Source organism: Phaenicophaeus curvirostris, chromosome 8, assembly GCF_032191515.1.
Source record: "Phaenicophaeus curvirostris isolate KB17595 chromosome 8, BPBGC_Pcur_1.0, whole genome shotgun sequence".
Taxonomy (NCBI): Eukaryota; Metazoa; Chordata; class Aves; order Cuculiformes; family Cuculidae; genus Phaenicophaeus; species Phaenicophaeus curvirostris.
In genome coordinates, this window is record NC_091399.1 from 23,080,421 (window position 1) to 23,192,157 (window position 111,737).

Here is a 111,737-nt window from a genome sequence, read left to right on the forward strand (position 1 = left end):
CCTGGGCATATGGAAACAAACTGAGAAAAGCTGAAGTGATTAAACACTTGAAGAGCACCCTGCAGCTGTTCTTGAGGGATTCATTTTCAAAACACGGGCAGCAGTTAGTGAACTTCTAGCTCCTACTCCAGAACCTCGTCCAGGCTGGTCTGCATGAAGGTTCAGGGCATACAGCGTGGACACGAGGTGACCTCCCAGGCTCATCAGAGCCACGACTAAGCGAAGCTATCGCTTCCCAAGCTCCAAACGCAGGCAATTGCCATTAGCATTTCCATGCATGTTTTACTTTAAATAGTTGCTGGTTGCTCATCCTTCCCGTAGCTGAAAATTACCTACATACCTAAACGCATAGACTTGTTATATGCCTGCATATATTTATTTTTAAATAGCTTAGGCATATATAACACAGAGACACAAAAGTTCTCTCATGCTTGTTCCTGGAGGGGTAATAACACAGAAATATTTAAGATGATTCAACAGTGGACATCTCGGCAGATGTCTCTAGCATGGTGCAAGACATTAACGTCTGCTGACTCATCATCGGAGTTAATTCCTGCCTGGCTCATGTTCCCGTCATCTCAGCAGCAATTTAGTACTTGGTAAATTTTCTCTCATCAGGAGTAAATGTTATCACAGACTTGTGATTATGTGCTATTTGAAACTGGTAGAGCTAAAGCCATGTGTGATAATAAAAGGTAATTGTTTACCTTTGAAGTTGATATCTACGGCCTTCACTGCGCTCTGCAGGAAATTGGACCAATACGCGACCACTCGGGCGGCCAGGCTGTGTCTGACACCCCTCGCCAGGGCGTGAAAATGAGGTGGGTGCACGTGCAGGAGTTGAAACAAGCTAGCGGCACTTTTATAGACTCGTTTTCCCCTACTGAGTGAAGCTGAACACAATAAAAAATTCCGTGAGGAAAACGTTCCCCTTCTATTTTATGTAAGGACATTGCTGCCTTGTGTAGAGGAATCCAGTTTTCTGCCAGGAGAAGGATGAGCAACGTAAGACCATCCACCTATAAGCATACCTGAGCAGAGATGCAAGCTTCACAGTCCACACGATGGGAGCGCGTCAGCATGCGATGCCCAGTGGCTCAAGCCCAGCCTGGAGCCAGCAGCACTGGTGTCTCCATGGGGTCCTCCACACTCTGGCTGCGAGCAGTATCCAAACACCTGAGGCTGGGGTTTCCTATGCATACAGCCACCACATCCTGGGCCACGGCACGAATATCGTCACCTCCTCATCTGGGACGGCATGTCTGCATCCATCGTCATCACCCCAACATGCGTACCGACGGACACCCTGCAGGAGACAGCATTTTAGGAAGAGGAACAGGAGAGACAGGGAGGTGGTGGAGTTCCCATCCCTACAGATGTTTAAAATATGGGTAGATGAGGTGCTCAGGGATCTAGTTTAGTAGTAGACAGGTACGATTGGTCTTGATGATCTCAAAGGTCTTTTCCAACCTAGTGATTCTATGATTCTGGGTGCTCCAAGGACAATTTCTCCTTCAGCAGGTAGAAACCGGGGTGCAATTTCACACCGACCTTAGGAAGCAGAGCCAGCAGTACCCAAACCTGGGTCTCCAGTGACCAGCCTGGCTGCAGGCAGCCACAAGCTCCAGCTACCACAAATTCCTTCATCTAAGAAACAGGGAAAGGCGTAAATCAGAAATACCAGTGAAAAGGATTTAGTGTTTGTAACATGCGCTATTAACATGCTGTTAGCTTTCACAACTCATTTTCAGGGGATTATAACTATTCCTAACAGAAACGGCCAGGGAGATGAAAGGTCTCGACATTTTTGCCTGCTTTCCCTTATTCTGCCTTATCCTCCCAAACAATCCACATTGGAATTCATAAATAAAGACATATGCACATTTGGAGCACGTTCAGATCAATTATCCCACATCTTTTTTTTGGAGCTGGGAAGAAGGTATATTGCCTAAACAATAATGCCTACGGATCTTTAATAGTAATGTGATGCTCAAGAGATAATTACTTCTCATGAACCGGAAAGAGTCTGGCCAAAAAGGTTGAATGCATCCAAAATTCAGCTGATTTCAGCGCAGCTAATTCTAGTTGAGTTTTTTTTTTCCTCCTCCACTGGACACGCTGCCAGATGTAATAGAAATAAGCCCCACTGAAACTGGCTGAGGCTACGTATCATATTCTGATTGGTAACAGATTTGCAGATTATTGGAGTGGGGAGGAGAATTTACTAAAAAGCAAGAGTTGGTTAAAATACCATTATGGTTCAGGCATAATAAGAATCTTTCCCAAGGAGGATCCTCAGATGGAAACACACTTCCTGCCCTGGAACAGGATCCCAGAAGGAAGCAAGAGGGAACCGTTCAGTGTTACCCTGCCCATGGCTGAATGCAAGAAAACTCTGGCGCCAATGGGACTTCTGGAAAAAGAAGAAAAGATCAGGTTTGGTTTGAACTAAAACCTAGAGGCAGCAGACCTGTGGCGGTCTGCTTTGTGGGTAATGTATAGGGAATGGCAAGGTTCAAAGCCAGAGTGAATAAAAGCTGCCTCTATCACTTTACAGAGGGAGGATTACAGAATCAGTAACGTTGGAAGAGATCTCCAAGATCAAGTCCAAACATCAGCCCAATACCACCATGCCCTCTAAACCTCTAAACCAAGCACCACTTCCACACGTTTTGAACCCCTCCAGGGAAGATGACTCCACCACTGCCCTAAGCAGTCTCTTCCAATGCTTCACCACTCTTTCAGTAAAGACATTTTTCCTCCTATCCAATCTAAACCTCCCCTGGTGCAACTTGAGACCATTTCCTCTCATCCTGCCACTTGCTGCTTGGGAGAAAAGACCAACATCCACCACACCACAACCTCCTTTCAGGGAGATGTAGACAGTGATCAGGTCTCCCCTCAGTCTCCTCTTCTCCATGCTGAACAATTCCTGTTCTCTCAGCAGCTCCTCATAAAACTTGTTTTCTAGACCCTTCACTAGCTTCATTGCCCTAAGAAGCTTCTCAATCTCTTGCATCAAGGCATGGGAAGGAGACAGCCCTCGTGCTCTGGCTCTGGAAAGCAGCACTGAGCACAGCTGCCATGAGCATAGCGAGTTAATCCCTGCAGCCTGGCCATGATCCTCACCATGAGACCCTCACCATGAGACCCTCACCATGAGACCCTCACCATGAGACCATCTTCCAGAACCAGGGCTGGGAAGTGGGGAAAGGAGCTCCTGGGCAACCCAGCTCTGCCTTGGTTCCCCCATCCTGTTGTGGGTGACTCATGTAAGGAGCCGGAAAGGAAATAAATGCAAACACATGGCAGTCAAAATGGCTTTCACAGAAAACATTGGGCTGGAGCTGCTGTGGGTGTGCGGCATGGAGTTGGTGGGACAGGCACCTCTCAGCACATGGGTTTGTGCCGCCGTCTGCCATGGCACGGGGAGTGAGGAACACTTCCTGACTTGCTAAAGCTCTTTGCCAAGGTCAAGCTAAATACTTCACTTCTTCATGGCTGGGTTTTAAATGTTTGATTTACATGGTCCTGTTTGACATGGGAAAGACTGGAGGAGAGGAAAAGAGACAGTAGAGCAAAGGAAAAAGAGAGTAATTTGGATACAAGAGGAATAGAGGGAGGTGACAGGAAAAACCTAGCTGGAAAGAACACAACTGTCTACTAGTATTAATTGCAAATATATACTTACACATATTCAAATCAAATCTAGAAACATCATATACTTATATATATACACACACTTTTATATATATGCTTACTTATGGTTGGACTCGATGATCCAGTGGGTCTCTTCCAACCTGGTTATTCTATGATTCTACATGTATTACTTATATATCATATGCTTATATAAATACACTTATTAACATCATATACTTATCCCCTGCCACTTCTATTTCACTTCCTCATACAAGGACTGGTTAATGAGTTTTAATTGCACCATCATATTCTCAGCTGTCTGCGGTACCCAAGAGATGAATCGTGGTGCAGTAGGTCCCTGCGACAGGACCTCCATTTCCTTTGATTTAGAAGAACACTTTCATTTAAGCCTGGTCTTGCTTCTCCTCCAGCAGTTCCCCCGCAGCTGCTTTTGGCGAGTTTTCTGCTCTGGCAGGAGCATAAAAACACCTACAGAACTTCCCCATAATTTTTATTTTGGTGGTGTAACAGCATCTTCCCAACGAGTTAAAGGGAAAAAGACAACTATATTTCCAACTAGAGCTTGCAAAATTTGATGTGACAATGGACAAGAAGAATTTACTCTCCTGGCAGACTTTCTCTACTCCCCCTCAGGTGGTGTAACTGTTTACGAACCACACCAACTGCGGCTTCCAAAAACATCATAATGTTTTTTTCTCTAAGCATGGGCAACAAAGAATTTTACCAGAGCCTTCTACCAACACAGTCTGGACCTTCCTATGTGTTCTTGGGCCTTATTCCTTTTACCATCTAGGAAAACCTTTCCATTAGCAAAGAAGACGATCTACGCTGTGCTTTAATAGGTATCCATGTGCTTTAATAGCACAACGTGCCTCCAAAGTCAAAGAAAACGCTCATGATTAAAGACACTCATGGAGCAGGGCCATGACTTTTTAAATGCCCGATATTTCAGCCCATTAATACCAGCACTTCAAAAACGAGAGGAATTCAGTAGTTATTCCCACAAATACTTTTCATATCGATACCATACTTTCAGATCTCAGGTTCTTATTTCAGAATCACAGAATCATTAAGGTTGGAAAAGACTTAAGCTCATCCAGTCCAACCACCAACACAATACAAATATGAATATTAGACCATCTGAGCATCGCATCTACATATTTTTTGAACCCCTCCAGAGATGGAGACTCCACCATTGCCCTGGGCAGCCTCTGCCAGGGCTTCACCACTCTGCCAGTAAAGACATTTTTCCTAATATCCAACCTAAACCTCCCCTGGCACAACTTGAGGCCATTTCCTCTCATCCTGTCACTTGTTACTTGGAAGAAGAGACGAGCACCCACCTCACCACAACCTCCTTTCAGGGAGCTGCAGAGCAACGAGGTCTCGGCCTTCTCCTCTCCAGGCTAAACAATCCCAGTTTCCTCAGCGACTCCTCATAAGACTTGTGCTCCAGTGTGATTTATGACAAACACACACACACACACTTCAGGTGTAAAGGTGTAAGAGAACAGCCAGCCACGACGTGTTTTGCTAGCATGAGGCTCTGCTCCTGCATAACGATTCAGCCATGATTTTAAGTATTCAATTCTACTTGTATGACTTCTTAAAATTCCCTGCAACATAATTATACTGATGGGAATGCGGAAAGATAATTGCTTTTAGAGAAAAGTTTCTCTTTTGTTTCACATTCATCTGGCTTCCATAAATAGAACAAGAGACCTTGAACAGCAGCAATATGCATCCATGTGTCTCTAGCTATTTATTTACAAAGCTAGACCTTGACAAATATAATTTGTTCAATAAAATTAAAAACGATGCACAATAATTCATTTAGACAAAAAGGCTTGGAAAGGAACGTCACCGGGAGCTTGCCTCATCACTGGGAGTGATCAGCTGATTCCTGAAGCACTGGCAGGTGCTCTCCTTTCCGAAAGCAGCAGTGAGGTAGCACTGAGCAGAGAAAAAAAAAGTGAGCTAGGAATCAGAGCAATTCTTCATTCAGGCAATAATTATACAAATTAGATCCACGAGAGCCAGAGAGTGACTGTGCCTTGAACCCTGTCTGTGTGCATAGAACAATGGAGAAATTAATAATTAAATCTATTACATATGCTCATAACTCAGCACAAAAGATACTTCGTGAGCTCAAACAATCCTGCATTTTCATTTGAATAAAGCTTTCACACATTTTTTCTCATTATATATGTATTATATTTTAAATTTAACAGCTTATTTTGTTGCCTTTATGCCTTGAATTAATAAGGCCACACTTTAATGCACTAATGTTGAATAGCATTAGCATGTTTTGCAGTCATTATTGAGGAGGGGGGGATGGAAATCCCAAGTTTCTCAGAGGTGAAATCAATTTGCCCATAACTTCCTGTCTCTCATAACCTCTGCTAGCAGAGCTTGAAACTCAGTGCTGCTTTTCTTGCCTTGTTTATTCATTCTGGCTGTGGACGGGCAGGCTCTGAAGGCATCGCTCTGCCGTTGAGTTTGCACAAGCGCTTTGAGAACAGCCCAAAATCTTTTTCTGCCAGTTAAAGCAATTAGCAGGCCAGATACCCTGAGCTAATGCTATTTCCCTTGCAAGATATATTTTAGCCTCAGAAACACAGATGGCTCAGTGAGTTCTTTCCCTTGGGCCGGGCAGGGGGATGCAGACACCTGTGGGGCACGGAGCGGGGAAAGGGCTTGAGGATTTCACCGCTTTCCAGCTGGGAAGAAGGACGGGGCTGCAGCATCCGAACGCTGAGGGTGAAGGGAAGAGGAGACGGGGGAGAAAAACACACTGGGAGGCTTGAGATGTAAAAATCACTGAGCGTTCCTCCCAAGTCGTCCTTCCTAGACGGCGGCTGACTCCAGGCCCTCGCAGCCTGCAGCCCACGCAGCCCTCCGAAGGCTGCCAAGTCAAATAACGCTAATTGCATTACCGATTGCGAGCAGAATTCGCTGTTCTTTTCAACTAAACCCAAGACTTTCCATTTCCATTTTGTTTGGGGAATTTAAGCAGCGCGACTATTCCTACCGCCAGCCGGGATGCGGGGTTAAAAAAGGGGTGGCGACCGCTCACTCGGAGACCAAAAGCAGATCTGTAAACTTGAGAAACCAGAGAGGGTAACTGAAGGAGCGCGCTGGAGGCCGTCAGCTGTGGAAACAGGCGCCTTGGCGGGGGTTCGCTGCCCCTCGCACGCGTTGGGCGGCCTGGTGGGGGCGGCTGGACCCCAGCCCAGCGTGGGGAGCAGGGATGCTGCCGTGGCTCAGCCGTGACGGATGCCTCCCACTCCCTGATGTGGGGCACCCACGCTCCTTGGGTCCCCATGGGAGGCAATGGCGGGGTCACCCCGCAGGGGACACTGAGCCACGGCACAGCCCTCTCCCACCCCACTGAATGAGAACCTGGGGCTGCTCCCTGGGTGCCAGCGCGGGAAACGCTCCATCTCCAGGGGCACAACCATGGTGTGGAGGAGGGATTTTCAACTGGTGTTAGCATCAGGGCACAAAATTCCCCCTAAATTTTGGGGGGAAATTTAAAAAGGTTTTAAAACTTCAATAGGAAAACCAGGCATCCATATTTAACTTAAAAACCTTACATCACCCGATTGCTTCCTCAGAAATCTCTAATACAGAAACACACGCATGTGTCCTGACTCTTTTTGCTTAGTTGCACATGTCACATTCAAAGCCTCCAACACTCCCCAGTCTCGAAGCACTTTGCAATTATTAGGATGGTTCCCGTTATCTGGCAGCTCCGAGGAGAAATGGAGTCCAATTTTTTGGAGTGAACAGAAATTCTGACAACCCTCCCATTGTTCATTTAATACGGGAAGACTCCAGTCCTCTTGAAAAGCTCTCCAGGATTGCAGCTGATGGAGTGAGGTTAGCAGCGTAATATACATTTCGCACTGCAGCATCCCTCTCACCGGCGCCTCAGCCCAACAGAGATGTTAGACTGTCACGCTTATTTAAGCAGAAGGGTTATCACTGCTCCTCCGTACGATCCTCTACAGCTCGAAGGTGCAATAAGAAGCCAAGAAATATGCCAAAAAGGCTGGGGAAAATAAACAACGTCAATTCGCTCCTTTTAAGTATCATCATGACAAATTTACCGGGCGGCTGGCGAGATAAAACGCAGCACTTTAAATACCTAAACTAATCAATGGAGAGAAGGGAGCGGTGCAATCCATTTCCTGAGAAGGGGCAACCTTTTACAGGTTAATTCTTCGTTCGTATAAACACGACGCCGGGGTCATTATTTAACTCAAAGCAGCCCTGCGTTAGATAATAACAATTAGGCTCAATTTATCACTCAAATTAGCCACCAAAAAAGCCACCTTGCTTCAAAAAGAGGCTCATCCTGGAGGGAAAAAAGAAGATCCCGGTGGAAATAAGCAGGTCCCGGTGGGAATAAGCAGGTCCCGGAGCTGGGAAGGGGGAGGCGCTGCCGCTCCTGCGGCGCCATCTAGCGGCCTCGCGGAGAACTGCAGCGGCGCTGAATGGCATGAAGTGCAATATACACTATAACTACATTATTATTTCATATATTATTAATAATCTATTGAAAACAATACATTATAACTACATTATGATACGATATATAACATATAACATGACGTACAATATATATTATAAAGTAATTATAATGTATAATGTGATTATAATGCGTAATATGCATTCTATCTACATTACAATATCATATATTATTAATAATATATTAAAAATAATATAATTGCATTATGATATAATTTATAATACCTATTATTATTATTGGATTATCACAGAATCGTTGAATTGTAGAATCAAAGAATGCTTTGAGTTGGAAAGGATCTTAAAGATCATCTAATTCCAACCCTCCTGCCATGATGACATAATATATAACATATAAAGTATAATATATAATTTTATAATGTAATTATAGTGTATAATGTAATTAGAATGTATAATATATATAACAGACATACAATGTATAATGCATTAATATGCTTTATACATTACACGTGATATATAATACATATATAGCATATAATCCATATAATGTATAATATATAATGTATAATTTTATAATGTAATTATAGTGTACAATGTAATCATAATGTATAATAGACATAACAGACATTAGCAGCACTTCTGAGCAAAGCAAAGGAGATAACACAAGTTCGGAACGGCTTTCCCATGGCCGCGCAGGAAGCCTGCAGTGAGACGGAGGGTATGACCAGAGACTTGTGACCACGGCTCATGCTGGGAGTGCCAAGGGGCCACCCCCCTGGCAAGAGTGGAAGGGCACACACACACGCTTCTGAGATAGGAACACAGGGCAATTTAATGCCTTTCCCTGGCAGAACCTTAATGCCTTTCCTCAGCATAAACCTATCAGCAACACGGCTGCGATTGGCCTGAAATGCAAATTAAGTGAAAGCCTTTGACAGGCTGAGAGCACTGGGGGTGTTCAGCCTGGAGAAGAGAAGGCTCTGAGGAGACCTTATAGAGACCTTCCAGTACCTGAAGGGGCTACGAGAAAGCCGGGGAGGGGCTGTTCACAAAGGCTTGTGGTGATAGGATGAGGGGCCATGGGGATAAACTGGAGAGGGGCAGATTTAGACTGGACATAAGGAGGAATTTCTTCACTATAAGAGTGATGAGGCCCTGGCCCAGGTTGCCCAGGGAAGCTGTGGCTGCCCCATCCCTGGAGGCAACCGGGGCCAGGGCCTCCCCACTCTCACAGGAAAAAACTTCTTCCTAAAAATCTCATCTCAATCTCCCCTCTTTCAGTTTACAACCACTACTCCTCATCATCACATGGCCTGGACAGAAAGATCCCTGTATCCTCATAAAACCAGAAAAGCTTCTTTTGAAGGGAGGGGCAGAGAGAGGTAGAAACACCCGGGTTCAAACAAAGTTTTATGAGGAGCGTTGGAGTGCGCTCAGCCTGTAAAACAGCCTCACGGTAGTGGCCGGCCACCGCCTGATGCTCTCCCCGCGCAAAGGATCTCGCAGCCGTGTATAATCAGGTTGTGCTGCGAGTTTTATGAGGGATACCGCTGTCAGCAGGTGATGGAAGAGCTTTTCCCATAAGAAGCAAATGACGGACCTTGCCAGGGATCAGCAAGGGGAAAAGACAGAGATGGCCATTTACCTTGACATGTTTCTTCCACACGAGCCAAACTAATTGCACACGTCAAAAGGAAAAGGCAACGCATGGCTTTCGTCCGCTCCCGATAACGATCAGATAGGGCTTTTCCTGTACTCTCCAGCAGCCCTTCCTCCAGCATGGCATGTAGAGGAGGGAGAAAATACAGCTTTGAAGGTCAGATAATGGCCTAATTAAAGCAGAATTCCCACTCCAATGCAGCAGCCCTGCCCTTTTACAGCACGGTGCTGGGTCAGGCTGTCAGTTGTGGTTTAGTGCATTGGTGCCGTTAGCACACCCCCAGTAATGGGCTCTGTGGCTCAACGCGGGTCACTTGACATGCAGGTTTCTACATAATTACAGCGAGCGCAAAGGGACACGTGTGAATTTTAAAGCTAGTTTCATCCTAGGAGGGCACCTACCCCAGCCCCTCTGCAGATGAGGAGAGCTTGCAGAGGCTGTGAGAGCAAGTCTCCCCTTCAAAAATGCAACCACAGAGTGGTCAGGGACGAGGACGACAGTAAAATGGCCTTTGCAGCAAGGGCTGGGCAGAGTTTAAAGCTTAGCCAGAGCCCAAGAAAGTGTGTGGCGATCCTGTGGGCATGGAAAGCCCTGGGGGCATCGCTCTCTACGGTGGATGCGATGCTACAGTGCTCAACTTTTCAGTTATGACACATCAGTACTTCTTTAGAGACTAGGGGAAGGTAATCATAGAAACAGAACTGCTCAGGCTGGAAAACACCTCTAAGACCATCAGGTTCAACCACCACCACAATACCAACATGCCCACTAAACCACGTCCCTGAGTGCCACAGCTACACGCTTTTTGAACCCTTCCAGGGCTGGAGACGCCACCACTGCCCTGGGCAGCCTCTGCCAAGGCCTCACCGCTCTTTCAGTAAAGAAATTTTTCCTAATACCTAATCTAAACCTCTCCTGGCACAACCTGAGGCATAATACTCCTTTTGACAGTGATATCGCATAGGAGTGCTATTGGCATGAGTGCTCTTGGGCTTGTTTTCAGTTGAACGTGAATGTAGAGAAAAAAATGAATGGGTTATTTTCGGGCTGATCTCAGTCCAGTCTCCTCACGCTTCCATTTGTACCACCAGGTCTTGCTGGGGCAAGGGGAGATGCTTTTCTTTTTCAAAGTGAAGCAAAAGTAACCTGTCTTTACCCTGTTTGGGCTAGAGGGATGTTAGTCTGGCAACACAAGTCGCAGATTCTATAGAATACGGTGTTCTCTATGGCTACAGATGTCTAAAAGGAGCAGATACCTTCTTGGATGTTTTTCTCCTTGGTTTTTAAGGTGTTTACTAAAGGAGATAAACGAAGAAGATAATCACAGCATTTCTTTTCTCCGACCACACAAAACCTCAGAAGCCAGAATCAAGAGTATGGGGAAGAAACACAGACGCAATTGCTGTGCTCTAATCCCCGATGCTGCCAGCACAGACAGCTGTTCCTGTCCTGACCCCTTCCCAAATTAGTCAAAGGAGTTGTTTCCAAGTTTCAAAAAGCTGTTGTGCGTTGCCTCATTTCCCACGTCAGGGGCTAGGATTCAGTTTGCAGTCTCAGAGAGCAACATCTCATACCCTGATTCGGCTGCAGCCAACAACAGCGAGTGTGAGGGATTCATAACTCAAGAGCAGCGCTGCAAATACAGAGCTCCCCAGACACCCACACCCGTTCTTTGACCCTTCCTGGTGCCTGAAACACGACATGCAAGTACACAAACTAAAGTCCATTTGAGGATTTAAACTATTATTTTGTTGTAGTCGAATGCTAGAGGCTAGCACACATTAATTGGGAGCATTAGTCATGTCAAGGTATAAAGTTAAATGGAAGAAGAATAGGAGAGGTGTAGGAGAAGCCCTTGCTGCACTTAGGAGGTCTCAGCTGAATTCCTGGCTCCTCCAGGACAGGCAATTCACCTACACCAACAACATCCCTGCTACATTTGCAGGCGCCCTCCTGCTGGGAAGGATGGGACAGACGTTTTGGCAAGGCCTGTTGTGACAGGACACGGAGGAATGGTTTTAAACTAAGGGAGGAGAGTTTTAGGCTGGATATAAGGATGGAATGTTTTACACTGAAGGTGGTGAGGCACTGGCCCAGGTCACCCCAGGAGGCAGGAAAGGCCCCATCCCTGGGAACATTCGAGGTCAGGTTGGATGGGGCTATGAGTAATCTGATCGAGTTAAAGACGTTCCTGCTTCTGCAGGCTGGTTGGGACTAGATAACCTGTAAACGTCCCTTCCAAGCCAAAGCATTGTCTGATTCTGTGCAGTTTCTCAGGACAGATCAACCCCACCTGTGTTCCAGTTCCTCACCTCTGCTACAGCATCACAGCACCGGATTGTCTAACAAAACCATTGCAAAGGATAAGAGGGCTCTATTCAATAAGATCTGGTAATAATCAGATATTACAGCAGCCACATGCCAATCCTGCTTACCCACACAGGCTTCCTTTGATCTGAAGCACTATTAGTTTATGTGCCAATAAAAATATTTATGTGCAATAATACCAACGCAGCTCTTACATCAAGTCATCCACAAAGAACAAGCAACCATTCAGCTCCCAAGCAGGAAAAGAAAGCTCTTACCTGATGGAGAGGCTTTTCTCTGCTGGACAGATGACAATGGATGCCCAGGGATGAGTGGAAAGATGAGAAGTGCAAGATGCAGGGATTCACCTCCTCCATCTCTGCTTCGCACGTGGAGGGTGAAACATCAGCCTCTGCTGAGGAACTGGGAGGAAGTTATTGAAATGTCTCAGTTATGCTCCCATGTCAGCTGACAGACTGAAAAATCATAATTTCTAAAAGTAGACAGCAATATTCCATATCTGCCCTTCCTCCTGCCTTTCAGCAGGCAAAGTCTCTGCCCAGCAGCTAGTTCTGGTCATCACCTGTGTATGCTTCACAGACGTTTGAGACACAAACAGATGTTGCTACTAAATCTTATTAGTTGATGCATTTCTAGACAGCTGAAGTATCGACAATTGAAGAGTAGAAACCCATCTGCAGAACCCTAAGAAACACTTCTAAAGTCAGAGGAAAGGCCCAAAAGTGGAATCTTATCAGGTTTGAGATGATGTAGGTGGGGGTTTGCCCCAGCTTTGGGCAGGTGGAGACTTTGACTTTGTATTTTTTTTAAATTGCTTAAACATCGTTTCTCAAAAAAAAAATTAGATATTGTTCCTGTCCTGTTTTTTAAGGAGGTGACATCAAATGAAAACCAGCTCTTTATTCCTTGAGGGTTCCCGCTTCCCCCATCCGAGTTGGGCAGAACAGCACTCTGGGGCTTTTTTTGATTTATAGGGAAAGAGGAAACCACCCTGGGCAAAAAGTCTACAGTCAGCAGAAGCAGCACTTTGTCTTCAAAGACTTCGACACAAGACTCCAAAATGATTAATGCTCCTATCTCACATTCTTCTTGCAGATGTGATTACAGAGGAGACTATGAAGAGGAAATTATTTTTAAACAAACGGTTAGAAATGCATTCTCATAACAAGGAGCAACAGAAAGCAATTTTCTTGGTGGTTTTAAAACAATAAAGTCAACAATTACAAAGTCCAATGCCAAGCTGTTGACAGATGTTAATACTTTGGCACCAAACCTTGATGTTCTGCTTTCCTATAAAGTCACTGATGCTTGCTTAACCTGGAAAAAACCCACAACCATGAACAACTTATTAGATATCTACATTTTAACTTAAACACCTAAATTCAGGCTCCACGTTTGAAAAAAATTGACAAATAGTGTTATCATAATACTCATTTTTAATTGCTTTTAGCTATGGACTATCACATCCTCCAAGGAATTTTAGATGATACCATCTCTGTTGCAGATTCCATCTCTGGCAACACTCAGGTCCCCGTTTCCGAGTCTCCTGCAGTATCTTTGGAACTAGACAGTAAGACTTGCAGTTCCCAACCACTATTTGATATTGGAAAAACAAAATGAGATCAGCATGGGGTCTGCCAACACAGCATACAGAGAAAAGCATGTTCTTTTGGATACTGAAGAAACTGTTTTCCATGCATATGAGAAAACACAAGGAACGAGTTTAAATCAACGCGCATCAGCAGAACATGAAGTGATGAAATACATTTGAGTAACCATTTTGCTGTCTATGATAAACCACGATATCAGGGTTTTTCCCTCTTCCTTCAGTCACAAGGTACATGATTGCTTCGAAAAACCCTGCTATTGAAGGAGCAATGAGCTTCAGTATCAGGATCTTTCATACCAGAAAGCTTTTTAAAATTTGATTCCTAGATGCTAGGACTGAGTAAAAACCAGACTGGACTGCTCAAGAGATGCTCAGAGGGCATTTCAGATACACAAAGACACTGGGCTTTGAAAGTGCCAGCGAATGCCTGCCTGGGCACGCTTTGCTTCCTCTGACTCCTGAGACACTTTTCAAGCCTGCCTCCCAAAGCTGACTTTGAATCAGACTCTTTGGCTTTGGAATTCACTCTCCACCTACCTCAGTATGATGGAGTGATGAGAACTACCACATACACATAGACACACACACATATGTAAATATCTAAGAGGCTGTTCCTGGGTGGGGGAGCTGGGAAGGAGAGGGTATAGAACCAAAATTACATGAGATGGATGCAAAGCTTTTGTTTAGTAGACGCAGCGGTGTTGGGCTGACAGTTGGACTGGGTGACCTCAGAGGACTTCTCCAACCTCAGTGATTCTGTGAGTCTATAAAACCAGATAACGGCAGCCTGCTTCTCATCTGGCCATACACTTGTCCTGCACAAAGGTTTAAAAAACAAAACCAGAAGTTAAATATCCTTGCTGCGACCGTCAAATACATTGCATACATGTACCCAGACTGGTGTATGCACAGTCTCCAGTAAGCACCAGCTAATTCAGCATGATACGCAAACTCTGCCTCTGACACACAGGCCAGGGAACCTCTCTTGCCATCAGACTCTCCGAGGTGATCCTGAGTAAACACCACGTTTGATAAACCTCGCACTGGAGCGTGATCTCATGTCCTACAACAATACCTGCGAGATAAGACTTGCCCTTTGGAAGCTTGTGAAGGAGCGAAGCCCATTCCGCTATCTCGCAGAGCCAGCTGAGAAAAGGGCGAGGCTGAACACGGATGTCACACACTCGTTTTTCCACCCACTTGAGGAAAAAATAAAGGGCACTGACAAAGAGTGTTTGCTGCAGGGTGAGGGGCCACGGATGTTTTCCTGTTTTGCTCTGGTTTTAAGGAAAAAAAAAATCCAAAAACATTGTTGAAAGGTCTTCTGGAAAATCAATGTTTACAGCATTTTTTGGTAAAATTAAACGGCAGGTTTCCAACCATCTCTCCCTCCCAAGGAGCCTTTAGTATTAACAGATGCCTGGTCGGGATCTGTCGGAGCCAGTGAACTGAATGGACAACAAAGAAAGCACACGCTCCACAAGATTTGAACACATGATGCTTTCTCCCAGACTTCACGGGTTCCACTTCTATGATGCAGTTACCAACTATTTGATGTTCAAAAAGCAGGAATCTCAGACAAACCTCCCAGTCAACATGGAATCATAGAACGTCCCGAGTTAGAAGGGACACACAAGGACGACAGAGTCCAGCTCCTGTCCCTGCATGTAATCTGCTTTTCCAGCTCTCTAGCTTAGCTGCAAGTTGTACTGGAAGGAGGAATTTGGAGTTATAAATAGGAGAGGCTGGATTTGCCACTATACAGGCCCTGCTTATAATAGCAGCAGCCTTGATGGCTGCAGCTTTGAATTCATTAATTCAGTCAAGGGAAGGCGCCGACGATCCAAAGCAGATAATTAGGCCGAAGTTAGTTATCAGAGCTGTTAACGTAAGAAATGACTGCGACCTCACACGGTGTTTTGTGTTTCTGCCTGCGGTTCCTCTTTTCTGCCTTCACAGATGCACACAGATCCTTGATTACCGTTCTCAACCGCTTCACGCAAGGTTGGCCCTTCGATTTGCTCATCATCGCACACAGCACCGAGGCCGCCTCGACAAAGCCCGCCTGGAACCGCGCGAGTCTCCAGCCGCTCAGCATTCCTCCTCCCCTTGCCAATTCTCCGAGTCATGCAACAGTTTAAAAGTTATTAAATCCTAAATAAAGGGGATTAAAGATGCCAAATTCTATTCTCTGCTAAAAACGGCAATCAATATTTGTCAAGACAATAATGGCTCTAGGGCCAGAAGGCCATTATTCCCTAGACTCGTTTTCTTCTTTTTTTGGTAAAGACACAGTTCGTAATATTTTCCAGTAACCGCTGCATCAAACCCAGAGTTCTGGGTGAGTTAAAGCATTTCAATTATCGTACCAAATTAGGTATGTTTCTCTCTCCAAACAGAATAGTATTTTTCCTCATTAATACTGAATTTACATTTGAAATAAGATGCTTCTTTTAGTTGCAACACAGACAAGTTTGTATCAATAGGAGGGTGAAACAGCACATGAATGTATATAGCAAGGTAGTAAACCATTTCTTAAAGGATCAGAGGAATACAATACCTGCTCGCCACAATTCCCAGGAATCGTGACTTTCATCTATTTTATTCTAAGATATATTTTTTTTTCAATAGGCAGATGGGTAGTTGGTTCTTTGTGCAATTGTTTTGACAGCCGTGTTTATTACGAGAAGTTAACATCTGTATGTAGCAAATCTGAACGCGGACTCAGAACCAGCCAAGGAAACGTGCAGAAAATGGGCAGAAAATGTTTATCCCGGTATTTTCCATTTTTATGAGGATGCAGTTGCTTATTGTGTCAAGGTGAAAGGTCTCCAAGCCTTCATTTTTAGGCCACAGGTGTTCTTTGTAGAGGGTTTTTTTTAATAAAGAGTATTATTAGTCCTTTAAATTAGCTCTTATTGAAAGTTACCACATCTGCGTTATGTGGTAATGAAGCCAGGGGGAGGTCATAGCGGGGGACTTGCGCTTGAAGAAAACATCTGGACATTGCTTTGACATTCACTGGCAACTTATTGTATTTTATTAAGAAGTAAGGAAATTATACTGAAATCAAATGCAAGATTCAAACAATAAATAAAATGAAAATACCGGACCTGAAAAAAAAAATAATCTAGCTTAGAAAAAAATAAAACCCTTTTGCTTCTCTCCCTCCCTTGCATGAATTTCAGCTGATGAGATTAATTACCTGTGCAGCATCAGTTAAAGTTGAACCAGTATTTAGCCCATCTCTGTAACACTACAGTCATTCTATCTTTCACAGAAGAAGCTACTATCATTGTAAAAAAAGCAATTTCTTTGTATTGTACCTTTTTCTGGCTATCATTTTGTTTACTCCATTATTTCAGAAATAGGTGCAATGACCCCAGATAGTCCTGGACCTTTATACAGGCAGTTTTCCCCTTGGCTTCCGCCCTGGCTGATCAAAGCCAAGACGCTTTGTTCCCTGTGCACAATAACACCTACCACATCCACCAATGGAAGGGTGGAACAGTCTACCTGCAAGGAAAGGGGGATTTAAAAGCCATCACAATCCCGACGTGGAAATTGCACAGTAGTTCTTAATCCTCAGGCTGACAACTAAATATTTAGGAACTATCACACTAAGAGTCTTGGCTGGGTCAGATGCTGCTCAGCTCCATGCTGTATCCAGCTAGGAATGGTTATAGAGCACCTAAGGAACCCTTAACCAAGCTCACAATTTTCTTGGTTTAAGTGACCACTTACAAATGCAAATGACAGTTCTAATCTACTCAAGTTCTTCTACCATACCTATCACTGCAGTCTGCCAATATCACAGCAATCAGTCTTTCCCTCAGTCAGGGAAACATGTAAAATTCCAGTAACTGTTTTAATGCCAGTTTTGTAGTCTTACAAATCTCTATATTAATATTAAAAACTTCTCACTGACCCTTCCAGCACGGTGCATACCCTCCGCAAATCTACTATGGCCTGAAAGCCCCATAGTCATGGAATCATAGAATGGTTTGGGTTGCAAGGGACCTCAAAGCCCATCCAGTCCCACCCCTGCCACGGGCAGGGACACCTCCCACTGGATCAGGGGCTCCAAGCCCCATCCAACCTGGCCTTGAACCCCTCCAGGGATGGGGCAGCCACCACTGCTCTGGGCAGCCTGGGCCAGGGCCTCCCCACCCTCAATGTGAAGAATTTCTTCCTAATATCTAAACTAAATCTTCCCCCTTCCAATTTAAACCCATTCCCTCTCATCGAGGCCCTTGTAAAAAGCCCCTCCCCAGCTTTCCTGGAGCCCCTTTCAGTCCTGGAAGCTGCTCTGAGGTCTTCCCAGAGCCTTCTCTTCCCTAGACTGATCAACCCCAACTCTCTCAGCCTGGCCTCATAGCAGAGCTGCTCCAGCCCTCAGATCACCTTTCGTGGCCTCCTCTGGACCCGTTTCATCAGTTCCATCTCCTTCTTATGCTGGGGATTCCAGAACTGGACACAGGACTCCAGGTGGGATCTCATGAGAGCGGAGTAGAGGGGTAGAATCCCCTCTCTCAACCTATAAATACATTTGGTGATAAATATAAATGAAATTCCTAAAGACAACCTAAATTCCAGCTCGCCCCTCCCCTCCAAATGAAGTTCACAATAACTTCTAGAAAAGCCACACATAATGTGAATGCGCCATGCAAATATTAAGACAGGACACCAGGCTTCTTTTCTTTTCCCTTCCCACTGGGTGTTTTATTTTATAGCATTTGCATTAGGTAATCAACTGAAACACTTCAACAACAGAAAGCTGGCAGCAGAGTAAGGAAAAAAATGGAGATTATTTCTCAAACAGCTGTGACAAAATGGTTTGAAAGTTGGAATCATATTGCACAAACAAATCATTTTACAGGGGGTGAGTGGGAGCGAGCATCTTCAACATGGATTGTGAGGAAAAAAGGCACTATTCAGCTGTGTGAGTGTTTAAAAAGAAAAAAAGTCATGAAGCACAATCCATGTTTTTCAAAATTACATTCAGTACTGCCTCGGAAATGCTCACAAACCTGTCTCTTTTTACAGAAGCTACAGAAAGCTGCTGATGTAAATACCAGACAGTACAAGTGTACGAACGTTGATAATTATGCTCCAGAAAGGTCTCAGGAAGAGGGCTCTTTCTATAAATAGCACTGCAAAGGTTACGTAGCTGCACAGGCTTACAGTAAAGGAAGCATCCGTGCAACCACACAGCCTCGCAGCTTCCTTATGTTTAATCTCTAGTAGCCATAAAATAGGCTCTAATTTTGACGAGCTAAATTGGCAGTGCACTTCAATCAGGCTTTTCCACAGACTGTTCCACAGTTCAGACAGTGTCACCCACAGACCTTTGTGTCATCTACACGTTTAGCAACACCAGGTAAGCATAATGGAAAGTTTTAACAGAACTAGAACAGAAAATAACTGAGTTTTCCCTGATACAAAATAGAACTATTCTGAGACCATAAATAATGTTTGTTCCTGGAAAGTAAAACCAGCGACACTACCTTCAAAAAAACTTAAGTACCCAGAAAAGGCATTTCAAATGACCAGGATGGGCTGCTTTGTCCTCTCCTGCAGTGTTTAGCTATACATTTTCCTGCCCATTTGAAAACAAAGCCACGATCAACGTACCTTTAACAGACACCCTGGAAACTCAACCCAGAGCACGTGGGAACGCGCACACAGGCCATTCTGCGCTCCGGCTTGTCCCTGCTTAGGGATGCACTAACAAAATAAGGGTGAAATCCTTGTTGTGTGGCTGCAGAATCGTTATATATATATATATATATATATGAGCATTTCAGCACCTTTCAGACAAAATTAGCCCTGCAAAAACCAGTCTCACCCCTGCACAAAGACTACAGGGACCACAGTTAAAGGATCTGTGTTCCGAAGGCTGCATAGTGAGTTCACTGATCATACAACCCGCAACATCAAAAGTCCAAGTATTGCTGCTTTTCACTGTAACTCATGAAGGAAAAACGCACAAAATACATTCTGTTTATAAACCGTAAAATATTTTTAATACCGACAATTTGGGTTCTTTCCATTTCTGAATGGAAATTGAATAGTTCAGGTTATTAAAAACCTGCAAAGCTCTTTTTCCTAAACTGCCTTTTAGGAAATCCAAATTAGATAGTTCTGAATTCAAAGGATTCTAATAAGTTCACAGCTGTCTTAATGGTTGCGCTAGATATAAAAGCGGACAGTCTTGATTCACTCTGTATTCCACAATAACATTTTATGAGTACAGCTGGAATGAAAATCTCTCTGATTGGAGCCAGTGTTTGCAAAAAATATCCCTAAAATCCTTATTTGTCTCAACCCTTTCAGTTCACAGCAAAGAACAGGGGGTGAGATCCGATTAAATAAAATGTGTTTTCTTATATGAACTATGAAAAATACATTACTCTTCTATAAGTAAAAAAAAAATTGCATTGTTCTATTATTTTTGTTACTGCAGACTCACGATTATGAAATTCTAAATCCTGGAAGGAAGAAAAAAAGAGAAATACAACTTTTAAAATTGCTTACAGAATAGAAGAGGTTTCTGTAGACTCTACTGAAATCAGGAGAAGTTGTGACTATGTTTTTCTTGTCGATACAGAAGCATTTCTCTCCATACCCATTCCATCACTTAGAGTTTTCACTTCATAAACTCTTCTGCTCTCTTAGAGGTGCTCATCTGAAAATCCTGGAGGACATTCAGGAAGGTAAACTGACCCGAATTCTTCTGAAGGAAAACAGAGTCAAAATAATATCTGTCATGAAACTATCACTGACTGGAGAATCTTTCCTGGGATTATAAAGTACTTTTATTTCAAAAACATTCCTGCTTCGTTATGGACATTTTTAGATACCCATTAGCTACTTCTTGTGTATGACTCCTCAGCTCATTTCTTTAGCTGAGAAGACATGGTCACGTGTGAACTAAACACATCCTAGTCCCAAACGTGTCGGCGTTACGGGTGACGTCAATAGACAAGAAGTAGAACAGGAAATCTTCTGCAGGGTTCATGCTATATAAATGGGAAGCTATCAGAAGGAACTTCCCTGATTATCCACAAAGAATAGTGAGAGATCTATTTCTAGAATTCAAAGGGAAAAACCCAAGAAAACAAAGAAAATGCAAGATGTCCTTGATAGTCTCTCATTATCCTCCCTGTAATTGGGCTGTTGCTTTTGGCTGCAGACATCCAGTTCACAGACCATTTTCCATTTCCTTTGTTTTCATTACGAGAACAAGCTGGTTCAACAAACTCTACCTGGTAATTTCAAACTAAGCCTTCGGCACCATCCCTTAGGAATTCAAACCTCTACCAGCTCTCCTTACTCTGCCTCCTTAGCGCTTTCCCCTATCAAACCCAGTGAAAAGCACTTTAGGCAGGTGTAAGATGTGTAAATAATTTTTAAGAAAACTCAATAGGAAATTCTTGTAGTTCTCCACTGCCATTTGCTCTAACGCAGTGGCCCCAAACATCTGTTCCCCAATTTCAATTTACTTAATCTACCAGGTGTTACACGCTGTTAATAAATGGCAACTCACAAGTTTACAATAGCCACGTAAGGCAGTTACAGAAATACAAGCACGTCAGTCGAGTTCACCGCATCTTTCTCAACCAGACCACACCAGACACGTCTCTTCTGTTCCTCTTACCATAATGAAAGGATGAAGACAACATTTCCGTAAGGAGAATCCTTGGACAACGTTCTGGTACAGAAGTCACAGAGGTCACTGAAGTGCATCGCAGCCGCGTCCAACACTCAACTCAACCAGGAAGGAGATGGGATGTTTTTCACCGCACACGTAACAGAACTGGTGCAAAACCCCCACTTTAAACTAGTTACTTTAAACCTTTTGGTCCAAATACATAAAATAAGCAGTATTTACAGCATTTTACTTCTTTTGTAAATGCAATGCTTTAAAACACATTATAAAGCACCTTAGTAAAAATATTCTACAGGTAAAAGTATCGAAGTAGTAGGAAAACCCTAACCATACCACAGCTCACTAATGGAGTCATAATATGGAGTCACCAAGACCTCAGTTAACAATTATTACAAAAAATCCACGGAGAAAATCATACTGAATTTACGATTTTTATACCACTGGGTAAGGACCAACTAGAACTGCAGACAATACCAACCTTCTTTGTAGTTTTCCCAACCTCAGTCAGTGGTGGCAGGGATGAAAAAACAAAACAAACCCCCCACTGCTCTGATTCTTTAACTTTTTTTACAATATTAACGGGGAAATGATGTTTTAACACTAATGATTAGGTGGAATTTTTTTTAATAAAACTACATATATAAATATGGGCAATTCCAGCAGCAGCACTTCTCAGCAGAACATGATTAACCATCCCAATTAATATCATGTGACATGATTCACAAAAACAAAGCACAGATGTCAACCAGTTATTAACTACTTATATTGTATACAACCAAAATTTCCATGTTGAAAGCTGGGAAAAGTGATTTCCTCTTCACAGAAGTATAAATGAAAATAAATGGCTCTAAAAATTAAAACCAGCATCAACAGAAGCAATTTTTTTTGTTTATGAATAGTTTCAACTAGAACTGCTGTGTATTAATTGCTCCAAATTAAAGTGTAGATTTCTTCAGGTAAAGGATATTAATTCCCACTGAAAGTATTAGTTAGATAAAAGAAATGAAGCCTTTGCTTCTGGAATTCCAGCAGCGTTAGCCAGTATCAAACGCCCTGGAGGTGATCCACAGCCCACTTTTCTATAAAGAACCATCTTGGAGGTCTACAAGCAATCTAGTTTCCATGGCTGAGGACTAAGATGACGATGTGACCAAATATTTAGGTTCATAAATCTAGCAGTAGTGTTCTTAGTTTGATTTAGGGTAAATCTTTTCATAGAAAAAGTTTTGAGCCAGAATATACAATTCTCCATCTTTTTCCCGAACTGCGTGTGCTCTGACAAACTGAAACTGCTCCAGTGCAAATTCATAAAACTCATTTTCCATTTTCCAGATCTCAGACTGTTGTAGCTTGGCAATAGTTTCTTTTGTGGGAAGTTTTTTCTCAGTTGTTTTCCTAAGATGAGACTTCTTTCCTAAATGCAAAATGAAAGCAATAACTTCACTTTAAAGCACATGTAATTAAAAAAATGTTTACAGTCCTTTTATTTACAGAGTTTTATCCTCTCAGTGTGTTGATAAATTGCATTCAAAGTGACAGAATTTAATCCAGAATTTATTAATATAACACGCGGGGTTGGAAAATTGCAGTCTCTCTCACTAAACGTTAATGAATTTTGCATCAGTTCTTTCCATTCTTCCTCCTCACTCTAATAAACCCAGGGACCGAACACTTCATTTAAGGAACAAGATTACTCCACAAAATGTACTCAGAGCAAGACTGGTCTTTCAAAATTAATTATTTAGATGTTAATCTGCTATCAAAAGTTAAGAACTATAAAAACTGCAGAGCAAGAGACTTTTCATGAGACAAAGGTGACCAAAGTGACAGCAGCATTTTCCCTAAGAAGGACTATCTATTGCTTTATAATACAATTGTTAATACTACACAGCCAAGCTCTGCACATCAAATCCTTTTCTCCCTTTATTTGCAGACAGAGCCCTGCTGAGATGAACCCTTTCTTCATCATAAGCTGCATGGCCAGCTCCTAAAAACCGAGCTACCAGCTGTTCAACAAATGTCTTATTACAACGCCAGGAAGGCTTTATCACATGTACTTCAGACTCTGCATCTCTCAGCCCTTTTTGCACAGCCAAGCAGGTTGCAATCTGCCACTACCAACCATTTCATAAAACTGAAGCCTCTGCAGAACCTTCTAAACATGTTCTGATAAAGACCTGCCACAATTTTTAAAGCGTGATACGCCTACACAATCACCTTTACCCCCACCTCAAATATTTACAGCTTGTGTAAGGCAGGATGATCCTTGGGCTGCCCTCAATAATTTGTACTGAGAGTCTTTTAAGGAGTTTGCTTCTCCTGTAGGAACATCAGCCAACTGAGAGGCAAACCTGGCAGATATTCAAAACTATTCATCTATGTCTAAGGAATTCACATTAAAAAAAGCGATAAGAGGATAAAAAAAAAATCCATTGAAATCAACCGTTTAAATACCTGTTCGGTAAAGTTCTGTGGCACCCCTGAAGAACCGGGGCAAAGCTGCCTCCAATAACATGATAAAGTCTTCAAGCTCTTCAGTAACTCCTACTAGGAAGTATTCATTAATTAGATTGTATTTGGCTTGATCCAAAGCCCATCTGCTTCCCACATTCCTAAAATGACAGAGAACAATTACAGCAAGTTTTGATGTCAGCCAGCAATCTTTGGTCCCTAGATGGAGATTACTGCATAACAGGACATTTGTACGGGGAAGGCAAGACTCAGTTCAAGGTATAACCAACCATTCCAACTTTCATTTCATTTTCCAGTGCCTCTCATCTATGTTCTTATCTAAAAATGTGACTCCTCTGGCTATTCTGAGTAATAACTCATCCACAAGAAAACCCCCATGTGTGTAAATTGGTACTGTCTGTATTAATGTGATTTTTGGAGGATTTACATTTTCTCAATGTCAATACTCAGTCGCCACTCACACACTGGATACCAGAAATGGTTCTGGTAAGAACACACCTTCCCTTCTGCATCCTACAAGCCTAATTCTGACCTAGAAAGTCCTTGCACTTAATGGAAGGACATCCTACTGAATGACAGACAGAAATAAAACTGACATTTTATCCTCCCTTTCGTAGCTCTAGGCAGAGTGAGAGGATAGGTTCAGAGTTCTTCCTCTGCTTCTCCACCTGGCCCAGGTGTAGACAGCTCTGACCTCGCCCAGAGCAGTGGTGGCTGCCCCATCCCTGGAGGGGTTCAGGGCCAGGTTGGATGGGGCTTGGAGCCCCTGATCCAGTGGGAGGTGTCCCTGCCCATGGCAGGAGTGGGACTGGACGGGCTGTCACATCCCTTGTGACCCAAACCCATTCTATGACTATATGACCTACAGGCACTGGAAGAGGAACTCCCAAGTGACCATTTACTTTGCTTATGTTTGTATGAACTTTGATAAACAGTTGCTCTTGATTTCACTCAGAATTCTTCAAATCATCTCTGTCCTTTTTCTTTTTCTTTTTTTTTTTAGTTTGCTAAACAGCGCCACTGTTATAAAACACTGACAGATGGACACTGCTTTTGTTCTGGTTTCTACTTAAGTAGCACTGACTACTGGCTGTCTGGTAAAGATTTAAGAAGATAAATTTATCCTGATATCAATTATTTTATTCTCCTCAGAAACTCTAGGAGCTTGAACAAAACATCTCCATTCAGAAAGATGGATATTGTAACCTGACCTATGAGAAAAATACCAAGACCCCAAATCTACAAAACCTATCGTTAAAATTGAAAGCATCTGTTTTCCCTCATAGTGCTGCTGACAGAGTAACCTAACATATTGCTTGTTTAAAGAACTGTGAGACTGTTTCATTAAAACACATCTTCAAAAGAAAATACATTACTAAAGTACCTGCTGCTTCACTCTGTCAGCCCCTCACGCTTTCCCCAACTGTGCTACAGATTCAAGTTTGTTAAGTTTAGATTTCAGTGCTGATATACTTGACTAAAAACTTAAGCTACGTTTATCTCCCTACCAGCATTCGGAGCTGTGGCCACAGAAGAATGGAATTTGAAGCCAAAGTTTCTCTGGAGCACAGTCTGAACCTCCAGCCGCCACACATTCGTCAAAGGTCTGGAACAAAGACAAAAATGAGCTGAGCTTTAAAATCTAGAATATATATCATCCATCTCGACCTGGTTAGTTGCTAAATGTAGTGGGAAAACACAAAACATGATGTGAAAGGAAAAAAAAAAAGGTATGTTTTTTCCCAGCCTTGCTTTCACAGCATTATTGGGAGGAGCTCTTTGTCTCAATATAGATTAAATGTATAGTTTCAGTTAAAATACACTTGGATGGTCTTTATAATTAAAACTAATGAACACTTTGATCTTACTTGACATTTGATATACCTTGATATAACCTTGATAAAGGAAGATGCATTTTTGACCTTCTCCGCTTTTAATTTTAAAAGCTCTTGGTGAATCAACTATAACAGAGGTAAGAACAGACATCAGTGTTATGGACACTGTGATAGGGTCGATTCCCTGCTGAACTTACTGAATTTCATATGTCATGTCTGTAAAACCAACATCTATATATGTACAGTTCTCTTGGAAATACCATGGAAAAATATTATTACCTGAATTAAAGAAACCCTAATACTTGGCATCGTGTATCGATTTCAATTCAAATGATGCTCACAGGGCAAATTAAGTGTATTGTAACTAAGATATATACGTAAATAAAGTGGTACAATAGTGACAGAATGAAACAAAGCATCTTTAATAGAGAAACACAAAATCATTAATGCAATGCATTCAAAACATTTTAAATAGGAAGATATTTCAGCTTCTTCCAGCAAGTCAGACCTCACAGTGCAGTCTACCGAGCAGAATCATTAGGAATTTTGGCTTAATGTTTCTTCGTGACCTAATGAGGCTGTGAGTATTACAAGTCAAAACTAAAACAACACTTAAATTTCACTCTTTTTAGTAAGTATTAAGTCCTATAAACAGCTTGAAGTTGGTAGCACACTCAGGTTTCCAACTCATCGATCTCTACCAGGAAGGAATTCCCCTGGCCAAACCATGCTTGCCAAGAAAAGGAGCAGAGAAGGTTACAAAAGATGAGCTCCTATCTTTCTTTTTAGACGTGCCTTTGTAGCACCAAATCATCTCTGCAGCCAGATCTATGCATATACATTTTTTAAGCTGAATTTCTATTTGTTGAGCTTGAAGCTTTCCTCTCCCTGTGCTGAGGGACTCCTGGATAAACTGAAATGTAAGAGCAGAAGATGGCGCTAAAACCTAAATAACAGAGGAGCAGAGAGTTCTCAGCTGGAAAGGAGAGAGGAATGGTCTCCTCCCAATATTTAAAACACACCGTTTGGAGGGGATGCACATCCCAGATTATTAGTTGTTATGATATTTAATCTAAGCAGTATTCAGTGCAATATTTACTTAGTTATTTTCTCAGTGTCTCTTGGTACTCACTGTGCTACACTGAATTGTCATCATTATAGAAAAATGTCATCAGTTTAAGAAAATATTGCTGGTGGAATTTTTGCCACTTTTTTAAGTGTTTGGCCCTGTAAAGGACAAATCTCCCTTATATTTTATAAAAGCTTCCACGCTGTTCTAAATATAGTTTGATAAACTATATTCACATACTTAATACCCTCCTTTTCTTCTCGATCTAAGACAAGTCCAAAGCAACGTGCTCCAACAAATGTCTTACCGCAAACCACAGCAGTGGTTGTATAAATTCTTTCATGACAGAAGATGTTATGGAGTCTAAATGATGCTGCCACTCTGAAACGGTGTTAGTAATCAAGTTTTGAATGTGCTAACCTGAACTGCTCCTGTGGGCACCTAACAGGGATCAAGTATAGAAGGGTATGGTTCATATTCCACAGATTTCAAGCTGACTCCTTAAACAATTCCATTACAATATCTACATTAAAAATAAATAAATTGGATAGTTAATTACAAAAAAACCCCAACACATCAAGGCTAAAGCATTAGCACTTCTTCGGCTTTTGGTAAAAAATGCATCTTGGTCTTCAAAAAGAAGAGATGTACATTTCTTCCATATAAACTTAACTTGTTACTTACAACTCTAATAACTGAAAACAGGTTTTTTCCATTTTATTTGTTTATTTTTTAACAAATTGCAACATAGAGTGAATTTATAAGGTTAAAAAGGCAACACTTAATGTTACTCTCTGGTCCAACAGGGAGGCAAAGGGGAGGATATAACTTACAAAGCCCTCATCATCACCAAGGCTGATACATGAATTATTCAGGTTTTATCAGGACATCTTTTATAACTTGTTTTCACATTGTTTTAGGTAAAAACAACATATCTAATAAAGTGTACTTTACCTTTTTATCCCCTTGTTTTCGCCTCCGTAGCCCTGGTCTGTAATCATCTCCAAAGCGCAGAAAGTAATAGTAAGAAACTAGTCGTTCTATAGGATCTCTTATGACATTTATGTAAATTGGTTTCTTTTTAACACCGAATCTAAAGTAAAAGAGGAAAAAATGTCTTTTAAAGACCAAATCAAAGCTTCTTAGCTAATACTAAAAAGCCTCTCTCTATTGATACAACTGAAATTGTTATATAGAGAAGATGATGTCAAGAGTAAGTTTAATGATTGCTTCTTACCCTCATATCCAGCATGCAATGAGGATGTAAACATCAGCTCAAATTCAGTTTTCCTAGGACTGTGACTTTCCATTAGAGAAAAAACCCAAACAAACCCAAAATTTCTTCACACAATAGATAATAAAAATGTGGATACAACCATCTTGACTCTAGAAATGCCTTAATTAGCCCAGCAGCCACATACATGTTTATAATAAGCACAAGGAAGTTTGGTATTGAGTTCCTGCCCTCCTGCCCTGTGCTCTGCAAGGCTGGAAGAGGCTTTCTTGGCAGCGCTCCAGTTGTCAGGGACTCCAGCAGAAGGAAGACAAGAGCTCAGAGTGTGTCCGTTACCTGGGTTGAATCCATATGGCTATGCTGATTAAATAAAAGCCTAAGACCGAACACGTAACCACATTAACTTCTCTATCTAGAGATAAAACATTTCTCCTTAGGCATTTACCCTAAGCCAATTTTGATTTACGGTGGCACGAGCGGGAAGCTGATGAAATGAGGTGGGAAGCTCATGCGACACACGAGACTGATTTAAACCACCCAAACCGGTTTGTGCCAATGCTGCCTTTCAATGATCTACATCCAAGGCAGCTTTTACAACACGTTTCTCAGCTTTATTTTCTTTCCCAGCTGAGACATTACCGTGGCAAATAAATACAGTATCCAAACACTAAAGAGATTACATCACAACGGCAACTGCAAGTGTGTCAAGTGCCCCAAAGCAAAGCCAGGAGCTGGGAAAAACATTCCCTTCTGTTCCCATGCAAACCCTGTAAGTGTTCTGTATGGACAGGGGCCAGTCAAGCCTCCCAGCCCGGCGAAAACAACCAGCGCTCATAGATTTAGCAGCAATACTGTTATTGCTAGAGTGGTACTCTCTACATCATAAAGCCAGCTACTGCTCACGTGAGGAATCCTAAATTGAAAAGCTGAAGAACAGCAATAGAGAACAAGCAGCAGAAAAGAGAAGAATAAGGAAAAAAAACCCACCAGCTTAAAGGCATTGCTTTGGCTAAAGACCAGCAGATACAGGAATTGTTAAAGGCTACAGAAAGAGCAATTGGTTCTTCAGATGTTGCCAGCAGAGAACCAATGAATCAGGCTGCAGCAAAGCCAGCACTGCTGACACCTGCCTGTATGCCAGCTCGTACTCCCCAATGCCTATGTACTCCCCAATGCCTACGTTTAAACTGAAAGAGGGGAGATTTAGATTAGATCTTAGAAAGAATTTTTTTAACATGAGGGTGATGAGGCACTGGCACAGAGAAGTCATGGCTGCTCCATCCCTGGAGGGGTTCAAGACCAGGTTAGATGGGGCTTGGAGCCCCTGATCCAGAGGGAGGTGTCCCTGCTCGTGGCAGGGGGAGTGGAATCGCATGGGCTTTAATGTCCTTTCCCAAAATATTTCATGATTCTACGAAAGCCCACAAAACAGGAGCATGTGAATGACTGATGCAAATTCCAGACTTTTAACTGCACTCTCTCTTAGGCCCGTGGAAGCGCCCGAGACATGCACGCGTGTCCCCTTCTACGCACTCCACTGCAAGTGCTGTAGAAGGCTGTAAATAAAATAAAACAAGAAAATAAAGGCATGGAAGTGGGAATACAGGCAGGATCCTGAACCTTTGAAAACACTGGGAGGATTTTTACCTTGTTTTCTTTCAAATTGATTTTAGAAGGAGCAGGATTTAACTCCACAAGAATTATCTGAATGCTCTTTACAGCAAGTCAAACCACTATAGGCCAGAAAACTGCTTTAAAATACAACATGTAATTTTTTAATAAAGTGTAAAGGGTTACTCTAATAGAGAAGAGCTACATAACTTTAGAAGGTGAGGTGGTATTAATTGGTATCTTGAACTTCCCAGAACAAGTCAATCCTAAGGCGTTCTACCAGTGTTTCATGGAAAAGCCAGGACTTTCAGTATAACCAGCCTGCAATTCAGACAAGGAATACTAAACCTAGCATATAAATAGCTTTGAAATGAGACTCCGCTACATTTTTTCATACAAAAAGACAAGAGAAAACTGTGAAAATCAAACCCAAGCACTGCTCATCACAGGAATTCAGTGTGTGGATTTGTCAGGACTGCAGTTGCCAGCCTTTCATCACGAGAGGGCATTAGCACCCCAGCTGGAGCCAAGCAATTCTACTGTGCTTCTCAACACAGAAATCCAAGGGTAACGTACTTTGCAAAGTCCAAATAAGATATATGTCCATGGTAAAATCCTGGCTTCATTTCCTTCCAGGAAGTCACATTCTTCACAAATCGGACCTGTAAAAGCAGAGAGCAGAAAGGGTTCCTGTACTATTGGAACACACAAAGTTTCCCCATGCGCAGTGTCTTCTGGTTTGTAAGCAAAACCTTATCATATATTAAGAAAAAATCAATTTTGAATATTATCGAAGAATTTGTGCCAGCTAAAACAGACTTTTCTGCAATCATACAGGTGACTCAGTTTAGATCATCACAATTTAATGATCAGAAACTAATCAAAAGCAGAGTAGGGTAATCAAGGAAATCTACCACACAAACTCTTTATGTTTTTGTAATTTAGAAGCAATGCAGAATTCTCTCAGCAATAAATGGAAATGTAAGTACATCTTTGATAGAATTACTTGATCCATATTTAGTCCCTCAAATGAAAGTGGACCGGATTTACAAGCCCGTTCTTAGACCTATTTTACTGGGATATAAGAAACAAATCTGATGGTTCATTTGCTGCCCCATCCCAAAAATGCAATGCATGAGCAACCCAGAAATATCATGAATGTATACAACGTAAATTAGATCTGTAGTTTATCATTTGGAGTAGTTACCTTAAGTGAAATTTCCACATTAAAGCATGAAGGAGCCCTTAAACAAGGGCTGAGAGAGCAGTTATCAGCAAACGTCACAAAAATATGATTAGCTTTACATTCCAAAACACAAAGATACACACCTCAAACAGAAACTGTGATTAAATTTAGTGGAACACGCAAATCCTGAAATAGCTCAGCTTTATTACACGAGCAGAATATTTTACCATCAAAGCATTTAACTCTGAACGTTATTTCAAAACTAGTGAATTGGATAATAAAGAAAAGATGATGAATTCATCCTGCCTGAGCTGGCTGACAATAATATGGCATTTCTGCAGTTGAGAATTAGAAGATAAGTGTTCCCGGCACATCTACAGTATCTGTTCTGTTATACAGTGACACAGATAACCATGAAGATACCGAGGTGAGACAAGAGTGAAAAAAGGCAAGTTTGTGAGCTTGAGAGAACACATGAATGTTTGGTAAGCTCTAATGGATTGAGAGTGTCCTGAAACATGATATTTATTATTTATTGTAACCAACCAACTGAGGATTTGAAGAGGCAGGACTGGCCTGCTGCTGTCCCTTCAGATGTGCAAAACTTGCAGCCTAAGATTTAAGAGGCTGATAACTTATACTTATTTCTTCAAATACCGGCACCTAGATCTTAGCCGTTGCCATGGGCAGGGGCACCTTCCACTAGTTTAAGGGCTCCTTCTTGCTTTAATGTGGAAATTTCACCTAAGGTAACTACTCCAAATGATAAACTACAGATCTAATTTACACCCATCCAACCTGGCCTTGGACCCCTCAAGGGATGGGGCAGCCTGGGCCGGGGCCTCCTCACCCTCACAGGAAAACATTCCCTCCTAAGATCCCATCTCAATCTCCCCTCTTTCAGCTGAAAACTGTCCCCCCACAGCCCATCCCTGCCCTCCCTGAGCAAGAGCCCCCCACCAGCTTTCCTGAAGCCTCTTTCAGTACTGGAAGCTGCTCTAAGGTCTCCCCAGAGCCTTTTAGGATGGATGGATGTTCTAGCCTTTTATTAACTTCAACACCAGGCAAGTTAGGAAGGTTTTATAAGACAGCTGTGACATTTACATCTGCCTTAAGACGGACCAGCAACACACTGTGCCCCTGAGAACTGAAGTTTTTAACACCTATAACCAGCCTGCAGGCAAGAGATAATTTCCCCGCACACACACAGCGTGCAGTGTTCCAAAAATCAGAATTGTTCCAGGTCACAGACAGCCTAATGAATCCAGATTCACACATTTTAGGGCAGAGATGAATATTGCTTGCTGCTTCATACTGTTAAATATGATCAATTTTACCTTTCTTTGCAGGGCTTAGCAGATACCAGAGCTTTCAAGAGACTGAGAAAGCTTTTCCATCTGAACCCAACTGAATAAAATTTGAGGTTACGTTAAAAGTTTAGATGGATGTGAATGAAATTCCTGTGAAGTTGTTTCATGGTGCTTTTATATAATCAGCTACAAAGTTGCTTCACAGCCTTTAGTAAGTGAGAAAGCAACTGAGCTTCACTGAATTAAAAAGTCAGATCAAACGTACTCTGGGGGCGGAAGATGTCCTGAAAGGTAAGTTAAATACATTCAGTTTCTAGGACGATAAGAATTTAAAACAAGTCTCAGTGAGCCAAAAGGAGAAAAAAAAAAAAAGGTCTGAGCAAAAAGCCCTGAGAAATCTGTGTGTGCAAACCAAAGCGATGCTGGAAACTGTCACTTCTAACCGCAAACTGCTTCCATCAATCCCTCTTCTCTACAATCTGAACACATACACGCACACCCTCTGCCCCCAAAAGGTGCTATGGTTGCTACTCGGTGGCCTGGAATCACACGGACTTTTGGACACCAAAAAGCCCCAGCTTTTCACATCCCTATATTCTAGTTTGTCAGTTACTGAATAAATGACTTGAAATTAAAGAAGCCTGGGAGGACAAGTACCTCAAGCCCAGCCTGGTGAGGACATGTGAGGATTTTCCATTTGAACCGCGAAGAGGGGCTCTCAAGCAAGACTGAAGACTGACACAGTGTCTCCATTAAAGGAAATCTCAGAGTCAGACTTAAAGACCAAGCATGATGGGATGACTGAATCAGAACCCCTCTGCAGGAAGGTACTGGTAGCTCAGCTGTTCAAACTGTCATATAAGCTAATGACTTAAGAGTTAGCTCTAAATCAGAGGGTCAGGAACGCTGGGAGCAAGCTAGCAGCACACTTTTGCCTGCACAGCACTAGAAGCCACATGTGAGCTCAAGGCAAGTGCAGCTGCGAAGCAATTTTGTGAAACAGGGAAAAGATGGAGTTCACTAGTTCAGCCACGGTACAGCCCAGATACCAACCTGGCATGAGCAGTTCTTCCTCAGGAGAAAAAATACAACCGGCACGTGCACAGCAGCGAACACGAGCACTCACTATCGTAAATTCATAGATCGTTTGGGTTAGAAAGGACCTTAAAGCTCACCCAGTCCCACCCCTGCCATGGGCAGGGACACCTCCCACTGGATCAGGGGCTCCAAGCCCCATCCAACCTGGCCTTGAACCCCTCCAGGGATGGGGCAGCCACCCCTGATCTGGGCAGCCTGGGCCAGGGCCTCCCCACCCTCACAGGAAAACATTTCTTTCTAATATCTAATCAAAATCTCCCCTCTTTCAGCTTCAAACCATTCTCCCTCATCCTGCCCTCATACTCCCTGATATCCTTTTAGCCATCTCAGTAATCACATACAACAATATCAGATGATGAGCGTACAACAGGCAGGACGTACCCAAGAGTTTGGAAAGGTTTATTCACAGACAGGGATGATGATTTGGTTATATTTCAGACCTCTGACCTGAGGTCCCTGCATGTGCACTCACGAGGAGTGAAGAAATGCTATTTTAAAACATAAAACTCTACTCCCTCATCACAACCCACCCCAAGAAAACCAGAGCATTGATCCTTCGTCTGATGCAGTGGTAGCAATGACCATTTCTAGCCTTGGACTAGATCCTAGCCATTCACAACCACTTCTTTCTTCCTGCTTTTGATCACCTGTGAGACCTGAGCAGCACTGGTACCGAAGACAGAAGGACAGCCAAAAGGCAGACAGATGACAAAGCAATCAACTTCTACCTTTAAAACAACAAAGGTCATTTCTGCTCCAGCTTTGTCCCTTTTTACATTTATTTTTGTCCAACAAACTGATACTTACCACCTCCAGGAGCCCAGCAAAAACCTAAACCTATTATTTAACAAAGAATATTGAGTCTCTACAAAGTAAGTCTAAATAAATAGAACTCATTTATATCGGGAATGGGACTTAAAAGCCAGTTCCATCAAACCATAGGAGTTTCCAAGAGCCAAGAAACTTTCCATACTCCTCCCCGGTTCAATAAAGGTATCTCAAACACAGCAGCTTACCTGATCCTGCAGAGACATAACAGGGTTGTTTTTGGTTGTGTTGATATGTAGAACATGGTATTTGTTCTTTGCGCAAAGATCATAGGCAATATTTGTGAAGGAGGTGCTGGCAGTCTTAGGTACTCTGTTGTAAATAATCACCACATCGTCCTCTTCATCCAGCGTCACCTCTTGTCGGGGACCATCTACTGTGTGACGCTGCTCTATTTCTCTGACTTCATGTCTTGCAATAGCCCTTTCTGTTAGGGACGACAAACAGAATTTCAATGTAAGCATCTGAACTTCAAACCACAGAAGGCAAATAACCTGGTGAAAAGCAATAACTCCTTGTATGTATTTCTGACACACCTGAAGTCAGAATGAGCCTTATGAGGAGCAGCTGAGGGAGCTGGGGTTGTTTAGCCTGGAGAAAAGGAGGCTGAGGGGAGACCTCATCGCTGTCTACAACTGCCTGAAAGGAGGTTGTGTTGAGGTGGGTGTTAGTCTCTTCTCTCAAGTGACAAGAGGGAATGGCCTCAAGTTGAGCCAGGGCTGGTTCAAATTAGACATCGAGAAAAATTTCTTCACCAAAAGGGTTCTCAGGCATTGGCAGAGGCTGCCCAGGGAGGTGGTGGAGTCCCCATCCCTCGAAGGGCTTAAAACACAGGTAGATGAGGGACTCAGGGATCTGGTTTATAGCGGACAGGTACAGTTGGACTTGATGATCTCAAAGGTCTTTTTCAACCAAGCAATTCTGTGATTCTACGAAAACTTAGTCTATAAAACATATGAATGATAAAAGGTGAGTTAATCTGACACAGAACACGAAGACTAGAAAAAAATATGCACAGGGAACGCATACCATATTCTATGACTCACGGTAACGGTACTGAAACCATCATCTCAAAAGAAAAAAGTCTATAATACAATATCAAAATGGTGACAGCCCCAAAGTATCCCAAATAATTTCTATAAAACAGTGATTTAAAAATTATAATAGGAGGAATAACTCAAGCAGCCTTGAGAATGTGAGTTTTCTGAAAACAGTAGAAATACTAACACTAGAGATTTAGTCAATTAACTGTACAGAGACACTGGAATTCAGATGAAACCATTGTTTTATTGCATTTGATACAAGCTCCAAGTGTAAAGCATTACAATAAACGCGTTTGAAAAAATTCAATTAGATTTATTAATTTCAAGTTTGACAGGAATAGAAGCAAGAAGTACTTGGGAAACAGTTAACATTAAGGTGAAGAGTTATCGCTGAGGACTGAAATACATCAAAGAGAAAGAAATGTGGAAAAGCAAGCCATGAGCAAGACATTTGGGCAAGGTGAGTACATAGCAAATAAACCATTTTGCCTTTTATACAAAGGGCAATACTCTGAGTAATTGAACTCCACTGCGAGTGCTAAAAGCCTATTTAGAAAATAAAACCCACAGCATTACATATCTTCTTTTTTATTTTGCTGCTGCTGAATTCCCAGCACTTTGTGCTGATTCAGACGGAGCTTTGTTCTGTTCTACATAAGTATAGACTTTAATACGATTTGTAATACAGATGTCAAAGCATCTTTTCTGATTCATTTATTGTGATATTGCCTTTAATAATGTATTCAAAGAAACCTCCGTTGGCCAACAGCGCGAGCTGAAGTCAGGAACCTGTAATTCGCTGTATTATGTTCTTACCTAGGGCGTAGCTCCTTCTGGATTACAAGCTCTTAACAGCAGCAGCTCTTGCCCTTTACTTCCCTTGCTTCCTTCAGCCCAGCTCCTTCTATTCTCTTTCACCACATCTCTTTAATTATAACATAAAATAACTTCTAAAGCAGAATCATTAAGCTGTGAACACCACTAGCCTGTAATTCCACATAAATTGTCTTCAACCACAAACTTCCATCTGTCTGAAAAGCTTCAAAGCTTAAACTCACTCACTCTTTCATATGCTCGTATCTCACACCCCATAACTAAGTTATATCAGTATGAAAATGTTTGTAGAAAATGCTTATTGAGTAGATCTCAATTTTCCACATGACATCTGTTGCTCCCCACTACATCAGTCACAGTTTTTGCTCCTTCCTATCTCATTTGCTACCTCTCCCATCGCTGCTGGCAAACGTCCTGTTTTGGAAAGAGATGAGGCAATAGACTCATCTGTCTGGAGATGGCTACAACAAAAAGGGACTGGCAACTGTCCCCTTCTCACCAGCAACAGATTAGAGAAAGCAGTTGGTAGGGGACACAGTTAACCACATGGTTGCCCAAGGCTACATGGACACTAAGCACCACCTAGAGAGGCGGCAATGAAACACATTTCATTTGTATTTTCCACACCAGAGTAGTAGATCTCAGCTAGATTGGAATCCTAACCACAGAGAACACCAGGGCTGGCTGGTGGGGAGGGCAGCTTCCCGTTGTACACGGCAGAACTAAAGATTTGTAAGAAACAGGCATGATTTGCAAGAAGCGATGAGAAGTGTTCCTCTAATGAGGTATTTGAAACCATGATGATTCAAAAATTAGTGTGAGAAGTGCACTTTAAAGACTACACAGAAGATATAAAAGATGTATGATCAGATGCAACCAGCAGAAAGGCCATCGCTTACAATCACCTTCAGCTTTGTAAGTGAGATGGGAAAAGAAGAACCCGTTCAAGAAGAACCTTCATAAGCGTGGAGCACACACACAGTTCTATCATCAAAGAATTAGGAGGCTTTAAATTTCTAATATAAATGAAAAATAATCTTTATGATGAAGAACTGAAAGAGCCTTTTTGAAATAACTGCAATAGTTAAAAAACAAAGGCTGAGATGAAGCACAAGATATAAAACGTTAAAGTGCTGGGAAGTTAAAGCTAAGGAGAAGCCAAAGCACCTGAGAGGATCTGATCTTATCAGCCACCCTAATAGCCTATTTAGATATCAGGAAGAAATTTGGATCTTAGGAAGAAATCTTTCACTGGGAGGGTGGGGAAGTTCAGTTCTGGCCCAGGTTGCCCAGAGAAGTCATGGCAGATCCGTCCCAGGAGGTGTCCAGATTTTTATAGTATATAATACCGGATAATTTTAAGGCATAGAATATTGTCTCATACGTTATTACTGCCTGTTCAGGTTCACTATAATAATATAATTACTACGCAGTCAGGAAAAATACTCTTCTACCATCTGCAGGTGCCCCACATGTAGTTTCAACAACTGCGAGGACAGGTTAATGCAGGCAGTACCGTATATGATCAGTGTAATAAATGTTACTACATTGATTATTTACCAGCACATGAATTAGAATCTTAGAATCAATAAAGAGGAAAAGATCACTAAGATCATCCAGTCCAACCATCAGCCCAAATCCCTTGCAGAAAGTCTTCAATTGGCACAAGTAGATATTTTGTAAACAACAAAACAACCCTATTTTCTCACCTATTTGTCTACATGTTCTTCAAACCCATCCTTTATCCCATTTCAGCGTCTCCCATACCTTACGTTTCCTGAGCCATCCTCTTGGAGCAATACACCAGGAAAAACCAGGGCTAGCAACAAGCTGGTTTGCCACTCAGAGGCTATCAGAAAAATAAGATCTAATGAGCAAGTTATGTCTTCTCCTTCAGCAGGAGCAGTAATTCCAAATTATTTATCTCCAAGATCGCAGCTCTTTCAAGTCAAAAGAGTTTGTTAACAGGTGTCAAAGTTATTAATAGGAGAAGCAACACTTGGAGAAAAACAAACAGACCAAGTTTGATTGCTTAGCCCTATTTTGTTAGGATCTCAACTAATAAAATTGCCTGTGAAAATGCACCAGGCCCATACATACCTATAAAAATATTTGAAACCCAACTAAGCAATATTTACATCATTATAGAAACAAATAATGCAAATGAACGATATTTAAATAAGGCTAGAAAGAAATCACTGTGATCCTAAGCAATTATTTGTCTGCATTCCTTGCACATTCAAACAGATGACTGTCTTAAGTAAAACAAGTTTATTAGCATTTACTTCAAATCCAAGTGTTAACTGCATACAAAATATTCCCTCCCCAAAGAGAACAGAGATGATTGGATTTTAAATACGGAAAGGCTAACAAAGCCAAACATTTCAAATTCCTCACATTTTTCACAAAAGCACAAGAACCTCCTGGGATTTTGTAACAAGAAAAATCTATCAAACCCAGAAACTCTTCTTTCTCCTATAGCTTAGCACTTACCACTGTTGATGAAAGATACATTTTCAGCCTCACTGGCTGTCAAAGTCAAGTTAACTGAGTATCTGGAAGAAGAATTCAGAGCACAGAAATGTCAAATCATGGAATAGTTTGGGTTGGAAGGGACCTTAAAGCCCACCCAGTCCCACCCCTGCCATGGGCAGGGACACCTCCCACTGGATCAGGGGCTCCAAGCCCCATCCAACCTGGCCTTGAACCCCTCCAGGGATGGGGCAGCCACCCCTGCTCTGGGCAGCCTGGGGCAGTGCTTCACCACCTTCACAGGAAAACATTTCTTCTTAAGATCTCATCTCAATCTCCCCTCTTTCAGCTTCAAACCACTGCCCTCATCCTGTCCCTGCACTCCTTGACCAAAAGCCCATCCCCAGCTTTCCTGGAGCCCCTCTTTAAACTATGTATTTCATCCTGTTTTCCTTCTGTAGGCATCCACAGATATTTAGGCTCTCTCCTCAATGTGTCTCACGCGCCTGCCGTGCTTCCTTGTGCAACCTCCCACTTAGACGAGGAAAGGCTCAGTCTTAAAATAAATGTTCCCTCAGCAGCCTTCAAGTGTTGCCCAACAGAAGAAAACGATGTGGATTCAAACTTTGCTCGTGCTGCCGTGCTGCCGAGGAACGGGATATCGACTGTCGACAGCACCATCCCCAAGCAAACAGGATCTACAATCCTGGATGCTGCTTCAAACCAAATAAGCAGGTTTCTGTCAGTTGGGAACAATATTGAAAGGAGCTGGTTTGGTGTCTGGCTGGCTTTCTCCTGTGCTCCCAGGCCAATTAGGCGAGCAGCCGGCAGCCTGAGGCGCAGAGCAGCTCTCAAGCTGTTTCCCTGCCCCAAAGCTGCTTTAAACACATGGTTGGCCTGAACAGTGAACCAGAGCAGGACCAAAACCGACTCCATTCTCCCCTGAGAAGAGGAAAAACTGAACAGCAGCTTAAAAATGAACTGTAATTATGTAGCAAAGTTAACGATCTGATTAATTTTTGAATTATAGACACCCACCATATATAGGTAGCCTTCATCCTTCACTGAAACGCAGCCTCTTCGGGAGCATTAGGCTGCCTATAAACCAGAGCCGGGCTGCTCTGTGTGGGTATCAATGCTTTGAAGATGGAGAGGAGGAGAGGAAGAATCGATGTGCTATGACAGTTTATGGCCATGGAGGATTTATGTCACTACACCCAATTAAAACTGAAGGAAAAATATAGATTGAACTATAGATTTGCCATCCATGAGGGACCTGGGCAGGCGGAGCGGTGAGAACCTCATAAGGGTCAACAAGTCCAAGTGCAAGGTCCTGCACCGCGGTTGGGGCCACATGAAGCACAAATACAGGCTGGGTGGAGAATGGATTGAGAGCAGCCCTGAGGAGAAGGACTTGGGGTGCTGGTGGAGGAGAAGCTCAACGTGAGGCAGCAATGGGTGCTTGCGGCACAAGAATCGCCACTCCACATATATATCCATCCTGGTTTCAACATCAGAGCCCGAATTTCTTATTTTTCTGCACACTTTTTCAGTTGATCAACTGCATTTGCAAGGAGAAGTATTTCATAGAACCTTAGAATTGTTTAGGTTTAAAGGGACCTTAAAACCCATCCACTTCCAATCCCCCTAAACTGCAGTTATAGATCAAAGCTTAGCTACTTCAATAAACATGGTCACCCCAAGAAAATTATGGCTTATAGGAGACATTTTTGTGTAATAACATCTAATAAAGTAGAAAAAAAAGAGGTTTCAGCCCACCAAATGTGTGAAATTTTGAAAATTCGTAAATGCTTGTAAAGGCGCACATGAAAAACACCCCTTCAGCTGTAACAGCAGCACCACTACTGTGACTCCTGAATACTGCGAATCACACTGATTATAAAGTTACACTCAAATATACGGAAACATTTTAGACAAAGCGGTGTAGTAGTAAAATTTAATAACAAGCATTTGTCAAGCAGCTCCACAAACTCTCCAACTTCAGACTGAAGTGTTTTGCTTGATGCAAGCATAAAATTCAAGTTAACAAATCAGCATTGGAGCAAACACAATAGAATCATAGAATTGCTTGGTTGGAAAAGACCTTTGAGATCATCGAGTCCAATCATACCTGTCCACTACTACACCAGATCCCTGAGCACCTCATGTACCTGCCTTTTAAACCCCTCCAGGGATGGGGACTCCACCACCCCCCTGGGCAGTTGTTCAGTGTCTGAGAACCCTTTCCAAGAATAAATTTTTTCCTGATGTCCAATCTGAACCTGCCCTGGCGCAAGTTGAGGCCATTCCCTCTTGTCTTATCACTTCTCACTTCGGTGAAGAGACCAACACCCACCTCACTACAACCTCCTTTCAGGCAGTTAGAGACAGCAATGAGGTCTCCCCTCAGCCTGCTTTTCTCCAGGCTAAACAACCTCAGGTCCCTCAGCCACCTCTCCTAATCCTTGTTCTCCAGCCCCCTCACCAGCTTCGTTGCCTTCCTCTGGACGTGCTCCAGCACCTCGATGCCCTTAGATACTTCTCATCTTTTTTTTCTTCCCGGTTGCTTGCAATCTCAGTGTTTTTCAGGAAACTCGAGTAACAGGTATATGTAGAGAGAAGGACGTGATGACACAAGGAAAAGGTTTGTGGCTTTTCAGAACCCCAAACTGGTCAGTAAGCTGTTAGGGAGCACTGCCACCACTATAACAGCAATGAAAAACACTTGCAAATCAAGGATTTGTTCTCTACATAATAAACCACAGCTCAGTATGTAACAGCAGGGCTTGCTCTTATTTACAGACCCTTAATGTTGGAATGCAGGTCCTCGCTATTTGCAAGAAACCTTAATGGAGCTGTTTGATCCACGGATGCAGTTGTCACAAGCAGTTCACTATACAAATGTGCACGTCACTCCTTCAAGCAAAATCCAATTCAAACAGCAAAAGCAAGCAAGATCAATATAGATCATCTGACTCCATTTAGTCAAGCAGCCTGGAGACTGGTTTGTTATTTTACACAACCTTGCTACAGACACAGAATCGTTCATTTTTTCTAAAAGGGCACTAGATAGCATAAAAGCAAAAAGGATCACCAAACTGTTAACATCAGCGAGATCTCTCTGCATGGGCAATGCTGTACTGCAGCAAGGCAGCATCACATTTAACAAAACTAATGCTTCTGCATTTCATCCAGAATTAGCCTTCAATTTTCCTGTACAACAACCTGAGAATGAGGCTGAGAGAGCTGGAGTTGTTTAGCCCGGAGAAGAGAAGGCTCCAGGGAGACCTTAAAGCAGCTTCCAGTGCTGAAAGGGGCTCTTGATAAGGGAGCGCAGGGATAGGATGAGGTGAAACGGTTTTAAGCTGCAAGAGGGGAGACTGAGATAAGATGTGAGGAAGAAATGTTTGGCTGAGAGGGTGGGGAGGCCCTGGCCCAGGCTGCCCAGAGCAGGGGTGGCTGCCCCATCCCTGGAGGGGTTCAAGGCCAGGTTGGATGGGGCTTGGAGCCCCTGATCCAGTGGGAGGTGTCCCTGCCCAGGGCAGGGGATGGAACTAGGTGAGCTTTAAGGTCCTTTCCAACCCAAACCATTCCATGAAATCCCCAGAATTACTTTGAAATCAAGCACTAGAGAGCGCTTGTGGCCAAACTTGCCAGTTAGTGCAAACCCCCCATGGTCCTGCTCTCCACGCTGAGAAGCAGTCGCAGTCACACTCAGGTCAAACACATTTGCACACCAACAACTCTAAAAACGCTTGCAGCAGGCATTGATTAGCAAAATCAAAACTGCACAAACAAGGGCTTTATCCAGCTTCATATCAGTGCAATACAGAGCTCCCTGTCCTTGGTAAGAACAGAACCAGTCCAGGACTGGTGTGGGTTGCACTGAAGTGGTTTTGTAAAAAGCTTCGCACTGGTAGCAGAGCCAGCTGCTCACCGAAAGCCTCTGGGTGTTAATCCTGATTTAGATTGGATTAAGTTTTTTAATTAAAAGAGAATTCTTTTTCTACATGCACGAGAAATATTTTGTTCTTCCCCTAAACCAGTCCTTTTTTGAACAAGGACTATTTGATGAAAATTTAACCAGAACAAAAGGACAAGCAATGCCCTCAATGCACCCCAGGTAGCTGTTGTGAAAAGGTAATGACTCCAGGACCTTGCTCAGACCTTTGGTCCCACAGCAGTAACTGCTTAACTAGGTTCAGCTTTGGGGCTCTCATTACAAGAAAGACACCAAGGGGCTGGAGTGGGTCCAGAGGAAGGAAATACAGCTGGGGAAGGGTTTAAAGAACAAGTCTTATAAGGAGCAGCTGAAGGAGCTGGGGTTGTTGAGCCTGGAGAACAGGAAGCTGAGGAGAGATGTCATCACTCTCTGCAGCTCCTTGAAAGAAGGTTGTGGTGAAGTGGGTGCTGGCCTCTTCTCCCAAGTAACAAGTGACTTGATGAGACAAAACAGCCTCAAGTTGTGCCAGGGGAAGATTAGATTGGATGTTGGGAAAAATGTCTTTACCAAAAGAGTGGCGAAGCCCTGGCAGAGGCTGTCCAGGGCAGTGGTGGAGTCTCCTTCTCTGGACGGGTTGAAAAAGCATCTGGCCATGGCCCTTTGGGACACGGTTTAGTAGGCACGGTAGGGTTATGCTGACAGTTGGATTGGTCTTTTCCATCCTCAGTGATTCTATGATTCTAGGGCATATACAATTCTTCTTAACTACAATACACTATAATCCTTCATTACTAGAAGGTAAATCATCCTGAACTTACTAGAAGTCAGAAGTTATGCTGGATACTGCAATGCCACAGAAATAAGTGTCCATAGGAAATTCTATAGATACCGCCAGAGCAAGACAAGAGGAAAAAAAGAAATCAAGATTCTCATTTTAGTATTTCAAATTCATCAACACATTCATTTTATCAGGACCCTTGGAACAGTGAGAAAGTTCATTTAGCTTTGCATATTATTTTGTTGGCAGTCAACGTAGAATTGCGGAGTACAGAAAGAGCTGACTGGCCTTGTAAAAATAAACCCAAACCAAGCTCCAGGAACACCCACATATTTGGTCAGATTATCTTTTGCAGACATTAAGACTTTAAATTGTCAGATTTTATTTTATACAAGCAAAGTAATCTGCTTCCAACAATAGTCAATAGCCTAAAATCTAGCATTAACCCATTTCTAATATGGCTGAAACCTGGAGATCTCTGTAAGGGAATAATCCTTTTGCTGTCATTCCGACAGAAAGTGGTTTGAACTGCCAATACCGAGCCACTTAAGATCACAGAATCATACAACAGTCTGGGTAGGAAAGGATCTTAGAGATCATCCAGTCCCACCCCTGCCCTGGGCAGGGACACCTCCCACTGGATCAGGCTGCCCAAGGCCCATCCAACCTGGCCTTGAACCCCTCCAGGGATGGGGCTGCCACAACTTCTCTGGACAACCTGTGCCAGGGCCTCCCCACTCTCACAGTGAAGAAATTCTTCCTTATGTCTAGTCTAAATCTGCCCCTCTCCGGTTTATACCCATTGCCTCTCATCCTATCACTCCAAGCCTTTGTGAACAGTCCCTCCCCACCTTTCTTGCAGCCCCTTCAGGTACTGGAAGCTGCTCTAAGGTCTCCTCAGAGCCTTCTCTTCTCCAGGCTCAACAACCCCAACTCTTTCAGCCTGTTCTCATACAGAAAGTGCTCCAGCCCTCTGATCATCCTTGTAGCCTCCTCTGGACCCGTTCCAACAGCTCCCCATCCTTCTTACATCCAGGATTCCAGAACTGGTCACAATATTCCAGATGAGGTCTCACAAGAGAGGAACAGAGGGGCAGAATCCCCTCCCTTGACCTGCTGGTCACGCTGCCTTGGATGCAGCCCAAGGAGAAATGCCCAAGCCCCGACTCTGTGCAGGGTGGGACTATTATAAATGCCTGTGGGAGGATATGCCAATTGATACAGCTTTTTGTAAGGAATAGCTTGTTTATCTGGGATCCTTCAAAGCAAAAAATACCACTGGTGAATTCCGTTTCCAGGGAGATGACATATTACCTTCCAGAAACATATCACACACTGAAGTTACTCCTCAGGCTGAGTAAGCAGAGGAAAACATGCAAAGGACATAGACTCTGGCAACACTGCTACCTAAGGAATGGAATACGATGAAATTAAATTAAATGAAAATGAAATGAAATAAAATTAAAAAAAAAAGAAAAAGAAAAGAAAAGGTTGGAATGAAGAGCAGGAGAAGAGAAATTGCTTTCACCAAAATGCAGGTGAGGGGCAGAATCCCCTCCCTCGACCTGCTGGTCACTTTGGCTGAATTTAAGTTGCAAACAAATACCTCCCTTACTCATACAAAAATAAGTTCTTAAGCCTTATTACTTTTACATTTCCAGACAAAAATAGCTTCTCTTCGTTTCTGATAAGCCTTCTCAAGATGTTTTCACACCTCTTTTGACACCTGGTTCATACCGTGCCATCATCTTCTCAGGAAGGAGAGGACATCCCGGGCTGACATCGATTTGCAGGATTAAAATTGACTCAGGGCAGAAAGTCTCACTATGTTTCAAACATCACCATATCAGTCAGAAAATGGGTCACTTTTCATCACAAGAAAGTTCTGTATCGCAATTGGTACAGATCAGGACTTCACATCTCTGTGTGCGCCTAGCCTATAGCCAACCGAGAAGATAAGAGACCTCTCAAGCGAGATACAAGGCTGCACTTCAGAACATATGTATATCTATCTTTTTTCTGCAAAATTATGCTAAATTTAAACAAGGTTATTCTGTCCAAGTGGCCTCCTCTCTGTGTTCCCATATGTGTACAAATTATCCCCATGATAATCTGGTTAAAACAGCAGCTGTTTCTTCCCAAGACTATAGACAACGGCAGTGGTGGAGTCTTCAGCCCTGGAGATGTTACAAAAACATGTAGAGGACATGGTTTAGCAGGCATGGTGGGGTTCGGCTGGCAGTTGGACTGGATGAGCTTAGAGGTCCTTTCCAACCTCAACGATCCCATGCTTTTGTGTCTTCCAACTGTTCAGAGATCGGGAAAAAAGTGGTTTTAAGCATTGCGGGGGTTTGTTTTTAAATCACAGCTCTCAACATTTTTGAAGCAACGGAATTTCATGCTGCTTCTCTCCAAGGAGGAAAACATGACTGCATCAGCTCACGACAGGGGTCTCTCCTGACATCAGAGGGACGATGCTGCGAGATACTGTGCTGAGCCTGGTGAGGGGGTGACTGACAGGAGTTTAGCGGCGCCACCGAGTTCCGCAGAGCCAGGGGAGTCCAACTGGCTGTCTCAGCACATCTGGTGTGGGTAGAAGCGATTGAGAACAATCCCTGCTCTTGGTCCAGACACCAACTCATTTTATATATATACATATATAAAAATAATACATATATTGATGAATATTATATATTATATATAATACATATTGAATATATGAATATTGAATACATTAATATGACAGATATATATTCATATGGAGATATTGCATATTATTCATCTGTTACATATTATATATATGTAACATGTATCTTGATGAACAATATATATGTTGTATATTATATATAGAATATCTGAATATTGGAAATATGAATATGACTAATATATATTCACCTATATATAATATATATTATATATGCATTATTCATCTCTATATATAGAGATTAATCACAAGAATTATATGTACATATATTCATCAAAAAAGCCGCTGAATCCAAGGGCTGCAATGTTACAAACTGGTAGATCCATACTCCCTCAAGACTACATACACGCCTAGTTCCACCTCCTGAACCGCAGATGGATTGCCACCTCCTCCTCTGCGAAAGGTCACCCTGCTGAAAGCATCAGTCACGGGAAACAAACTGAAAGAAATTTCCTTATCTATAGAGAACATTTTTTTTGTATTAATAACAACGGAGCTGCAAACCCCACCAAAATTCATGCTCCTGCCATTAGAACGTCTGCAACAAGCTGAAAGGAAATCCAACACAGATATAAACAGAAGGCAGAGCTCTTTATAACAATTATTTAGGCTGTTCCAAAGCTAATGCCCACTCGGGGAGCGCAGACTCCTTCTCCGAGGCACTTGCAGCCCCATTTCGAACGCAGCCTGGCTCATTGAACACACAAAGCAGTTGTCCCTGAGTTTGTCCTAAACTGAGAAATATTAAAGCAATTTTCATCTTGATTTTATTATGTAGATTATCATTACACAGGAAAGAAGGAAACTGCCAGGCAGTAAAGATATTTAAAGGCAACTTGATTGCAAAGCATATAAAGAAAAGTGACAATAATTTACCATTTATCATCGAATCATTGAATTGTCTGGGTTGAAAGGGGCCTTTAAAGGTCATTTAATCCACCCCCCCAGCAATGGTTTGCAGTCAGCTGTACAAAAATCAAGACTGATGCGATAAAGAGCAGGAATAACACAGGTAAGGGGGTTTTTGATGTGCCTTTTTGTCTTCCCACCACGCAGATACACCTGGTTCTCCTTGCCAAGCTGTGAAGGATGGAAACTTTCCTTCTAAAACACATGCTGAGACGCACCTTTCCCGAACTGGGGTTTCAGCAGTTTTATCAATTGCTCTTAAAACATAAGGAAATCACCCAAGATGTCAAAATTCAAATGGTATTTGTTACCATAAATGCTTCTTAATCTGTCCTCATTAGCAGAGATCACAAGAGTTAGCTCCTAAGCAACATTTCAGCCATAGCTCTGTGTTTCTGCAGCCTCCTTTTCCTTTCCCTCTGAATTTAAGTGTATTTTATTTCCTTATTTTCCCCCAGTAGTACAACTATTCAAACCTTTCTTTTAAGGAATACTGGCACTATAAAAAGGAGGCACTATCTTAATTAGTGGAAGTTTTTGCATCATGGAAGCTGTCTTTAAAATCAGTTATTTTTCTTCAAAATTAAATGAAGCACTCATTAAAAAAATAATTAGCATGTACAACAATCACTTTGAAAGCCTATCTCCTGCCATAGGACATTTCTACTGGGCAGCAATCTGGGCTGCATTATAAAACACCATTATACATGAACAGATGGAAATCATAAAATGATATTTAGCTACAGATTTCCTGTCAGAAACTTATATAAAAAGAATGGGGGGGGGAAAATATGCTTAACATTTTCCATTAGCCAACATCAAATCACTTAAAAAAAATCAGAGGAATCCATGTAATGCCTATGACACAGCATCCTATTTATAATCCATATTTTTCCAAGTCCCTTGCATATAAGGCAGGAAGATATCAGACTGTGTTTTCACCTTTATGCACACAATACAGGATCTAAACTAATAAACTACACACATGAAAATGCATTTCAGTTGCAGCTAAAAGATAAAGCTTCTCAGGTCTGAATTCTCACTTTTGGCTGAACATTAGTGGAAGCCAGCGAAGCTCTACAGAGCTTCCCGGATTTGTCAGAAGAGCTGATTGCGGCCCAGAAATGTATTAAACTTTCCCATTATAAGCCGTAATGAACTGCCTCGGCTAGAACAGCAAAGCCATTGTTTATAGCATTCAGATAGGAAAGTTACTGACATTGCAAAGATCAAGGTGCATAACATCAACTCGGTATGAAAATAGACGGCTCCCGTAGTTTAAGGGCAAAGTGGTATTGGCTGCTGTAATCAATACGACTGTTTTGAAATACAGGCTTGTCTGGGATTACGTCTGATCTTAGAATCATAGAATAATTTGGGTTGGAAGGGACCTTAAAGCCCATCCAGTTCCAACCCCCATCCCAGCTGGCCTTGAACCCCTCCAGGGATGGGGCAGCCACAGCTTCTCTGAGCAACCTCTTCCAGGGCCTCACCACCCTCACAGTGAAGAAATTCCTCCTTATGTCCAGTCTAAATCTGCGCCTCTCCAGTTTATCCCCATTGCCCCTTGTCCTATCACTCCAAGCCTTTGTAAACAGCCCCTCCCCGGCTTTCTTGTAGCCCCTTCAGGTACTGGAAGGTTGCTGTAAGGTCTCCTTGGATCAGAACTTTTTGCTTCATTGCCAGGGCTTCACAAAAAAATAACTATTAATGCTCTTAAAGCACAACACAGAGATTGTTATCAAAAGGTTATAGTAAAAATCCAGTGTTGGAATAACAGCTACTGAACACATCATCCGAGAGGAATGTGGGGTAAGGAAGGCAAGATAGAGATGTGAAGAGGGAGGTGCTCCTTGAAAAGCTTAGCGTACCTGATTAGAAAGATTGTGTTCAATTTATTGCTCAATATAAATCAGTCAGTCATATTTTGTAACAGATAAATTGATAAAGCTACCTGAAAATGAGCAAATTACCCAAATATTATTCCATCAGGAGTTCAGAACGCAGTAAATGTTTCCTTTAGCATGTAAGTCAATAGCAGCATAAATTTTAGTATGGACAAAGAATTTGCTGTTTTCTTCCTATGCTCATAAATGAAAGCTTTTAACATTATTTTTCTACACACTTCATTTCACTTCTCTTTCTGCACAAACAAACAAAGGAACACGCAGATTTCCTACTGTTTCAGTGGTCTCAAAGATAAACCAACCTTCAGGATCACTGACGACCTCCAAAAGGACTTAGGTATCAGAGGGTCTTACCATTATTTACTCCAAGCCAACAACATTCAGGGATGCAAGCACATCCAAGGCAACGTGGTGAATTCAGGTGGACAAGGTACGTAAAATGTGAGAATAAAGGAAAGGAGTTGGAAGGAAAAAACACTGAACAAATTGAGTATCCATCAGAATAAGCTGTATTATTCCACACTCCGCTAAAGAGCAAACTTTGCATTCAGAGTTTCTTATTTGCACATACAGACACACGAAATTGCTTAAAAGTTCAAAAAGCCTACGTTATTTTGGTGAGAGCTAGGAATAGAGTCTATATGGAAGGGAAACCTGTCAGCTCACAGCTATCTCAAGCTTACCCTTGGGAAGGGCATCAAAATTCTGCAATATACGTCTGGACACAGTTAATAAGTCTAGTCATTTATAATTAACTATGTTCTCCTTTTATTTTACATTATGCAGCTGAACAACAACTCTCCTGTTAGCCCAAACCAGAGAGAAGGAGTCTTAGGCTTTATGGAAAACCATCATTAAAACACAACTGTAGCTCTAGCAAGTGAAACTGAGGAAGAAACCAGTCAGAAAACATCACTTTCATCCAGGAAACCAACTGTATCCCAGGCTGCATCCAAAGCAGCGGGACCAGGGCAAGGGAATGGATTCTGCCCCTCTGCTCTGCTCTCCTGAGATCCCACCTGGAGTCCTGCATTCAGTTCTGGAGTCCTCAGCAGAGGAAGGACATGGGCTGTTGGAGAGAGCCCAGAGCAGGCCACAAAGGTGACCCGAGGGCTGGAGCATCCCTCATAAAAGCACAGGCTGAGAGAGTTGGGGTTGTTCAGCCTGGAGAAGAGAAGGCTCCGAGGAGACCTTAGAGCAGCTTCCAGGACTAAAAGGGGCTCCAAGAAAGCTGGGGAGGGGCTCTTGATCAGGGAGTGTGGGGTGAGGATGAGGTGGAATGGTTTTAAGCTGAAAGAGGGGAGATTGAGATGAGATCTGAGGAACAAATGTGAGGGTGGGGAGGCCCTGGCCCAGGTTGCCCAGAGCAGTGGTGGCTGCCCCATCCCAGGAGGTGTTCAAGGCCAGGGTGGATGGGGCTTGGAGCAACCCAATCCAGTGGAAGGTGTCTGGATGGAACTGGATGGGCTTTAAAGGACCCCTTTAACCCAAACCATTCCATGATTCTATGAAAACCACTAAAAAAAGGTAGAAAATTACAACAGAGAGCTGAATAATGCACCCCTGTATAGCACACCAAAAGAATACCAGACACCCCTAAGGTCTAACCAGGTGCACTGGAAGTAAAGAAATTGTGCCAGTTCCATACAAAAAAACCCAGCTGTTTCAGAAGCTTTTAAAGTTTTTAGGGAGCTTTTAATGGACTAGAAAACACTGAGGCCAGGATGCAGCAAGAAGCCCGAGGACCCCATCTCCCAATCTTAAGGCTTACGCAATCAACCGCCTCCGCCTTTTTCTGTGGTTGCGTTATCAAAGGATGAACACAAATGCTTGTTTATAAAGCCTCGGGAATTTGAGGGGGAATGGACTTCTCTATACAGAAGAATGATAGTCGTCATCTCTCTTTTATATGTAAGGCAGTTGAGATAACATTAGGTCTTGTCTTAATGGATTGTGTTTTAGTATCTTCCAACTCAGAGGTAATAGAACATGACATACAAAAAGCTCATGAAGCGGGCTGAAAACACTGGGGACATCACCTTAGCTCCCCTCAAACTCCCTCCAAGCACAAACTTCTGCTCTACACAATGTACCTATTCCTATAAAAATAATCAAGACATTTCTTTGCCCATTTATTAGAGACTGACAGAAGAAGCCAGTATGCAGAGCCACTGATGTGTTCAGAGAACATATACGAGAATTCAGCAATACATCAAAGTGAGGAACCAGAGGATCTTTCAATACACTCGGTATTTGTGCTGGCAGACCAAAGTAAACAACTTTTTTCCTTGCAGACTTGTAAACTAAAAGGGAGAAATATATCATCCAACTTGTTTCTTCTCAAAGCTCTGCCAGTGGGAAGACTGGGCATTTACTATTTTTTGGGAAAAAAAAGATCTAGTACACAATTACAGTTCCTCCTAAAAATCCCCAAAACAAAAATGACACCCAAAGTAATTCCCTGCCACCAACATCAAAACCTGCTCACCAGTACGTAATTACACCAAGTATTTTGTAATTAAGTCCACAATTTAAAGGGTTATCAGGTGCTGGAACCAGATGCCCAGGGAAGTTGTTGAGTCACCAACCCCGAAGGTATTGAAAACGTCGGTAGACAGTTGCTCGGGGATACAGTTTTGTAGCGAACAGGTACAGTTACACTTAATGATCTCAGAGATCTTTTCCAACCAAAAGATTCTATGATTCCATAATTTGAGTTTCAATTAGTATGACCCTATTTGTGTTCTGTTCACACCTATTTAGCCTGGAGAGGAGAAGGCTCAGCAGAGACCTTGGAGCAGCTTCCAGTGCTAAAAGGGGCTCCAGGAAAGCTGGGGAGGGGCTCCTGATCAGGGAGAGCACACTGAAGCTCCTGCACCTCTATCTTAAATACCTGCACGCGTTAGGAAGGCTGCATCCAAGTTACTGTTACCTGGTCTCTATTACAGTTTAAAACTAAGCAACTGGGATAAAAAAGCTAAACACTGATGGATGGAAACATTATTCTCCTTATGTAAGAAACGCCACACTTCATCTTTTGAGGCAGACGGAGTCCCCGGATTAGGATAATGGCAGTTACAAGACTGCTCCCCCAGGACAAAAACACTTAAGAGAACATAAACAACAATTATGCTTTTTGGCTGTTAAGAGTTTTGTTCTACTTTGCATGTCACAAATGCTACCCCACAGCCAACATTCACTCCCTAAACTGTGAAATGTTTCATTAGCTATTTCTCTTTGGAAATACATGGATGCTACCTCGAAAGCTTTCTCCTTCACTCTGAAGGAGCAGTAAACACTAGACAAGCAAAAATCACTTGGAAATGTTTATCCTTTAGCTCTCATACATGTCAAGATCTGGATAAGCACTACACTGCAACAAATGGAACCATTTGAGATTTTCAGTTGTGTTTGTTTCCATAGAATCACAGAATGGCCACATAGTTTCCCTATTCATAAAATGAAATCAACCCTTGATTGACATTAGAACCCAAAAACGTCAAATTAAATTTCAAGTTCTAGACATGTAATATTCTGCTGCTTATACTGGTGGTCTATTAATTAAGGACCACGGATATAAGATATTTATGCAAATGAAACTAATGCTCAGGGATCAATTTCTCCATCCTTGAAGTGCAGAGACCTCATGGAATATCTAATGACACCAAAATCAGAGCTTCCTCTGACTGGAAATATCTTTACCAGTAAAAAAATTTAAAAGTGCTTATGTACATTTGAAAGAATGAGTTCAAGACACTAAACTCCTGATTTCAAAGTGAAAATACTCCATCACTTCCTTCTCTCACAAGGAGAGCCCATTGTCAACGTGTATTTTGGAAGCAGCTCTTACGCACCAGCTTGCAAGACTCTTCCCAGTACGGAATGAATCGGGAAGATTACTCAGACCCGTCAAAGGCTCACAACTGTGTTGCTAATTGATTTCTTTTCAGAAGCAGCCTGGACTATCAAAATATTGCAGTTCCTCCTCAAAACGAAATCTTCACACTACACACCATCATAGTCTCGTTATACAAATTCAGCTACTACGTACGCTTTGTAAAACAGTCAAACTCTCTGCAAAATCAAAACCAGTAACTGTTTTTACAGGGCAGGTCATTAAACTTGTGATTTACTACCAGATTGTCTGCTACTATCAAAGTACTTACAGGAAAGGTGGTGGCCAGTGTTGTGTGCTTCTGTTTGGCTTTCCTAAAATTCCAGTTGTCAGTGCAATATTTGTCGGCTCCTTTGGACTCTCAGTTATTGCACAGAATTGCTCAGAAAGACACAGTATCGTAGCATCATAGAATGGTTTGGGTTGGAAGGGACCTTAAAGCCCATCCAGTTCCAACCTGGAACCTCCCACTGGAACAGGGGCTCCAAGCCCCATTGAGCCTGGCCTTGAACACCTCCAGGGATGGGGCAGCCACCACTGTTATGGGCAACCTGGGCCAGGGCCTCCCCACCTTCACGGGGAAACATTTTTTCCTAAGATCTCATCTCCCTCTCCCTTCTTTCAGCTTCAAGTCCTTCCCCCTCATTCTGTCCCTGCCCTCCCCAGCTTTCCTGGAGACCCTTTTAGCACTGGAAGCTGCTCTAAGGTCTCGCCAGAAGAGGCTCCCATAAACACCTCTTACACAAACCCATCTCCAGTGGTGGCTGAAGCCAGGAGGGTACATAAACCATAACTGAGTGAGGTGACTTGCAATAAAGACACAGCAGACAGCTGAAGGAAGCTCAAGACAGGTGCACATTTTCAACAGCCACATCAAAATACAGCAAAATTCATCTATTGGGACCAAAGAATGATTCTCAATCTGATCCTCTTAGGGGTTTTGCTTCATCTGAGAAGCAACACTAAGGGTGAAGAGGAAGTTGTGAGAGGAAGGATTTCTTAGCTTGGTGCTAAGGAAATGCCACTTGGACAAAAAAAACAGGTTGAGGTGGCAAAAGCCAGACCATTACTTGTTTTGCATGAAGGCAATCAAGAAAAAAAAAAAAGCGTAGTTTTCTAGGTAAATCCATGCTCTCTAATCAAATAATTCACAAGAATAATGTCATCATATACAGCTGAATATTACCAGGAAAAAGTAAATCGTCTTTGCTTTGCTATTACTGGTATTAACTCCTCATTTTTCCTGCTGCTGTCTGACACCTGCACACAGAGCCGTGCTATTTTTCTGAAATGAAACAAGCTGTGCAAGCTCACCGCAGAGCAAAAGATGCAGCCTGAAGCTCTGTGTTTTAACACTGCTAACAGATGATTTATCTAGTGGATAAATCCTGCCAATGGCACGAGGGCTGGAACAAGGTCATCTTTAAGGTCCCTTCTGACCCTAACCATTCCACGATTCTATGATCTCACCGAGAAGGTGGTAGAGAGCAGTGGATTCCACCTGTGAGAAGCAAGATCACACCATGCAGTCTGTATACAACTTCCATGACAATTAAACAATGGGAGACAGTTGGACTACGACATTAACTGATGCCTGATTCTCGTCATACTGGAACCACACTGAAATTCCAAAGCTGGCCCAAAAGAACCATTACAGGCATCATTACTGCTAATGGATGAGAGATGCTGTCACAGAAGCACTAACAACACAAGCTTTGCTTCAAATGACTTGCTAAAACCATCCAGGAACCCAGCAGATTACGCAGAGCATTTGTACTGCTGATCATTTCCCTCGTAATCCGATTCTCACAATATGCCTGGAAGTGTACAAGTCCCTGTAGTCTTGCTCTGTTTGCCACTGAAAAAGGAGTAAAGCACCACTTCATCTGCTTCTCTCAGAGGTGGGAAGGGAAACAGAGAGACAGATCATAGAATCATAGAATGTTTTGGTTGGAAGGGACCTCAAAGCTCATCCAGTTCCAAACCCCTGCCCTAGGCAGGGACACCTCCCACGGGATCAGGGGCTCCAAGCCCCATCCAACCTGGCCTTGAACCCCTCCAGGGATGGGGCAGCCACCACTGCTCTGGGCAACCTGGGCCAGGGCCTCCCCACCCTTATCGTAAAGAATTTCTTCAGAATGTCCAATCTGAATCTGCCCCTTCCGATTTAAAGCCATTCCCTCTTGTCATATCACTCCATGCCCTTGTAACAAGCTTCTCCCCCACTTTCCTTGAGCCCCTTTCAAGTGCTGGAAACTGCTCTTAGGTCTCCCAGAGCCTTTTCTTCTCTAGGCTGAACAACCCCTACTCTCTCAGCCTGTCCTCATAGCACAGAAGCATAGAATGTCCTGAGTTGGAAGAGACTCACAAGCATCGTTGAGTCCAACTCCTGTCCCTGGACGGGACAACCCCAACATTCACTCTGTGCGTCTGAGGAATACATGGTATGCTTGGCTCTTTTTAAAACAAAAGTTACTGAAGAAAGTAAAGCAGCAAAGTTAGTCTCAGTTCTTTTTCCTTTACTCCCATCCTTCACATTCTTCCCCTTTCTCTTCTGCTTCCCTGTGCACTACCACATCTTTTGGCCAGAAGATTCTATCTCACAATGGGAGCAACTCACTTGGCTCTTACGTCAAACCCTCCCCTTGGCAGAAGGGTTTTTTTCTTCCAATTCCAGAAGGGTGAACGCTAACTTTTGGGATATCAATTAATAAAACAATTAAATACGTGACACTCTTGGAATAGGAAGAAAAAAAATAAAGCATCACACCACAAAACCAAACAAAAACCAAAAGGAGGCAAAAAAGATTTACATAGGCAAATCAGGTTGCCTTCAACTATTTTCTATTTCTTCAACTACAGTGTCACAAATTAATTTCTTACGCTTCTTTTCATCATTTTCTATACAAAATATTACTACCAGGAACAGAAGAAGCCACCAGATGAGGACAGGCAACACCTTGTCTACAAATAACTACTTCTAACTCTCTATTTCGCTGTTTCTCTTAACTTTAGGCTGATTAGATTTGCACTTTAAAACTGGAGAAGAGAAGAATGAAAGAGAAGAGGAAAAGTAGACAAAATAAATAAAGAAATACCAAGTCTGCTTCCTTTAGGCTTGAAGATAAAAATCTTTAAAGATGTTTTGTTCTTCTCTGGTCCCAAAGATGAAGTGGTACCAACCCAGGAGAAAAGAATTATCGCTCCATGAACAGCTAAAAATGGAAGGTGATCATCTAAATTAAAAAGGCTGGGAAAGATTATGGAAAGTTCAGATAAGTTCAGGTGAGATTTATATCTGGAGAGGAAGCGATAGGAATGAGTTATAAAATATCAATCTATAAAACATCTTAGAAGACCACTTAATATAGACCTTGTCGAAGGGAGAGTTAATACCAGTTTTCCCTGCGACAGCAACGTGTAGTTTAAACTCGTCGTTAAATTTGTGTCAGACACGCACACGCTAAAAATTAAATTTAAGTCCTGCCCTTTTGCAAATGCTAAGAACAAGTGCTTGATTAACATTATGGAAATGCATTCCTGTTTTGATCATGACCAAGCAGATAACTCTCATTAGGATGCAAACGCAGTACGCGGAGAAAGCGTCAGTCCACTTCTTCTGCAAATTATTCATTAGGAGTCAGGCACTACATTAACACAATTAAATTTCAACGACAATAAATACACACAGATCTGACGCTTAATGCAGGGTGAAATGATGGGAAGGCTCACATTTTGAAACCAACTTATATATATTGCTACATAAAGTTTCATGTCTGGTGATGGTCTGAGTTACATTTCATGAACCAGCATATTCTACACAATGTTTTGGCTCTTTCACTAAAAGTGCTGTTAATGGAGTAAAAAATTTGTAAAATGTATTTTGACAAAAGCTCCTGAAACTGGATGACCTTCTGACCCAAACCATTCTATGATTTTGCTATTTTCATACAATAAACAATAAAACTACTACTGCTACAGTTAAGAGTTTTTTACCCTGCACTGCAATATAGAAATCAAAATTAGTGAATAAGCTCATAATAGACAACATGCTTTTTCATAGCTTTAAATGACCTTTCAAAGAAGAGAATAAACACTAGTCACAGACCAGGTCTTTTACAAGTACAGAGAAATTAGTACAGTTTCTGGTTTTAAGTTTTTTTCTTGTAAAAAGTCTTCCTAGCTGTGATCTGGGAGGGTACCAACCACATCTAAAGAATCCAAAAGCAGCTCCACAAGGACGGCACAAAGTTTTCATAGGATCATATAATAGATTGGGGTGGAAGGGACCCTAAAGATCATCTAGTTCCAACCCCTTGTCATGGGCAGGGACACCTCCCACTGGATCAGGGGCTCCAAGCCCCATCCAGCCTGGCCTTGAACCCCTCCAGGGATGGGGCAGCCACCACTGCCCTGGGCAGCCTGGGCCAGGGCCTCCCCACCCTCATGGCAAAACATTTCTTCCTAAAATCTCATCTCAATCTCCCCTCTTTCAGCTGAAAACCTTTTCACCTCGTCCTACCCCTGCACTCCTGGTAAAGAATCTCTCCCCAGTTCCCCTTAATTACTGGGAGGCTGCTCTAAGGTCTCCCTGTACCCTTCTCTTGGTTTCTTCTCTTTCACTTCTGGTGAGAGGGAAACAACCCATGACAGTCTAATCACCAAATTTAGAAACAAGTACAACTATTTACTAAATGGATACTGGCCTCAAAGCTTTAATTCCCAGCAAGGGGAGCATTCATGTTGAACAGGGACTGCTCCACAGAAGTAGGGAGAAAGAATAACACAGCAGATGCCAAGAAAATTCCATATCTATACCTAATTGATTCCAAGCAGGTATGCTCCTAAAACGAAGGATCTTCTATAGAAAAGATCTTTAAAAGTAGAAGAAAAAAAGGGACTATTTCTAAGAAGAACGTAACTCTACAATGGCCCTTGATCATTTTGTCTTCTTTAGTGCAGGGTGGCACTTTCTTGTATCTTCGGAGTTTCTGGAAGGCCTATGAAGCCACGAAATCCACATGCCTCCAGAATTTATGGATTTAATCTCCCAAAACTCCTTCGAGATTGGAAGATGTATCTTTCCATTTTATAAATAAAGAAGTGGAGCACAAAGAAGTCTTTTGTGCACGCGCATGTACACACACTGGAACATAAAGCCAGACTGCATAAATCCTGGGCTCAGACCTCAATTGTCGTTACCCATTTGACTTGTAATTGTTCACCGTAGCCTTGACTGACCCAGAAGTGCAGCTGATATTTCAAGAAGAGTGTTTTCAAATCCTATTCAAGTTTGTTTCTCAGAAGAAAAACTTCAACTACAGACCAGAATGCGCATTTTATTTCCTCCTTCTTCACTAGAATGTTTTGTCAAACAGCTAGATAGGATTTATTCTGCCGCATTATCACCTCATGCCCTGTTTTGCTACTAATGCGGTTCTCTAATACACACAAAATTACCTGTTTAGGCACTTGACACTGAAGTAGCTGGATTAAAAAGACATATTGTGCTCAGCTTGAACCTTGCATGCTGCACAGAGTCAAGACAGCGATGAAGCCGACACTCAGTGCAGACAATTCAATTCCATCATTGCACAAAGTGCAATAGCTTATCAAAATCAGTCAAGTCACTCGTGTCCTTTGAGGATGACAACAGGCATCACACAACTACCAGAAAAGAAGTTTTAGCATCAAAAGTTTACCTTTCCCTACTCATTTCTCTGGTGAACTTCAAATTACACAAAATTATATCCTTGAGGAAAAAAAAGAAACATCTCCAAGTGGGCAAGTGTTCAGTCCCTGAAGTGTCAGGTCTGACAAGAAGTGACACTCTCCAAACTAATTATAGGTTTAGAGAATTGTGCTTAGTTAAACTTAACTTATACTAATGAGACCCCGTGAGAGGAAAAGGAGAGCTGGCTTGCAAAGTTTATCAGCATGGGACCACGTTGCCGGTACCAGTATAAAGAGACAGAGAGATTGCTGCATGCCTGTTAGTGAAGGGTTAGCACGGGTGTTTTATCACATTTTTTAGTGATAAAAATCAGCATCTTTATCATGTACAAGGTTTATTCAACCAAATGCTAAGTTTCAGTTATCAGACTTCTCTTGCCTAGCCCTCTTGTAGCTCTCCCTGAGATAACATCCAAGATATCAGGGATACAGAACTACACCGCAATTAGATGTTTACCAATACGTTACTTGAGAGCTTGTCCTTGTATTTTAGTTCCACCAACATGGTTTCTACGTGGACACAGTATCAGACTAAACAAAATACTCATCTGCAACTGTACACACCCAAAATTCATATACCTGGATGTATTTTTCTGGGTGTTCCTTGAGACTTGCAAGCTTTACAGCTATTGCTCTAGCAAGGTCCTTGCTTACAATGAGTAAAGCCTTAGTAGAGTGATCAAGATGTTTGAAAGCCAGGAGAAAGAAGTTCTGGCACATTCATTGAAGATACATGTTCTCCACCCTAATTGTTAATTGTGCAATGATTTTTTGAAGAGATTATTAATTAGGGAGCACATGACTACGAGATGAATATCTGGGAAAAGAGCATCTTCCTCTTCAATACTAAATTCGTACACAATATCTATTTTGCTTGTAAAAAAGGGGAGATTTCCCTGAAAGAAGTCCTTGTTAAGTGAAAGTCATGCCAAAATAGCAAAGGAGACTGTCAGCAGTGTTAGCCTCAAAACCAGATGCAGTGCTACACAAGAACTTGGCTACGTTCCTCGGGTCGCCTTGTGGACAGCAACTGGTTTGCAGCAGCAGATCTGCTATCTTTGTAACCCACTTGTTGGACCGAGCTCATTACTGCTTTGTTTTTCCACTTTAATACTCAATGTTAACATTGATCTTGAAAACGCTTCAATCATTTCTTTGTGCTTCTGGAGATAAAAACAATTCTTTGCATCTCACAGTTTCCATGACTGATATTATCATCTGTCCTTTCGATCTCATACACACTGTGTTTTTTTTTTCTTGGAGGCATTGGGTGAACTTATATTCAAAGCGTTAGTCACTAAAAAAACCCTTACATTATATTGTATGTTCACCCTTCACAGACTTAAAAGCTGAATTAAGAGTTTCAATAACAATCTTAAGACATATCTAATAACACAGTTTATCACCACTGAGTAGATTTCACTTGCTGGTTAGAATAAGAAACTATCAACCCATGATCTGATCTATGCAATGAATCAGACAATATTAACTAATCAGATTTAGAAAATAAAATCATAGAACTTAAAGGTTCTGGAAATACATGCTATATATTTTATGATTCAGGACAATAACCCATTTCACCTGCTCCCAGCTTCCATGTCTAAAGAGCCGTGTAACTCTTACAGCTCCCTATAACAATTACTGCTTTAAGAACTTGATAATCTAAAGTGATTAGTTTGAAAATACATGCCCCCAAAGTGGATTTTTTTCTCCCACTATCCCAATATTTAGAGGAATGTAGAAGCTTATGACAGATTTTCCTATTTTCTTGTTAATCCCAATGAGAAACATTTACAAAAACGGATCAATAGTCCCACAGCAGACCCAATCAATGAGATCAAGAAGTGTAATTTATCTACCCGCAAATTCCTTGCTCTACCTGGCAGTACATAATCACTCGTATGCTGTTTAAAACAACTACAGCCTTGCTGAAACAGATGTCATCAATCCACACACAACTTTTGCCTGTGCAAATCAGCCCCAGGAACTTTGTTTCTTTTTTACTTTTCCTGAGGAAAACGATCATGAACGTGTCAGCAGGGAAAGCTGATACTCTAACTCTTCAACTGAAAGCAACTCTAGATCTTATATAAGTTGCAAAAGAAAAACAAAAGAAAGCTGCAAGATGAGCAACCTATTACCCCTGCTTCCTCTGTTTGCAGCAAATATCCAGAGTATTCATTTCATAAATACATTTAAAACCAAGCACTTCATCACTGGCCAAGCAGTCCCCCACACCAGGGATTTCCTGCTCACCTCTGCAATAAATGGTATTTATTGCCGTAAGTCGGAGTTGTTTCTCTCTCCCTTATTTCCCATTGTGGCTTTTTTCCCAGAGATAACTTCAATGATTTCTTTCAAGAGTTAGTTTGCGTCCCTTATGACCTTGTTTTTTACCAACAGATGCATTAGAGACGTTTTGGTGTTATGAGATGGGATAGGGGACGTATTTGAATATTCTCCCTGCAGACCAAGGGAACCAGATCAATGATATTAAAAACAACAGTCAGCAAGCTGATATCTAAACAAAGTGCAGAGAAAACATTAAAAAACAAATTAGTGAGCTTCCTTCGAGGGAAGTGAAGTGTCCTGACGTCAGGAAAATTCCCATCACAAATATATTAAATCATAGAATATCTAAAGTTAGAAGGAAACCACAAGGATCATATCCACCTCCTGTCCCTGCATGTGACAACCCCAGCATTCACTCCACGTGAGTCTGAGGGTGTTGGCCAAATGCTTCTGGTCAGGCTTGGTCCCATGACTGCTTCCAGGGCTCCACCACCCTCTGCATGAAGAGCCTTTCCCCAACGTCCAAACTAACCTTCCCCTGGCACATCTTCCTGCCATCCCCTCGGGTCCTATCACTGGTCACCAGAGAAGAGATCAGAGTTTGTTCCTCCTCCTCCACTTGTGACACATCCCTCTAAACCCTTCACCAACTTTATGACTCTTCCCTAGATGCTCCAGTAGCTTTCTATCCTTTTTAGACTCTGGTGCCCAAGGAAAGGAAAGCCAATAGTTATCCCTCTGGAATTGGGTCTGTTGGTTCTTTATTCACCCCTCAATTCCTCTCCACTTGACTTTTGAAGTTCTGAAGAATTGAAGTCCAGCCATTTGGATGTAGACCATGATGAGGTCTTCCCTCAAGTCTCCTCCAGGCTGAACAAAGTGACTTTAGCCACTCCTCATACGACTTGCCCTCTAAACCGTTCACCAACTTAGGCTGAAGGTGAAGATCAACACCAAAGCATCATTCTGCAAATGCAGACAGACTTTGCATTATGCTGTTTCCAGCATTTTTGTATCTTTATATTCTTGTAACCAAACACTGAGGGCCATCCTTTGCTCTCATTACGTGAAATCAGATGAAAACTGAGCAAGATTTGATTGCAAGTACAGAGAAAGACCTGAGTTAAGTAAAGTATGCATTAGAAAATGTCCAGATGAGCACACCGCACTCGGCAGCGGGCTCTTACAGGTCAATGGGTTTTCTGTACAGCTAGCGCTGAGAAATACTCTTAAAGTACCTCCTCAAATACGCTTGTCTAAGTCTGTATGTCCAACGGCACAAGGAAGCTGTCAGGCCACAAATAAAGCACACTATTTGGCAAGCCATTTCTTTCTTTCCTAAGACACAGTTTATGCTGTTCCATTTCCTTTTAAAGGGCTGGATCTGTAAAGGTCTTTCAGGTTACATATGTCAGAAAGAAGTATTCAAAGCAGCAACAGTTAAATTGACTTCTTCTAATGGCAGTAACAGTATTCATAGACCTTATGAAGTTTTAAAGCCTGATGCTTGGTTTGAGGGTCTTAGAGGGGATAGGACATCAAGTGTGCATAAAGAATAGAATAACAGAATGCTTTCGTCACACCGTCCCACCCCCTGCAGGAGCAGGGACACCTCCCACTGGATCAGGGGCTCCAAGCCCCATCCAGCCTGGCCTTGAACCCCTCCAGGGATGGGGCAGCCACCCCTGCTCTGGGCAGCCTGGGCCAGGGCCTCCCCACCCTCACAGCAAAACATTTCTTCCTCAGATCTCATCTCAATCTCCCCTCTTTCAGCTTAAAACCATTTTGCCTCATCCTATCCCAGCACTCCCTGGTCAAGAGCCCCTCCCCAGCTTTCCTGGAACCCCTTTCAGTACTGGAAGCTGCTCTAAGGTCTCTCTGGAACCTTCTCTTCTGCAGGCTGAACAACTCCAACTCTCTCGGCCCGTTCTCGTATGGGAGGTGCTCCAGCCCTTGAATCATCTCCTCTGGACTCCGTGTCCTTCCTGTGCTCAGGACTCCAGAACTGAACACAGGGCTCCAGGTGGGGTCTCACCAGAACAGAGGGGCAGAAAGGAGGCTTAAAAAATTACTGATCCACACAGACAGCTCAGATCAATGTATCAAGACTTGGAAATGGTTAAGAGTCAGGCTCTCATGAAAACCAGAATGGTCTTAATGGGCTGCTCATGTGTCCAGATATATATAAATATAACCCCCATAAAGTTAGTCTTTGGGTGTATGAAACATCAGATAACCAAATACTAAGCAATTCCAAGAGCAAACTCATAAATAATGCAAAATATAGAGCATGTGTTAGACCAGCAAGCCCAATTACGAGCAGTTTCACTTGGAAATGCTGATTGGATCAAAACGTCAGGCATAAAGTACATAAAGAAAATGGGTACTGTAGTCATCAAGTCTAACAATGACCAAGACGGATACCTGTAGTTTTGTTCAAACTGCCAAAGAAAAGCTGCAATCACTTGGCCAGCTGGAGACAAGCATATTTTCCTGGCTACTCAGACTATCCAAAGAATAAGCAGGAAAGCTTTTGCACCTCAAACCACAGTTCACCTTCACATCAAACTGCATTTGCCAATCCAGCTAACTTCTAAAACCACTGCAACTTCCGACCTAAACCACGACTGTCTTTAGCAAAACTCAAGTGTGTGTCAACTCACTTTGTGGCTCCTGAACCTTTTTAGATACTAGGAAGACAAAGAATGTTCAATGAAAAGATAGAGAAGGAATATAGAGGACCTCTACTGACTTCCTAAGGAACAGTTACCAGGGAAGATGCAGATGAAACAAGGACTAGGGAATAACCTACATCTAATGCTGAAGTGAAAACATAGTAGAACAATTAAGACTCTGAATGTAACCTTCCGTCTTCCATGAAGTCTTGATTCTAGTGACTTCCAACATGCTAACTTAAGACAGAAGAAAACTGGACGAGAAGTTGTGGCTGCCCCATCCCTGGAGGGGTTCAAGGCCAGGTTGGATGGGCCTCGGGCAGCCTGATCCAGTGGGAGGTGTCCCTGCCCAGGGCAGGGGTGGGACTGGATGGGCTTTGAGGTCCCTTCCCACCCAAACCATTCCATGATTCTGTATTAAATAGGAAGTAGTTTCTCCTCCATGCACTAAAAGCAACTTTCAGATCTCAAACTGCTTTTGTCAACCCTTTTGCTCACAAAGACTTGAACTACTGCAAAGGAATGTTAAAAACATTTAATAATCAAGCTAATACTAAAGGAAAAAAAGAGTTTTATGTTAAGGAACTGTTTTCCATATTACTCTGGTTTAAATCTAGACTGTGCAAAATCCAGACACGTACACCATAAGGAGCAGACCCAGCCTCCACCAAAACACCTGAACAGCCTGAAAAGGTCATTAGGGAAACACATTCTACACTGAATTAACTTCAAAAGATATTTCTCGCCATTTCTAAAGTAAAAGAGCCACAACAAATCACAGTAAGCAAGAAACTCCATTTCATATACACCCAAACTCCCGTTTACTAAATTGCATCGAGGGAGAAAATATAATCACAGCGAATTGATTATGCAATTATGATGTGATTATGTTGCATTTTCCCTCTTGGTACAATTTGGTAACTCTATGTTTATTCAAGTGTTAAGCAATACTCCACAGGTAATGAAAGTTACACTTTTTTTTTTAATCTCCTTAGTAGAAGTATCACCAAAAAAACAGGAGTTCTGAGTGCACATTTAATGCCTTTCTATGGCAGATTATTTCCAATATATGTAGCTGTGAGAAGGGATGAACTGTCTGGATCATTACTATTGAATCTTAGTCAATTTGTGCTTGCTTTAATTTCCGTGTATGCCACATAAAAAGATGAAATTCACAACTCTGCTTTAAACTTAACAGTAAAAAAGTGCAGCAACAAAGGAAGACCACAAAAGTGGAGGTGAGAGGATAAGTTGGGTTTTGTGTTTGGTTTTTTTTACTAGTAAGAAATACACAAAATTGCTCTTGTGAGTAAATCTGTCTGGTTTGCAGGCAGAGCAACACCTGTTTTCCTCATCCCTTTGCTTCTAAAAGCACAGATTTGTGAAGTCCTACAACAGAAATAAGAGCTATAACACAGTCAGACACCATAGAAGAGTATGAAATATAATATTTTCAAAGCCCTGAAAAGCACAATTCCCATCTTAAAAGAAAGTGGGAAATAGTCTGGCAGTGAATTTTCAAGATAACTGTTTTGCACCATTCTCCTTCTCAAATACCATTAATAAATATTTCTTCTTTGCTCACAAGTCTGTCTTTCCTGATTAAGACCACTTTCTAGACTAATCTGGAATGCTTGAACACTTCCCAGCTGAAGTGTGGGGGAGATTGAGATGAGATCTTAGGGAGAAATGTTTCCCTGTGAGGGCAGGGAGGTCCTGGCCCAGGTTGCCCAGAGCAGTGGTGACTGCCCCAGCCCTGGAGGGGTTCAAGGCCAGGTTGGATGGGGCTGGGAGCCCCTGATCCAGTGGGAGATGTTCCCTGCCCATGGCAGGGGTGGAACTGCATGGGCTTTAAAGTCTCTTCCAACCTAAATCATGTCATGATTCCATGATCTTCACTTCATCCGTTCCCTTGGCCAATCCTTATTTACACTGATAGAACACAATACCAGAACTATGCAGCATTAATATCTTTATAAAGGAGATCCCACATCACTGTACAACGTGTTCTTATGTGATCCTAACACAACACACAGAGCAGTCAGTTACAACGGTATAACAAGTACTTTGACTCTTTGTATTAGCAGTTTTCAAGGAAGCTTTGTTCAACATCCTCCCCCAGGATGCAAGCTTCGATGGGCCAAGGGTACCGTCAAGTAAGTTAGTGCATTATTTAGATGGTGATCGCCATTAAAAAACAACTCACAAAGCATAAAGTTGATCTTGATCGACCCAGAGCATTATTAGAAACCTCACAACTTGTCACTGCATTAAATATTTCATTATGCAACCTCAGCTAGAGGAAGCCCCAGGCTAATCTTGCCAAGATCAAATCGCTATTTAAAACCGGCATTAGAGCATATAAGTATTCCAAGATATTTCAATGTATCTGTCCCGGATAGACTTCCAAATTCCAAAATACAACTGTCAAGCTTATTCCAGTTGTACCAGACAATAACAACAGAGTTAACCCATGTCTGTGCAAAGAATTTTACGTATCAAAAAGCTGAAGATTACAGCCATTTATTTTTTTCCACCAACTTGCATCAACACGTAGTATTCACTATTTGGGTCTGTGTCATAGTAATTTATTTTTCAATGATTCACCTAACCTTCATTTGCTTTAAAAGTAATGACTCCCATTCCACCAGGTCTCTGCTCACAACTGAAGCTCGATGGACTTGATAGAATGAACTCTTGTAAACATACAAATAATTCTCTTCTGAATGTGCTTTAACTTCTGTCACGGAAGTCTTGGCTCAGGCATCAGGCTTTGAAATCGAATTTGGAGATGGCATTCTTGGAAAAAGTACCACTCGAATGAAATATATTTCTTCTGGTTCTTTAAGCGCTGCAGATGTCTCACAGACTGAACGCGGATGTCACCAAACCAAAATTTTAAGTAGTATTTTCAGAACCAGTACACTGGAAAATATGACCTTTCACTTCAGTTCTTCTGTATCTCCAGGCTCAGGTGCTATTCCTCAATTTGCCCAAGGAGGCTGTGGCTGCCCCATCCCTGGAGGTGTTCAGGGCCAGGCTGCCTTGAGCAACCTGAGCCAGTGGGAAGTGTCCCTGTCCACGGCAGGGGTTGGAATTGGATGGGCTTTGAGGTCCCTTCCAACCCAAACCTTTCTATGATTCTATGATATATGCTTGTATTACAATTTACATCTATGGAAAAGGAAAACTTTTGTCACCTCCTTACCTTTCAGTTTGCAACGTAGAAGACAAGTGTGGAATCCAGACATCAGGCACTTTTAAACCTCTAACAAGCAAAAACATAGCTTGACTTTAAATATTTTGGCCAGACTTCACTACCACTCTAATTAGAAAGATATGAATTCTGAATTGTAAAATGATTCCTCATGCATTTAGTAACACCTGGAATGAGGATGTGCAAGGTTTAAGAGCCATTCTCATTTACATTCTCCCCTAAGCAAAAAACATACTTTAGGAAATGCCTGAAAGCAACTGTAATTGAACACTGGAGTTGTTAAACAGTTGTATTTCCATAATTAAAGAAACAAAACATAAGTAATAGGAGGATGTGGAAGCCTTGAAGATACAAAGGGGCACGGGATACGTGAAGAAATATTTTCTCAGGGGAGAAAATCTGCTCTGCCAGAGCAGTGGTTTGTTATGAAGGACCTCAGAAAAGGGAAAATGCTACACGTACAGAGCTTCAAGGTAAAAGGTTCAACCCAATACAGTAACTCAAGCCCATCTATGCTTCCAGTACTCAAATATATCGCTAACGGTCTGGTCAATGGTAATTACTCCTCTTTCATCAACCCTCCTCGCTTGTGAATAGGCCGGGATAGGATGTGCCTCTTGCTAATCAATGTTTAACCATTTTAACAGAGACATTGGAATTCTATATTTAAAGATTACTTTCAAAAGGAAGTTCATCAATTATATGCACTTTACTAAAGCAAAAGATCATCAGCTGTTCTTAACAGACTTTCAATCAACAAAATGGAGCCTGGGAAGGCAGTCATGAAAAACCCATTTTGAAATCTAGCATAACGTAATGATTTTTTGCTATTAAATGAAAGCAAAGAAGAAGAAAAAAAAATGATGTTCTTCTATACAAGAATCTGCAAAATTGTGACAGTTGACAGTTTGCTCAATCCAAACCTCTACATTGCTGAGGAAATGCAGAACTTTGAGGTGATGAAGTCTCATGGATTTTATAGAAATTATATGATCATAGAATGGTTTGAGTTGGAAGGGACCTCAAAGCCCATCCAATTCCAACCCCTGCTGTGGACGGGGACACTTCCCACTGGCTCAGGTTGCTCAAGGCAGCCTGGCCCTGAACGCCTCCAGGGATGGGACAGCCACAGCTTCCTTGGGCAAATTGAGGAATATCACCCGAGCCGGGGGATACAGAAAAACTGAAGTGAAAGGTCATATTTTCCAGTGTACTGGTTCTGAAAATACTACTTAAAATTTTGGTTCGGTGACATCCGCGTTCAGTCTGTGAGACATCTGCAGCGCTTAAAGAACCAGAAGAAAAATGTTTCATTCGAGTGGTACTTTTTCCAAGAATGCCATCTCCAAATTCGATTCCAAAGCCTGATGCCTGAGCCAAGACTTCAGTGACAGAAGTTAAAGCACATTCAGTTACTTCAAGTAATAACAAAGATGAACCGTAAAACCATTCGTCAGGAAATACAGCTTCATTTTCAAACGCGTCTTCAAAAATCAATGTCACTTAAAAAGCCAACTGAAAACTTATACTGCAGCCTTCATCGATAACAGATTAAACCAAGTGGGTGCCCTCACTGCTAATGCAAAGCACTGCTGTCAGGAGAATGGGGATAAGTGGCATTGTCCACAAAAATCTTCTAAATTGTAGAGGGCAGGAGAGAATCTTTTGCCGGGTATTTGTTAATACTTTTTTTTAATGCTTTTCCTGTTATCTATTAAGAGCTTCATCCACAAATTCCCAGAGTTATCAGTGATAAAACTGCTTGAACATATCTGAGCACCCAACCCAAAGCCCATTGTGCATGTACAATGCTGTTCCTTCAGCCAAAAGGCTCCACTCCTGGTCTAGCCTAGACTTCACGTCAAACCTTGAGAGGTATCAGTGTAAACAGGTCCATGAGCCAGCACAAAGCCCCTTCCACTGTCTCTGCCAAGGCAGATGGGAAGGTCAAACCCATGAGGCAGCGAATCCCTTAAACCTAGAGAGCAAAATCCATCCGGGAATATCAATCGGAGCTCCTTTATGGAGGGGCACGGGATTTCTAAACACTTAGCTTCTGTCTGCTGGGCCAATGTTGATTGCCAGGCACCATCAGCTCCGTTCTCACGTGGATTTATAACAGCGCATTTGGAAAGGCCAACTCCTAGCACCAGGGGATTACATTCTCTTGAGTTTTGATAGTATTCCAGAAATATGATGATCAAACTCAATTACTGCCACTGAGATACATTAATATAGAGGAGCCAGAGCAGAAAAAAAGGAACAATTCTCTTATTAAGCAGGCTGTACCCGGTAGAAAAGGTTTGGACTCTTCAAATCAGAGTAACGTCAACAGCTGCTGTACTGAGGCTATGGAAAGTTCAACTGCATTTTTAAGAGTTTTCATGAACTAGAAGTGTTACTTCTTAATTGGGAGAAAAATACAGTACGTTATTATTATTTCCTGCTTTTTTAGTAATAGGGCTTTTGGTCACCAAAATTAAAATGTCTAGAGTCCCCTTTTTATAATTTTAAACTAAAGATGTTTAGATGAAATTGGATATTAGCAAAAAAGAAAAATGGAAATATTTGCTTCAGTTGAATAAAATAAAGCTTCTCTGCTGGGGAGCCTGAAAGAAGGGAAATGACTTGTGGACAGATTTGGTTAATCCGCCCTTGATTTATCTCAATGTCTGGATACCTCAAAAAGAGTAAACAGTAAATGATTTAATAAAATTTCTGTTCCAATATCAACCTAAAATGCAAATTAAACTGGAGTTAAGCATGATAAACACACCAGTGCAACTTCACGATAACACAGAACTGGCCGTACTTAGGATATCTGTTCATTCACTTCACTGTCTTGACTAACCCCAGCCAAGACTCACTTTTCCTATTTCATAAAGACATGAACAATTGGCATTAGAGGGAATAAAAATTCAATTTCCACCCAATATGGCTGAAATATAACGGCACTTCAGAAGAAAAATTAAATAGCCTAAATTTTCCTGTAATCAAGACCAGAGAGGCTTTGCACAGGAGGAATCTGGTTACGGATATTCCTACGAACAATTCAGATTAGCTCCAGATCAAAGCCCTCATCATCCCTCACCCTCAAAATTCAGAGTAGAAATGCTCCTATTTATCATGTAAAACTCCTCTTTGCCAAGGTGGCTTCACCTCCGGGTTTGCTGTTCCCACCTGCAACATGCCAGACATATCAACTGGATGTCATAAAAGCGCTGTACTCCCTTTGGTGTGCTTTGTAGGCAGCAACAGGAAAGGAGTGATGCTCTAAATTCCAAGTGGATGCAAACATAAATAGCACCTCCCTGGAGATCTATATGTGGACCCTAAAGCATCCCAGGAATCAGGTTCCCAGACGCTGAACTTTAGCTGCACATGGCTGCTGTCTTCATGAAAAAGAACTCTTTGGCTCAGCTACAGTTGTCATGGAAACAGCAGTTTTGATTTTTATATCTTTGATATACACGATATTTCAGCCATATGTTGCATGCATTTAAGTTCCCTACACATTCCGCTTTAAAACTGAGAGGAGGAAAAGAGACTGAACGACTCCAAAGTTGAAGTAAATGCACACAATGTACTTCTCAACATGAAGAATCACAGACTCATAGAATGGTTTGGGTTGGAAGGGACCTCAAAGCCCATCCAGTTCCATGGGGCTGTGTGAACCTCATGAAGTACAACAAGGCCAAGTGCAAGGTCCTGTACCTGGGTGGGGACAATCCCAAGCACAGATACAGGCGGGGTGGAGAATGGATTGAGGGCAGCCCTGAGGAGAAGGACTTTGGGGTGCTGGTGGATGAGAAGCTCGACATGAGCCAGCAACGTGTGCTCACAGCCCAGAAACTAACTGTGTCCTGGACTGCATCCAAAGAAGTGGGACCAGCAGGGTGAGGGAGGAGATTCTGTGCCCCTCTGCCCTGTTCTATGATAACCCAGCTGGAGAAAGTGTTCAGTCCTGGAGTCCTCCGCACAGGAAAGACATGGATCTGCTGGAGTCAGCCCAGAAGAGGTCACAAAGATGAGCCAAGGGCCAGAGCACCTCTGTTATGAGGACAGGCTGAGGGAGTTGAGGTTCTTCAGCCTGGAGAAGAGAAGTCTCCAAGGAGACCTTACAGCGGCTCTATGATTCTGTAAGTTTACACTTGAAGAAATAATAATTAATTCAGGAAAACTGAGAACTTCATGAATACTAAAGGTCATATGGGTAAGATCTTTTACAACAGCTGGCTAGAACACCTTACTGCAGCTAACTCACCGCTTCCCAGATTAAACACAAATCCCCCTCTCACAATGTATATATCTGAACTTTAAAGAGATGCCCTTGTTTTATTTTGCACATTTTCATTAATGAGGCTTGGTTTTAATCAAAACTATATAAATAAACTAGACCCAGAGGACTCGGGTCTTTTGAACTCAAATGCTATTAGGATACATTCAGCAGGCTGCTAAATGAAGGCTTTTTCACTCTAGATTTCTTCCTCTCCACTCCTGGGGATAAGTAAGAAAATGGATCAATCAATGTGGAAGAAAAAGACAAGACAGCAAGTTACTTTGCCATGGGAACAACTCTTAAAATTCAAAATAGATCACTTTCTCCTATTTAAATATAAATGCAGTGTAAAGCAGCTGCTACAATGAATGACATGTTCTCAATGCAGATCTACCACCACAAGGGTTTCCAACCCCTAATGTGTGACAATATCAGCTATGGAACAGAAATATAAGCCACAAACCACTTTATCTCCTGCTTAAGCACAGTGTAAACAGAACACTCAGGTGGGAAAGAAACTGTTGCTCTCCTCTCAAGCAGGAGAAATTAAATCTCAGATGTTTAAAGAAGTCAAACAGTAGAAGCACCACTTGTCAGCGGTGAAATCCAAAAACCCTAACTACTTTCTCAAAGAAAAAACAGGGTAATCATTTTCCTTAAGGAAACACAAACAAAAAAACTACCTGAGAGACAAAAGTGTAAGTGAGCTGCTTTCTCCTTCACTGTATTATTACAAGGAATAAAGAATCATAGAATCTTTTGGTTGGAAAAGACCTATGAGATCATCAAGTCCAACCATACCTGTCCACTACAAACCATAACCTTGAGCACTTCATCTACTTGTCTTTTAAACCCCTCCAGGGATGGGGACTCCACCATCTCCCTGGGCAGCTGTTCCAGTACCTGAGAACACTTTCAGTGAAGAAATCTTTCCTGATGTCTGATCTGAACCTGCATTAATGCAACTTGAGGCCATTTCCTCTCGTCCTATCGCCTGTCACTTGCGAGATGAGACCAACACCCACCTCTCTACAACCTCCCTTCAGAGAGTTGTAGGTAGCGATGGGGTCTTCCCTCAGCCTCCTTTTCTCCAGGCTAAACACCTCCAGCTCCCTCAGCCGCCTCTCACAACACTTGCTCTCCAGCCCCTTCACCAGCTTTGTTGCCCTTCTCTAGACGCACTTCAGTCCCTCAAAGTCCTTCTTGTAATGAGGGACCCAAAACAGAACACAAGAAGAAACACGTTATCTCGGAATCTGTTAGTTATTCCACCAACACACTCAGAATGCAATCCATCACTCATCCTTAAACGTGTTCCATCATGTTTCATACCGTTATAACACTGAAAATCTATGCAGTGTTTCAAATAAATACTGAATTCACACACATTTAAAGACTCTTCAACTGCTACTTGAAACATGAGTGACTAATGATAAATAAGAGGTTTGTCTAAGTCTTGAGTCACCTTCTGAAGAGGCAAAACCCATGACTCTACGCCATGCTGAAGAACTCTCAGGCAAGTCCTTGCATGAAAAGGATGAATAGGATGCATGAAGGGACACATGCATACATTACCTAATGAACTTTACTGGTTCAGACCAAAGCTCCAGTGTTCTGTTCCTGACAATGGTCAACAGATGTCTGGAGAAGACATCAAAACAGTAAGTATGTGATCTTTTCTTCCTGATGTATTTACCATGGCCCATCTACTTGCAACTTATCATAGAATCCAGTCCCACACCGGCTATGGGCAGGGACACCTCCTGCTGGATCAGGGGCTCCAAACCCCATCCAGCCCGGCCTTGAACACCTCCAGGGATGGGACACCTGCAACTTCTCTGGGCGACCCATGCCAGGACCTCCACACTCTCATCATGAAGAATTTCTTCTTAATACCTAATCTCAATCTTCCCCCTTCCAATTTAAAGCCACTCCCTGTCATCCCATCACTACGTGCCCTTACATATGCCGAGTAACGTTAGGATGCTGAGCCCCCAGGGTCTCAGTCAGCCTCGAGGCAGCACTGTCCCCCCTCAGTGAAAAGGCTGTGAACCCCCACAGAACCAATCGCTCGCTCACGTGATGAACAGGACATCAGCACAACAGCAACATGGAACGGGAGGAATATCGAATTCCCCACCTAGCTCCCATCTCATTTCAGTAAATCTGTGCCTAACATGCCTTCATCATTTCTGTGCAGCAACACATCTGCTCAATGCTTTATCTTCTCCTGATAACACCACTTTCTGCAGGAGTCGATATGACACTCGAGTGCAGCATTCCGAGTTCATTTTGTTCCCAGGCATTTGTGACATTATTAACCAACTGTTTTTCCCTGTGTATGGGAAAAGAATAAACATTTTGGATGTTTCAAGTTTTCCAAACTTCAAGCTATGTGCTTTATAATGGATTTTGTTGGTTTGTTTCATTCATTCGAGGCCCATTTTCCTGGCCTAAATTTCACTACTGTAGGATTGAAAAAACATGGTTCACGCAGACATGTCCACAGTTAAATTATTTGTTGATTTAATGTTAAATTTATATTGTGTGATTTTCAAAACAGAAAAATCTGTTCAGAGGCTGTAAATTTAAGAGGCTTGGTTTATGTTATTTAGACCTACAGGCTTCCTGTTCTTCCCTAAAGCCAAGCTTGCAGTGACTCTTGACATCCTCTGGTTCTCCATCCTCACCCTGCAGATTGTTAAGACGTCTATAAATACAATAATTCTGTTATTACATATACAGAGCCCTAAGTTCAAATGGGCACTTTAAATTAGCTTAAGATGATGGTTGCTACTCTCAAACTCAAGTCAGAATCTCCTCCCTCACCCTGCTGGTCCCACTTCTTTGGATGCAGCCCAGGACACGGCTGACTTTCTGGGCTGCGAGTGCACGTTGCTGGCTCATGTTGAGCATCTCATCCACCAGCACCCCCAAGTCCTTCTCATCAGAGGTACTCTCAATCCATCCTCCACCCACCCCTGTATCTGTGGCTGGGACTGCAAATTCCAGAGCAAGACAGTGGTGTGCTCCCATGAAACACAACTAAGGAACCACATCTGTGAGGTCCACTATCCATCCACACTGGTGGCAGGGAATATTCCATTTGCAGCATCTCATAAAGGATTGTTCCACCAATTCCAGTAACTGAAACACTGCAGCAAGTTCCCCACTTACACAGCAGGGCCATATATTGTCATTAGAGAAGGAACACTGCTAAAATACGACCAATTTCAGCTCTGTGGTTTCTGATGAATGCAGCGAGTCTTCAGGAAAGGAATAAGACTCCTTGAGAGACTACATTTCATCTTCGTACATGGAGGTGGGAAGGGGGGATAACAAAATAAGATAGAAAATAAAAATCAATACGTGAGGGGTTGTTTTCCTGAATGTTATGAAATGTTATCATCTTACAAGCAATTCTACATGTCTTTTCTGTTACCAGCATCATTTACAGTCTGCTGTTCTCCTCAGCTGATTTTATTTAACGTACTGCTGAGTAAGTGGTATTCAAGCTGCTCACAGGAAGAAACCATGGAGGTGTCAAAGCAGGTTAAATTCTTGAAAGAGCCAGCGAGCTCCTACGGCCGACAGCCTACTGCTCAAGGAACAGAATTATAAGCATAACACATACACACGTTAAACAGAGGAGAGTCTTTAATAGCATGATTTTATTATGAAGTGCTGCACAGATACTCTGTACTGTCCCTGAAAGTCATCAGTCTTCCAAACATGCGCTCTCACCTCTGGAATGTTCATTTAATGAGCTAAATTCCAATTAATCTAAAAAGCAACTGACTTTATAAAGGCTTTATTTCAACGTCTACACAACATAGTTATTCAAATAATTACAATCCACACGGACTAATAGAATCATAGCATCATGGAATGGTTTGGGTCAGAATGGACCTCAAAGCCCACCCAGTTCCAACCCCTGCCCTGGGCAGAGACACCTCCCACTGGATCAGGTTGCTCCAAGCCCCATCCAGCCTGGCCTTGAGCACTTTCAGGGAGGGAACTACAAGTACTACTAACAACTACAAATATTTCAGGAAATCCTTTATCCCCAACTGTAAGATGGCTGCAGGACTCCAAGGGAAGAAACTGCTCTGTATTTTGTACAACAGAACAAATGGCACAGAAGGAAGACTCGTAAACCTCTATTTTGTAGTAACTTCAGGGCAACACACATCACAGACTGATGCTTAAGCCTCCATCAGAAATGCAGCACTTTAGGAACACACAAGGGAGCTGTGGAACAAATATCTGGGCAGAAACACGCTTAGAGAAGCCAAGTTCATCTCTTCAAGAGAGGCTGCCGTTGCCTGAGTGAACACAATGGCTCGTTCAAACCCAACTCATGGTGCTTCCAAGAGGGTAACGGAGACTGAGCAGCTCTCTATGGGCAACACAAGGACACCAATGTAGTTGTGAGAGTGGGGAAGCCCTGGGCCAGGTTGCTCAGAGAAGTCGTGGCATAAACATCCCTGGAGGGGTTCAAGGCCAGGTTGGATCGGGCTTTGAGCAACCTGATCCAGTGGGAGGTGTCCCTGCCCGTGGCAGACAGTGGTATTGGATGGACTTCGAGGTCCCTTGCCACCCAAACCATTCCATGATTCTATGAGTTTGCTTTAGATCAGACTGTCTTTTAGTCCAGAAAAAAAAGGAATTAAAGCATGAGTAACTTTTACAATTGTAAAATCAGCAGTGCTGTCAAGGCAGCAGAGTACAATAAAATAATAGCACTACAATGGGTAATTATTACAGTAAGTTCAGTTGTATTTTGGCTAAGTGCCAGACATTCCTTGTTTGCTAAAGGAATTGTTAAAGAAAAGCAGCCACCCTTACCCTAGAATACTTTCAGCAGCTCATTCCTATGCTCTTTGACATCTGCTAACAATTCTGGAGTGATACACCTCCTAAACCTTTACATTTGGTAATAATTTCATGCCATACTTTTCAAGGAACATTGGAATATTTTTAGCTAATTTTGACCTTGCACTTTGATCAAACAGGAAGCAGCAAACTTAAGAAAATAATTATCCTCAAATCATTAAGTTCTTCCTGTCTATAAACTGCTTCACCAAGGATTCTTTGCTCTGAAACCAAGCCATACACTCCCAGCCTGCAGGAGGACAAGATGAGGACACATACACAACCTGTTACTGGATGCTCCATTCCCATATTCCACCTCATGCAGCAGGCAGTTGCTTAAAATCTTGTCACCACAAAATGCCATGTATTAAATTCCACAGGTAAATTATGAAGAATGCTACTGAAATTCCAAATGACAACAAATTTAGTCAAGTTTGAAATGAATGCATTTCTGATCTTTAAGCATCACAAGTTTTTGAGCTCCTCGTATTCCTTGTAACAAAGACTTTGAACAAATGCAAAAGAACAATCTCTTTTCACGGTTTTAATTCTGTACTTGGTTAACCCTTATCAGCTGGTAAAGCTTTAAACTCCCTGGTAGTTCTGCCTGATCCACATTTGTGAGGTGCAGACATTTTTCTATAGAGAGGCCAAATACTCTTGCCAGTTTAAGGTCACTATTTAATTGTGGAACCTGACAGAGCAAAAGTTGGAAGGACTAAGAGAGTTTGGAGGAGTTTGCAGATATACGATTCTCCCAAGAACAGAAAATACAACCAAATCAATCACAGAATCATTGAGGCTGGAAAAAGACCTGCAAGATCATCCAGTCCAACAGTCTGTGACTACTAAACCATGCCCAAGGTGCCACGTCTACATGCTTTTTGAACCCCTCCAGGGATGGAGACTCCACCACCTGCTTGAGCAGTGATCACGCAGTTTCTGAGAGGATTTGCATAAAAGTTTCTCTTGCATATGAGTTATCTCAAGTGCCATCTCATGTTTACATTTACATGCACACATTTAATGTATATTAAGTAAGGAGATGAAGGAACGATCCCTGTATTTCATATTCCTGCTGCTATAGATCTGGTCAAGCACTGGCACATGCTTCCCAAGGAAGTGATGGAATCTCCATCCCCAGAGAGGTTCAAAAAGTGTTTCAATGTGGCACTTTAGAACATGGTTTAGTAGGCACAGTGGTATTGGGCTGATGATTGGACTGGATGAGCCTAAGAGGTCTTTTCCAACCTCAATGATTCCATGATTCTATATGAATACTTAACAGATTTTGTGGCTTAGACTGTCACACCAGATGTTTAGTAGCTTTTTTTGCACTTAAAAAGCACGTGATGCAAGCGCTATTTGTATTTCCATATTGTTTTAAGAGGCACAACAATGAGAGGGAGCACGCCTGAAAATATTTACCCTGTTCTCCAACCTCAATTCTTGAAAACTAGAATTTCTATCTCAGTTAAAACCTTTCCTTATCTCCAGCAAAACAAATATTTTGTTTGCAAATCTTGTAGTGCCAAATTTTTATAGTTTAAGGAATTTAAGTTTCTCACGTCCCATTACTTATCACAAAACAACACATGCTTTGAACTGCAATCTTGACACAAGCTGCCACCAGTCAGAGTGCACGTATTTAAAATTACACATAATCACCACTAATCCTCCTGGAAAATATAAACACAGTCATTCATTTTCTAAGGGCTCTTTTTCTATGGTGTAAGATAAGAAAACAAAAAGAAAATACCTCTTGCAATATCTTTATTCCTCCTTCACACGTGTGTTTTATTTCTTTAAACTCGATATGTGAATAATTTATCACCTATTTCTCTTCCCTAATTCCAATATTAAGTCTGCCTTGCCATCTGTACTGGCAATGACACCGAGGTAGGCACATAAAAATCCCTAGAAACAACGCTTTGGGTTGCTCTGGTGACCACGAATGTTTAGAAGAATGCTCCCGCAAACAAGTTAGCAAGACAGTGCTTTGCAGAGCACGGTTCAGGAAACACAGACAGGAAAACCAGAAGAGGATACACATAAATGTCTTACTATTTGATTTAGCATTTCTAAACCACCACCTCAGTTTTATGTTGGTTTTTCACATCGGAAAGGAGGGTTTAACAGCATTGTAGAGGGTAAATGACAAAGCAATAGGAGTCAGAAGCAAGAGCTTTTTCAGACTGTTAAACCAGAGCGAAGGCAGCCTTGAAAACAAGCGTATTCCCAGACTGGATAGCTCACATGCACAGGCTGCACTGATCGTCGCACACACATCCTCTCTAGTCCTCGTTTCCCCTCTTCCAAAGTTCATCTTTAATATTCTCCTCTAAGCTTGACCGCGTGCTTACAAGATAAATTTGCCTTGAGGCCAAATGCATTTAACGTGCCTCATGAATAACTAAGACGCCTGACAAACACCCTCTACCAATTTTTTCTGGGTCGGACGTTGGGGTGGGCTGTCCTTTTCTGACCAGAGGCAAACATATGCCATCTCTGCAGCTCAAAGTCCAAAGTATTACACTCAACTGAAATCAAGCACGCTTTAACTTCATGCTCCATGCTCTGATCTCTGCTGATGGAGGAGACGGGCATGCAGAACCACAGAACCTCTGGTTACCACCCTCACTAGTGATGCGGTGATTCTCTCCCACAACTGTGCTGGGCGCGCTGCTGGAGGAACCTCATTTTATGTGCCCACTGCTAACTTTGACAGCTCTTCTGTTGGGTCTCGTGACAAGAAAGACATTGAGGGGCTGGAGTGTGTCCAGAGGAGGGGAACGGAACTGGGGAAGGGACTGGAGCACAGGGATTATGGGGAATGGCTGAGGGAACTGTGGGGTTGTTTAGTGTGGAGAAGAGGAGACTGAGGGGAGACCTCACCATTCTCTACAACTCCCAGAAAGGAGATTGCAGCAAGGTGGGTGCTGCTCTCTTCTCCCAGGTAGAAAGTGATAGGATACATGGAAATGGCATCAAGCTGCACCAGGGGAGGTTCAGATTGGATACTGGAAAACATTTCTTTACCGAAAGAGTGGTGAGGTTTTGGAAGAAGCTGCCCAGGGAAGTAGCGGAGTCTCTGTCCCCGGAGGGGCTCCAAAAGCATCTAGACATGGCACTTTAAGACATGGTTTAGCAGGTCCGGTGGGGTTGGACTGTTGGTTGGCCTGGATGAGTTGAGAGGTCTTTTCCAACCTCAATGATTTAACGGTTCTTAACCCCTTTTATGTAACTCCATGACTGACAGCAATTTCACTTTGTTAACCACTCCAAAATCTCTCACCAAAACTCAAAACTTTGGCATGAAAGTTCCTGCAACTGTATTCCATGGAAAAGTTCTTACATAACCCTATCTGCTGTGGCTGTTGCATAGTTTCAAAGACAAAATGCAAGTCTGTACCAGATGTGACAGGTTCTGAACACTGGTATGTTTAAATGTAAGCTTATACAGGTATTTCTGGTCATTCAGCCTTTGCTTTTGGCTCAGAAAGTGTTTGCAAGGCAGTTCAGGGACTTGAATAAATACTACCAGCCTACTAGAAAGCAGGGCTCTTTGGTGCTTCTTATGGCAGAGAAACCCCTAGAATGCTGCTCACACAGCAGACACAGACTACAAGCCCTATTTGAGGAGTACAAATCAAGCAGTATGCCAGAAATTTCCTACAGTTATTTTTAAAGCTTGATCAAAAAACCCTCATGAAGTGCCCTCCTATTGAGGAGAACTTTAAACCTTCAACAAGTCCTGCTAAAATAGCAAGGGTTGTCTCCACTCAAAGCAACAGCAGCTGCACAAGTAGCAAGTTACCTACTTTGCCCCGTCCCTGGAGGTGTTCAAGGTCAGGCTGGATGGAGCTTTGAGCAACCTCATACAAGGAAGGTGTCCTCGCCCATGGCAGGTAGGTTGGAACTGGATGGGCTTTAGGGTCCTTTCCAACCCAAGCCATTCCATGATTCCATGACACTCTGTTGATAGACAGGGTGTAGTGTTTTTGTCCCTGTGCTTCCACATGGGAATGAAACTCTGCAAACTACTCTTACTGCAGACAATGTAAGGACGTGGTTGGACTCAGCTTTTGTAAAAATCAATCTCCATTTTTTGAAGGAATATGAGATTTGAAACTAGATCTTGCAAAAAGTTGTTTTCCCCTCCTCGATTTACATCTATCATTCAGACAGTAAAAGAGTCAAAGTCTTTGCTTTGTCTTCTTCTTAAGACACTTTTTGGTCTATGTAACATGTCAGAATAAGACTCCATTTTTACATTCTACTTTCCTGCTTCATTTCATTTTACTCCAAATTTGTAAATCCTTCTCAGAATTACCAAAACCTTTTGCTCAGAAGGAGTGATATAAATCAACTCCAATATAACACAATCAATTGCTGATTAATGTTCTGTGTATTAGAACCCATCACAAATGCCACACATTGCAAAGAGACTTCTACCACAGCAAAAACTCCTCCAAAGCACCCACAGAATCAGGGTAAAGAAATGCAAGTGTTTAAAAGAAAACACAGATATGCTGAGAGGAGACCTCATCACTGTCTACAACATCCCAAAAGGAGGTTTTGGTGAGGTGGGTGTTGGTCTGTCTCCTAACTGCCAGGCAATAGGATGAGAGGAAATGGCCTCAAGTTCTGCCAGGCGAGGTTCAGATTGGGCATCAGGAAAAAATTCTTGACTGAAAGGGCTCTCAAACACTGCAACAGCTGCCCAGGGAGGTGGTGGAGTCCCCACCCCTGGAGAGATTTAAAACACGGGTGGATGAGGTGCTCAGGGATCTGGTTTAGCAGTGGACATGTGGGACTCAATGATATCAAAGGTCTTTTCCAACCACTCAATTCTATGATTCCATTCACACAATCTTTCTGCATCTGCTCAACAACAACAGACCCAGAAAAGAAGATAACAGAAATATTGAAAATGGAAAGACGCGCAGGGAAACGACTGGGGAGGGGGGAAGAATTAAAATTCAAAGAGCTGGATTTCCCTCTCCACTTTGCAGAAAGCAAGAGGAATATGTGAAATCTCTCCTCAATTACCATCGTACCTCCAAGTTCCTTCACGTTCTTAAGTCTTTTTGCACCTCTTTCAACAGGAAATGAAACACTGCTGCCTTTCAATTTGTTGCCCAAGAAAGATCAGTCCTATTCAACATTGGAAAACACAAACAATAGGGGTGAGGAATACATACACACATCATATTGGTTATAATTATATATATTACAAATTTACATATTCCTTACTCTCCTTTGTGTGTGTATTTTTTACTATGTATTAAAAAAATAGCAGAATAAAATCAGACCTTCTGAGACCAAAGCCACTGCGGAAGGAAAAGGGGAAGAAACACATTTCAATTTAAGGAACCTAAGATCCCATCCCCACACTCTTTTCAGTTTTACAGCAATTATGCACAAGGTTTGCATAAACACTTCAAAATCATCAAAAGCTGTTTTATCAAAACAGCACTTAAGTTTTACATATGTTTCAACACAAATTAGTATTCAGAATTAAACAGCAAGTTGATTAAAAAAAAAGGATGTCAGCTGTCAGTTTAAACTCTAAGAGGATACAGAGAGAGAATGGACATACAGGAAAGTCAGACAAAGACTGGGCCAAAGCGATAGACAGCTTCTTCCCAAATACTTTTTGTTATTCAATTATCTTATTATTTCTTTGCCCGCTGTAGTCTCCTACTCATGATGAATTTTATCACTACCAGAAAGCTTGAATAATAATTACTGTAGCAGTAATGTTATTGGAACCGTGATGACACAAGGATATTGCAAAGTAAGGATAACAATAACACACTGAATACTAGAGCCAATTGAAGGACGTGCAGATGTAGCTGGGCTTCCTGCAGATACATTGGCAAACACCTCTAAAAATATGCTCTTAATTTATAGCCATAAAAAGTTAAGCTACAGCAATGAATTTATTATTTGTGAACATACAGACGCTCAGGATGAAGCCAGATGCTGACACTCAAGGGCACATCCCACAGTAGCACTGAACATAGAACCATGGAATGGTTTGGGTTGGAAAGGACCTTAAAGCCCGTCCAGTCCCACCCCCTGCCATGGGCAGGGACACCTCCCACTGGATCAGGGGCTCCGAGCCCCATCCAACCTGGCCTTGAACCCCTCCAGGATAGAGCAGCCACCACTTCTAAAGGGCAACCTGTTCAGTGATGTCCTCATAGTCCTAACACAAAAACACATGTGCAAGATTATTGCTTCTACAAGGACTGAGAATTCATCCCTTTAACAAACTGCCCAGGCATACCAACCACAATCAGCACTGGCAGTGTTTTTAATAAAAGCAATTACTGATGGGAATACGAAGTGGCGGTACTTCAGTTCTCCAAAATTCCAAAGGTCAAGTGGAGAGGAGCCCCACGCTGTCAATGTTGGGGTTGGCCTGTGCAGGGACAGGAGCTGTAGTCTATGATCCTTGTGCTTTCCTTCCAACTCGGGATATTCTATGATTCTATGACTCAAGACTTCTCCGAATGCCACCCTTCTCAAGATGCTGGGCCTCGAACAAATTGGCTTAATGGGGCCACGAGTTTTTGGGGCAGTTGGCAAACCCAACAGCGCTGACGGGCCTGAGCATGACACAAAGCTAAGGGCTGGAATCAGGTATCACCTGCCCCACTTCCAGAGAGCGAGTAGGACAGATTGCAGGAAAGAGTCCACACGTATTTATGAAAGGCTGTAGCCAGCTGGTCAAATTTCAGATGCCTGCCTCAACACGGGACTCCTTCCACTCAGTCTTCTATCTTTTATTCCTGACTGAAAAAAATAATGCAAATACTAACAGTTCAGCTATTTTCCCACAGCACAGCACTTCCATTATGCTCGCTAGGGTAGTACTTCAGATATCTAAACAGATAAATAGCACCACATTCCAAGCAAAGCACTTACCACTATTTTAATGCTGCTTTGCCAAAGTTTAAATACACTTCAGAGAAGTGACAAAAACTAAAGACTGCACACAATTACACTGGACCAATTAAGTGATGATATGTGAAGGGTTCCCCATGCAAAAGCCATCCATTTCCTAACGAGGAGTAAGAGTTTGAGGGAAGGAGTTCGTTATTGGAAGACCAGACAAGTCTGGCCCGAAGTTGGCTAAGATTGAGTGACTCACGGCTGCCAGTCAGAAGGGATGGAAATGACTCGCTCATCAACTGCTCACACGTCCCTAACTCCAACAGCCAGGGGCAATACAAAGCTGTGCAATAAAAAGAACCCAGCTGCAAAAGTGTCAGTTTGCTGAAATACGGAACAAAAAAGAATTCCTATGACTTATTTCTCTTCATATGCACATGATAAACTGGAAAGCAAGGGTTTAATCTGTTAGACTAACACCAGAGTTCAAGGAGATTAGCAAGGGATTGTTTGGGCTTTTTTTGTTTAAAACGTATATATAATTTTATGAGTTAATATACAGACACACATATCCACATACATATAAAGTGGAGAAGCAGTCAATTTTGACAGGCTGAGAGAGTAGGGGTTGTTCAGCTTGGAGAAGAAAAGGGTCTGAGGAGACCTTATAATTACCTTCCAGTACCTGAAGGGGCTACAAGAAAGCTGGGAGGGACTTTTTACAAAGGTTGTGGCTGCCCCATCCCTGGAGGTGTTCCAGGCCAGGTTGGAAGGGCCTTGGGCAGCCTTTTGATTACAAAATCTGTGATACAGCATTAATTCACAAAGAAGAAAAATCACAGCACTTGCATTTCTTCAGCTGGCCAACAAGTCACAGCTGCCTGTAATCATGGTTCTCTCCCAGGATTTTGCTGAAGGATAGGATTGCAAGACTGTGCTCTTCACCCTTAATTTGTGTGTTAAAAAGTCCCATATATACATAGGTGTTTCTACTGTTAGAAACAGATGCCGGAGAGGCAGCGAAGCAGCTTGCCCATGAGCAAGCCCAAGCGGTCTCGGGTTGTGCCTGGGAACACTCACTGTTCTGTGCCAGTCAAAATTCAGCCATTCCCACTTTCACAGAAAATGCAACAGCAGCAGCTGCAACGTTTATTCTAAATGAAGTTATAAATAAATATAAACCCACAAACAGTAATGGAATAAATAACTAAATAAATGCAATTCATACAGTTGCTCCACTTTTCGATAGGAAGGACAAACACACAGTAAGAGTTAATTTATTCTGCAAGTGTCTGGAATGACTGGGGGAAGGAGAAGGGGAACAGTAAAGGGTAATTGAATTAAAAAGTATAATATAGCCAGTAAAGTAGAAGACTGTTTCACTGGCTGGAGATACACCGGGGAAGCAGCATTAAAACTCTTATTTCAGGAAAGCTGGTACACAAGAAAATAGGTTCTGAAAGGATGCCTCAGGCTTCACTGTGGAAAATAATAACTATTGGGCACAGTTATATTTAAAAGAAATGATAGTAAATTATTTGCATAGCTGTGCACTGGCAGAACTGCCAACAATCACAAACTTCTCTCTATATATGAGGTTCAAGTATAAATAATATACTGAGGAACCACACACGCTCTGTTAGGAGGTATAATTTCAGTGTTTTCTAGGGATTTTCCAAAAACGTTACTGGCAGCCCTGCTGACAGGATATTTTTTTTCCCCTGGATGAAGGAAGCATAAGAGTACTATATACTATATAGGAAAAGACCTTTGAGATCAAAGCCAACCATACCTGTCCACTGCTAAACCCCCAAGCACCTCATCTACCTGTCTTTTAAACATCTCCTGGAATGGAGACTCCACCACCTCCCTGGGCAGCCTCTGCCAGTGCCTGAGAAGCCTTTTGGGGAAGAAATTTTCCCTGATCTTCAATCTAAACCTCCTCTGGTATAACTTGAGGCCATTTCCTCTCATCCGACCACTCATTACTTGGGAGAAGTTACAGTTTGTGTTATAAGCAAGATATTTTAAGATGCTGAACTACAATTACCCTTCTTCCAATTGTCTGGTACCGAAACAAGTCACTTATAGGCAAGGAAATTGGATTAAAATATTTCCTAGAAGAAAGTATGACTGAATATTATTAGAATTGCTGGTAAGACGGGGGAATTCTTTTATTTGCTATCAAATCTGAAGTCATTCAGTTTTCCTCATCGCAGCCTAACTCTGACAACGACTTTCCAAGATGATAGTGCATCATCTGACACAGCAACACAAACCACAGCACAGTTCAAACCCAAGCAATATGTAATGGGACTTGTAATATCAAGCACTCACTGAAACACAGCTGAAAGTCCGAGAAGAATGACTTTGTCATTATCATTAACTCACATTATTGCTGCCTCTCACCCCCGCCCCATTCCTTCAGGGGGCAGGGAGAAGGATTGGAATTCAAGTGCATTAGGCCACCTCTGCCACGAGGACAGGCTGAGAGTTGGGGTTGTTCTGCCTGGAGAAGAGAAGGCTCCACAGAAACCTTAGAGTGACCTTCCAGGACTGAATGAAGCTACAGGAAAGCTGGGGAGGGTCTTTTTACAAGGGCTGGAGCGACAGGGTGCAAGGGGATGGCTTCATATTGGAAGGGGGAAGATTTAGATTAGGCATTAGAAAGAAATTTTTCACGATGAGTGCAGTGAGGCCCTGGCCCAGGTTGCCCAGAGCAGCGGTGGCTGCTCCATCTCTGGAGGAGTTCAAGGCCAGGTTGGATGGGGCTTGGAGCAGCTTGGTCCACTCCGAGTTATCCCCACCCACAGTAGCAGGGTGGAACTGGATGGGTTTTGAGGTCTCTTCCAACCCAAACCATTCCATCATTCTAGGAACTAATGAGTTTGTTCAGAAAAAATCATTCCCCATGCTACAGCTCAAGAGAAATATCACCAACCATGACAGTAAAACCAAATCTGTAACAAAATCTTAACACTTGCTAGTCAAAATACGTGCTAAATGCATAAAAGGGAGACATTCAGAGAGCTAGAAGTTTTTTAACAAAGCACACTCTCACATTAAGAATCAGAACACAAGCTCAAAGCCATCGTAGAAAGCCTTTTCCCCCTCCTTACACAGGTTTTCAAGAATCGCTTCTAAGTTGCTCACAAAGCAAATCTTGCCATCGTACTTTTAATAAACTTGACAACAGTTTTCCTTCCTCCTTAAGAAATAAAATCAACAGACCATAGTAATTAGATTCTTGTCCCAAAGCAGTATGAGCTGTGTATTTGAATCCTCTAAATATGGAACTTAATCATACCCATTGCATATATATTAAGGAGGAAGAGGATGTTTTACAAGCAAAATTCCTTATTCCCACATGCATTATGTTAATCTTTGCATGCCAGGAGGTGGATTTCCCTGCAGTAACATGGGCTTGTCAGCAACAAAGGCTGGTACCAACCAACCAGTTTAAAATATAGACCCAAAATTCCACTGCACCTTGAGCACTAGCTTAACATCTGCTGGAATTATCTTCCAATTTCATTCACCATCTTCTTCAAATTTTTGCTTGCAGTAATTGAGACCCTGAAAAAATTATGCCTTGATGATAAGTGGTACAGACGTTCAGTTGAAAAAGGCACAAAGTAAGAGCATCCTGTAACTTAAGCTGGAAACCACTTCCATTGCCAGGGTCCTGATCGCTCATATCCAGTTCAGAAAGAGCAAGAAAGAAAATGCTGAGAAGCAAAATCCCCATGGCATTCATACAGCTCCTCGTTAAGTTATGCTGGCTCCGTTAGAAGCTCACGGTTAAAATTCCCATGCCACTCAAAGTCCAATCCTAGTTGTAACACCAGTAGGAACACAACATGTGCACTTTTCTTCCTACAAACTTGAAGTGTTTGTAGTCTAAATATCTTAGTCCAGCCATATAATATGAGAAAGTAAATCAACAAAGCTTGTAAACCTGCACTTGCATACAGTAGAAGACCCAGTGCTCTGTTTTTACAACTCTGGGCACCACAAAATGGATTCAGAACGATGTTTTTTCACATCCTTGAGACCCTTAATTAAATAAGGGAAAACCTATAGAAGTTCTGCAGGGTGACGTGCAAGAGAGAGAGTAATAAGATGTTACCCACCACACAGACATCACTCGAAAAAGCTCTTTTTAAGGCAGGAAAAGCAAAATAAATCCTACACAAGAGCTTTCAAGTTGATTGTTATTCTGTTTAACTCAAGCTCGGTGCCAGTGTGGGAGATCCCCGACGGCACCCAGCAAACAGCTGAAAACAACATCTTATATTCAATGAGGGTAAAAGAAATTACCCATTTGTCATCAAGAAAAATGCCCTTGGGGTTATTTTGGGGTTTGGGGGCGATTTTTTTGGTTTTTTTATTCTGTGCTTTCATTTACAGTGGTCAATCTTAGGAAAACGTTTGGGGTCAAAACTAACCGTGATGAAGACGCTGGTGCCCAGACGGGCTGGAGCCGCCCTCCGCCCTCCCCAGAGCCCGGCAGCGGGGACACCAGGCCGGCTGGCTCCTACCAGCCAAACCCAGGAAGATTTTTACCAGGAAAATCCATTCGGCCGCACGACAGGGACATTTCTCCCCCCTGCAGAGCGCTCAGAGAGGGACCCCAAGGCCGAGGCTGCCCCAGCCCCGCTCCCCTGGCTCCAGGGACGTGGGGACAGGCGGCAGCGGGGCCAGCCCCTGCCAGCCCTGCCTGCTGCTCCCCTCGGCCCGAGAATCACAGAACCACCAGGCTGGAAAAGACCCACCGGATCATCGAGCCCACCCGTTCCCATCAAGGTTCCCTGGGGCAGCCGCCGCCGCTGCCCACACCGCGTCCCCCCGGCCCCGCCGCAGCCCCCGGGCCGCGCTCACCCAGCTTGCCGCGGGACTCCTCGAGCTTCTGGATCTGGTTCTCCAGGAAGAGCACGGCCACGCCGAACACGAGCACGGCCAGCAGCTGCAACCGGGGCGGCACCATAATCCTGAGCAGCCCCATCGGCGGCGGCGGCAGCAGCGCCCGCCCGGGGGTCACGGCATCACGCGTGAGGCTGGAGGGGAGACGGGGGGGGAGGGGGCGGGGAGGGGGGGCCCTGGTGCTGCTCCTGCCGCCGCCGCCGCCGCCGCTCTCACATCGCCCCGCGCCGCCCCCGGCCCCGGCCCCGCCCCGCCCCGCGCCGCCATTGGCCGCGGCCGCCGCCACTCCGCCCCCGCCGCGGCGCCATTGGCTGCGCCCGCCGCAAGCCCCGCCCCGCCGGCGCTGGCCACGCCCCCCGCGCGCGACCCGCAGCCCCCCCCCGCCGCGGCCCTCGGCCATTGGCGGGCCCTCCGCCAAGCCCCGCCCTCCCCGCGCTCTCGTCGGGAAAGGCGCCGCGCTATTGGTCCGAGCGGCTGTCAGTCAGCGCCTCGGCCCCGCCCGCGCGGCGCAGGCCCCGCCTCCTCCACTGCCCCGAGCCGCCAGACCCGCGCGACGTCCCGCCTACCTGCGGCCCTTCGCAACTGGCCGGCCCTTCGCGAAGTCCCGCCCCCTCCGCGCTCTCATTGGGCACCGTTGCGAGGCGCTTGGGAAATGGCGCGATATTATTGGTCCGCGCAGCTGCCAATCACCGCGTCCCGGGGCTCGGGTGCCGGTTCGCCGCCGGCAGCGACCCTCCGGTGCGGGCAAGGACCCCGAGCAGGGTGTCTTTGGCAGTGCCTGACTAAGACTGGGAAACCACATCTCGTCCGGCCGCGCTGTGTAGCGTCCTGCGAAACGCAGTGAAGTAGCCTTGTTTTCTCCTTGCAATAGAGGCTCTCAGGGAGTTTGTGGTGCCGGGTATGGGAGCGAGTTTTCCTCTCTTTCTTCAGGCGGTGCTCAGGGCACCCGCGATGGCTAAGGTCCCCCCGGCGGTGCTGGCGGGAGCGGCCCGGGACCAAGATGGCGGCGGCGGCCGAGCTGGCGGCTCTGGGGCGCTGGGGGCTGTGGCTGCTGCTGGGGCTGCAGTCGGTGAGAGGCCGCTCCGCTCCGGGGCTGAGCGCGGCTGCGGTTCTTGAGGGAGAGAGAGAGGGGGGGGGGACGGAGCGGGGGCGGCAGTGAGACGTGTCCCGTAGCGGGGCGGAGGCAGCGGCCCTGCCCATCCCATCCCTGAGGCGACATCCCGTGCCTTGTTCTCCTTCCCATCCCATCTCTAAGGCATCGCCCTGTGCCTTGTCCCTCATCCCATCCTGTCCATGAGGCGTTGTCCCATGCATCTCATGCCTCATCGTCCATCCCGTTCTATCCTTGAGGCATCTTCCCAAGCCTTATCCCCTATGCCATCCCTGAGGCATTCTCCTGTGCCTTGTCTCCCAATCCCACCCCCGAGGCGTCATGCTGTGCTATCCTATCCCAAGCACTTTCACTTAGACTGAGAAACATCTTAGAAAACTTTCTCCTTTTGTCATTCCCTCTCTTACTCTTCCATAGCCCCAGGATCCAACTGGAAGGAAAGGTTTTAAGCCAGGGTGTGAGACATCCCTATGGAGTGGGGATGTGAGAACAAAACCCAAATAACATCTAGAGTGCTGGGATTGTTGACACAATTGGTTTTGCTGCTCATTGTAAACAGAGCTGGTGTTTTATACAGAAGCTGTGAAATGAGTAGCATATTTCAGTGTGCTGCTAGTAGATCAGAATTGTAGGGCTTTTATTTGAGTATGCAGTTTTCCTGTGATGTTAATGCAAACATGAGGTCAAAATCCTGCTTGTATGCCTTGTTGGAGCAGTGTGGTCCGTTGTATCACTCTCTGGTTTTACTTTTCCCAAGTTTAGCTGTTGTACGTATTTTCTGAGTATGTTTCTAGCGACGTGACATTTACTGGAATTGTTTAGGAAAAGCAGGCTTCAAAGAGCTGTAGCCACGTGTACCTCAGCTTATTAATGATGTTTAATTTGGAGCTAGCAATAGGAAAGTAGTAGATATGTCAGAAGTGTATATTAGTTTATTTTGTCAGGTCTGATACTTTGAAATGTGCCTGTTATGAGTGTCTAGAATTCACTATTAGATTAAGACCATTCCTCAAAATAATGTGGTATTTTGCACTTAGGTGTTATTGTAAGGCAGTCACAAGAGACTTAACTGTCCTCCTTAAACATTAAAGCATTTAAAATCTTCCGTCTTCAAAAAACTAATTCAATACTAAAGTATTCCATTGTGTTGATTTTCAGATCAGCGTATATGGAGCGCAGTTGTCATCAGAAGCTTGCAGGGAGCTGGGTTTCTCCAGTAACTTGCTCTGCAGTTCTTGCAACCTCCTTGGACAGTTCAACCTGAACGAGTTGGATCCGTTCTGCAGGCAGTGCTGCCAAGAAGAAGCGCAGTTGGAAACTAGAAAGGTGGGTGTTGGACCAAATTCCTTTAATAATTTAACACGTGATGTTATGTTTCTGAAACTTAAATTTCAAAAATATATGAGGATCAGGATTACAATTTCAACAGGAAAATGCAGCATTTCTTGATAGCCCGATATAGATGTGGTCTAGAGTTGCAATACTGCTCTGAAATAACGTCCCTGTATGAGCAGACGAGCCTTTGGCTCTGTGAGAGCCCTTCTTTAGGGTGAAGTGACTCAAGGAAGCGATGTCCAGCTTCTTCAGATTGAAACACATATGAGATTTGAGGAGGTTAAAACCAGAAGTTAAGGAGTCTGGTGGTGTTGTTCACAGCTACTGTTTGGTCGCTTACCCACGGTGTAATATCCAGGGTACTGCAGTCCAGTCCTGAAGAACAAAAGCTGGTGCAGCCATCGAGTCAGCTCCTGAAGTGGTACAAGCTGACAGAAGCAGGGCTGCGTAGCTCCCTCCTGCAGCAGCAAGAACGGTGAGGTTCCGACAGCTAGAAGTGTTGGGAGAGTATCCTGCTTGAGCCCGTGCTGTGCTTCCATCAGTTCAGCAAAACCTTTCCTTGAAAAGAATGCATGCTTTCAAACATGTTGTAATTTAAAAGTGCTCTAGAATGCATTGAAGACCGATCGATTATCAGGAAAGCAGAGATTTCAAGGGGAAGAGGTGCTGAAGTTACTTTTAGTGGCTAGGAGACAGCTAAAGAACTGACAACATTTAATGAATGAAGGAATCGAGCAGGTTTCTCTTCCTATTAAAAAGGCAAGGTTGTCTCTAGAAAATGCTCCATTACCTCCCTAGGCGGCATGTTCCAGTGCTTGACAACCCTTTCAGTAAAGAAATTCTTCCTGAATATCCAATCCAAACCTCCCTTGGTGCGTAAGGCCGTTTCCCCTTGTCCTGTCACTGGCTACCAGCATGAAGAGACCAGCACCCACCTCTCTACAACCTCCCTTTAGGCAGTTTTAAAAAGTGATGAGGTCTGTTGTTTGTTGGAAAAATAAACTGGAGGAGTTAAGTTGCATTTCTGTCAGTGTGACTTCTGAGGGGGGGAAAAACATATCTCAGTTTCTCAGTAATTTACTCAACACAAAACTTAGTTTGTATCGTAAACATCTCCTCAATTCAAGTTGGATCAGACAGCAGAATTCAGATTAATAGATATGTTCCTGATTATCTTCAATCAGACCTAATTTCAGCATGTGGATAATCACATTTTTTTGTGTAAGACTGATCCAGTGCCATTTTGTGGTTGGGGCTTCACAGCGTAAATGTTTTTAGACTCAAAACTTGTTCTGGTTTAGCCCTGCTGAACTTAGAACAAATAGCACAGGGCTGGATGGCATCTTGAGGATGTTTGATAAATTTCTTTGCAGTGACACAGAATTTGGTTTACATCCATAGGAACCGAGAGATTGCATATTATAAGTTGTTGGTTTTTTAATCTGTTTATATTGGTTTATGCAGTTTCATTTTCTGCTTTGTAGTAAATATGAACAGTTTGCCCCTAGAACACAATTCAAAGTACGTCTTGATTGTTATTTTATCTTCTCTTACTTCTATGGCATTTTGGAAGGAATTTAATACAGATGATATTTGAGATTTGGAGCTGATGTGTTAAGTATTGGCCTGAATCATAGAAGTGATTATGATCCTATTTTCACATCGTGCTTGAAGACAGGCTCTTTGTACTGCGTGTGAATAGAAATGTAGGATCGCTTTAATATCATGGTTATATGGATGAGTGCTAAATTATAGCATCGTTCCTAATATTCCTTTGAATGCTGTTTGAGAAGGTGGGATTTTTTGTACTGTCACCACTGCTTGGAAGTGAATATTTCGGATTTGCTGATTGTTTTTTTTTTACTTTTAAACTTGTACTGAGTGATTTCCCTTAATGAGTAGCCAGTGGAAAATCGCTGTTGGGAAAAGCGATCATGAGTATTAACCGAACAGATTGCATTCAGAATCATCACATTTTGGACTGACTTATGTTTTAACATAATGCTGGCTCTAATAGGTGTCTGCAACCGAGCCCAAGATTTTACTTTTACATAAAAATTAACAATCTAATTCATAGGAGCTTCTTGCTAAAGTAGTATTTTCAGGATGTGTGGCCAGCAGGAGTAGGGAAGTTATTTCTCCTTGTGAGCATGTGGTGAGTGGTAGAAACAGAGAAAGCAAGAGTTAGCTTATTGCATGACTCGTGCCTGAGCTTGAAATGAGGATTTGAAATGAAAGGTAAGGGGATAGCAGGTGTATCTAAAAATCTTTTTGTATCACTGCTGCTTTTCACAGATCTGCAAAATATGCCTGGTCCTAAAATTCTTTTGTGCTTCATCAGTGCAACCTCAAATGAGATGTTTGCAGATTTCAGCTGTTTTGTACCCTTGAAAGATGTTTATTAATCCTGGTCTTGTTATTGGTCCTGTATTCTGGGAATTGACATTGCGGAAAATAGCTGCAAGGTACTCCTGTTACCCAGTATTCATCTTGCTCTTAACTTCTGCTGGCACCTGTCCAGTGAAATGTTTTAATTACTCCCTAATTGTACTGTGGGTAGAACAAAAAAAATAATTTTGGTTATTTTCTCTTCTTGTAGCCATTCTGTATTCATTTTCAGACTGATTCAGAACTAAGCAGTATTGCTTTGGACAGCTGCAAGTTTTAAGCCTCAGCCTGTCAGATGGAGCGTGCTGCTGGTGTGTAAAACGTAGAGGGATGGAATGGAGGTGAAGCTAACTGTGCGTGAAATTGTAGTAGCAGGAGAGATTGGCCATATTTTGCAGTAGCTGAAAATAGCCGTGCTCCATCTGCAGCTTCACGTCTGCTGTGTGATAGTTTCAGACGTGGCTATGAGCATATTCCATTAATTGCATGTTATAATCTTAGATTTATCTCAACAATATATGCGTGTCAAAACCCAAATTGAGTTTAAGAATCAACTCTCTAGTTAGATTTGCAAAACATTAAAATTCACAGTTGCACTGTGCAGGATTGCTATGAGCCTCCGAAGTCATCAGTGTTTCTAAATGGAGCTTTGAAATATATTTTGCTCACTAAGATGTGTTGAACTGCAGCATTTGAAATTTCTAATGTACTTCTAGTAAAGGTGATGGCCGATGTCATGTGCTTTTGTTTGGCTGTCCTCAAATTCCAGATGCGAGTGCCTTATTTGTCAGCTCCTTTGGACTCTCACTTATTGTACAGAAGAGCTAAGAAAGACACAGTATAATAGCATCATAGAAACATGGAATGGTTTGGGTTGGAAGGACCTTAAAGCCCATCCAGTCCCACCGCTGCCCTGGGCAGGGACGCCTCCCACTGGATCAGGGGCTCCAAGCCCCATCCAGCCTGGCCTTGAACCCCTCCAGGGATGGGGCAGCCACCACTGCTGGAGGTGGGCCTCCCCACCCTCACAGCAAAACATTTCTTCCTAAGATCTCATCTCAGTCTCCCCTGTTTTAGCTTAAAACCATTCCCCCTCATCCTGTCCCTGCACTCCCCGATTGAGAGCCCCTCCCCAGCTTTCCTGTCGGAGCCCTTTAAGTAATGTGAGACTGGAAAGTGGATGGTTTAGATGGCAAGATGTCATGGGTAACATCACTTGTCTGCCATACATGATTCCTAAATAATATGACTCTACTGTAAAACAAGATAAACATGGTACAGAATTCTGTAAGCATGCTTTTCAAATTACATAGAATTGGGCAATAACTGCTCCCCTGTACAAGTTCAAGCAAAAACATCTAAATTCCTGAGATTTTTGGCACCTGTCTTGGGCCTGTATTCGGGGTTGTCAAAATACGCTAAGCTGTCAAGGCATGGTTTAATAATTTATTGGAATATCTGGCCTCTGCATTGCAAAGATAATGAGGTATTTAGGATTATTTTTCAGCAAGCAACAATAGAAATAATGTTTTAAAACCTTGAAATGAATTATTGTCCTGTAAAAGGGGAGGTTGCCAACTTGATGTCCTTCCCGCACCAGTAGATATAAAAGCTTCCTTTCATTTTGACTTGAAAGCATTGTGAAACGTGAACCTGAAATAATTGTGGGCAGCTTAAACTGGGTGTTACTTTATCCAAAAAATCTTAAAGCCCCTCTTAAGTCTGCTTTGTATTCACATCCCCGTTCTATGTCCTACCTGAACTTGAAGTGATTTTCAGTATTTATGGCTGCGTTTGAAAGTTAATGCATGTCTGCGTTGACATAACCCTATTAGCTGAATGGAGGAGATTTGGAAAACAGTGGCATTTGATGACCTTTAGTAAATATTGTGTTTTCTCAATATTGTGAAAAATGCTGAAAACCAAAATGACTGGGGAGAAAATAAAACACTCTGCAAAAGCAGGAGAAAAGTCAAAGCGCAGCAGAGGAAGGTTTCCGGGACTGATCAAAACCTGTGGCGCCTGGGCATGTTCTTAAATTGCAGCTGGTACTGGACTCGTGTAGGTACATTTCTGCAGCAACATCCTGTGTTTTCACTGCATGAAGCTGAGGTTCTTTTACTCGCTAGTCCTCGGTACTTGAAACTGTGGGAAATCGTTTTAAGACATGAAGGATTCAGCCTGTTTCAACACTGCAAGGAGTTCCAGCCAGCTGCAAGTGCAGCCTGGGCTCTAATCTCTAATCTCCCACTTGTGTCTGCGTCACACAATTTATCAGAGGGTTTTGTGGGTGAAAAATACAGAGGTGAGGGACAATGACAGGGATGATCATTTAAGGTCCCTTCCAACCCAAACCATTCCATGATTCTGTGACAACATATAAAAGAAGAGTGAATTATACCTATTTAGCCCATGTAATAGGTAGCTGCTGACATTCACCTTGATCTGTTCTTAAGAAAAGGTGACTCTTGATTTCACTGGAAGGTAATGAAGTGCCTGTACAAATTCAGTTTTCTGCAACCTGCCTTATCTGTCACTCACAACAAAATTGTCACTCAGGCCTTTAAACATTATAGGGCAGGAGATGAGTACATGTGCAGAAACTGTTCCTTCGAGAGGATTATTTTAATTCTAATGAATAAAACTTCTATTCTCTTTATGATGTAGTTTAACCTAAGTTACAATCAGCTCTTTGGGTGGAGTCAGTGTTAGACTCCTCCTGGAAATGGAATAAATATTTTGTTTAATATTAGTGATAAACATGTCCACTGTAATTATGACTGCACTGCTTTTAATAAAAACACCTAATTTAAAGCTCTCTTAAAGCTCCACCTTTTCACAGGGACCTTTGTGCCGCTATGAATTATGGAGTAAGGTGACATTCTGGTTCCGACTTACTTTTTAAAACTCAGAATAGTTTACAAAACTCACAGTAATTACTGTAACTAGAATAATCTGAAATGCTTTTAACGCTTTAGGCCACTTATGTGTGACCCAATTTAGTTTCATTTTCAGGGATTTTTTTTCTTTTCATTTCACTAATTAAAGTGGTGCTCTGAAAAATGACTGTTGGCTGCCTGCTTGTTCTGCCAGAGGCTCTTAATGCGAGTAGTGCCAAGGAAGCGATCTCATCTGCGGGTTTTTAACTTGATGGGTAAAGATATAGAACTACTTTGGATTCATTGACATCTCTGTGATGTAAGGTAAGGATAAGTGATATTGATGCTTGTATAAATGAACTGGAGTTTCAGTTTACTTGTAAAAATTCAAGTGGATATTCAGAACTCTGTAATTGCAGCTAATATGTCAAATTATCTCCATTAAAAGTTTGCTTTTAACTAAGAAGTGTCCCATACAGTCCACAGAGGGATGGTTTTATGGGGAACGTTGATAGGGAAGTCAGGGAATTGATATGGTTGTGTTCCCTGTAATTGAGAAAGTCTTCCGAGAGCTCTGTTGTTTCAGAATATCATACGCAGCCATTCCTTGTACTAAAAACATGCTGAAGTGGATGTCCTAAAGAGCTTTACTGTGTGCTCTCTTTCCCCCTCCTTCTGTACAGGATGTTATCAGCAATGAAAATTATCATTGACAAACAGGAGTCCCAGATAAGGAAGTTGCAGCTTAGTCAGTGCCTTAGACAGAAATTCACTGTCTTTTGTTTGGAACAGGTTCACTCAAGGTGCATCTCTGTCAGAGAAACTGAGATAACATACAGTGTGTCTGTAGCGGCGCAAGCCTTACCTAGGGAAGACCCCTTTCTAGTCTTGTCAGTGAAAAAGGAAAAGCTAGGGAATTATAACTGTGAATTTGCTAAATGTGAGCTAAAGTTGTTGATGTGCATCTTTGCTGGCGAATGGAACAGATGTAGCTAATGAAGTAAGACCCTTCAGCTGGATAAATTACTGGCATTTGACTCTGCATTTGCTGAAACAACTTCAAAAAGTACAAAGTTTCCAAATTACTTAAACTTGCAAAGTCAAATAAATAGCTGAGTTCCATTCTCAGTGTTGTCTTTGCAAGTCTTTCAAGATACTTTCCTTTTTTACTAAAAGCACAGATCCTGGAGAATAAGAGGTATTCAGGGATTCTGTGCCTAGAAGGAACTAGATGGCTAGATAGCAAAGTTGATTGGACAGTATATACCACAACTGGAACATAGACTGTTAACTTCATCTACATTTTAGCTTACATAGTTCTGTTTACTAGGTCTGAGTGAAAGCCTGGACATAGGAGCCCTTTTTCTGCCACCCTTCTCTATTCCAATCTGCCCTCCAATTATAAATTCACATTCACACCACCTAACCCGTGCCGCAGCTCCAGAAGTTGGAGGTTGACGGTCTCTCAGCCTCTGTGTTTTCCCTCCTAACCTTGTGCCGGATCCCCTTACACCAAACCACGGAGGGCAAAGTGAACAAAAAGCCGTTTGCCCAGAGGCGAAGTTGTTTTGGAGCTTTGTGGTGCCTGTTGGATTTAAAGAGCAAAGTTGTTTATGTCATACTGGGAGGAGGAGATTGTTTAACCCCCAAAATGAAACACTTAAGTAGATGACACATTTTCTCTAAACTGAAGGTTGTATCAGTAACGCACAACTCTGTTATGTACATACAGAATAAAGATGTTAAATCTCTTACTCAGAGTTCTGCAGGTCTCAAGGGTACAGACTCTACCACCTTTCTTAGTAAATCATTTCAGTGCTTAAACACCCTCACTGTGACTTTTTTCACCCTTGTATTCAGTTGGAATTTCCTTCCCTGCAAAGACGTGAGAGCTCAGATTCTGCCTCAGCTTTGTCCAGAGGAATTTGCCTGTAGCACCCAGCACTGATCGCAGGAACAGCACCAATTCATATCACTGGGGTTTGGCTGTTCGACACTCTATTTCCAAACCCTTATTCAGGGTTCGGCATCTCCCCGCGCAGGGGAATGAGTGGTGAATGGGAGCAGTTTCTGTCTTGCCAAATTTACTGATGACATCAGTTCGTGAATGGTGTGTATGTAGTGATGACTGTTGGTTTCTGTGTTACAGAACAGTAATTCATAACATTCCTGGCAGCGAGGCTTTCCAACTGCTCTCTGTTAACCCCCAGATTCTTGCTCATTTGCTGTCTCCAGGGAAGAGGAAGATGGGAGTGATTCTGAAAAGTCCTAACTGCCTGTCCAAACACCCTGTGTTCTCTCCCCGACAGAAGAGAAAATGCTTTGTAGTTTGTTTCTCTGTGCATATTCCGTTACTTTAACTAATGTAGTTTTCTAGTAAAAGGACCAAATGGGTTGGTCGTTAGAGGAGTTTAGGGAAGAGCAGAAGAAACTTTCACCACAATCTCATTCCTTTGTGACTTCATTTCTCAGAAGAAAAAATATAAACTATCAACTCATTTTGCTTCCTGGGTGAGTGGGACAAACTAGCAATTAATCTCTTTTGAAAAAGAGATCATAGACCAAGGCCCTATTTTAAAACAGTACCCAATTTTACATACCAAGCAGCTTTGACCAATAAGAAGAATAATGTCTGCATGTTCCCTGACTTCTTTTGAAGTAAAACAGTAATGAGTCAATAGGGGATGAGGAGGTTTCCTTGGTAGCTCTGCTGAAATAGCAATATGGCATCAAAATTACAGTAAATTTCATAAGGACAAAATTTGTTTACATTGAGAAGAGATTAGTAGTTGGTGATTGTTCAGTGGAAGATGGTCTTGTGTCTGAGGTAAGGGAAAAATTCAGAGTTTGAACAGGAGTCTTAAGTTCTGTTTTACAGCTTGTTCTCAGAGCTTAACTTCATTTTTGTAGAATCATGGAATGGTTTCAATTGGAAGGGAGCTTAAAGCCCATCCAGTTCTGACCCCTCTGACATGCAGGGACACCTCCCACTGAATCAGGGGCTCCAAGCCCCATCCAGCCTGGCCTTGAACCCCTCCAGGGATGGGGCAGCCACCCCTGCTCTGGGCAACCTGGGCCAGGGCCTCCCCGCCCTCACAGCAAAACATTTCTTCCCAAGATCTTATCTCAATCTCCCCTCTTCCAGCTTCAAACCATTCCCCATTTTCCTCTCACTCCAAGCCCTTGGAAAAAGCCCCTCTACAGCTTTCTTGTAGCCCCTTTCAGTACTGGAAGCTGCTCTAAGGTCTCTCTGGAGCCTTCTCTTCTCGAGGCTGAACAACCCCAACTCTCTCAGCCTGTCCTCATATGGGAGGTGCTCCAGCCCTCAGATAACCTTCATAGGCCTTTTTTCCTGTCTGGCTTGATCTCAATTCCTGTGTGGTTGTAAGCACAGTTACATAGCAGCTTCGTATCAGGAATTTAACGTTTCTTCTGGAGTTTTCACCAGGGCTATTTGTGACTATTCTGTCTCTGTTTATAAATGAAGCACGGCTTGAATTTTGCCGTGCAGAAATTACCTCAATTCCCTTCCTAATAACAGGTGAAATGTTTCATTTCACTGAAGGTGAAGTATTTAATTGCTGGAACCATTATTTTAAAACACGTATTTTTATCCAACACAATTATTATGTAAATGGTGGTTTATTCTAATTACTGCTTTCCTTTCTCATTAGAGCAGACAGGACTGATGTGGTTTTCCTCCGCTCAGTTGTACAAAGCCATCTTCATTACATCAGCTTGAACTGTTCAGAGACATTCGAGTGCTTACAAAAAGCCTTTGGATGACATTTAACTCAACTTGGTGCATTGTAAAAGATGAGGCAAAAGTTGAGATTTTGCCACCGGGGCCTTAGAAAGCACATTTTTAGGATGTTTTTTAGGAAAGCTAAGTTATTTTTATAGATGCAGACATGAATCAGCCTGCTAATTGTACCAGCGCTTGGTTTGAATGTTAGAATGGACACCAGTGCTAGTTTAGAGAGGCTTTATTTCATTGCTGTAGTACTAAACTCACTTTCATAAGCACTAAAACAAGGGAAGCTTTATTTTGAAATGAACTAACTTATGAGTTAAGCATTGTGCGATGAACTGACTCGCCATGAGCAACCCTTGAACACAGAGCGTGCCTTCACCAGGAGTCTGGAGGACGTCTGCTCTGGACACCATGGGGTGGCAGCAGCACTAGATGTTAACAAGTCAGCTTTTGTGGTGGGCTAGGAGATGCAAATAAACCTGTATTTCTTGCAAAAGACACCTTTGTTTGGAGTTATAAATGAAGCCAATTGATTTCTCTTTTTATCTAGTCTGGCCATCTAGAGAGCAGCTGTTGTCCCAGCGTGAATCTCAACTTCTCTGTACCAGCACAGTGGGGCTTCAATTACAGTGAAGTTATAAGCTTAAAATATAGACATCAGCGATGGAGCCGGTTTCTTTGTTAAACTTGACTTCTATCAGATATTGGCTGGGAGTTGCACATTGGGAGTAGTTGGGAATTACAACTTACCTTGTGTGTTTTAGATTCCTCCAGTGATCTTGTTGCATAGAAATCCTTGTTTGAAAGGAAGACATAAAATGCGAGCATTATTTGCAGTAATGAAGGTTGGAAAATGCTCATTTTATCGTTGTCCTGGCTTCAAGTGTGCTTATTCTGCATACATGTATATAAAATGATAATTTACCTAGGCAGAAAAAGGCCATTTGTTTGTCTGCTTAATACGAACTGTCTCATGAGACCCCACCTGGACTCCCATGGCCAGTTCTGGAGTCCTCAACATAAGAAGGAGATGGAACTGTTGGAAGGGGTCCAGAGGAGGCTACAAAGATGATCTGAGGGCTGGAGCCCCTCTGCTGTGAGGACAGGCTGAGAGAATCGGGGCTGTTCAGCCTGGAGAAGGCTCCGGGTAGACCTTAGAGCAGCTTCCAGTGCTGAAAGGGGCTCCAGGGAAGCTGGGGAGTGACAGGACGAGTGGGAATGGCTGTAAATTGCAAGGGGGAAGATTTAGATTAGGCATTAGGAAGAAATTCTTCACTACAGGGTATTCACAGTTCGTATTTTAATTGCAATGTGAATTTACTTCACTTCATTAAAGTGATATTTTTCCATGTCCTGACTTGCACATTTATTATGAAAACCTGTGTGAAAGAATATGAAAGCAGAAGTCTTAATTATTTGTAGAAGGTAATTAATTGAATTAAAAATTTTTAACTGAGGTTGAGGTCAGCTTCTCTGTAAAGAGTGGGGTTTCAGGGTTAGAAGAACATGATTTGTTGTACAGTAATGATATGTGTAGGATTAAAATGCCAGACTTTACAGTATGAACTTCTGTTCTAGTAGCTGGAAAAAATGTGCTGTTAATTTATATTTTATATATTTGATGTATTAACTTATATTTGATTCAGCAAACTATAGAGTCAGTCGTGTGTTACAAAAAAACCCAAAGAAGCTTACAACCGTGTGACAGTACACGAGATCAATAGGTGTTTTTATTTAGATACTACTTAAATTTAAATGAGCTTCTGCTTTGCTTTAAGAGCATTGAATCTGAGCATCTTGTATAGCTGACAGAAGTGATTCCCGTGTTCACATCCAAGTGCCAGCATTGCAGTTGGCGCAGCCTGCGTCTGCTCCCTCAGCCTGTTAATGTGAGCTGCCCTCTTTCTGCACTCACGATTAACTACAGTGAACTGCTGACACTGAGCCCAAATGAGATGTGTAAAGTCACTGCCTTGTCTCTACCACAAACTCTTTTTCCCTGTTCAATCCAAGCTTAAAGCTTCACTTAATGAGAATTCCTTAGCACCTGCAGGGAGGAAGAAATCAAGTTTTCCTGTTACGGGTTCATAATTCCCATTGTAACGTGTCTGATTGCATTTTATTTTTTAACGAACCTTTGCTTCCAACTGCTGGTACATCTGAAATGATCTTTTTTCCCCGGTTTTAACATTTTTGATATAAGAAAGAGGGATTATCATGTGTGTTGAGTGAACAGACAGGTGGTGTATAAATTGGAGGCAGGTCTGGAATTGTGATTCCATTTAGGATCTTATCTGTAGGTACCATCAACACGATATTGTCTCCTCAAAGAAAACCAGTTCAACAGATACCACACCATAACTAAATAAGGACTTGAGATGTTTTTGTCATTAACAGCTTCTGTTTATCATTACAGCTTTATGCAGGCGCTGTCCTAGAGGTATGCGGATGAAAGTTGGGAAGGTTCCCTCAAGTCCAGGGTGAGTAAAGCCACTGCTGTGCTTTCAAATCTGAAATACTGTCACAGTTGAGTGACAAAATGTGCTTTTAAGTACTAGAAGTAGTCATAAATTTCATGTATTATATCAGGAGAGTTGCACTGACCTGAGACTCATGGAATTGGTCTCCATTAACTGATAGGTGAAATTGTATTGTGTGCTTTTGGAACTACTGCCTTTTCACAGATCCTGCCGTAGAATTGTTCTGTCAGTGGATTCACTAAAGTGAATTTAATACAGTAGTGTGAAAGGAAAATCCATAGCCTCACTGTGTGGTGGGAGGAAGCTGTAGAAAAACCACCTGTGAGAAACTTCAAGCTGGAATTTCCTTATGAATTAGGGAAGAGCTTTGGTGACAGCAGAATTTGGGGTTGGGTTTTCTTTTCCTGTAATGAAGATACTAATGTTGTACTTCGGACATAGTTGGATGTAGAGAAGAAAGACTAATCATAGAATCATAGAATCACTGGGTTGGAAAAGACCCATTGGATCATCGAGTCCAACCATTCCCATCAATCACTAAACCATGCCCCTCAGCACCTCGTCCACCCGTCCCTTAAACCCCTCCAGGGAAGGGGACTCAACCCTCTCCCTGGGCAGCCTCTGCCAGGGACCGATGATGAGATTCCCATCCTAAAATAGTAAACGATTAGAATCTATTGAATTAATAAATGTTTGTAAAAGTTACACAGTTGGAAAAACCTACGTGTTGCTCATGGTTACTAAATGCAAGACTTTGTGGTCCTTCTGTATCAAAATCCCTGCTTATATAACTTTTAGCCACAAATAGTTGCTGAACACACCTGTGTGCCTGAAATGTGAGAATCTTTACAGATGGGATGTATTTATAGGTAACGGGGAAAGCAAGGAAGTGAAAGTGATGACAAAAATCTAGTCCTCAGCAAGAGGATGAAAAAAAAGATGATCTCAAACTGAATGTTATGCTTTGTAATATCATGAAAGACTATGAAATGCTTTTGTGAACAGGAGCAACAATGTGTGGTAAGTCAGGTAACAACCACATTCCTGTAAGTCTTTCTAAGTTCAATATGGAAATACTTTTCCTGCCAAGTTTCCCTTAAAAATTGCTCCATTATCAATGCTGCACTGTAAAATTAATTCCTATATTATATATATATTTAGTGATTGTTCTGTATAGAACTGTTCTTAGGTATTTATCATTTAAATCATTTAAATGAACTCCTCTTCAGGTTTAGAAATGTCTCTTGCCCTGCAGCTTCTACCAAGTACCGTGGTTTGGGTTTTTGTGAAGGCTGGGTTGGAGCTCTGTCCTGGATTTGCTTTTGAAAGCGTGTGGTGCTTTGTATGAAATCAGCAGCAGCTGCATTGTAACTTGATTAATCGACTGCGAACAGTTGTTATTGATGTGTCATGTGATTCCTTCAGTGTAAATTCTTATGTCAGACTGAGGGCCCCAAAAGGTGAAGAGCTGCAGCCGTTAACGTGTAACCGAGTGCTTGGTGGGGGTGTGCAGATACCCAGACTTATTGCTTGGCGTGAGGGATTCTGAGGTTCCTTATTGATTTCCTCTCAGGACTCCAGGCTTTCATTCCAACAGGCCAGTTTTCAGAGATTTTTATCTTAAAATAGAGAGGCGTGTTATATCACAACGAAGTGACATTATAACAATAGCAGGGCATTTCTCTGTTCTACCGCATCCGCAGGCAGAAGCTGCTCCAAGTTCTTCAAAAGCACTGGTTGGTGTTTCCTCTCTTTTCAGAACAGTTTGGTGCTTTAAAATGCCCCCGCGCACCTGATCCTTTTCTCTGACCTTTCAGTTGCAGTTGATTGTGCGGCAGTGGAGCCAGCTCACCTCGGGGCTGCCTTCAAACGGAAGGCGCAGGCTTTGGTTTTGCACATGTTTTAGAAGAGCATAAGGTGAAGTGATTTCCGTAACAATATGTGAAAGGGCGTTTGCAGAGCTGGCAGTAGAAGAGCTCTGACTTCTGGCCTGGTGTGTAATTCACCAAACAGAGTGTCACGGCACCAAGCTCAGAGTTCATCATATGGAAGCCAGAGTGGAAAATGCCTTCCCTGCTTACCGTTGTTGGATGATAAAAATGCTTGTTTCTCTGCGGTGAATTCTAAAGCTGGTACAGGGAGAGCAAATGGCAAGATAGGAGTCTAGTATTCAACATCAGACTAGGAAATAGTGGTGTACAGATGGGCACCTTCAGACCAGGATCATCAGAAGCAATAATGCTGGGACGGAATCATAGAACAGTTTGGGTTGGGAGCGACCTCAAAGCCCATCCAGTTCCAACCTCCTGCCATGGGCAGGGGCACCTCCCACTGGATGAGGTGCTCTAAGCCCCATCCAACCTGGCCTTGAACACTTTCAGGGAGGGGCCATCCACAACTTCTCTTGGCAACCTGGGCCAGGGCCTCACCACCCTCATCATGCAGAATTTCTTCCTAATTTCTAATCTAAATCTTCCCCCTTACAATTTACAGCCATTCCCACTCGTCCTGTCACTCCAGGCCTTGTAAAAAGCCTCTCCTCAGCTTTCCTGGAGCCGCTTCAGGTACTGGGAGGTTGCTATAAGGTCTCCCTGGAGCCTCCAGGCTGAACAACCCCAACTCTCTCAGCCTGTCCTCATAGCAGAGCTGCTCCAGCCCTTGGATCATCTTCGTGGCCTCCTCTGGACCCATTCCAACAGCTCCATCTCCTTCTTATGTTGGGGCTTCCAGAACAGGACACAGGACTCCAGGTGGGGTCTCATGAGAGAGGAACAAAGGGGCACAATCCCCTCCCATGCCCTGCTGGCCACGCTGCTTTTGATGCAGCCCAGGACACAGTTGTCCTTGTGGGCTGTGAGCTCACATTGCTGCCTCATGCTGAGCTTCTTATCAATCAACACCCCAAGTCCTTCTCTGTAGGGCTGCTCTCAATAATATATCGGATTATAGAGAGGAAATGGTTGGGGCTGAAGGTGGAGCTGTGCACCACCTCACACAATAAACAAGCAGCCACCCGTCCCAAAACATGCACAGTACCTGCATCTGACCCCCTCTCCCCATCAATTCCATACAAAGGCCATTTATTCTACTCAGAGCATGGTTTTGTGTAAAGAAAAAGAGGGTTTTCTGGGTTCCTTTGTATTTTTAAAGCATGCCAGTATATTAGTTTCTCACTTTAGCTTCCAAAATTTAGAATATACAAATGAAGTTCTTTGTGCACTGAGTGTTTTTTCTTTGTTGCATTGCAAATTCAAGTGACTGAGGCAGAAGGTCCCTGCGATCAGCATGAGGAATAAATGTGCCATTAACAGAAAGCCGTTTTGTTCCAGCTGTCTAGAATTTCAGGGGAAATGTTCAGCTTTCAGAAGATTTAGACATCTGACATTGATACAAGTGTGTAATAGCTGCTTTTACAGTGACAAATGTAATACTGCCTATCGAATACTTTCTTCTTCCACCTAATTCTGTTCCCATTTTAGGCGAGCCCAACAGCCAGGGAACCGCCACTCATGTCCAAAAGAGCTTTCATCCCTCGCTCCTGGAACAAATCCTCACACCTGCTACAAGCTCAAAGCGCTGTAACCTGAGTTAACCCCCAAGGGCTGCTCTGTGGAGTTCACAGCGCAGATTGCCTTCTGAAACTTGATCCATTTTACTGCATTCTTACAGTTTAAGCTTTGCAATTAAAGTTACCCACTGCACCGGCTGCTTCTTACAACCCTGTTTGCATATAAAGCCCTGGAGACTGAATTTGGCTTTAGATTTAAATTGAAAAAATGTGGAAAAATTCCCTATTAAACAGTTCAACACGCCGTGGGGTTAACTAAGAATAAGAAATAGCTTTGCCACTTTGTTCTGTGTTACTGTTGATGGCAGCCGAAGCAACGAATGGGTCACAAGGACATGGGAAACACCAGAGTTGGAAATGCTGTATTTGTGATGTTAAATCAGAATGGAACTGTAGTGTGTGAGCATGTACTGGTTTAAAGATGTTATATGAGCACAGCTTACAATTAGTTGTATTAGTGTATAGTTGACAATTAGTATAGTATACAATTAGTTGACATTAAGTGTTATAGCTGCTCCAGACTTTCAGCTGTACCTGCAGATAAACCCAATCAGACACTTGCACCAGTGTTGGAGAGAAATCCAAACGGATAGGAAGCATGTTGGAAATCCTAGCAAAAATAGGATGTTCCTTAGGCCTAGCAGGTTTGGTATTATTAATTTTGTGAGGATATTAAGAATTTGAACATTGAAATACTTTCTACAGCATCATTCCAAAAGAAATTATGCTGGGAATACTAGCTTGGATGTGAATTACTAAACACAAGTGGAGCAGAGTTTGATTCTCTCTCTCTCTTGTCTCCAAACCACAGCTTTTGTCAGGAGCGACAAGCCAAAGCTCTTCAGGGGGCTGCAAATCAAGGTGAGTAGTAACCTAACTCTTTTATTTGGAGTGTTGGGAAGAATTAAGCCTGGTGGGGACAGTCCTTCTGTGGATTGTTCTTGTCTGCTGATCCTTGAGCAGGGGACGTATATTATCTTGACCAGTATAAACCTTCACAAGTTCCTGCTGCTAATATGAATCAGGTTATTGCTCGGTAACTTTAGTTCTCTGTTGTTGTTGAGGTTTGGGTTTTTCATTGTTGTTGTTTAGGTTTTTAATCCAAGAAAAAGTATACTGGAACCCCATAAGCAGATAGCAAAGAATGTGAGAAACACTTGCATTCTGTCCTCAGTCTGTGGATAGCCTGGATTTACTCAAGCTTATTCTGCCAGAGTTTCCTTTTCTCCTGTTCTGCTCTCTCCTCATTTTCCAATGGAGCTGCCATTTCCAAACATTCAGTGATTCTTAGGTTTTCCTCCTCCTTCTCCAAATTTCCTTGCTGGGTTCTCTGATTCAGTTTTTCTTTACAGTCTTCAAACACACAGCTTTATAGAAATGCCTGTACTGCATGGTGTTTCTTACGGCTTGCATATTTGCAAAGCTGCAGAAGCTGCACTGTCTTAAGCTCAAACAGTTCTTTGGTTTCAAGATCCAGTGTGAGACTTCACCTTCCTCTTAAGATCCTGTGTGAACTTCAGCATCTTTGAGATGTACATCTCGATTCTCACATCTTGCACTCCCATCTCTGTTCACCAAACGGCACCATCTGGAATCACTTCAGAGCTGTGCATGGCTGCAATAAGTGATTCATCTTCTCAGCAGCAGATTCTATCGACAACAGATTTCCTCTGCCTGTCTCATGCATTTATGTCTCTGTGTCCTCCAGTTTCCCTCACAAGCTTTCTCTCCTTCTGCCTGTCTGACAGTTTCAGTTTTATTTTAAACGTTGTAGCTGCATTGAAGAGCAGAGCAGTCGGGACTGCAGTTGGTACAAGCGCTACCAGGAAAAGTTTAGTGCCAGCGGGTCTGGTATTTATGTTACAAGACTTTGGGAAAACAGATTAGAGATGCCACTGGCTTCATTAAGTAAAACCAATTCGGTAAAGTGGGGAAAACATTTCATAAACTTAAAGAGCTAAAGCCTTCTAATGCTGTTAAAAGCTTTTATTTGTATTACACATTGTGTGAATTTGAGCCTTTGGTAGCATTAAAGTGTTACGTTACCAGCAAAGCCGAGCACACACATAGAACACGGCAGGAAAGGATGTGATTACATTGGAAATTGATAGCAGAACTCCGAGCTATTAAAGTGACCAGAAATCTCTAAACTGGCGAAAAGGCTGTTGATTAGGTGAGAAAAATCATTCAGCTGCTTGATTCAAAACTCCAGCTTCAGTAACTTGAAACAGCTGAAGTAGAACACCACCTTTCAAAGCCATAGAATGATTTCGATTGGAAAAGACTTTTAAGATCATCAAGTCCAACCAAACTTGTCTGTTTTTTAAGACTTCTGAGCTTTAAAAAGCTGAATGTTAGGTTGGTTTCTTAGCACAAATTTTATCTCCAAAGTTTTCCTAGAATAAACAGATTTATTTTAGTGCTGTGTGATTCTGCCCCTCTGCTCTACTGGCCCCAGCCCCAGGTAACTGGCTCTTCTTTCCCTGCAGTACGTGCGTGGTTCTGACCCTGTGCTGAAGCTGCTGGACGACAGTGGGAACATCGCCGAAGAACTAAGCATCCTCAAGTGGAACACAGACAGCGTGGAAGAATTCCTGAGCGAAAAACTAGAACGTCTATAAATCACTGCTTTCGGTCCTCTTGTCCTGGTAATCTCAGTTGTAGCGTGTCCCGATTGAAAAAAGCATTCCAGGTTCTATACTGACTTCACAATACCCTGTGCTGTATTAAACATCTTGTAATCGGGAGGGGAGGTTTCAGCACCCGTAGCTGACAAGCTGACAAACAATATCTCGTCTTAATATATTTCAATTCCTGATACATTTCTCACTAACAAAATGCTTTGTTTCAAAGCTATTTTTGCAATTATCAGTGCTTTATAATTGGACCAGTTTTCCCAAAAGCTCTTAAAACTGAAGAGCTTCAAATAATTGGAATTATCGCCACGCTTTTTTTCTGCTGCTGTTTGTAAGGAAGTCAGGACCACATGCCAACGTACTCTCCCAAAGACACTCGACCGCCAATGCCCTCTTCTTCTTCGCAGTTGAACTGTCCTTTTTATAGAAGCTGAGTATCCAGCTCACACATTTGGAAGCTGATGGAGGGGCTCATGCTCTGGCGCTGTGAAACATTTAATAAGTGCACCTTTATGAAGGCTACATAGAAAACCCCCGAGGTGTATGAAGTCAGATGTCCGGTGTGCTTTGCATTAAGTGTTTTGCTTCAGACAACATGAGATGTAAGTCTTGAAAAGCCTTTCCTTCTGACTTTTCCAAGTGTGTTGGAAATCTGTTTATCAAATACATGTATAAACTCTTTAAATGTGTATTTGAGAGTTCTCAGACAGTACATATGGCAATGAGTCAAATCCATTATGAGTTGTCAGATATTTTCTACTTAGAGAGAATAAATATGGCAAGCAAGAATAACAGGTTTTTTTTTCCAAGGTCTAATTAGCAGGTAAGTCTTCCCTTTAACGCCTTGGTGCACACCAGGTTTTGGTTGGATGGGTGTTATGCTGTAGGGCCTGAATTGGTACTTAGTCTTTATCTTCATACATAATTTTATATCTATCTTAGAAATTTCATAGAATCATGGAATGGTTTTGGTTGGAAAAGACCTTTAAGATCATAGAGTCCAACCATCCATCCAGCCCAGCGTGTCCCCTGGTGCAACATCTACTTGTCTTTTAAACCCATCCAGGGCTGGTGACTCCACCCACTCCCAGGGCAGCCTCTGCCAGTGCTTGATAACCCTTTCAGTAAAGAAATTCCTCCTTAATATCCCGTGCAAACCTCCCTTGGTGCATCCTGAGGCCATTTCCCCTTGTTCTGTCACTGGCCACCAGGGAGAAGGGACCAGCACCCACCTCTCTACAACCTCTGTTCAGGCAGTTTTAAAAAGTGATAAGGTCTCCCCTCAGCCTCCTTTTCTCCAGACCAAACAGCCCCAGCTCCCTCAGACGCTCCCCACAAGTCTTGTGCTCTAAACCCTTCCCCAGCTCCATTCCCCTCCTGGATGTGCTCCAGGCCCTCCGTGTCCTTCGTGTAGTGAGGAGCCCAAAACCGAGCCCAGGATTCGAGGCGCAGCCTCACCAGCACCGAGTACAGGGGAAGCGTTGCTTCCTCTTAGGTTCCCGATTGCCGCTTCCTTGGACCATAACACAGATATTCATTCTCATCGGTCGAAAGGACGCGCAAGGTGCACCCCTGTGTTACCCTGGAGATGGGAACATGGTGAGAGTCTTCAAGGAGCCTCAAACCAACTCGATCTGTGAGCCTCTAGCAAAAGCTTCGTTACCTGTGCTTCTGTGAACTGTTCTACAGCCATGTGCTTAGAACACTAAACATTCAAAAATGAGCCGGGCTTTGTGCTAAAAGTGGCAGTTGGAGCAGGGAGTTATTTCTTCTGAAGTCTCTGCTTATCAGCATGGGTTGTTTTTTTTTTCCTCTAGTGAACAGCTGGGAAAAATCAGAGCTCCAAAGATTCTTTTGGCTCGTGGCAATTAACAAAATATAAGGTTTAAAAAGGAAGTGATTCATTTTTACTTGCAGCCTCAATAAGTGCCCAACTTCACGCGAGGCGTTCACTCAGATTTATGTAAGAATTATTTAGGCTTATATAACATTCCCGTTGTGCCAAATCTTGACAGAGTTCAGAGAAGGAAGGATGAAAGCAGCAAGCGTGCGTGACCGAGCTGAAACACGAAGCATCCAGCCACCCCTCCTGTCTTTTTAGAAGGTAAAAAGGCAACTGCTCTTGTGGGAGGGAGTGCTGTTAAAAAGAAGAGACACCCTTGTCTGTTCCCATTTGTACATCGATGTGAGCTGTAGATGGATTTGAAGCAGCGCACAAGCTGCTCGGAAGGGTTTCCTGGGTACCTGCTGAGCTGGATTCCTGCAGTGAACCAGAACAAAATGATCAGAGCCGGCAAAACTCTGTTTGGGCGTTAAGGGAAACCTTCCGGCAGACGTTAGTGTCGTGGAAAGAAAGCGACTGTTCAGCTCAGTCTCTGCTTTATTGTTTCATCGTAGGGATAGAACAGGAACAGATTACCAACTTAATGAAGAGCGCACACAAACGAAGCACCTTCAGCAATCTGGGCTCCTGTTGAGAACGTCACCTTTTTCTGAGCCTGCGCTTTCAGGTGTGAAGTAAACCTGATATTCAGAGATGAGGACACCTCCCCCCCCCTAGAAAAAAATAACCCATAAAGAACTAAAAGAAAAAAAAAGTAAAAAATCCACTTTCTTGTCACTCTACGCTATTAGCGTGGAAGGTGGGTTTTTAGAGCCCAACCCAGTGACTTTGAAATCAAGGAAGAACCCGAGGGACAGGCCAGCAAGGAGACACAGAGCAGCCCCCCTGCCCGCGTGCAGTGATTGAACACCCAGCGCTCAGAGCACCCGCCGCCCTCCCAGCCGCGCTTGTACTCAGTAGAGGGCAGGCAGCAGGAGAATATTCACAGCAATTTTTTCCTTAGGTTTAGATTGAATACTACAAAAAATTTCTTCACCAAAAGGGCTCTCAAGCACTGGAACGGCCGCCCAGGGAGGTGGGGGAGGCCCCACGCCTAGAGATGCTTAAAAGACTGGGAGGTGAGGTGCTCAGGGGTCTGGTTTAGTACTGAACAGGAGCAGTTGGACTCGATCTCAAAGGCCTTTTCCAGCCAAGTGATTCTCGACTGTCATTACCAGCTATAAACACTGTGAGGGGGTCTCAGTCCCTCCCAGAGCTGCCGAGCTCACACAAGGCCCAGCTACCCCACGTCAGGCTGCCAGCGCTGCCGCGGCGTCCCCCTAATGGTTTCCAGTTCCCTGCTCTCAGACTGAGACCCACATCAGGTCACTAGACCGGACATAACGTTATGTCCTTGTCCATTCTTGGAATACAAAGACACTCTCTGCTCTGAACGTCTCCGAGGAGTGACAGCAAATGAAAGAATGGATTAGAAACTGAGTGGAATGGAAAACAATGTCATGTTTTCATAGAAGCACTTAACTGGTTTATATTTAGTGAGAACAAGGGCAGGAGAAAAGGCAGCAGGGCAGCAACAATGGAGCAGCAGCTGGAATAAGGATTAAGCTGTTTAGTGAAAAATCAATGGATGTCACAGAGATATGAAACAATTTCTCATGTAACTTGGGGATTCAATCTCAATCAAACAGCAAAGATTCAGACACAAAACAAAGCACCTTGATTTCTCAGTTTAAAAGCCACACTTCAGTACTGCTCTATTCATCACACAGGCTTTCGAACACTTCCTCCTGTAAAGAGCAGTGGTTATATGTTCACGTGACACACAAAATCTACCCCTAAACTAAATGGGTGAACAATCCAACTAGCAGAATTGACCCCCAGAGATCGAGACACGCCTGCTTTAGCACAGTGCCCAATTCACTCAGTGCCGTAACAGTGAGTTTCCTCATTCTCAGCATCCTTCCCAAGATTTTACCCTGGTGAACTCGCACCAAGTCACGCTGCGTGGAAGGGGACCGTGTAAATCAGCCTTACTGTAAACCCCGAGATCATCTAAGAATAGATTTCCTAGGTTTCTGTGTAACGGAAATCCTCAGAGGTGGCTGTGTTGGCATTTCGTGCAAAGGAATAACTAGAGAGTGGGATTTACAGCGTAGAAATCTTAACATTTCCAAAGTGATTCATTCGAGCATTGTCATACCCTGACCTTCCCGGGCAGCGTCTGGCACTGCAGTGCAGCGCTCTCCTCTAATCTTAACCACTTCCCTTAGTTATTCCATCAGCCGCTCCATGCCAAAT

The 111,737-nt window shown here is 42.8% G+C and overlaps 2 protein-coding genes across 2 annotated transcripts; one reads left to right on the top strand and one right to left on the bottom strand.

Annotated features, from left to right (window-relative positions):
- Positions 1-22,315: 22,315 nt before the first annotated feature.
- On the bottom strand, positions 22,316-87,600 carry HS2ST1 (heparan sulfate 2-O-sulfotransferase 1). The gene is made up of 7 exons (XM_069862839.1): positions 87,404-87,600; positions 34,252-34,490; positions 30,218-30,303; positions 27,751-27,889; positions 25,401-25,498; positions 23,875-24,032; positions 22,316-22,834 (listed from the first exon to the last, which is right to left on the bottom strand). Exons 1-7 carry the CDS (start codon positions 87,525-87,527, stop codon positions 22,608-22,610), a joined length of 1,071 nt encoding a protein of 356 aa, XP_069718940.1. The 5' UTR covers positions 87,528-87,600; the 3' UTR covers positions 22,316-22,607.
- Positions 87,601-88,417: 817 nt separating this feature from the next.
- SELENOF (selenoprotein F) lies at positions 88,418-108,281 on the top strand. The gene is made up of 5 exons (XM_069862847.1): positions 88,418-88,514; positions 89,715-89,882; positions 101,329-101,392; positions 105,772-105,821; positions 107,450-108,281. The coding sequence occupies exons 1-5, from the start codon at positions 88,446-88,448 to the stop codon at positions 107,579-107,581; spliced, it is 483 nt and encodes a 160-aa protein (XP_069718948.1). The 5' UTR covers positions 88,418-88,445; the 3' UTR covers positions 107,582-108,281.
- The last annotated feature ends 3,456 nt before the right edge of the window (positions 108,282-111,737 follow it).

Excerpts from the sequence above, each read along its gene's own strand:
- HS2ST1 (XM_069862839.1), bottom strand. The coding sequence starts at position 87,527 with ATGGGGCTGCTCAGGATTATGGTGCCGCCCCGGTTGCAGCTGCTGGCC. Across the intron at positions 27,890-30,217 it reads TCTTATTTGGACTTTGCAAA|ATTCGGTGTTAAAAAGAAAC; the intron begins GTACGTTACCCT and ends CTTTTACTTTAG. Across the intron at positions 22,835-23,874 it reads CACAGAACTTTACCGAACAG|GAAAGAAGTCTCATCTTAGG; the intron begins GTATTTAAACGG and ends TTTTGCATTTAG.